The 144,179-nt window shown below is 33.1% G+C and overlaps 5 protein-coding genes across 5 annotated transcripts; all 5 read left to right on the top strand.

Moving 5' to 3' along the window:
* Positions 1-21,301: 21,301 nt before the first annotated feature.
* On the top strand, positions 21,302-35,181 carry LOC144854571 (uncharacterized). Its single transcript, XM_078712513.1, has 19 exons — positions 21,302-21,367; positions 23,208-23,324; positions 23,641-23,739; positions 25,660-25,762; positions 26,705-26,870; positions 27,215-27,318; positions 27,831-27,958; positions 28,046-28,091; positions 28,217-28,455; positions 28,631-28,753; positions 28,983-29,174; positions 29,574-29,810; positions 30,191-30,391; positions 30,708-30,878; positions 31,100-31,429; positions 32,195-32,284; positions 32,452-32,641; positions 32,754-32,804; positions 32,911-35,181. The coding sequence occupies exons 1-19, from the start codon at positions 21,302-21,304 to the stop codon at positions 33,483-33,485; spliced, it is 3,228 nt and encodes a 1,075-aa protein (XP_078568639.1). The 3' UTR covers positions 33,486-35,181.
* A 3,751-nt stretch (positions 35,182-38,932) lies between these two features.
* On the top strand, positions 38,933-54,179 carry LOC144854570 (uncharacterized). Its single transcript, XM_078712512.1, has 19 exons — positions 38,933-38,955; positions 41,513-41,609; positions 43,570-43,689; positions 46,076-46,178; positions 47,210-47,375; positions 48,208-48,311; positions 48,788-48,924; positions 49,028-49,070; positions 49,185-49,432; positions 49,608-49,730; positions 49,931-50,119; positions 50,518-50,754; positions 51,039-51,239; positions 51,529-51,699; positions 51,943-52,278; positions 52,915-53,004; positions 53,179-53,368; positions 53,481-53,531; positions 53,638-54,179. The coding sequence occupies exons 1-19, from the start codon at positions 38,933-38,935 to the stop codon at positions 54,177-54,179; spliced, it is 3,171 nt and encodes a 1,056-aa protein (XP_078568638.1).
* Positions 54,180-88,191: 34,012 nt separating this feature from the next.
* Positions 88,192-104,569, top strand: LOC144854569 (uncharacterized). Its single transcript, XM_078712511.1, has 19 exons — positions 88,192-88,224; positions 93,784-93,900; positions 94,212-94,313; positions 96,810-96,912; positions 97,875-98,040; positions 98,873-98,976; positions 99,458-99,594; positions 99,686-99,731; positions 99,883-100,124; positions 100,296-100,418; positions 100,649-100,837; positions 101,245-101,481; positions 101,802-102,002; positions 102,291-102,461; positions 102,704-103,039; positions 103,374-103,463; positions 103,574-103,763; positions 103,871-103,921; positions 104,028-104,569. Exons 1-19 carry the CDS (start codon positions 88,192-88,194, stop codon positions 104,567-104,569), a joined length of 3,180 nt encoding a protein of 1,059 aa, XP_078568637.1.
* A 1,344-nt stretch (positions 104,570-105,913) lies between these two features.
* Positions 105,914-123,582, top strand: LOC144854567 (uncharacterized). The gene is made up of 19 exons (XM_078712510.1): positions 105,914-105,955; positions 113,385-113,498; positions 113,815-113,916; positions 115,898-116,000; positions 116,597-116,762; positions 117,603-117,706; positions 118,184-118,320; positions 118,410-118,452; positions 118,567-118,814; positions 118,990-119,112; positions 119,313-119,501; positions 119,900-120,136; positions 120,421-120,621; positions 120,911-120,973; positions 121,325-121,660; positions 122,341-122,430; positions 122,582-122,771; positions 122,884-122,934; positions 123,041-123,582. Exons 1-19 carry the CDS (start codon positions 105,914-105,916, stop codon positions 123,580-123,582), a joined length of 3,081 nt encoding a protein of 1,026 aa, XP_078568636.1.
* A 370-nt stretch (positions 123,583-123,952) lies between these two features.
* On the top strand, positions 123,953-143,969 carry LOC144854566 (uncharacterized). The gene is made up of 17 exons (XM_078712509.1): positions 123,953-124,062; positions 129,521-129,620; positions 132,013-132,132; positions 136,267-136,369; positions 136,966-137,131; positions 137,972-138,075; positions 138,543-138,679; positions 139,348-139,470; positions 139,675-139,863; positions 140,262-140,498; positions 140,816-141,016; positions 141,333-141,494; positions 141,686-142,021; positions 142,711-142,800; positions 142,969-143,158; positions 143,271-143,321; positions 143,428-143,969. Exons 1-17 carry the CDS (start codon positions 123,953-123,955, stop codon positions 143,967-143,969), a joined length of 2,961 nt encoding a protein of 986 aa, XP_078568635.1.
* Positions 143,970-144,179: the final 210 nt, after the last annotated feature.

Raw genomic sequence — 144,179 nt, 5'->3', positions numbered from 1 at the left:
ATCAGATTAATCTCTGCCCGTACGTACAATAGAGAACTAGTGCCGAAAATATTAAAATTATAGGGCTATGTTTTCTTGTGAATAGTAATAGAACACGTTATTGACATTGATTAACTTACTATTTTGCTATTTAATTACAGATTACACCATTGCATAGATGTCTCGAATCACAGGCTTTTACTTACAAGCAACATCATGATACTGCCATCTGCCTGATGACGTATGGAGCATCGTGTTCAATTAGAACACCCTATGTAATCATCAATATTATATAATTATAATAAATTAATGATTTTTTATTTATTTAATGATTACAGTAGATTGCATAATTTAAATGTTGTATTTAAATGTTGTGATAAAACAGTAGCTAGACTTCAATTTGAGTACAGAAGCTACAGTATGATGAGGATGAAAGTCATTAACATGAGAGTCACAGATAGAAAGATTTAAAATAAAATTACACAGTGATTGAATATAACCTGTTTCTCCGTTAGCATTAACATCCGATTATTAAAAATAATGGTTTCAGTCAAACTTTATTCGAACACTACGTTTTTGGATCAGAGGCATACGCTTATGCAACGGTGCGTTCTAACATTAACAATGCAGTTACAAAAATAAATTACAATAACAATTAAAAAATTAATAGAAACGATCAGTAGGTAAATTTAAATAAATAAATTTAGTATTGCAGCCACAAAATACTTAAATCAATGTAGATAATTTTTCAAAACTATCAAATATTGAAACTATTAGAAAAAGTATATATTAATAATGTAGATAAAATAAATAAATAATACTTAAAGTTATTAATTTACGTGATGGGCGGTCACTCTTAGTATAGTATTTCTATACCTCTATGCAGTAGTTAAGTATTGTTTACAAGGAAATAATATAAAAAGGTCATCAAGTAGTACATAATGTTGGTTTTCAATATTACCATTAGAAAAAATGTCCAAAAATGATCATACCCAAAATATACAAGATCATATACGTGAATTAAAATGTAAGTCTGTCATAGTAGCACGTTTTGCACATTAATATAAAAAGTGGTCTGTATTTTCTACTTTATGATTGTTAGGCTTACATAATTTGCAGAAACCAAACTGTGTATTCCTCGACCATGTATTCATTAAATTGAATAGGTCTTATATTTATAAGTATTACTGTATGCTATTAATTAACACTATTTGGTGTTTTAACTATTATAAGTAGGCTAGCCCTATAACGAATAATTTATTTTACTTGATTGATTACTTTAATTGATTACGAAATAGTTTTGTAAACATGTTTGCATTTATTATTTGTTTAGGGTAACAAAACAGCGATTGATCTGTATAATGAAAATGAGTGTTCAAAGTATGATAAAAAAACTAAAAAGGAAAAAAAACGAGAGCTCATACAACTGATAGAAGGCAAGTAGATTTTTCACACCTGACATTGTTATGTATTGTTAATTTATTGTTGGAAAATATAAATTAGGTGTGTGAATAAATGAGATTCAATGAAACGTAACAATCGTAACTGTCCATGATAGGTTTGTTATTATCTATTAAACCGATGGTAATAATTCAAATCCTGTTGATGGATAAAAATAAACAGAAATTCAATTAAGCTTCTGAACAGACAAAAGTGGAACTTATTAATGACCATATGACTATAAAGGTTCACTGAATCAGGAAACACGTAAAGATAAGCTGGTTTATCAATGTAGTATTGTGACATTTTGCTGGAAACAGTTTACTAAACTAATATGAATAGTATAACGACGTGCTTGAATGTGGCATTTATTTATTAGTGATTACTATTTTTCTGTTTAGCTTTAACATGATTAAAAAACGCATCCTAATAAATTGAAAATTTACTATAAAATTGCGTCTTACATGGTAATCATACCACTGGTCCAAATACTTACAATCTGAACAATTCATTTAATATAACAGTTTGTTATTTCACTTTGATAATATAAATGCATGGCACCAACAATTTATTATCCATATTTGTGTCTTAGAGTTTTCAATTCCAGCTGAAATAATAGCAAGAGGTAAGGAAGCAACTGCAGTTTTCAAAGAGGCTCTAGAAAATGGTACAGTTACAATAGTCAATACAAGAAGTATGTTCCTTGGGAAAGAAGGAGCTGGCAAAACAAGTTGCGTGAAAGCTATTCTTGGAAAAAGGTATGTTTGTTTATGATATGTATAGATTATTCTACTGAATAGGTAAAATATGTTAATAATTCAGAATTTATTGCGTATAGAATCGTTCTTTCAATCGTTAATAGTACAGATTTTATAGCGAATTTTAATCCAAGATCTAACATAAGAACAAGTTAGTAATTTTAGTGAATTAAGTGTAAGACAATTGAAAGCCTATACTTGAGTTTCAAGGAGTTCATGTTTCATAGTATAGACATGTACCAAAAATGTCTCTAAACTGTTTAACAGGATTCTACTTTGTCAAGATCACTCGCGGTAATTTTGGATTCTGGCCAATCAACGACATGATTGATGTGACGTCATCTATCAATAACTTTTTTGTGTTAGTCCGTCGAGTCCAAGAAGACAATAAATAGGCTACCAGTGCCGTAGCAGGCTTAGCCTAGTATTGGAGCTTCTTATTATTCATACAAACAAATACGACGTGAATGATTGTTTGCATAAAAATAAGACATTAGGCCTATTAGGCAACGAGTCCATCTAAAATATAGGTCTGTGTGTGGTAGGCTACTGCTCTAGGCATACTGAGTCATATTAGTCTAGTCCGGGCCGTGTTAGCAACATGCAGTAGCCTCAAGGCCTACAAGTACAAGCACCTACTTTCCACCACACCGCTCACGAATTCCGCGCGCTGTGTAAATGGGACAACCTACGCGGTTCCACTTACCGTTTACCTCTCGTCTGTGTAAATTGGCCTTGCCATAGTAAAGCACACAGTCAACATGCTTGACACAGTTAATTTCAATAATAATTACGTAAACATTATATTATGACTGTTTAGTAATGTTTATTATCGTTTAGATTCGATCCCAAGGAACAGTCTACCGACGGAATAGTTGTCGCAAACACACTGGTTGAAGCGTCAGGAGACGATTACCAAAAGTGGCAGGAACACAATATTGACGGTATTGAAAAAGTATAGTGTTATTGTAAAACAAAAGCTTCTTGGTTGATTATTTTCAAAATTAGTTCTTTATTGCGAACTAGAACTAATGAAACAGATTTGTCCAAAATTATTCATTACTACTATATAGCATGACATTGCATCGATGGAAGACCATTATCAGAATGTATTGGTAGCTTTAACATATACTGTATACATACAAAACACATACATATTTCGGTAGTCATATCTCCTTCAGTGTGAGGAATTAATGGTACACAAACAAATATATACCGATTACCACCTGGAATAATGTAATGATAATGGTAAAATACCATCTAAAATGTACCAAGCTTGAATAAACATCAATGAAGTGGAAAAGTTTGAGTAAAACAAGGGATTTAATTGGCTAACCGTAGATTGGTATTATAAACTTGATTGTTGAAAGAAGGTTCCTCCTTGATATTACGTTGTTGTAATGTAACGTTATTATGTCTTTTATAGTAATTCAATTATCGAATAAGATACAAGAAGAAGCAGTGACAGACTATGTGGCAAAGCAATTACTACAGAGACAAACTAGCACACCTTCGACATCAACCAGCGAAATTGATCAGATAGAGAAACCGACTGAAGTTATGGTACTTTTTTTCTTCTACTACAAATTATTAGAGTATTATTTGTGGAAGAATTACACGAAATTTTAACTTATCTTTTTTTGATTATTCGTAGGATGTTTTAAAAGAAGATACAAAGGAATTGAATCTAGATGAAAATGGTATAATTATTATTGTCAGTTTTATCTTTTTATTACGATCAGAATTATCATGTATTGTTGAACAATTTGTTAGCTGTACTAGTATTATTATTATCATTTGTATTTTTAATGATCAAATAGAAATAAACAAATAATGTTGTATTTGCCTTAGATGACAGAGGAAATACACTGGAAAAGAAGTTACCTGAACAATTTCACAAATTACTTGTTAATAAAATCAGTGATGAACTTGACACTACGGCAAACACCGGTCGGATAGTTGGTGTGCTTGGTAAATTAAAATTTTGGGCATCCGGAGACAAGCAGCAGACATCAAGCCGAACTACTAACCCTCAGAATATTAGTAGCATTTGGGATTATGCAGGGCAGCTTACATATTATATAACACACCGAGTGAGTAGCATACAATACATGGTCAAAGTTAAATAAATATTTAGTCTTTTATATGACTTATCTTTTAGGCATATTATAGATAGCAAGTTTAGGTAAAAGCGGGAGGTATCAGTGTTGTTTGTGTGGTTTTCCGTTTAAGTACTTTATTACAGTACACTTTATTCCGTTTAGTTGTTCCTGACAGGAGGCGTTACCTACATTGTAGTGTTCAGTGCAGTAGATGGACTCCATGAGATGGTAAAAATAAGGGATGTAAATCAAAGTACCAACAAGAAGAAAGCTCCAAAAGATTGTGTAAATTTATATATTACGATTTGTTTTCTTTTTGAATTATAAAAGAAAGTTGTTACTCCCAGCCATTGTGCCCCAGTTAGTCGGTTGACATTAGCTTATCAAGCCGAAGTTTCCTCTTCTTACCGTTTGAAAAGTAATTATAAATTAATTTGCGGTAATATATGACTAGCTGTTTAGAATGTCTTGTGCCTGTAGATTATAGTTATTGTACAGTTATTTATTGTTTTCAGGGATTTTGGGGAATGACGAATTTGGGAATGACTGTTTTCTGGATAAGGTCCATTTATGAATACGCCGTGGTGCGGTATAGGCCTAGCATAGAGAGAAGCTTAAACGGTGTAGTTTTACCGCCCATTATACTAGTCGCTACTCACAAAGACAAAGTTAAAGGAAGAAACGAAGCTGAGAAAATTGCCAAGGTAAGTGACGTATAAGCTTGATAACATTTATTTTAAAGGTAAGTTATGTATATTTAGATTTGAGAGGATTAGCTTTTTTACCTTCACTTTCTCTACCCTAAAAGAGAGATGAATGAAAATAATAAGAATACTATTAAAAGATCACCAAAAGATAATGCTGTTTGAAATACATTTTACACCAATAGATGCAACATATTTTTAGAATCAACGCTGTAATGAATTTTAATTCACAACATAGTATTTCTATCAGTAATACATTTAATAATGGTGCCATCAATATGAAGAAACTGCATTCTCTCATCGACCATATTGGACTTATAGTATAATTTATATATACAGTATATTGTACTGGTTATGTGAATACATGTTTAATTATGTTTGATATTACAGATTGAGGCTATGGGTCAAGAAATACTTGAAGCTATCAAAGACACACCATACGAAAAACACGTAGATCCTGAGATATACATGGTAGATAGCAAATCTCGTAGAGGAATTGAGAAACTCAAAAAAAGAATTGGAGTTTTCATGAATGAGATGAAAAGAAAGATTCCAATCAAATGGGTTGATTTCCAGACCAAGATTCAAGAACTTGGTAAAACAAAGCTGTTGTTGTCCTTAAATGAGGTAAATTGTAATTTAAAGTTAAATAATCGTCGCAATGTTTTTCTTTCAATCAAGTTATGTTTTTAAAATTTTAGTAATTTAATATCTGGAAAGAGATTTAAATTGTTTGTATTTATGACCCGGAAGTGTGACAGATTGTCTCCTTCACTTCTAAAATGCGAATGCAATTTATATGCTTTTTGCTTGTTGCTCATTCCTGTGTTCCAGTGTTGAACGCGCAACACGAGACGTATAGGATGTTTAGTTCGAAAATCAATATGTAGTTTATTTATCAAAAATCATTTATTGAAAGTGTTCTATTACCACCTTCTTCTAGATAACCAAAATCGCAAATGAATGTGAAATTGCTGATACAGAACTAACTATGGTTCTGGACTACCTGAATGACACAGGTAATATCCTGTACTCTAAGAATGAAGAGAAATTAAAGCATGTAGTGCTAATAAATTTACAAACGATGGTTGAAATGGTGACAGAAATCTTCACTGACAAAATACCAGACAGCATCGGCGGAAAGGTAAGTTGCCATCTTGTCAACCTTGTTTAGAATGAGATGTGAAAAAAAAATGGAATTATCATAACGTTAAAAAGCCATTTATTGTGGTGACGTCTCTGTTACTGCATGCCTTTATTAAGACTGTCTAAGCATAAACATGAATCCAAAAAATAGTATATTTTGATCAAAATACAATGAACTAATGCTAGTACTGTATGCATTGTATGTATATAATATTGTAATTTATACATGGGTTTTATGATTTATATTAATTATCTATTAATTTTTGTAGTATGTTATTTTTTATAGTGGTCAAGATTAAATCAATTATGGGAAAGGTTTAGTGTTCAGGGAATTCTGGAAGAGGAATTAGTACGTCATTTATGGCGGAAATTGATTGAATTAGATGAAAGTTACTTGGATATCTTCTTAGATATATTGAAGATGTTTCAACTTGTATTCGAAACGCAAACTGTGACGGTGAGCTTTTGTTGCTTCTTAACCATTTATGAATTTACACTGGGAGTTATAAATAAAATATGAACAAAGTGAATAGCCAGTTTGCTGCTTTCAATATGGATACTTCTAATTCTTACTGACATTCTGCAATTTCTACAACATTTTAGTCACATAAATTATCTTACAATAGGCCTCAATGGCGGAAGCAACGGGAGACAATTTTTTTATTCAATAATAAGTAGTGAACAAAATCTCTTTTATAGGAAGAGGAACGAGAAAATGACAGCGACCGAGTGTTCCTGGTTCCTTCTCGGATACAAATTAATGACGATGCTTTGGAAGTAAAGGAAGATTCGAGTAACATGGTGTCGATCTATTTGACTACCCCCAAACCTATGGACTTTCTTCCTGACGCCGTCTACCACATGTTGATTGTTGAGTTCTTACACCTCTCGAAGATTCAAGGGAGGAGAAGTGATGATTTTCAATTATACCAAAATCGTAGTGATTTTGGATTTGATAATCACGTTGTCAGTTTTGGTGCCGTTGAACATAAAGATGATAACGAGCAAAGAAAACGACAAGTTAACGCATTGAAGGTGCGTATTTATTTTTGGCCATCATCACCACACCAAAGTTCTAAGTCAAAATCTGAGCACATACGTACAAAGAATGTTTCTAACACACACTAAACAGCAATCATTTGCAAATTACATGATGATTAGCCTCAATTAAGATATAATTTTACTCATCCTGTAATTGGCAAGATGTGCATAATATTAACACAAATGATGGTAAATACACACATACAAACTAAATTGTGTAAGATGTTACAATTGCTCAGGCTTAGCAGTCCCATTTGATCATATTGGCAGCCAGGCATATTATTAGCAATCATTAGCAAAGCGACAGTGACAGTGTTAACACTATACCTCGTTATTTGCACTCCTCGAATGTGCCGCAGTTTAACATATTGCCTCGTTGGTTACAAAAGTAAACCTACCTATGAGAGTAATGGAGTCCAATATTATTTATCTCTTCTGACCATTTGTTTCTGTTAGTAAATCACATTTATAATATAGAAAATTCCATAATTTATTCATTTAAAACAAACTATTTATGTATAATTTCTTTCGCCTATTTTAGGAACTTTCTAATTTATAAATATAGCAAATTTTAAACGTTAATAATAACCACAATAATTCCTGATGATTGACTATTGTATTTTTCAACAGTTTCAAATAACACGCAGAGATGAAATGAGCAAAGATGAGAGAGGTATTACCAGGCTGATAGATAGACCACAGCCAGCTTTTTGCAAAGAGGTAAGGCAAGCCAAACCTACATCGTTCAATGTATGATTGATGTACATGATGTTGACCTGAATTGACTTAAGAGTGAAATTAAAATAATTTGTCATATTTCGAACTATGAGAAATAGAATTTATAAAATGATACACAACATCGGTAACAAAAAACCCATTCATATTATCACGTAGGTTTTAGACTTTCTACAGAAGCATTTGGCATCCAAGTGTACAGTCGGCTACAAACTGTCCGTACTCTGCATAGCGTGTGAATCTTCCAAGCTACATTTCCATGATCTACAACGATGCTTAGACAACCCGACTGTTCCATGTGGAAAAATCGCAATGGTTACTGAAGGCTTCAGAAAACTGTTTTTAACAGGTGATTATCAAAAAAAATGTACTATTATTTGGCTTTTTATGTAACGAATTTTACTGTACGTCTACCTTATGTAATATTAATGCTTATATTGAATGGAACAATATTTTTTTAGGTACAGAACGGCCCGACGCAGAACCATTTACACAGTCGAGTCAAAACCCAGGTAATTTACAATGACTTTTTTAATAATAAAAATTAGCCATCGTCAATATCAAAAGTGAATTCGGCCTATAAACAACTTAATAAATATATGTGTTTATATAATACAGGATCATTCGAAACAGAATTTCAGCAAATGTTGGTAAAAACGTCACGCTGTTATGATGAATACGGTTCACTTGACCAGCTGAAGATGTTGTGCAAAGACCTGATAAGACCTTTCAACGATCTACAGAATGCTGAAAGCACAATGGAGGTGTTTGAGTTAATGGAACGCGCCGGTTATCTTACTGCTACCAACTTTGACGTTCTCATCGACGTAGTCAATGTGACTGATATCAAGGTTGTTCTTGATGTTAACAAACTGCTAAAGGATAGACACGATCAAGCCGACCATCAGGTAAAATCGTTCTCACCGTATCGACAAAAACTGATTAACTTCGGTAACGCACTATCAAAAGAAAATTTAACAACACTGGTCCACCTAGAGAGGGTTTCTAAGAAACAATGCAGCAATCAGTGGACTGTGATATTGGATCTTGAACAAAGGGGTATCCTAAATAAACACAAATTGGAACCATTTATCGAAAAGTTGAAGAAGAATGAGTTAACATTAGCCGCTGAAGAATTAGAAGATAGTGACAAGTGTTGAGTGAATGCAACATGGTTTACCGGTAGGCCTACTTAAAAATAGGAAAGAGAAGAGTCGGTCTTACATGATATGTTAGTACCAGGCTAGTTAAGGAATAATGTGTAGAATATACATCTAGCCTTATGACTTGGTTGCTGAATTACTAGCTTTACGCTGAGTAGTCTTCTGACTGCTCCGCTGGGCTGCTCCGCTGGGCTGCTTTGTTTCATGATGTAGAAGTCAAAATGATACGATTCCTACTCAGTATACTGGTCTAAATCCAATAATCAAAGGTTCAACAGTAAATTTCACAAGGAATATTGGTACACCCCAGAGAGACAGCTTAAGTCCATTGCTATTTGTCACCGACCTCGAACATGCCAACACCTATCAACTCAGTATATCCTGATGACATTGATTTCATCTCTCGACATCAACTACCGCAGCATCTATGACATAGAACGGCTTTTCGCTAAATTCAATCTTGTTGTCAACAACCAAATTCACCTGTATCAGGAAACAGACAGCAGAGTCCGAACGAGAATGACGGTAGGTAAAGAAAGTTGGCTCATTGATTGGGAACAAAGAGGATAAGAAGCTTTTTTCAGCGGCCTTCAAAAAACTAAACAAAATATGGACAAGTAATAAAAAGGTTAAGGAAAAAAAGTCTGAATATCTACAGCTTTCTCGTGAAACCGATCTTACTCTATAACTGGGAAGTGGGGTGCAACTAAGATTGATGTAACAACACTTTTCACAGTAAATTTATTCTATAATTTAATCATTTTCATTTTGCATAAATAGGCCTATACTGTACGATTCATTGATATTAGTAGTAACTTTGATTAAGAAATGTATTACAATGTAAATTACTATGGTTTGATACAACATTTTAGTGGTGAGTATTTAAGGTTTGTCGTTAAAGGTAATACGGTGTTATGTTTATATATTTATTTTTTTATTTCAATTAATTAATTTACAATGTTCCCTTTGCGTAAATATTATAATTACGATACATTGATATTACGTTAGTTTTATTTAGAAATGTATGACAACGTAATTACCTGGCTTGCTCAGCATGTTGGTAATTGGTCATTTAAAATGTGTTGTTAAAGGTAGTGCAATACTATGTGTAGTATAGGCCTATTAGCTTATTTTCTTGACTATACGTTTTATTTTTATTAGTTATTTTCCCATGTTCATTTTGCATAAATATATAATATTCAGTAATATTAGTAGTAAATTAGATGTAATTTGATGTAAAATGTAATTACTATGGTTTGGTGATGGATAATTTAAGGTTTATCGTTAAAGGTAATGCTTTGGTATATTGGTTTTTTACTATATTTTTCATTTCAATTAGTTATTTTACCATGTTTCTTTCATATTCATTGAAATTATATGTTGCTTTGATTTAGAAATGTAAGACAATGTCTTAGGCTTTGTTTGATTCAGGATGTCGATGTTGGGCCATTTAAGGTAAAGTGTACTATATATTTGGTGAATTGGTTAACTTTTTTTGACTATATTTTTCATTTTAATTAGTTATTTTACCATGTCCATTTTCATAAATTGTCATTATGTTAGTTTGATTTAGAAATTAGCTGTGATTTATTTAGTGATTGATCAGCTTTGTGATTAAGGTAACGTGTAAGCTACGGATTATTAGCGCCACTGTGTACATTAGCACCAATTAAAAAATGTCTGGTTTATTTGAAAATAATAAAAAAATAGTATTGTAGATTAATTGAAATGCACCAAATGTACACTCTAAATTCGGTTTGGGTCAAATATGTAACTAAACATTTGGGTCAAACATTTGTTTTTTTACCTAGATCTGGTTCACGAGAATCATGTTCTTGGTCAATTTTAAACAAAACATGGGTTGCCGAAACGGATAAGCATTTGGGTTAATTCGACTGAGCAGTTTAGGTGTTTCCGTTCTTATTGGATGATGTAGATCACCTGACCCTTCTCGCCTGTTTTTCCTCTATGAACAAATTGTCTCCATAACGGTCTATTAGTGGCCGTTCTGTAAGTTTCTGGAACAGTAAAGATTTGATGACGAGGCTTTCCTTCTTTATTCTCTCCACCAATGTTCACCATCAAGCTCTCTTCCCATTCTGACAATATACATACTACTGTATGTTAATCTTGTTATAATAAACTATTGATTGTCTTTTGTTTGATATATAGGCCACATTTAACTGTCGTACGACCATAATCATGTACCATCATATAATATTTCACCGGCATTTGACCTTGTTTAGCATACTTTTTTATTTTGATCGATTGATCGATTTACCAATTGATCGATATTAGTGTTCTCTATCTATAATTTCAGTTATTAGCTGTAGTAGTAGCAGCAGGTTTCATATTGAGTGTTTCCTTCATTACTTATATTATATGCCTTCAATTCAGAATAAAGAAATAAAATTGGCTAACTTCACAGACAATACATAATAGTAGTACTGTAATACGAGATAGCAGAGGAAGTACGGCCTTCCTGTACAGTTTCCTATTGGGTGTCATTACCTGTATATTATATGCCTTCAGTTTAGAATAAACAAATAGAAATGGCTAACTTCACAGACAATACATAATACAGGTATGTTGTTCTTTGTAAAATAGTTAATCGTTCAATCACATTGTTGTATTACATTATTTAACATTATTATATTAATTACTTGAGAGTTTGGCGCATCTTTTGATTACTATATAGTACATACTATGCGTGTGAGCTGCACTGACTAAGATCTTTGTTTCAGATATCACACCTCTCTTCATTATCAATTCGATATCCTTTTTTACTGTGCCTGAACACTCTTAATATATATATGTATGTAGTTAATTCAATATAGTATTTTAAATCGCTTTCCAATCTTTGTCAACCTGATGATAACCTCAAATGTTGTAAATTGGGTATAGAATTGTATGCAATAGATTTATTTTACCAAAATGTTTACTCTTCATTGATGAACTAAACTCTCCACAAAATAATGTTTATTTGTTATCATGAAACACTACCGGTGGTCCAGGCTTAGATAAGTGTGACCGTCACAAACAAGTTGTATATATCCCAGCTTAGGAAGAGTCTAAATCTCGTCGTCAGAGGACACCTATTTAGGTTGCACATGCGCACTTAATTTATGAGATAGATGGACCGTATTTTACCATTTGCACAATTCGTCCATACAGTATGTAGTGTAATTTGCAACACGATGGTGAAGCTGAGTTGTTGTCGTTTTATCTGTCATTTTCATGCAATTCCACTACAAAACCATGAATCATATGACTTTTATCTTACGCAAAATGTTAATTTTTTAATAATAATAATTTGGTTATCTTTAGTAATTTTATTGCGTCACGGGCACGGCACCTAGTTAACACTTAGTTAGCATACGTCGTTGTTATCTTATACCTCACGGTTATAAATAATTCACTATGAAGTTGGGAGTGCCCTGACGGATGATAATTATTAAGTGTCATCCGTCAGAGCACCTATAGTTAACATATTATTGTTAATTCACTGTGAATCTGGTAATGGCCCCTGACGGATGATATTTAATGTATCATCCGTCAGGGCACATAGTTAAAAAACGTTGTTAATTCACTATGAATCTGGTAGTGCCCTGACGGATGAATGTATCATCCGTCAGTTCACCTTAAGTTAACATTATTATACAGATATTGACTGCTTACAGCTTAGTTTAGAGGTTAAATATAAGATTTGACATCCCAGAGGGAATGATATTAGGCCTATGTTCTCGAGAAATATATTTCTCGAGAGCATAATATAATTCCCAAGGGGTTGTAAAATCTTATATTTTACCGCTATAAAAGGCGATATTGTTATATATTACATAGCCAACAACAAGTTGAATATCTACTGCTGGGTCGGGTGTAGCTATCTAGGCCTCCTTTCTAATAGGCCTGCCTAGTTAGGCGTTACATTCACCTTACCTTGCGAAGAATAATATACATATGATTACTAATTAATGATTCCTTGGCAATAATGTATTCACTTAGGCTTAGGTCGTTTAAATTAACTGAAGAATTTCCATCCATAAGCCTACATTAATACTACTAATAATAATATTATCAGGTAGGCCGAATAAATAATAATTCGTCTTCTTCGAGGTGCCGAATCACCGGATATTCAGCCCGCCGCGCGTACCAGGTTACTACCGTGAGTATTAACCAATCACAACCGGTCTTTCAATTTGCTTTTAGGTTTTGTTATTATTTGATAAATTTAGTTAACGAGTATAATCCTCATTTTAAAATAACTAAAGCACTGTTCAAACTTCTCAATACTATCCTATGAATAATTCGTTCTAAGAATTAAAATATTCGTTCAAATTGTTGATGTCGTAACGTACGAAATAGATATATTAGGCCTATAGTGTTTATTATCTTCGCTAACAAAAAATTTCGAATTAGCCGTAAAAGATAATAAGTGGCTACAGTACAACGTCAAGTAGGAGGTGGCAAATATCATATCCGTTTTACTTGATATGCTGAAGACGCTATACAAAGACAAATGCGATGGTCATCTTAAGGCTGCAGCTGACTAAAGTGGTTTTATTCCTTTCCTTCTTGTCAATAATGTGGCCCGATTTTAAGGGGTGGAAATAATATGTAGATGTTTTAACCATAGCAGAAGTTACAAATTCAAAGAGTATATGTTTACAATATTTCAAACTATTTCTTACAGATTTATTGCCATTGTAGTGGATAGGCTATCTCCATGTAGCTTTTGTAACCGGTAATAAGGTAGCATGGATATAGTTACTTACTACAATTTTGATAATGAATAGCCAAAAGCCAGAAATTCCAATCACATGAGAAAAATTAAATTTAATTTAATCTAAAATAAACGATAACTTATACTTGGTTTGATTCAGCATTTTTGGTGATCGGGCATCATTAAAATGACTTTTATACACCTCAATTAAAATTCTTTGTTACAAATGGCATATAATATTATTTAAGATAAGATAAGATAAATCTTTATTGTCATGAACACAACAAGGCGAACATGAAATTGGTTTTCTTTGATGCTTAAAAACACATACAATATATAAAACATTAAAAATATCAATACAATACATTAAAACTATATACAGCAGTAAACAAGTAAACAAACTATCTTTGGAATGTTGTGTTGGAAACATGAATAGAGTTGTGGACAAATGATTTCCTACATCGAGTGGTATTGCACATTAAAGGACGAATTCTACCTGATTTATTAACAACATATTTATCATTCAATGGGTGTGAGTTATCTTCCATTATTTTCTTAACTTGGCTAATAACATCGCGCCTGTAAACTGCGTCGATAACATTGACATTCTTTCCTATTATTTTACTAGCAGTTTTCATAGTACGGTCAAGTTTCTTTTTATCATTAGCACTCAGACTATTGTACCAAACAACACAGTTGAAAGTTACAACACTAAGAATAACACTCTGGTGAAACATAAAAAGTACATCATTATTGACTCTGAAAGAGTTCAGCTTTCTGAAGGTACAGCCGTTGATTAGATTTTTTAACAATATTTACAGTATTTGCATTCCAATTTAATTCACAATCTACCATTGTTCATAAATATTTATGTTCTTTTACAGTTTCTATCTTTTGGTCGTTTAATACAATATTACCAATAACACTTTTCTTCTTTCTGAAATCAAAAATTAATTCTTTGGTCTTATCCGCGTTTAATATAAGAAAAATTTTCTTACACCACGACTCAAACAACTTAAGTGTATTTCTATACTCATCTTCACAGTTATGCTGAATTATACCCGTAACAACAGAATCATCTGCATACTTAACTATACTAACATTATTACTTTCAATTTTGAAGTCATTTGTGTAAAGAGAGAAAAGAACAGGAGAAAGAACACATCCCTGAGGGACACCAGTGTTAGTGAAAAGAGTACTAGAAGAATGTCCACCTATCCTAACCACCTGTGGTCTGTTTGATAGAAAATCACCAATCCACAAGATTATGTGTGAATTAATATTCATATCACGGAGTTTATTTAATCATTTTCTTGACTACTTTTAGTTTTATTTAGTTATTTTACCATGTTCATTTTATAAACGTTGTAATAATATAGGCCTACAATCTTTTGAAGATATCTCATTTAAAAAACACTCTTATAATGCAATACTATTGGCTATTTTTTCAACCACATCTATATACTTTTTGGAAAAGAATGATAATCGACTTAAACATAATGTAGAGTATATACAATAATAACAATCGTTACAATTAAGGTATAACAGAGATTATTTTGATTTAAATTCTATTTTCTATAAGGTAATAACTCCTTCATTCTTTCTTAATTCTCGGATAGTGATTATTTTTATTACATAGAAATTAAAGTTTATTGTTTTTGAATGATAATAATATAATATGTAAATATGGGTAAATATAATAAGTAATTAAAAGTGAAAAACAAAACACTTTAGCCAGTTTTGATCTCTGTTTCAGTTGCGTACATTCTAAAACTTATGCTTTTCAACTAAAGTGGTATATAATAATAGGGAGGCTATATTATCAAGTAGCAGCCACTTTTGGTCACTTTCTTCAATGCTTTATTTGTTGAACACTTTACAATACTAAAAAAAGGGGGTGGGGTGGGATAGAGAATTGGGTTGCGAATTAATTGGGAGTGTGTCCAGGAGTTTTTTCCCTAGCAAACACAAGATGTGATTTCATTTTGTTTTGTTCTACCACATGCATGAAGGTGAGGACCAAGTGAGTGGGCTGGGTATAATCCACCATGATTGATTTTGAAAACAAAAAATCAGATGACATAAAGAAACGATAGTTGCTGAATTGTAAAGAAAATCAAGAAATATAGCTAATTTTAGGAAGCTTGTTTGCCATCGTCGCTCGATGGACGAGGTTTTACAGAAACTTCTGTAACATTTAAAATAGTTGGCATGGATGATGACATTTTACAAAACTTTCAATGAAATTGTTAATTATCTTTACAATTTTTGTTTTGGATCTCAAGATTGCCTTGACATAATATTTATGTCAAGTTCTTCAGGTATAAACATATTATTCGTCCACCTTCATCGTGTGTTTCGTATTACCAATGATTCACTTATAATTTCACTCTTCCCTGGTTGCATCATAAACGTTTCCAAATGACTTGGGTGTTACTTTTTTTTGTTAGAGGCCCCCACTAGAACCTTTATAACAAATAAGAACACTTGTCATTTTTTGTTAAACCTTTCCTCGTCGGTAATTCCAACGGATTGGTATCACGGATGACTTCATGAACTTCATACAAAGTTTATTTTGTTATGAATGAACTTTTTAGAAGGCCCCCAACATACACAGTATAGGTCTATAGAACCTTTGTAACCAAAAAACAAGAACACTTCTTGTCATTGTTGTTAAACCTTTCCTCGTTGGTGCTTTCAACGGATGGGCATCACGGAAGGCTTCTCAACTTCACAAACAATTTATTTAATTCTGAATGTTTTTTATTATCAATAATAAGTCGTGTTATTTATACATATTTTTATGGTTAATTTCAGAGTTCTCTTTAAAACATAATACTGAATGAAGTCATCATTTTGATTAGGGTTGGCTGTTGTATATTAATATTTACCTTGAATTTACCTTAAACTGTACGACTGTGAGAACTACTAAGTGTTTCCCTGCTACCAGTTAACCTAGGTAAAATCTGTTTGAAGAGCGTATTAAAAATGCCTATGTATACAAGTAGGCCTACAGTAATAATTTTATCCAGCAATTCAATCTGAATCAAGGTGCGTGTTGGAATGTGTCACGGTTCACTGGTCTTTTTGTATGCAGTTGACAAATACCACTAACTTATTATACTGTATTTATAGTATTAACATTATTTTGTCATATATATTCTCAGTTAACTATTTATTTTATAAATTCTATTTATTCTTGTTTGATAAATTAAAGATTGTTTGGAATATCACAGGGAAATTCTATAATACTATACAATTTAAAGACAAAATACCAATGAATTTTTAGACCTAGGCCCATTGTTGACAAATGAGAAATATACTAAATAAAAGTTAAACCTACTGTATTAACCATAACCATGCATTTACTATCATAATATCAATACAGTATTCAATAACATACCAAACAAGAAATACAAAATGCTTGGCAGGGGCAGCTTAAGCAAAATGCATGGCTGTAATTCAAATAAGCCAGCTATTCATAACATTGTATGATGTTCTGTTCAAACAAACATGGCACTTTCATTCTTTACTCAACAACTACAAGTAAACTGAGTGCTTACGTTATTGTATATTGTTATTATAATAACTCACTCCCTATACAGAATGTACCTAAGATTAGATCTGAAAAGAATAACAAGTTTTGATTAGTTATGTACCACTCATTTTTAGAGTCACAGTTGTGTAGCATTCCGTCGTGCTCATTTGTTCGTTAAATAATTTACCAGAATAGAATCTGAATGTCGATTTTCCATGGACCTTACCAACAACGCTAACGATGGAGTGGGTTCTTTATAAGCACATTAAATTAAAATAATGCAGATTTGTTGACACATTTTATGAAACCAACAACAAAAATGGACAGTATTCCTGCTAGTGAGTAAGTACACGATTCGTTGTTCATAATCTTTCATTTTGATCATCATTCATTATAATCACTTTTCATTATGATCACCTTTCATTATGATCTCCTTTCACTATGGCCACCTTTCATTATGATCACCTTTCATTATGACCACCTTTCATTATGATCACCTTTCATTATGACCACTTTCATCATAATCACAGTTCATTATGGTTACCTTTCTTTATGATCACCAGCTTTCACTATAGCCACCTTTCATTATGATCACCTTTCATTTTGATCACCTTTCATTATGGCCACCTTTCATTATGATCACCTTTCATTATGATCACTTTTAATTATGAACACCTTTTCATTATGAACACCTTTCATTATGAACACCTTTCATTATGATCACCTTTCATTATGATCACCTTTCATTATGATCACCTTTCATTATGATCACCTTTCATTATGATCACCTTTCATTATGATCACCTTTCATATAATTATGTATGATCTTTATTTATTTATTCTTTATATTGAGTTGCCTCTTCAGTCTAAGACTGTTGCCTCCTCTGCCTTCAGTTCACATTTATCATGCAGTACACACCAATCGTCATGCAGTACACACCAATCGCCATGCAGTACACACCAATGGTCATGCAGTACACACCAATGGTCATGCAGTACACACCAATGGTCATGCAGTACACACCAATGGTCATGCAGTACACACCAAACATCATGCAGTACACACCAATCGTCATGCAGTTTACACCAAACATCATGCAGTACACACCAATCGTCATGCAGTACACACCAATCATCATGCAGTACACACCAATGGTCATGCAGTACACACCAATGGTCATGCAATACACACCAATCGCCATGCAGTACACACCAATGGTCATGCAGTACACACCAATGGTCATGCAGTACACACCAATGGTCATGCAGTACACACCAATCATCATGCAGTACACACCAATGGTCATGCAGTACACACCAATCGTCATGCAGTACACACCAATCTTCATGCAGTCAAATATTGCGTAAATTATACCGTCACCTATCGACAAAATCGAATATCACGTGACGTTTATTAGACGGCTGTAAAACTAAGACTATTTAACCTTCTTTTATGGAATTCAATAATTGCAATGGCCTCCTAGTCGCGCCTATGTCTCGCATAATAAATTATTGTATATATAAATAACAGAGCATTCACAGAGATGTGTAGCGGTTAAAATAAGTACAGTATGTCAAGCATAAAAGAAATCTTAGAGTCGATGGCCTTAGTTTTACAGCCGTCTAATAAACGTCACGTGATATTCGAATTTGTCGATAGGTGGCGGTATAAATTACGCAGTATTTGACTGCATGACGATTGGTGTGTACTGCATGACGATTGGTGTGTACTGCATGACGATTGGTGTGTACTGCATGACGATTGGTGTGTACTGCATGACGATTGGTGTGTACTGCATGACGATTGGTGTGTACTGCATGACCATTGGTGTGTACTGCATGACCATTGGTGTGTACTGCATGACGATTGGTGTGTACTGCATGATGATTGGTGTGTACTGAATGATGTTTGGTGTGTACTGAATGATGTTTGGTGTGTACTGCATGACGATTGGTGTGTACTGCATGACGATTGGTGTGTACTGCATGACGATTGGTGTGTACTGCATGATAAATGTGAACTGAAGGCAGAGGAGGCGTTCCATATACTGAATGATGTTTGGTGTGTACCGGACGATTGGTGTGTACTGCATGACGATTGGTGTGTACTGCGTGACGATTGGTGTGTACTGCATGACGATTGGTGTGTACTGCATGATAAATGTGAACTGAAGGCAGAGGAGGCGTTCCATACTCCAAGAGGGCCCAGTGTATTTTATGATGAGTGACGTGGCTGTGTGTGAACTAGTACACCGGGGTAACCCCATACTCGTTTCGAAAGATGTACTAGGTTATTTAAGTGCACATGAGCTAGATGTGTACATTGGACATATAGTTTAATAGTCCTTATCCGAGAAGACTTGTTCTACCACCAAAACCCTGGAGCGAGTGAGCCTCGAACCCTTGCCGATGTTATGGCTACGTATTACGGTCCCACTGTCTTAATAACCGCTCGGTCACTCACTCGCTCGAGCTATGTCATTTTCATTGATAATAACTATAATAATACAACAAACAGGTGCTTAATGATCACCTTTATATTCATCCTTTTCTGACAAGCTTTATGTTTTGTTTACACTTTATTTAACAGCAACAAATTGTGGCAAGCTATTGTTTCAAAGAAATGGCCAGAAGTTGAACGACTGTGTGCATCCAAACCACACCTTGTAAATACTATGTCAGACTGGGTAGGTTGTTTTATATCAAATGATTAGCCTAAAAAATGTTTTGATTTATACAAATGAAAAAATGTACGTTATTAGGAACAAGGCAATCAAGATTGCCTTGTTTGGATTCAACTCATTCACGAATGTTTTGTATTATAACTCTTATGGCAGGCCTGTCTCTGCTGACCGTACATATAGAACGTTAAATAATGACAAATTGTGAAATGAATTCCGTGAATTAAAATTAAACTCTAATGAAATTTGATTTATATTGATGTATCAGTACAGCTAAAAATTACTGCAACGTAACCCACGCTCCAGCTTCGTGGCCACGCGTGGCTACGAGGTATAATTGTTTTTGATCACGATCCTACGAACTGCATTGTTTTTTGATCGCGATCCTACGAGAGGCATTGTTTTGCCACGCGTCTATTGTTATGTGTTGTTACAATGATTGAAAATACAGCAGTTACGCCCGATATTTTTTTATTTAGCTTAGCTAGCTAGGCCCAGAGTCTAGCGATTAATGTTTAAAAAAATCAACGAAGTACGACACATCCTATACGCTATTAAATTCGTACAGAGTACCAATCTAGCATGCCTAAAGCGTGGTTCCCACTAGCGACGCAACGCAAGGACGTAACGCAACGCAAGTGAATTGACCAATCACAAGCGATGGCTTATTCGCTTGTGATTGCTAACTGTCTATAACTTCGCTTGTCATTGGTTAAAACGCTTGCGTTGCGTTTACGTCCTTGCGTTACGTTCTAGTGGGAACCAAGCTTAATTACCTGTAGGCCTACCGTAAATGAAACCTATGAAATACGTCAGAATGTTGCCTTAGGTCTAAATGCAATAAAAATATTATACGGCCAAACTGTGACTTAATAGAATTAAACATCGTATCGCTATGTTTTAAATTCGACGACATATTATAATTAACAAGGACTAGTGCTGTTCCGCGTACCACGCCGAGAATGTTAAAGAGTCGTTATCCAATCGAGTTCGAACAATACCATGAAAGCCCCAGTGGTCTAATGGTTAGGACATCTGCATATCAAGCAGGCGGTCCGAGTTCGAGTCTCGGTTGGGGGGACTTTTTCTCATTCTCGCAGATTTCCTCATCTTTATTGTTTCAAATTTATTAATTAAATTTCAGTATATCACCGGGCGGTTTAGAATTAATGTTCATTGCCTGATGAGTTTATAATTAACAAAATAGAAATGTTCTCACTACTAGGCCTAACTAACGTGCGGTGAACAAATGATTAGCCTTAAAAAATGTTTTAATTTATGCAAATGAAACATGTACGTTATTTGGAACAAAGCTATCAAGATTGCCTTGTTTGGATTCAACCTTCACGAATGTTTTGTATATAAATAGTATGGCAGGCCTCTCTGCTGACCGTACATGTAGAACGTTAAATAATGACACTTTTTGTCTAAATTCCGTGAATTAAAATTAAACTCTAATGAAATTTGATTTATATTGATGTATCAGTACAGCTAAAAATTACTGCAACGTAACCCACGTTCCAGCTTCGTGCCTCTTCGTGTTGTTTTTAATCGCGATCCTACGAACTGCATTGTTTTTTGATGCGATCCTACGAGAGGCATTGTTTTGCCACGCGTCTATTGTTATGTGTTGTTACAAAGTAAACAACATTGTTTATCAATGAATCAAAAGGGCAACAGTGATTGAAAATACAGCAGTTACGCCCGATATTTGTATTGCTAGCTAGGCCCAGAGTCTAGAGATTAATGTTTTAAAAAACGAAGTTAGTACCACACACCCTATGCTATTGAGTTCGTACAGAGTACCAATCTAGCATGCCATGCAGTATTATAGTACTAGGCCTATATTAGGCCTACCGTAAATGAAACCTATAAAATACGTCAGAATGTTGCCTTAAATGCAATAAAAATATAGTATACGACGGCCACATTGTGAATTAATCAAATTAAACATCGTATCGCTATGTTTTAAATTCGACGACATATTATTATTAACAAAATAGAAATTTTCCCACTACTAGGCCTAACGGCACTCATGCGGCCGGTGAACCTCAGTGAAGTGGGCCACGGCCAACTTTGTTTCAACATGTTTGATTTGCGTTGTTTTTATCACATGTGATAATGAAATTCGCTCGACCACCGATGTTTCGCGTGTTTTTTTTCGCTCCCAGTCCGTGCACTCTTTAATGTGGGTCATAGGTTATTTGATTTTATTCAAAGAATATAATTATTATTTTAGCGGTGTTGGCTGATTCGTTCGTATAGGATAACATAATTACTTTTTACGCAATCGTAGTATTATTTTGTGATAATTTAACATGGAATATATTGATTTAAATCAATTTTTCTAGAGAAACTCTCGTACAACGAAATTTTTATCAATATTTAATATCAACAATCGCTAGGCTCTGGGCCTAGTCAACAAGGCCTGCCTGTCTCTGTAGCTAGGCAGGCCTACTCGGGCCTTGCTGTAAGGGGTAAAATTCGTCGATCCAAGGTGGGTTATTATATTGGCATTGCTCTCTTTTGATAGCTGGTAACAATGGTGTATATTCAAGACCTTCCATCGTAGGCATAGCAAAACAAAGCCGCTCGTATTATCGCGATCCAAAAACAATACCTTCCCGTCGTATCGCATGGGAACGCGTAGGAACGCGTGGCAACGCGATAAAAAAAAATACTTCGTGGAAGCGCGTGGGATCGCGATCAAAAGACAATACTTCGTGGGTTTGGCGATCATAAAACAATGCCCCACGCGTAGGCTAGGTTACGCGTGGGAACGAAGCAGTAATTAATAGCTGTACTGAAATAGTAATACATACTATAATCCTCAGTTGAGATATAATTAACTGTTATTTTCCATACAATAATAATGATTTACACAATAGATAGGTAGGCATATGTATTATCAACATGGAATTTTAAAAGTAAATTATGCATACAATATCATATTCAAATATAAAACAATTTTTATTCACAACAGTACACTTTTTTCTTAATAAAATATTTAAGAATAAGGAAAAAGAAAATTATAATTCAAAGGATATTCATAATTCAATAATGATGATTATGGTATATATTTTATGCATAATTATTTATTTTTAATGTCTCTCTTCAAAACAAATTAAAACCTGTACATAATCCATATACGCAATGAGTCACTTTAATGTAGTACTATGTATGTTTTTTCTTGTTAGGGTTATGAAACGTTATTAATGAGGAGTGTGTGGTGGTATGATATTCCAGAAAACTTAGTAATTCAGCTGATTGCTCAAGCATCAGATGTTTGCCTGGAATACACCAACTCGTCAACTGTAAGGACAATCATATAGAAAAGTACACAACTATTGCGTATACATTGATTTACCTTGATCTTGGACATCCTCCTTAATCTTGCAAATCATATATGTTTAGTTCCCTTCGTTGTTGGGTCTTTTATTAATGGAAAAGAAGTAACATACTCTTTCCCAGTGTAGGTTGAACTTCAGAAACAGTAAAAATTCTGTCCTTCCTATCTACAGTGCACAGACCTGAAGACAGTTAATTAAAACAAATATGTTGAGTATCGTTATACGTTATGTTATTTTATATGTGACGATTGTTTTATGTAATTTTGTTGTTTGTTCACAGTCTCCTACTATCGTTCATTGCTTATCACAAAGTGGGTACTCGATCGCATTGAAACATGTTTTAGAACGAAACAGACAACACGTGAATACAGTAGGACGGGTGAGTAGAGTACACATTAATAAAACAACTTGCTTTAAAATACATTTAAAAGGTAGACGATCCACGTTAAATGCTATATGTTTATATAAGATAAGAGAATGTGTTAATGTCATGGTCACAAACATATGTTCTATGTAAATGCACTTCTCTAACCAAACTAACATAATAATGTAAATCAGATTGCCTATTATTGTATGTAGTTTAAAGACTGCTTACACACTAGGACGATAACGATCGACAATATAAGAAAAATATAGCCCTTTTTTACATAAAAAAATTAAATAAAAAAAAGAGCCTTCTAGAACTATAAAATAACCATTTATTATTGATCAAATGACGTCTTGATCAATAAGAACAATAACATCGTTGTATCGGTACGATATTATCGCTCTTACTAATTGTGACGTCATTTGATTGGACATGAGAAATATTTTTGTCATCAAAGACAGCATAAATGGTTATTTTATATACAGAATAAAAAAATCTTCTAATTTCTTTTGTTTTATGTTTATCTTTTATCATCGATTTTTATCGTCCTAGTGTAAATGGACATTTAAGCGATTAAAAATAAATGCAATCGTTTTTATTTAGGTCTTCCTCTCTTCCATCTACTCTCAACTGTTATAAAAGAGTGCTATTGATACTGTTCCTCAATCCACTGTACAATACCGATGTATCAGATTAATCTCTGCCCGTTCGTACAATAGAGAACTAGTGCCGAAAATATTAAAATTATAGGGCTATGTTTTCTTGTGAATAGTTATAGAACACGTTACTGACATTGATTAACTTACTATTTTGCTATTTTATTACAGTGGAGTAGCCGAACACCACTGCATCGTTGTCTCGTTTCACCGGCTTTAACTTACAAGCAACATCATGATACTGCCATCTGCCTGATGACGTATGGAGCATCGTGTTCAACAAAAAATTCTGTAATCATGAAATCTAATTATATTATTAAATTAAGGATTAGATTTACTCAAATTAAAATCAGATTTTTAATAAATTAATGTTTTTACGAGTAAACACTTTTTGACGCAATAAGCAGTAGACATTTAATGATTAGATTGCACAATTTAAATGTTGTTATAAATCAGTAGTTAGACCTCAATTTGGGTACAGAAGGTACAGTATGGTGAGCGTGTGAGTCATTAACGTGAGATTTACAGATAGAAACATTTCAAATAAAATCACACAGTGATGTAATATAGCCTGTTTCTCCGTAAGCATTAACATCCGATTATTAAAAATTAATGGGTTCAGTCAAATTCAAACTTTATTCGAACAACGTTTTTGGATCAGAGGCACACACTTATAAAACGGTGCGTTCTAACATTAACAATGCAGTTACAAACATAAATTACATAACAATTAAAACATTAATAAAAACGATCAGTAGGTAAATTTAAATAAATAAATTTAGATTGCAGCCACAAAATACTTAAATCAATGTAGATAATTTTTCAAAACTATCAAATATTGAAACTATTAGAAAAAGTATTTATTAATAATGTAGATAAAATAAATAAATAATACTTAAAGTTATTAATTTACGTGATGGGCGGTCACTCTTAGTATAGTATTTCTATACCTCTATGCAGTAGTTAAGTATTGTTTACAAGGAAATAATATAAAAAGGTCATCAGGTAGTACATAATGTTGCTTTTCAATATTACCATTAGAAAAAAATTCCCAAAAAGTATCATACCCAAAATATACAAGATCATTTACGTGAATTAAAATGTAAGTCTGTTATAATTATAAGTATTACTGTATGCTATTAATTAACACTATTTGGTGTTTTAACTATTATCAGTAGGCTAGCCCTATAATGAATAATTCATTTCATATGATTGATTACTTTTAATTGATTACGAAATGGTTTTGTAAACATGTTTGCATTTATTATTTGTTTAGGATAACAAAACACCGATTGATCTGTATAATGAAAATGAGTGTTCAGAGTATGATAAAGAAACTAAAAAGGAAAAGAAAGGAGAGCTCATACAATTTATGGAAGGCAAGTAGATTTTTTACACCTGACATTGTTATGTATTGTTAATTTACGGTATTGTTGGAAAATATAAAGTAGGTGTGTGAATACATCAGGTTCAATGAAACGTAACAAACAAAGCATAATCTTATAATGCAATCCATTTTATCATTATTTTACCGAATCTCAATTTTTAATATTGATTATCAATGTTTATATCGTTTTAGCTCTGTAATATAAATTTTCTCTGTATACTTATTTGTTTTATCATATTTAGATTTCAACAAAATATCAAAATATTTTCTATTATCTTTTAACCTCAGACTGTGTAATATCACTTAAATATTCATTGATAGATAGATAGATAGATAGATTGTTTATCATTGCAATAAAAGTGGGCTGCTCCCACAAAAGAGAAAAACAAGCGTAACTGTCCATGATAGGTTTGTTATTACCTATTAAACCGATGGTAATTCAAATCCTGTTGAAACGTTTACTGAATCATGAAAACTTCAAGATAAGCTGGTTTATCAATGTGGTATTGTGCCATTTTGCTGGAAAAAATAAGAATTAAAACGTTTTTAAACTTGAAAAGTTTTATACAATTAAAAAAGTATTGGATCCAAAAAGGACACTAAATAACTACAGTCATTGAATCATAGCAAACAACAAGATAAGTTGTTAGTGATGATATGGATAGTATAACGACGTGCTTGAGGCATTTATTTATTACTGATTATTCTATGTTTGATTCTAAGCTTTAACATGATTTAAAGACGCATCCTAATAAATTAAACATTTGATATACAATTGCTTCTTACATAGTAATCATACCACTGGTCCAAATGCTTACAGTCTGAACAATTAATTTAATATAACAGTTTGTTATTTTCGGAAAAAATGATCTTTTTCTTTGATAATATAAATACATGGCACCATTAATTTATTATCCAAATATTTGTGTCTTAGAGTTTTCAATTCCAGCTGAAGTAATTGCTAGAGGTAAGGAAGCAACTGCAGTTTTCAAAGAGGCTCTACAAAATGGTACAGTTACAATAGTCAATTCAAGAAGTATGTTCCTTGGGAAAGAAGGAGCTGGCAAAACAAGTTGCGTGAAAGCTATTCTTGGAAAAAGGTATGTTTGTTTATGATAATATGTAGATTATTCTACTGAATTATTCTATTGCGTATAGAACTGTCGGCGAATTTTAATCCAAGATCTAACAGAAGATTAACACAATATTCCCAATGTTGTATTATTATAATGTACACATTGTTGGTGGTCGTCAATTTTAGTGAAGACAACTTGAGGAATCCTATACTTAAAGTTCATGTTTCATAGTGTAGAAATGTCCAAAAACGTCTCAAAACAGCAGTTTGATGAAGCTTTGCCTAGTAAAGCACACGGACAACATGCTTCGACACAGTTAATTTCAATAATAATTACGTAAACATTATATTATGTTTATTATTGTTTAGATTCGATCCCAAGGAACAGTCTACCGACGGAATAGTTGTCGCAAACACACTGGTTGAAGCATCAGGAGACGATTACCAAAAGTGGCAGGAACACAATATTGACGGTATTGAAAAAGTATAGTGTTATTGTAAAACAAAAGCTTCTTGGTTGGTTTTTTTTTCTTCAAAATTAGTTCTTTATTGGGAACTAGAACTAATGAGACAGATTTGTCCAAAAATATTTCTCATTACTACTATAGCATGACCTATTGCATCGATGGAAGATCGCAACAATGTTTATGTTGACCATTATCAGAATGTATTGGTAGCTTTAACATATACTGTATACATACAAAACACATACATATTTCGGTAGTCACATCTCCTTCAGTGTGAGGAATTGATTGAACAAAAACAAATATATACCGATTACCACCTGGAAGAATGTAATGATGATGGTAAAATACCATATATAAAATACCAATATATACCAAGCTTGAATAAACATCAATGAAGTGGAAAAGTTCGAGTAAAACAAGGGATTTAATTGGCTAACCGGCCGTAGATTGGTATTATAAACCTGTTTGTTTCCTTGATATTACGTTGTTGTAATGTAACGTTATTATGTATTTTATAGTAATTCAATTATCGAATGAGATACGAGAAGAAGCAGTGACAGAATATGTGGCAAAACAATTACTACAGAGACAAACTAACACATCATCCATTGAATCTGATCAGATAGAGAAACCGGCTGAAGTTATGGTACTTTTTTCTTCTACTACAAATTAGTAGAGTATTATTTGTTGAAGAATTTGACGAAATTTTAACTTATTTTTTTATTATTTGTAGGATGTTTTAAAAGAAGATACAAAGGAATTGAATCTAGATGAAAAGGGTATAATTATTATTGTCTGTTTTGTATTTTTATTATGATTAGAATTATCATGTATTGGAACAACTATTTGTTTGTATTTTGAATTATAAAATAGAAATAAACAAATAATAATGTATTTGCTTTAGATGACAGAGGAAATACACTGGCAAAACAATCTGAAAAATTTCACAAATTACTTGTTAAAAAAATCAGTGACAAACGTGACACTACGGCAAACACTAGTGGGACAGTTGGTGTGCTTGGTAAATTAAAATTTTGGGCATCCGGAGACAAGCAGCAGACATCAAGCCAAACTACTAAACCTCAGAATATTAGTAGCATTTGGGATTATGCAGGGCAGATGACATATTATATAACACACCGAGTGAGTAGCATACAATACATGGTCAAAGTTTTAACAATATTTAATCTTTTGTATGATTTATCTTTTAGGCATATAGATAACAAGTTTAGGTCGAAGGTAGAAGCAGGAGGTATCAGTGTTATTTGTGTGGTTTTCCGTTCAATTACTTTATTACAGTACACTTTATTCCGTTTAGTTGTTCCTGACAAGAGGCGTTACGTACATTGTAGTGTTCAGTGCAGTAGATGGACTCCATGAGATGGTAAAAATAAGGGATGTAAATCAAAGTACAAACAAGAAGAAAGCTCTAACAGATTGTGTAAATTTATATATTATGATTTGTTTTCTTTTGAATTATAAGGGAAAGTTGTTACTCCAAGCCATTGTGCCCCAGTTAGTCGGTTGACATTAGCTTAACAAGCCGAAGTTTCCTCTTCTTACCGTTTGAAAAGTAATTATAAATTAATTTGCGGTAATATATGACTGGCTGTTTAGAATGTCTTGTGCCTGTAAATTATAGCTATTGTACAGTTATTTATTGTTTTCAGGGATTTTTGGGAATGACGAATTTGGGAATGACTGTTTTCTGGATAAGGTCCATTTATGAATACGCCGTGGTGCGATATGGTACGCCTAGCATAGAGAGAAGCTTAAACGGTGTAGTTTTACCGCCCATTATACTAGTCGCTACTCACAAAGACAAAGTTAAAGGAAGAAACAAAGCTGCGAAAATTGCCAAGGTAAGTGACGTAAGCTTGATAACATTTATTTAAAAGATAAGTTATGTATATTTAGATTTGATAGGATTAGCTTTTTTACCTTCACTTTCTCTACCCTAAAAGAGAGATGAATGAAAATAATAAGAATACGAGAATACTATTAAAAGATCGCCAAAATATAATGCCGGTTTGAAATACATTTTAAGATTAGAAATACATTTTACACCAATAGATGCAACATATTTTTAGAATCAACGCTGTAATGAATTTTAATTCACAACATAATATTTCTATCAGTAATACATTTAATAATGGTGCCATCAATAGGAAGAAACTGTATTCTCTCATCGACTATATTATAGTATAATATATATTGTACTGTCTATGTTAATACATGTTTAATTATGTTTGATATTACAGATTGAGGCTATGGGTCAAGAAATACTTGAAGCTATCAAAGACACACCATACGAAAAACACGTAGATCCTGAGATATACATGGTAGATAGCAAATCTCGTAGAGGAATTGAGAAACTCAAAAAAAGAATTGGAGTTTTCATGAATGAGATGAAAAGAAAGATTCCAATCAAATGGGTTGATTTCCAGACCAAGATTCAAGAACTTGGTAAAACAAAGCTGTTGTTGTCCTTAAATGAGGTAATTTAAAGTCAAATAATTGCAATGTTTTTCTTTCAATCAAAGATTTTAGTAATTTAATATCGGGAAAAATGTAGGCGTAATTACTGCTGATAAAAATAACCACTTTGAAGGAAAATATTATTGTGAAACTGAAAAAAGATTCAAATTGTTTATATTTATGACCCGGAAGTGTGACAAATTGTCTCCTTCACTTCTAAAAAAATGCGAATACAATTTAGGCCTATATATGCCGTTCATTCCTGTTACACAGTGGTCAACGCGCAACACGAGACGTATAGGCTGTTTAGTTGACTACGCGTTCGAAAATCAATATTTACGCCCTAGTTTATGTATCAAAAATAATTTATTGAAAGTGTTCCATTACCTCCTTCTTCTAGATAACCAAAATCGCAAATGAATGTGAAATTGGTGATTCAGAACTGACTATGGTTCTGGACTACCTGAATGACACAGGGAATATTCTGTACTCTAAGAATGAAGAGAAATTAAAGCATGTAGTGCTAATAAATTTACAAACGATGGTTGAAATGGTGACAGAAATCTTCACTGACAAAATACCAGACAGCATCGGCGGAAAGGTAAGTTGACATCTTGCCCAGCTTGTTTAGAATGAGATGTGAAAGATAAACTAATGAAATTATCATAATTCGAACATTAAAAAGCATTTTATTGTTTTGACATCTCTGTTACTGCCTAACTTCTGTTTCTGAAAAAGTTTGTTATAAATAAAGTGATTGTTTGGCATAAATACGAATCCAAAAAATAATAGCTGTGATAAAAATAAAATAAATTAATGCTAGTATGTACTGTATGTCTATTACAGGCAATTGATACATGTGTTTTTATGATTCATAGTTATCTATTAATTTTTGTAGTGTATGTTGTTTTTTATAGTGGTCTAGATTAAATCAATTATGGGAAAGATTTAATGTCGAGGGAATTCTGGAAGAGGAATTAGTACGTCATTTATGGCGGAAACTGATTGAATTAGATGAAAGCTATTTGGATATCTTCTTAGATGTATTGAAGATGTTTCAACTTGTATTCGAAACGCAAACTGTGACGGTGAGCTTTTGTTGTTTCTTAACCATTTATGAATTTACACTGGGTAAAAAGCCATTTAAAAATGGTTTCAATATGGACACTTCTAATTCTTACTGTCATTTTACAATTTCTACAACATTTCTTAACATAAATTATCTTACAATTGACCTCGAAGATGGCGGGAAACAATGGGAGACATATTTTAATTTAATAAAAAGTAGTGAACAAAATCTCTTTTATAGGATGAGGAAAATGACAGTGACCGAGTGTTCCTGGTTCCTTCTCGGATACAAATTAGAGACGATGCATTGGAAGTAAAGGAAGATTCGAGTAACATGGTGTCGATCTATTTGACTACCCCCAAACCTATGGACTTTCTTCCTGACGCCGTCTACCACATGTTGATTGTTGAGTTCCTACACCTCTCGAAGATTAAAGGACGGAGAAGTGATGATTTTCAATTATACCAAGATCGTAGTGATTTTGGATTTGATAATCACGTTGTCAGTTTTGGTGCCGTTGAACATAAAGAGGATAACAAGCAAAGAAGACGACAAGTTAACGCATTGAAGGTGCGTATTTATTTTTGGCTACCATCACCACACCAAAGTTCTAAGTCAAAATCTGAGCACATCGTTCACATTAGTCCTACGAACAGAGAATTTTTCTATTTGTTAACACCCACTAAACAGCAATCATTTGCAAATTACACGATGAAGGTTTGTGGAGCCTCAGCTGGTGGTTAACGTGCTTTCGTTTTTAGTTTCTGCCTCAACCTAATAGGAAAAAAATAATGCTCCCTCCATAAGCCTCAATTAAGCCCGATATAATTCTACTCATCCTGTAATTAGCAAGATGTGCATAATATTAACACAAATGATGGCAAATACACACATACAAACTACTGTAAATTATGTACGATGTTACAATTGCTCAGGCTTAGCAGTCTCATTTGATCATTGGCAGCCAGGCATATTAGCAATCATTAGCAAAGTGTCAGTGTCAATTGTTAACACTATACCTCGTTCTTTTGCACTCCGCGAATGCGCCGCAGTTTAACATATTGCCTTGTTACTGTTACAAAAGTAAGCCTACCTATGAAAGTTATAGAGTCCAATATTATTTATCTCTTCTGACCATTTGTTTCTATCAGTAAATCACATTTATAATATCGAAATTTCCATAATTTATTCATTTAAAACAAACTATTTATGTATAATTTCTTTCGTCTAACTACGAACATTTTATGAACTTTCTAATTTATAAATATAGCAAATTTTAAACGTGAATAATAACAACAATAATTCATGATGATTGACTATTGTGTTTTTCAACAGTTTCAAATAACACGCAGAGATGAAATTAGCAAAGATGAGAGAGGTACTACCAGGCTGATAGATAGACCACAACCAGCTTTTTGCAAAGAGGTAAGGCAAGCCAAACCTACATCGTTCTATGTATGATGATGTACATGATGTTGACCTAATTAAGATTGAAATTGAAATAATTTGTCATATTTCGCACTATGAGAAATAGAAATTCTAAATGATATACAACATCGGTAATACAAATAAACATTTATATTATCACGTAGGTTTTAGACTTTCTACAGAAGCATTTGGAATCCAAGTGTACAGTCGGCTACAAACTGTCCGTGCTCTGCATAGCGTGTGAATCTTCCAAGCTACATTTCCATGATCTACAACGATGTTTAGACAACCCGACTGTTCCATGTGGAAAAATCGCAATGGTTACTGAAGGCTTCAGAAAACTGTTTTTAACAGGTGATTATCAAAAAAAATGTACTATTATTTTGCTTTTTATGTAACGAATTTTACTGTACGTCTACCTTATGTAATATTAATGCTTATATTGAATGGAACAATATTTTTTTAGGTACAGAACGGCCCGACGCAGAACCATTTACACAGTCGCGTCAAAACCCAGGTAATTTACAATGACTTTTTTAATAATAAAAATTAGCCATCGTCAATATCAAAAGTGAATTCGGCCTATAAACAACTTAATAAATATATGTGTTTATATAATACAGGATCATTCGAAACAGAATTTCAGCAAATGCTGGTAAATACGTCAGACTGGTATGATGAATACGGTTCACTTGACCAGCTGAAGATGTTGTGCAAAGACCTGATACGACCTTTCAACGATCTACAGAAGGCTAAAAGCACAATGGAGGTGTTTAAGTTAATGCAATCCGCCGGTTATCTTACTGCTACTAACTTTGAAGTTGTCATCGACGTAATCAATGTCACTGGTAAACAGGGTGTTCTGGAGGAAAACAAACTGCTGAAGGACACTTACGAAAAAGCCGACCATCAGGTAAAATCGTTCACACCGTATCGACAAAAACTGATTAACTTCGGTAACAAACTTTCAGAAGGCAATGTAACAACACTGGTTAACCTAGAGAAGGTTTCCAAGAAATACAAAGGCAATCAGTGGACTGTGATATTGGATCTTGAACAAAGGGGTATCCTAAATAAACACAAATTGGAACCATTTATCGAAAAGTTGAAGAAGAATGAGTTAACATTAGCCGCTGAAGAATTAGAAGATAGTGACGAGCCTTATGACTTGGTTGCTGACTTACTGGCTTTGCGCTGAGTAGTCTTCTGACTGCGCCACTGGGCTGCTTTGTTTCATGATGTAGAAGTCTCAATCCAATAATCAAAGGCAGATTTCACAAGGAATATTGGTACACCTCAGAGAGACAGGTTAAGCCCATTATTATTTGTCACCTACCTACTATTAACTCAGTGTAATATCTTGATGACATTGATTTCACCTCTCGACATCAACTAGCGCAGCATCGATGACATCGAACGGCTTCTCGCTAAATTCAATTTTGTTGTCAACAAAGATAAAAACCAAATTCACCTGTATCAGGAGACAGACAGCAGAGTCCGAACGAGAATGGCGGCAGGTAAAGCAAGTTGGCTTTTTTTATTGGGAAGAAAGATGATAAGAAGCTGTCAGCAGAACCCTTCAGAAAACTAAACTAAACTAATTAAAATGTTAAGGGAAAAAATATCTGAATCTCTACAACTCACTCGTGAAACCGATCTTACTCTATAAAATATCTGAATCTCTACAACTCACTCGTGAAACCGATCTTACTCTATAAAATATCTGAATCTCTACAACTCACTCGTGAAACCGATCTTACTCTATAAAATATCTGAATCTCTACAACTCACTCGTGAAACCGATCTTACTCTATAAAATATCTGAATCTCTACAACTCACTCGTGAAACCGATCTTACTCTATAAAATATCTGAATCTCTACAACTCACTCGTGAAACCGATCTTACTCTATAACTGGGAAGTTTGGTCCAACTAAGATTGACGTAACAAAGCACACCTTTCAGTTTGCATAAACACACTGTATAATTGTCATTAATATTAGTAGTAAATTTGATGGATGGCAATGGATGGCAATGTAATTATGGTTTGATATACAACATTTTAGTGGTGGATAATTTAAGGTGTGTCGTTAAAGGTAATGTTAATGGTAATTAGTTTTTGACTATATTTTTTTTTAAATTTTTTGCATAAATAGTATAATCATCGATACATTGGCATTATGTTTTATTTAGAAATGTATGACAAGTAATTACTTTGATTCAGCATGTTGGGGATTGGTCATTTAAAGTTTGTTTTTATAGGTAATGCGATACTATGTGTAGTATATTAGCTTATTTTCTTGACTATACATTTTATTTGATTAGTTATTTTTCCATGTTCATTTTACATAACTATATAATATTCATTAATATTATTAGTAAGTTTGATTAAAAAATGTATGAAAATTTTATTACTATGCTTTGAAACAAAATGTTGGTGATGGATAATATAATGTTTGTCGTTAAAGGTAATTCGGTGGTATATTCGTTTTTTATTATATTTTTCATTTGAATTAGTTATTTTACCATGTTTCTTTGCATATATTCATTGAAATTATATGTTGGTTTGATTTAAAAATGTATGACAATGTCATTGCTTTGTTTCAGTCAGCATGTCGATGTTGGGCCATTTAAGGGGTAAAGTGTACTATATATTTGGTGAATTGGTTTATTTTTTTGACTATATTTTTCATTTTAATTAGTTATTTTACCATGTCCATTTGCATAAATTGTCATTATGTTAGTTTGATTTAGAAATTGGTTGTGATTTATTTAGTGATTGATCAGCTTTGTGTTTAAGGTAACGTATGTAGACCTCCGTAATTGTATATATTGTCTTTATTATACTTGTTATTATAACATATTCATTTTGAATAAAATATATATTGGAATGTATACACACTTGTTATCCATATTTTTGTTTCTTTTTAAAAAACTATTATAATGTATTAACATTACAGTTTGCATACTTTTAGAAAAGTGTGTATGTATTCCCTGTTACAATTAAGGTACAATAATATTGATTACCTTACAGTACTTAATATAACAATGAATAAACTAGTATTTTGTGTTTCTCTGTCTACAGCAAATCATCTGCTATTCTTTCTTAACCCATATAACGGAATTTATAAGTAAAAATGGTTCTATGCAATGATCGTTAAATTCAGCACTATTTACCGAAATACTAAAACATGAAAAGCATACGTTTTAAACAGAGCAGGTTAATCTTCTGTTAAGGTAAAAAGCAACAGTCCTATAGTTGAATAATAAAATTAATTGGATATAGTATACATTTGCGTGAAGCTATTATGCTAAACTAAGTAATATAATACAAAACGTATAATTCATTACAATGGATACATAATAATAAAAAATGATATAAACATACTATATTTCGAATACTTCAGACAGCTGAGGCTTGCTACATATTTCCTACGTTTGTTGATTTATTATTGCTAAAGCTTATCATTGTGTATTATAACTTTATAAATCAGCTATCTACAGTTTTACACTTCCCAAGTAAATATAATCAAATAATGTATGTTTTATCTATGTTCCTGATTCGTACATTCGAGAACTTCTGAACTTATCTACGGTTTTACACTTCCCAAGTAAATATAATCAAATAATGTATGTTTTATCTATGTTCCTGATTCGTACATTCGAGAACTTCTGAACTTATCTACGATTTTACACTTCCCAAGTAAATATAATCAAATAATGTATGTTTTATCTATGTTCCTGATTCGTACATTCGAGAACTTCTGAACTTATCTACGGTTTTACACTTCCCAAGTAAATATAATCAAATAATGTATGTTTTATCTATGTTCCTGATTCGTACATTCGAGAACTTCTGAACTTATCTACGGTTTTACACTTCCCAAGTAAATATAATCAAATAATGTATGTTTTATCTCTGTTCCTGATTCGTACATTCGAGAACTTCTGAACTTATCTACGGTTTTACACTTCCCAAGTAAATATAATCAAATAATGTCTGTTTTATCTATGTTCCTGATTCGTACATTCGAGAACTTCTGAACTTATCTACGGTTTTACACTTCCCAAGTAAATATAATCAAATAATGTATGTTTTATCTCTGTTCCTGATTCGTACATTCGAGAACTTCTGAACTTATCTACGGTTTTACACTTCCCAAGTAAATATAATCAAATAATGTATGTTTTATCTCTGTTCCTGATTCGTACATTCGAGACTTATGATGCTGTTACATCGTACAGCATTCAGGGTTAAGATAATTCACGATAAAGTGATCTCTGCAGTGAATATTCTATTGGTGGGTCAACTCAATTTAAGGTAGTCGTCTCGGTCACAATGTTTTATTGTTCTTTTTGTTGTGTAGTTTCTTTGTAAACGGTAAAACAAACCAAAACCCCTTTTAAAACCGACTAAATGATGTGATATATAATGCGAGGGTAAGAGTCTACATAACCAAAATGTAGATTTGTGTTATTCTTGTTTCTATTATATGAATTAAGGTGGTAGAGTCAAGTAAGAAAGGGAATTGGCTGGACTTTTTTACTTCTGTGAGTGAGCATAAGGAGGATTGTGCTCAAATACTCGTTAAATAGAAATCAGTTGAAGTGAAAGTGAAAAACATGTTTATACCAAATAAATATAATTTTAGGTTTTGTTTTATTTGATAAATTTAGTCAACGAGTATATTTTATTTTAAACAATACACTTCTGCCAAGTTTGATCCCTGTTTCGGTTGCGTACATTCGAGAACTAATGCTTCTCAACTAACGTGGTATATATAATAATCGGGAGGCTACTCTTAGTAGTAGCCACTCTTGGTCACTTTCGTCAATGCTTTATCTTGCTGGTTTGTTGTAAAGCATTTCTTTGTGTAAATGCCTTTGCATTATAAAAAGAAAATGTGGAAATAGAATTGGGTTGCAAAGTGGTTGGGAGTGTGTCCAGGAAGGTGAAGGTCGAACGATCGTAATAATTTATGGCGCACCGCCAATGAAATATTAATAATTATTTTTTAATACAACACTAAATTACAAATACAATTGGAACATATTTATGTACATTTTAAATACCTTATATTAAACTGAACATCGTACATACTATACTATACTATGGTTCAGTCCGTTAAAAAAAATGTAATAAATAGAAATAAGCCATATGTACTGTATTTTATTATACTGATTACTTGTTTTATTTTTATTCTTGTATATTGATCGTTTTATTTAAGGACTGTGTTTATTGAAAGTATTTAATCATTTTTATCGTATTAAAGTTTTAATTATTGTAATTTTAAGATTTATCCTTTTCGGCTCTCTGTTTTTTTTTTATTATCATTCATCTAATATAAATCTCATTCCACATAGGAGTTAAATTGCAAATCCATTATTATTTAACAATACAGTAGATGGCTATTGAAGATCCAACACCTATGCTACGTGTGCGTTTGTTCTTTTGTGGCAATGGCGGGCCGGTTACATAATAATGTCGCTTCCTTTATGTATAGCGCGAAGCGCATCATGAATGGCGGCTTCTTTCATGAATTTCCCCCCTAAATCTAAGCGGTGGAAATCGCGCTTATTTGGGAGTGGTGACTACAAACTAGTTTATAAGGGGTAACACAGATTGTTTTCTCTAACACTTACCATTTGGTTAAGATATACTGTACTTGATATTACATTGCTGACAAACTTAATTCGTATTTTATAATGGATGGACCAACTGTTGTTAAGAAGGGTAGAGGCGTTAATTTAATATACCGAGGGTTTCAACATTCCAAAGATAAGACGGCAAGAGACGGAAAACAGTATTGGAAATGTATAAAAAGGACATGTTCTGGAAGAGTCCACACCATGGGTGAAAGGGACGCACTTTTTGTTAGTATGGCTACTCCACATAGCCATGAAGTGGACGAAGAGTCTGTTAGCAGAGACGTAGTAAAGGCTGGATTATGTCAACGTGCTGCCGACAACCCAACACAACCACTCCGTCAATTTAACTTATTTTCAAAATGTTCTTAGCCTAATTAGTTAGCGTATTTAATTTAATCTATGTTCATACAATGTTCTTAGCCCAATTAGTTAGCATATTTAATTTAATCTATGTTCATACAATGTTCTTAACCCAACTCAATTAGCGTATTTAATTTAATCTATGTTCATACAATGTTCTTAGCCCAATTAGTTAGCATATTTAATTTAATCTATGTTCATACAATGTTCTTAGCCCAATTAATTAGCGTAAGCAAAATACATCGCTGTAACTCAAATAACCCAGCTAATCCATAACATTGTATGATATTCTGTTCTTAATCAAACAAACATGGCAGTTTCGTTCTTTACTCAACAACTACTTCAACCTGAGTTCTTATCAGTAATATTGTACTATTGGACTCACTCCCTGTAATACAGAATGCACATGGGATCTGAAAAGAATAATACTTTGATTATATGCGCCACTCATTGTTAGGGTCACAAGCTACTTTGTTTATTGAATAATGTATCAGATAATAGAATCTGAATGTCAATTTTCCATGGACTTTACCCCCAACAACACTAACGATGGAGCGGGTTCTCTATAACAACATTACATTGAAATAATGTAGATTAATATCCTATTTTATTGACTTATTTTACGAATCCAATAATAATGGAGAGTATTCCTGCTAGGAAGTAAGTACACGATTCGTTGTTCATGTTCATCTTTCATTATGATCACCTTTCATTATGATCACCTTTAATTATGTTCACCTTTCATTATGATTACATTTCATTATGTTCACTTTTCATTATGATCACCTTTCATTATGATCCTCTTTCATTATGATCACCTTTCATTATGTTCACCTTTCATTATGTTCACCTTTCATTATGTTCACCTTTCATTATGATTACATTTTATTATGACCACCTTCATTACGATGACCTTTCATTATGATTACCTTTCATTATGATCACCATTCATTATGATTACATTTTATTATGACCACCTTCATTATGATGACCTTTCACTATGATTACCTTTCATTATGATCACCATTCATTATGACCACCTTTCATTGATCACCTTTCATTTTGATCACCTTTCATTATGATTACCTTTCATTATGACCACCTTTCATTATGATCACCTTTCATTATGATCACCATTCATTATGACCACCTTTCATTGATCACCTTTCATTTTGATCACCTTTCATTATGATCACCATTCATTATGACCACCTTTCACTGATCACCTTTCATTTTGATCACCTTTCATTATGGTCACCATTCATTATGATTACATTTTATTATGACCACCTTCATTACGATGACCTTTCATTATGATTACCTTTCATTATGATCACCATTCATTATGATTACATTTTATTATGACCACCTTCATTATGATGACCTTTCACTATGATTACCTTTCATTATGATCACCATTCATTATGACCACCTTTCATTGACCACCTTTCATTTTGATCACCTTTCATTATGATCACCTTTCATTATGACCACCTTTCATTATGATCACCTTTCATTATGATCACCATTCATTATGACCACCTTTCATTATGATTACATTTCATTATGTTCACTTTTCATTATGATCACCTTTCATTATGATCCTCTTTCATTATGATCACCTTTCATTATGTTCACCTTTCATTATGTTCACCTTTCATTATGTTCACCTTTCATTATGATTACATTTTATTATGACCACCTTCCTTACGATGACCTTTCATTATGATTACCTTTCATTATGATCACCATTCATTATGATTACATTTTATTATGACCACCTTCATTATGATGACCTTTCACTATGATTACCTTTCATTATGATCACCATTCATTATGACCACCTTTCATTTTGATCACCTTTCATTATGATCACCTTTCATTATGACCACCTTTCATTATGATCACCTTTCATTATGATCACCATTCATTATGACCACCTTTCATTGATCACCTTTCATTTTGATCACCTTTCATTATGATCACCATTCATTATGACCACCTTTCATTGATCACCTTTCATTTTGATCACCTTTCATTATGATCACCATTCATTATGATTACATTTTATTATGACCACCTTCATTACGATGACCTTTCATTATGATTACCTTTCATTATGATCACCATTCATTATGATTACATTTTATTATGACCACCTTCATTATGATGACCTTTCACTATGATTACCTTTCATTATGATCACCATTCATTATGACCACCTTTCATTGACCACCTTTCATTTTGATCACCTTTCATTATGATCACCTTTCATTATGACCACCTTTCATTATGATCACCTTTCATTATGATCACCATTCATTATGACCACCTTTCATTGATCACCTTTCATTTTGATCACCTTTCATTATGATCACCATTCATTATGACCACCTTTCATTATGATCACCTTTTATTGTGTTCAACTTGCACTATGACCACATTTCATTGTCCATCTTTTATTATGTTCTATATGTTCACCTTTCGTTGTTCACATCACAAGCTTCATGTTTGCCTTCCATTATTATCATCTATATGTATGATCTTTATTTATTTATTTATTCTTTATACTGGGTTGCCTCTTCAGTCTAAGACTGTTCTCCAAGAGGGCCCAGTGTATTATGATGAGTTTGTGACAGTGGCTGTGTGTGAACTAGTACACCGAGGAAACCCCCACTCGTCTCGAAAGATGTACTAGGTTCATTAAGTGCACATGAGCCAGATGTGTACACTGGACCTACGTTATAGTCCTTATCCGAGATGACTTTTTCTACCACCAGAACCATGGAGCGAGTGAGACTCGAAACCTTGCCGATGTTATGGACGTACGTACGTGTTACGGTTCCACTGTCTTAACCGCTCGGCCACTCACTCGCTCGAGCTATGTTATCCTTTCATTGATAATAACAATAACAACTAGAATTTAATTCGTCACTTTGACGAATTATAGGTGATCATTTTTATAATTTTATTGATCTTCAATTTAAAAAAAAACATGCACATACGTTAAATATGACCGCAAAATATTGATATATGCAATCCTATTACCTGATGCATACAGTATATGCTATTAATGGTGCTGATTGGTGCCATAGAATATATACTCTATACGATAATAACAATAATAATAAAACCAACAAGTGCTCAATGATCACCTCACCTTCATATTCATTCTTTTCTGACAAGCTTTATGTTTTTTTTACACGTTATTTAACAGGAACAAATTGTGGCAAGCTATTGTTTCACAGGAATGGCCAGAAGTTGAACGACTGTGTGCATCCGAACCACACCTTGTAAATACTATGTCAGACATGGTAGGTTGTTGTTTTATATCAAATGATTAGCCTTAAAAAATGTTTTAATTTATACAAATGAAACATGTATGTTATTTGGAACAAAGCTATCAAGATTGCCTTGTTTGGATTCAACCTTAATGTTTTGTATATAAATCGTATGGCAGGCCTGTCTCTGCTGACCATACATGTAGAACGTTAAATAATGACACTTTTTGTCTAAATTACGTGAATTAAAATTAAACTCTAATGAAATTTGATTTATATTGATGTATCAGTACAGCTAAAAATTACTGCAACGTAACCCACGTTCCAGCTTCGTGCCTACTTCGTGGTCACGATTTATAATTGTTTTTAATCGCGATCCTACGAACTGCATTGTTTTTTGATGCGATCGTACGAGAGGCATTGTTTTGCCACGCGTCTATTGTTATGTGTTGTTACAAAGTAAACAACATTGTTATCAATGAATCAAAAGGGCAACAGTGATTGAAAATACAGCAGTTACGCCCGATATTTGTATTGCTAGCTAGGCCCAGAGTCTAGAGATTAATGTTTTAAAAAACAAGTTAGTACCACACACCCTATGCTATTGAGTTCGTACAGAGTACCAATCTAGCATGCCATGCAGTATAACTACTAGTACTAGGTCTATATTAGGCCTACCGTAAATGAAACCTATAAAATACGTCAGAATGTTGCCTTAAATGCAATAAAAATATAGTATACGGCCACATTGTGAATTAATCAAATTAAACATCGTATCGCTATGTTTTAAATTCGACGACATTATTTTTTTAACAAAATACTAATGTTCCCACTACTACTAGGCCTAACGACACTCATGCGGCCGGTGAACCTCAGTGAAGTGGGCCACGGCCAACTTTGTTTCAACATGTTTGATTTGCGTTGTTTTTATCACATCTGATAATGAAATTCGCTCGACCACCGATGTTTCGCGTGTTTTTTTTTTCGCTACCAGTTGGTGCACTCTTTAATGTGGGTCATAGGTTATTAGATTTTATTCAAAGAATATATTATTATTTTAGCGGTGTTGGCTGATTCCTTCGTATAGGGTCATATTTATAATTACTTTTTACGCAATCGTAGTATTATTTTGGGATATATTGTTTTAAATCAATTTTTCTAGACAAACTCTCGTACGACGAAATGAAACGAAGCATTTTTATCAATATTTAAATATCAACAATCGCTAGGCTCTGGGCCTAGCCAACAAGGCCTGTAGTAGCTAGGGAAGGCAGGCCTACTCGGGCGTAGCTGTAGGGGTAGAATTCGTCGATCCAAGGTGGGTTATTATATTGGCATTGTTCTCTTTTGATAGCTGGTAACAATGGTGTATATTCAAGACCTTCCATCGTAGGCATAGCAAAACAAAGCCGCTCGTATTATCGCGATCCAAAAACAATACCTTCCCGTCGTATCGCATGGAAACGCGTAGGAACGCGATAAAAAAATAATACCTTTCGTGGAAGCGCGTGGGATCGCGATCAAAAGACAATACTTCGTGGGTTTGCGATCATAAAACAATGCCCCATGCGTAGGCTAGGTTACGCGTGAGAACGAAGCAGTAATTAATAGCTGTACTGAAATAGTAATACATACTATAATCCTCAGTTGAGATATAATTAACTGTTATTTTCCATACAATAATAATGATTTACACAATAGATAGGTAGGCATATGTATTATCAACATCAACATACAATATCATAATATCAAATATAAAACAATTTTTATTCACAACAGTACGCTTTTTTCTGACTGAAATTTTTAAGAATAAGGAAAAAGAAAATTATAATTCAAAGGATATTCATAATTCAATAATGATGATGATAGTATATATTTTATGCATAATTATTTATTTTTAATGTCTCTCTTCAAAACAAATTAAAACCTGTACATAATCCATATACGCAATGAGTCACTTTAATGTAATACTATGTATGTTTTTTCTTGTTAGGATGATCACACGTTATTAATGACTGGTGTGTGGTGGTATGATATTCCAGAAAACGTAGTAATTCAGCTGATTGCTCAAGCATCAGATGTTTGCCTGGAATACACCAACTCGTCAATTTCTGTAAGGACAATCATATAGAAAAGTACACAACTATTGCGTATACATTGATTTACCTTGATCTTGGACATCCTACCTTGATCTTGCAAATCATTCATGTTTAGTTCCCTTCGTTGTTGGGTCTTTTATTAATGGAAAAGAAGTAACATACTCTTTCCCAGTGTAGGTTGAACTTCAGAAACAGTAAAAATTCTGTCCTTCCTATCTACAGTGCACAGACCTGAAGACAGTTAATTAAAACAAATATGTTGAGTATCGTTATACGTTATGTTATTTTATATGTGACGATTGTTTTATGTAATTTTGTGTTCACAGTTTTTTTCTACGTTTTCTACTATTGTTCATAGCTTATCATACAGAGGGTACTCGATCGCATTGAAACTTGTCTTAGAACGAAACAGACAACACGTGAATACAGTAGACACGGTGAGTAGAGTACACATTAATAAAACAATTTGCTTTAAAATAGATTTAAAAGGTAGACGATCGACGTTAAATGCTATATGGTTATATAAGATAAGATAATGTGTTAATGTCATGGTCACAAACATATGTTCTATGTAAATGCACTTCTATAAGCAAACTAACATAATAATGTAAATCAGATTTCCTATTATTGTATGTAGTTTAAAGACTGCTTACACACTAGGACGATAACAATCGACGATAAAAAATGAACATAACCCTTTCCTTACATAAAACAAAGGAAACTAAGTTTTCATTCTAGAACTATAAAATAACCATTTATGATTGATCAAATGACGTCATGATCAATAAGAACAATAACATCGTTGTATCGGTACGATATTATTGCTTTTACTAATTAAGACGTCATTTGATTGGACAGCATAAATGGTTATTTTATATACAGAATGAAAAATCTTCTAATTTCTTTTGTTTTATGTTTATCTTTTTATCGTCGATCGTTATCGTTCTAGTGTAAATTGACCTTTAGGCAATTAGGATTAAATAAAAATGCAATCGTTTTCATGTACGCCTTCCTCTCTTCCATCTACTCTCAACCCTTATAAGAGTGTTATTGATCCCTAACTGTTCCACAATCCACTGTACAACACTAATTTATCAGATTAATCTCTGCCCGTACGTACAATAGAGAACTAGTGCCGAAAATATTAAAATTATAGGGGTATGTTTTCTTGTAAATAGTTATAGAACACGTTATTGACATTGATTTACTTACTATTTTGCTATTTAATTACAGCTATTTAGCGATACACCATTGCATGTTTGTCTCGATTCATCGCATTTAACTTACAAGCAACATCATGATACTGCCATCTGCCTGATGACGTATGGAGCATCGTGTTCAATAACAAATCATGTAATCATCAATATTATATAATTATAATAAATTAATGATTATTTTTATTTTATTTAATGATTACAGTAGATTGCACAATTTAAATGTTGTGATAAAACATTAGCTATACTTCAATTTGGGTACAGAAGGTACAGTATGGTGAGGGTGAACGTCATTAACGTGATATTTACATTTCAAATAAAATCACACAGTGATGTATTATAGCCTGTTTCTCCGTAAGCATTAACATCCGATTATTAAAAATTAATGGTTTCAGTCAAACTCAAACTTTATTCGAACAACGCTTTTGGATCAGAGGCACACGCTTATGAAACGGTGCGTTCTAACATTAACAATGCAGTTACAAAAATAAATTACATAACAATTAAAAATTAATAAAAACGATCAGTAGGTAAATTTAAATAAATACAATTAGTATTGCAGCCAAAAAATACTTAAATCAAAGTGGAGAATTTTAAAAGACTATCAAATATTGAAAGTATTAGAAAAAGTATTTATTATAATGTAGATAAAATAAATAAATAATATTTAAAGTTATTAATTTACGTGATGGGCGGTCACTCTTAGTATAATAGTTAAGTATTGTTTACAAGGAAATAATGTAAAAGGTCATCAAGTAGTACATGAACGTTGCTTTTCAATATTACCATTGGAAAAAATGTCCCAAAAAGTATCATACCCAAAATATACAAGATCATCATAAGTGGGACTTGAACCAGCGATCTCAACTGTGAGAGGCTGGATACATAACCATTACACCACACTATCATCCACAACTTTGTAGTGTGCAGTTAACATATTTAGACTTAGAACTAATAAAAAAAAATGTAAAAAAAAAATATTCAGGGGGAATTTTATGTAGGGGAATTTTACAGTAGGCGGAGGTTTGTACTCTCGGAGTACCCTCTAGTTATAAGTATTACTGTATGCTATTAATTAACACTATTTGGTGTTTTAACTGTTATCAGTAGGCTAGCCCTATAATGAATAATTATAATTGATTACGAAATGGTTTTGTAAACATGTTTGCATTTATTATTTGTTTAGGATAACAAAACACCGATTGATGTGTATAATGAAAATGAGTGTTCAGAGTATGATAAAGAAACTAAAAAGGAAAAGAAAGGAGAGCTCATACAATTTATGGAAGGCAAGTAGATTTTTTACACCTGACATTGTTCTGTATTGTTAATTTACGGTATTGTTGGAAAATATAAAGTAGGTGTGTGAATACATGAGGTTCAATGAAACGTAACAAACAAAGCACAATCTTATAACGCAATCCATTTTATCATTATTTTACCGAATCTCAATTTTTAATACTGAATATCAATGTTTATATCGTTTTAGCTCTGTAATATAAATTCTCTCTGTATACTTATTTGTTTTATCATATTTAGATTTCAACAAAATATCAAAATATTTTCTATTATCTTTTAACCTCAGACTGTGTAATATCACTTAAATATTCATTGATAGATAGATAGATAGATAGATAGATAGACAGACAGATATAACCTTTATCGTATTGTTTATCATTGCAATAAAAGTGGGCTGCTCCCACAAAAAAGAAAAACAAGCGTAACTGTCCATGATAGGTTTGTTATTACCTATTAAACCGATGGTAATTCAAAACCTGTTGATGGATAAAAATAAACAGAAATTTGTTTAAGCTTCTAAAAGACAAAAGGACAACTTATTGATCAATAAAATTGTGACTATAAACGTTTAAGATAAGCTGGTTTATCAATGTGGTATTGTGCCATTTTGCTGGAAAAAATAAGAATTAAAACGTTTTTAAACTTGAAAAGTTCTATACAATTAAAAAATCTGGATCCAAAAACGACACTAAATAACTACAGTCATTGAATCATAGCAAACAACAAGATAAGTTGTTAGTGATGATATGGATAGTATAACGACGTGCTTGAGGCATTTATTTATTACTGATTATTCTATGTTTGATTCTAAGCTTTAACATGATTTAAAGACTCATTCTAATAAATTAAACATTTGATATACAATTGCTAATTCTTACATAGTAATCATACCACTGGTCCAAATGCTTACAGTCTGAACAATTAATTTAATATAACAGTTTGTTATTTCCGGAAAAATGATCTTTTACTTTTATAATATAAATGCATCACCAATAATTTATTATCAATATTTGTGTCTTAGAGAGTCCAGTTCCAGCTGAAATAATAGCAAGAGGTAAGGAAGCAACTGCAGTTTTCAAAGAGGCTCTAGAAAATGGTACAGTTACAATAGTCAATTCAAGAAGTATGTTCCTTGGGAAAGAAGGAGCTGGCAAAACAAGTTGCGTGAAAGCTATTCTTGGAAAAAGGTATGTTTGTTTATGATATGTATAGATTATTCTACTGAATAGGTAAAATATGTTAATAATTCAGAATTTATTGCGTATAGAATCATTCTTTCAATCGTTAATAGTACAGATTTTATAGCGAATTTTAATCCAAGATCTAACATAAGAACAAGTTAGTAATTTTAGTGAATTATGTGTAAGACAATTGAAAGCCTATACTTGAGTTTCATAGTATAGACATGTACCAAAAATGTCTCTAAACTGTTTAACAGGATTCTACTTTGTCAAGATCACTCGCGGTAATTTTGGATTCTGGCCAATCAACGACATGATTGATGTGACGTCATCTATCAATAACTTTTTTGTGTTAGTCCGTCGAGTCCAAGAAGACAATAAATAGGCTACCAGTGCCGTAGCAGGCTTAGCCTAGTATTGGAGCTTCTTATTATTCATACAAACAAATACGACGTGAATGATTGTTTGCATAAAAATAAGACATTAGGCCTATTAGGCAACACCTCCCTCTAAAATATAGGTCTGTGTGTGGTAGGCTACTGCTCTAGGCATACTGAGTCATATTAGTCTAGTCCGGGCCGTGTTAGCAACATGCAGTAGCCTCGAGGCCTACAAGCACCTACTTTCCCCCACACCGCTCACGAATTCCGCGCGCTGTGTAAATGGGACAACCTACGCGGTTTTCCGCTTACCATACCACTTACCGTTTACCTCTCGTCTGTGTAAATTGGCCTTGCCATTGTAAAGCACACAGTCAACATGCTTGACACAGTTAATTTCAATAATAATTACGTAAACATTATATTATGACTGTTTAGTAATGTTTATTATCGTTTAGATTCGATCCCAAGGAAAAGTCTACCGACGGAATAGTTGTCGCAAACACACTGGTTGAAGCGTCAGGGGACGATTACCAAAAGTGGCAGGAACACAATATTGACGGTATTGAAAAAGTATAGTGTTATTGTAAAACAAAAGCTTCTTGGTTGGTTATTTTCAAAATTAGTTCTTTATTGCGAATAGAACTAATGAAACAGATTTGTCCAAAATTATTCATTACTACTATATAGCATGACATTGCATCGATGGAAGACCATTATCAGAATGTATTGGTAGCTTTAACATATACTGTATACATACAAAACACATACATATTTCGGTAGTCATATCTCCTTCAGTGTGAGGAATTAATGGTACACAAACAAATATATACCGATTACCACCTGGAATAATGTAATGATAATGGTAAAATACCATCTAAAATGTACCAAGCTTGAATAAACATCAATGAAGCGGAAAAGTTTGAGTAAAACAAGGGATTTAATTGGCTAACCGTAGATTGGTATTATAAACCTGATTGTTGAAAGAAGGTTACTCCTTGATATTACGTTAATGTAACGTTATTATGTCTTTTATAGTAATTCAATTATCAAATAAGATACGAGAAGAAGCAGTGACAGACTATGTGGCAAAGCAATTACTACAGAGACAAACTAGCACACCTTCGACATCAACCAGTGTAATTGATCAGATAGAGAAACCGGTTGAAGTTATGGTACTTTTTTTCTTCTACTTTTTTTCTTCTACTACAAATTATTAGAGTATTATTTGTTAAAAAATTACACGAAATTTTAACTTATCTTTCTGATTATTCGTAGGATGTTTTAAAAGAAGAGGAGGAATTGAATCTAGAGGAAAAGGGTATAACTATTATTGTCCGTTTTGTATTTTTATTACGATCAGAATTATCATCAGTATCGTTTGTATTTTTAATGATGAAATAGAAATAAACAAATAATGTTGTATTTGCCTTAGATGACAGAGGAAATACACTGGCAAAGAAGTTTCCTGAACCAATTCACAAATTACTTGTTACTAAAATCAGCGATAAACTTGACACTACGGCACATACCGGTAGAACACAGAATGTTGGTGTGCTGGATAAATTTAAATTTTGGGCATCAGGAGACAAGCAGCAGACATCGAGCCGAACTACTAAACCTCAGAATATTAGCAGCATTTGGGATTATGCAGGGCAGATGACATATTATATAACACACCGAGTGAGTAGCATACAATACATGGTCAAAGTTTTAAAAATATTTAATCTTTTGCATGACTTATCTTTTAGGCATATAGATAACAAGTTTAGGTCGAAGGTAGAAGCGGGAGGTATCAGTGTTATTTGTGTGGTTTGCCGTTCAATTACTTGATTAAAGTACACTTTATTCCGTTTAGTTGTTCCTGACAGGAGGCGTTACGTACATTGTAGTGTTCAGTGCAGTAGATGGACTCCATGAGATGGTAAAAATAAGGGATGTAAATCAAAGTACCAACAAGAAGAAAGCTCCAAAAGATTGTGTAAATTTATATATTATGATTTGTCTTCTTTTGAATTATAAGGGAAAGTTGTTACTCCAAGCCATTGTGCCCCAGCAGTCAAGCCGAAGTTTCCTCTTCTTACCGTTTCAAAAGTAATTTAATTTGCGGTAATGACTGGCTGTTTAGAATGTATTGTGCCTGTAAATTATAGTTATTGTACAGTTATTTATTGTTTTCAGGGATTTTTGGGAATGACGAATTTGGGAATGACTGTTTTCTGGATAAGGTCCATTTATGAATACGCCGTGGTGCGGTATTGGCCTAGCATAGAGAGAAGCTTAAACGGTGTAGTTTTACCGCCCATTATACTAGTCGCTACTCACAAAGACAAAGTTAAAGGAAGAAACGAAGCTGAGAAAATTGCCAAGGTAAGCTTGATTACATTTATTTTAAAGATAAGTTATGTATATTTAGATTTGAGAGGATTGGCTTTTTTACCTTCACTTTCTCTACCCTAAAAGAGAAATGAATGAAAATAATAAGAATACTATTAAAAGATCACCAAAAGATAATGCTGTTTGAAATACATTTTAAGATTAGAAATACATTTTACACCAATAGATGCAACATATTTTTAGAATCAACGCTGTAATGAATTTTAATTCACAACATAATATTTCTATCAGTAATACATTTAATAATGGTGCCATCAATAAGAAGAAACTGTATTCTCTCATCGACTATATTGGACTTATAGTATAATTTATATATACAGTATATTGTACTGGTTATGTGAATACATGTTTAATTATGTTTGATATTACAGATTGAGGCTATGGGTCAAGAAATACTTGAAGCTATCAAAGACACACCATACGAAAAACACGTAGATCCTGAGATATACATGGTAGATAGCAAATCTCGTAGAGGAATTGAGAAACTCAAAAAAAGAATTGGAGTTTTCATGAATGAGATGAAAAGAAAGATTCCAATCAAATGGGTTGATTTCCAGACCAAGATTCAAGAACTTGGTAAAATAAAGCTGTTGTTGTCCTTAAATGAGGTAAATTGTAACTAAAAGTTAAATCGTCGCAATGTTTTTCTTTCAATCAAGTTATGTTTTTAAAATTTTAGTAATTTAATATCTGAAAAGAGATTTAAATTGTTTGTATTTATGACCCGGAAGTGTGATAGATTGTCTCCTTCACTTCTAAAATGCGAATGCAGTGTTGAACGCGCAACAAGAGAGGTATAGGATGTTTAGTTGATTGCGCGTTCGAAAATCAATATGTAGTTTATTTATCAAATATCATTTATTGAAAGTGTTCTATTACCACCTTCTTCTAGATAACCAAAATCGCAAATGAATGTGAAATTGCTGATACAGAACTAACTCTGGTTCTGGACTACCTGAATGACACAGGTAATATCCTGTACTCTAAGAATGAAGAGAAATTAAAGCATGTAGTGCTAATAAATTTACAAACGATGGTTGAAATGGTGACAGAAATCTTCACTGACAAAATACCAGACGGCATCGGCGTAAAGGTAAGTTACCATCTTGTCAACTTTGTTTAGAATGAGATGTGAAAAAAAAAATGGAATTATCATAACGTTAAAAAGCCATTTATTGTGTTGACGTCTCTGTTACTGCATGCCTTTATTAAGACTGTCTAAGCATAAACATGAATCCAAAAAATAGTATATTTTGATCAAAATACAATGAACTAATGCTAGTACTGTATGTACTGTATGTATATAATATTGTAATTTATACATGGGTTTTATGATTTATATTAATTATCTATTAATTTTTGTAGTATGTTATTTTTTATAGTGGTCAAGATTAAATCAATTATGGGAAAGGTTTAGTGTTCAGGGAATTCTGGAAGAGGAATTAGTACGTCATTTATGGAGGAAATTGATTGAATTAGATGAAAGTTACTTGAATATCTTCTTAGATATATTGAAAATGTTTCAACTTGTATTCGAAACGCAAACTGTGACGGTGAGCTTTTGTTGCTTCTTAACCATTTATGAATTTACACTGGGGGTTATAAATAAAACATGAACAAATTGAATAGCCAGTTTAAATTGCTTTCAATATGGATACTTCTAATTCTTAATGACATTCTGCAATTTCTACAACATTTTAGTCACATAAATTATCTTACAACAGGCCTCAATGGCGGAAGCATCGGGAGACATTTTTTTATTCAATAATAAGTAGTGAACAAAATCTCTTTTATAGGAAGAGGAACGAGAAAATGACAGCGACCGAGTGTTCCTGGTTCCTTCTCGGATACAAATTAATGACGATGCTTTGGAAGTAAAGGAAGATTCGAGTAACATGGTGTCGATCTATTTGACTACCCCCAAACCTATGGACTTTCTTCCTGACGCCGTCTACCACATGTTGATTGTTGAGTTCTTACACCTCTCGAAGATTCAAGGGAGGAGAAGTGATGATTTTCAATTATACCAAAATCGTAGTGATTTTGGATTTGATAATCACGTTGTCAGTTTTGGTGCCGTTGAACATAAAGAGGATAGCAAGCAAAGAAGACGACAAGTTAATGCATTGAAGGTGCGTATTTATTTTTGGCCATCATCACCACACCAAAGTTCTAAGTCAAAATCTGAGCACATACGTACAAAGAATGTTTCTAACACACACTAAACAGCAATCATTTGCAAATTACATGATGATTAGCCTCAATTAAGATATAATTTTACTCATCCTGTAATTGGCAAGATGTGCATAATATTAACACAAATGATGGTAAATACACACATACAAACTAAATTGTGTAAGATGTTACAATTGCTCAGGCTTAGCAGTCCCATTTGATCATATTGGCAGCCAGGCATATTATTAGCAATCATTAGCAAAGCGACAGTGACAGTGTTAACACTATACCTCGTTATTTGCACTCCTCGAATGTGCCGCAGTTTAACATATTGCCTCGTTGGTTACAAAAGTAAACCTACCTATGAGAGTAATGGAGTCCAATATTATTTATCTCTTCTGACCATTTGTTTCTGTTAGTAAATCACATTTATAATATAGAAAATTCCATAATTTATTCATTTAAAACAAACTATTTATGTATAATTTCTTTCGCCTATTTTAGGAACTTTCTAATTTATAAATATAGCAAATTTTAAACGTTAATAATAACCACAATAATTCCTGATGATTGACTATTGTATTTTTCAACAGTTTCAAATAACACGCAGAGATGAAATGAGCAAAGATGAGAGAGGTATTACCAGGCTGATAGATAGACCACAGCCAGCTTTTTGCAAAGAGGTAAGGCAAGCCAAACCTACACCGTTCAATGTATGATTGATGTACATGATGTTGACCTGAATTGACTTAAGAGTGAAATTAAAATAATTTGTCATATTTCGAACTATGAGAAATAGAATTTATAAAATGATACACAACATCGGTAACAAAAAACCCATTCATATTATCACGTAGGTTTTAGACTTTCTACAGAAGCATTTGGAATCCAAGTGTACAGTCGGCTACAAACTGTCCGTACTCTGCATAGCGTGTGAATCTTCCAAGCTACATTTCCATGATCTACAACGATGCTTAGACAACCCGACTGTTCCATGTGGAAAAATCGCAATGGTTACTGAAGGCTTCAGAAAACTGTTTTTAACAGGTGATTATCAACAAAAATGTAAAATTATTCGGCTTTTTATGTAACGAATTTTACTGTACGTCTACCTTATGTAATATTAATGCTTATTTTGAATGGAACAATATTTTTTTAGGTACAGAACGGCCCGACGCAGAACCATTTACACAGTCGAGTCAAAACCCAGGTAATTTACAATGACTTTTTTAATAATAAAAATTAGCCATCGTCAATATCAAAAGTGAATTCGGCCTATAAACAACTTAATAAATATATGTGTTTATATAATACAGGATCATTCGAAACAGAATTTCAGCAAATGTTGGTAAAAACGTCACGCTGGTATGATGAATACGGTTCACTTGACCAGCTGAAGATGTTGTGCAAAGACCTGATAAGACCTTTCAATGATCTACAGAAGGCTGAAAGCACAATGGATGTGTTTGAGTTAATGGAATCCGCCGGTAAACTTTCTGCTACCAACTTTGAAGTTCTCTTCGACGTAGTCGATGTCACTGGTAAACAGGGTGTTCTTGAGGTTAACAAACTGCTGAAGGACACTTACGAAAAAGCCGACCATCAGGTAAAATCGTTCTTATCGTATCGACAAAAACTGATTAAATTCGGTAACGCACTTTCAGAAGACAATGTAACAACGCTGATCCACCTAGAGAGGGTTTCTAAGAAACAATGCAGCAATCAGTGGACTGTGATATTGGATCTTGAACAAAGGGGTATCCTAAATAAACACAAATTGGAACCATTTATCGAAAAGTTGAAGAAGAATGAGTTAACATTAGCCGCTGAAGAATTAGAAGATAGTGACGAGTGTTGAGTAAATACAACATGGTTTACCGGTACCTAAAAATAGGAAAGAGGAGAGTCGGTATTACCAGATATGTTAGTATCAGGCTAGTTAAAGAATAATGTGTAGAATATACATCGAGCCTTATGACTTGGTTGCTGACTTACTGGCTTTACGCTCAGTAGTCTTCTGACTGCTCAGCTGGTCTGCTTTGTTTCATGATGTAGAAGTCTCAATCCAATAATCAAAGGCAGATTTCACAAGGAATATTGGTACACCCCCGAGAGACAGCTTAAGCCCATTGTTATTTGTCACCTACCTCGAACATGCCAACAACTATCAACTCAGTATATCCTGATGACATTGATTTCATCTCTCGGCATCAACTAGCGCAGCATCGATTACATCGAACGGCTTCTCGCTAAATGCAATCTTGTTGTCAACAAAGATAAAACCGACTTCACCTGTATCAGGAGACAGACAGCAGAGTCCGAACGAGAATGACGGCAGGTAAAGACAGTTGGCTCATTGATTGGGAACAAAGAGGATAAACAGCCTTCTGCAGCAGCCTTCAGAAAACTAAACAAAATATGGACAAGTAATAAAAAGGTTAAGAAAAAAATTAACTGAATCTCTACAACTTACTCGTGAAACCGATCTTACTCTATAACTGTGTGGTCCATCTAAGATTGATGTAGCAAAGCAACCCTTTCAGTTTGCATAAACACACTGTATAATTGTCATTAATATTAGTAGTTAGTTTGATTATCAAATGGATGGCAATGTAATTATGGTTTGATAGAACCTAAACGAACATTAGTTGCAACCATTTATCGATAATTTAAAAGATAATGAATTAACATCAGCGGCTAAAATATTAGAAGAAGCTACTCAGTGTTGACAAAATATGTGCTTTGGATGTTGTTTGGACAGACAAAATCGCCTAAATACATTGCATAATCAACACGTAGACTATTGTAAACTACGGATTATTTCGCGCCACTGTGTACATTAGCATCAATTCAAAAATCTGGTTTATTTGAAAATAATAAAAGTATTGTAGATTAAATTGAAATGCACCAAATGTACTTTATACACTTTATATACATTTATGTATTTATCAAATTTCCTCTATGAACAAATTGTCTCCATAACGGTCTGCCAGTGGCCGTTCAATAAGTTTCTGGAAAAGTAAAAATTGGAAGACGAGGCTTTCCTTCTTTATTCTCTCCACCAATTTTCAAAACCAAGCTCTCTTCCCATTCTGACAATATACTACTGTATGTTAATCTTGTTATAATAAACTATTGATTGTCTTTTGTTTGATATAGGGGCCACATTTAACTGTCGTACGATCATAATCATGTACCATCATATATGTCACCGGCATTTGACCTTGTTTAGCATACTTTTTTATTTTGATCGATTGATCGATTTACCAATTGATCGATATTAGTGTTCTCTATCTATAGTTTCAGTTATTAGTAAGTAGCAGCAGCTGACTAATCAGATTATTAATACCAACATTGATAAATGTGGTTTTATTCCTTTCCTTCTTGTCAATAATGTTGCCTGATTTTAAGTGGTGGAAATATGTATATGACTTAACCATAGCAGAAGTTACAAATTCAAAGAGTATACGTTTACAATATTTCAAACTATTTCTTATAGATTTATTGCCATTGTAGTGGATAGGCTATCTTCATGTAGGTTTTGTAAACGGTAATAAGGTAGCATGGATGTATTTACTTACTTCAATTTTAATAATGAATAGCTTAAAGCCAGAAATGCCAATCACATGAGAAAAATATCAATTTAATCTAAACTAAACGATAACGTATATTGGTTTGATTCAGCATTATTTGTGATGGGGCATCTAAGTTTTATCGTTAAAGTGACTGTTATACACCTTGACTACTTTTAGTTTTATTTAGTTATTTTACCATGTTCATTTATAAAAATTGTACTAATTATAGGCCTACAATTTGACGATATTTCATTTAAAAACGCTCTCATAATGCGATACTATATCACATCTATATACTTTTGGAAAATAATGATAGTCGACTTAAACCTAATCTAGAGTATATACAATAATAACAACAAACGTTACAATTAAGGTATAACAATGATTGTTTTGATTTAAATACTATTTTCTATAAGGTAATTCCTCCATTCTTTTTTAATTATCGGATACTGATTATATTTATTACATAGAAATTAAAGTTTATTGTTTTTGAATGATATAATAATATGTAAATATGGGTAAATATAAGTAATTAAAAGTGAAAAACTAAACATTTCAGCCAGTTTTGATCTCTGTTTCAGTTGCGTACATCCTAAAACGTTTCAACTAAAGTGGTATATAGAGGAGGCTACATTATCAAGTAGAAGCCACTCTTGGTCACTTTCTTCAATGCTTTATTTGTTGTAAAACATTTCTTATAAAAAAAAGTGGGGGGGGGGGGGGGGGATAGAGAATTGGGTTGCGAAGTAAATTGGGAGTGTGTCCATAGAGATTTTTTCCCTAGTAAACACAAGATGTGATATTTTTTGTTTTGTGAGTGGGCTGGGTATAATCCACCATGATTGATTTTGAAAACAAAAAAATTCAGATGAAATAAAAAAAACGATAGTTGCTGAATTGGAAAGAAAATCAAGAAATATAGCTAATGTTATGAAGCATATTGTTTGCCATCGTCGCTCGATGGACAAGGTTTTACAGAAACTTCTGTAACATTAAAATTGTTGGCATGAAAGACATTTTACAAAACTTTCAGTGAAATTGTTAATTATCTTTACAATTTTTGTTTTGGATCTCAAGATTGCCGTGAAGACATAATATTTATGTCAAGTTCTTCAGATATAAACATATTCTTCCACCTTCATCGTGTGTTTCGTGTATTACCAATGATTCACTTATAATTTCACTCTTCCCTGGTTGCATCATAAACGTTTCCAAATGACTTGGGTGTTACTTTTGTTTGTTAGAGGCCCCCACTAGTACGGGGCGCCGTTTGGGACATTGCTAATTTTGTCGAAATATTACAATTTTGTCTACACATAATTAATTTTGTCAATACAAAATTCATTTTGTCAACACAAAATTCATTTTGTATTGACAAAATTCATTTTGTGTTGACAAAATTTATTCTGTGTGGACAAAATTCATTTTGTCTCGACAAAATTAATTCTGTGTAAACAAAATTCATTCTGTGTAGACAAAATTAATTCTGTGTTGACAAAATTAATTCTGTGTAGACAAAATTCATTCTGTAACGAAAAAATTCATTTTGTGGCGACAAAATTCATTCTGTAACGACAAAATTCATTTTGTGTAGACAAAATTAATTCTGTGTGGACAAAATTAATTCTGTGTAGACAAAATTCATTCTGTAACGACAAAATTCATTTTGTGGCGACAAAATTTATTCTGTGTAGACAAAATTTATTCTGTGTAGACAAAATTCATTCTGTGTAGACAAAATTCATTCTGTGTAGACAAAATTCATTTTGTCGCGACAAAATTCATTTTGTTAGCCTAGCCTACTCAAGCGTGGGACAAAACGTTTTTTAAAACATTTTGTCCCACGCTTGAGTAGGCTCGGTTTTAGCATTTAAATTAGAAGGTGAAAAGGGCAAGACAGGGTGAAGCTATAAATGATGACAGCGCGCGAATCTTTGACATTTGTTATTGGTTCAGTTATTATGGCTGAGCATGCCTCCGTCTCTATTGCTCAATGCTATCATATTAATCTATTTTATATTATCAGGGACCCCTGAAAATATCAGATATGATCAGTAATAATTATTATTATTATAATGTATTCTATATTAAAAAATCGGAAAATGGTTTTCATTAGAGCCCTGCTTATTACTTAAGTAAAATGGTAGTAATGGGGCTATTTAATATTTTGTCGTTTAAAATATTATTTATTAATCTTATAAAATGTATATACTTTATTTTAAAATTAAAGATGTATTGTCTCCCAAAATCATGAAAAATAAAGATTTTTCAAATCGGACTTTGAATAGGCCATTATGCAGTTTTAATGAAGTTGTTCACTTCCATAAGAAAAAAGAACGGGGAAAAAAAATTATTTCACCTATAAAAAGACAAAATAAACAGTTAAATTACCCAAAAACTCATTGGCTTTCAGACAATTTGACCATTTTTTGCTTTAAATTACAGTTTTTTCAGGTAAATAATTTTTTTCCAGACCCAATTTTTTGTGAAAGTGAATAACTATTATGTGACATTAAAATAACATATTCAACAAAAAGATTTAAAAAAACATTTTTTCAGGGGACAATATATCTTTAAGATAATAATAATCATTGCAGAAATAATGATGCTGAAAGCTGTCCGTTATTTGAAGAAAAAAAAACATTTAAAGAACTGACTACAAAAGATTGCTCACGTTAGTTTTATTATAACAATCATCCACCCTGCGAAACCTAATAACCTCTAACCTACAGTAGTAAGTAGGCCAGGTAGCCTACGTTGGCTAGGTTCAGGACTGATTGCCCATAAAACATTCGATGTATAAATATCAACACCCCAGACAGTGTAATAATGACCTTTCCAGACCGAAAACCATTCTGCCCGAAATTACGATACTCTCTCGATACAATTCCATATTTTATTAGTGGAAAATGCATTTTTATTTAACATCAATCTTATTAAGCCAGCCAAAGACTGAATACGTACATCAAAAGTACAAAGAACAATGTAAACCTATAAACAATTATTTGCAATTAGCAATGTATAATAAATAAAATCAACCATGAAGTTGTAAAATAAGCATAGAAACATAACATTTATATCTAGCATTTTTAACATTATTATATTCAAACAACAGCATCGGACTCTGTTTTCAATTTAAATCGTTTGATTCGTGAGTCGAGGTAAAGAAAGTGCTTTACCATTTTTCTTTCAAAAGCATATAGCAAACAAGGCCAACAGCCACTGTAAGTCGCGTGCAGTTCAAAGAGTACAGAAAACGCGATAAAACGCAAAGTGATACCGGACCGACCGACCGACATAGTGAACTATAGAGTCGCTTTCACGCGACTAAAAACAAAAGTAAATATAAAACCTAACTAGATAGAAAAACTAAAAACAGTTAATTTAAATATAGAATCATAATTATAAACATATACAGAAACAAAATTTACATATTTGTAACAAAACATATTTTAAATTTAATACAGACCACATAAATAAATCGAGATAGAATTTGTAGAAGGTAAGTTTGCGTTTGCTGGTTTTTACAAAATAATGCTAATACACGCGTCCACACAAATGGTGCACCTATTAACAATTTGTTGGCACCGGTGTAGAGGAGGTCGTAAAACGATATTCGCGCGCTGTTTGATCGTACGCCTATAACTGTCAATCTTCGAGTTTCCAATAACAACCCCGCCTTCTAATTTAAATGTTAAAACGTTTTGTCCCACGCTTGAGTAGGCTCGGCTAACAAAATTAATTTTGTCGCGACAAAATGAATTTTGTTGCAACAAAATGAATTTTGTCTACACAGAATGAATTTTGTCTACACAGAATGAATTTTGTCTACACAGAATGAATTTTGTCTACACAGAATAAATTTTGTCTACACAGAATACATTTTGTCGCCACAAAATGAATTTTGTCGTTACAGAATAAATTTTGTCTACACAGAATTAATTTTGTCTACACAGAATTAATTTTGTCCACACAGAATTAATTTTGTCTACACAAAATGAATTTTGTCGTTACAGAATGAATTTTGTCGCCACAAAATGAATTTTGTCGTTACAGAATTAATTTTGTCAACACAGAATTAATTTTGTCTACACAGAATGAATTTTGTTTACACAGAATTAAATTTGTCGAGACAAAATGAATTTTGTCAAGACAAAATTAATTTTGTCCACACAGAATAAATTTTGTCAACACAAAATGAATTTTGTCAATACAAAATGAATTTTGTGTTGACAAAATGAATTTTGTATTGACAAAATTAATTATGTGTAGACAAAATTGTAATATTTCGACAAAATTAGCAATGTTCCATACGGCGCCCCGTACACTAGAACCTTTATAACAAATAAGAACACTTGTCATTGTTAAACCTTTCTTCGTTGGTAATTCCAACGAATTGGTATCACGGATGACTTCATGAACTTCATACAAAGTTTATTTTGTTATGAATGAACTTTTTAGAAGGCCCCCAACATACACAGTATAGGTCTATAGAACCTATATAACTAAACAAGAACTTCACATTGTTGTTAAACCTTTCCTTGTTGGTGCTTTCAACGGATGAGCATCACGGAAGGCTTCTCAACTTCACAAACAATTTATTTAATTCTGAATGTTTTTTATTATCAATAATAAGTCGTGTTATTTATAAATATTTTTATGGTTAATTTCAGAGTTCTCTTTAAAACATAATACTGAATGAAGTCATCATTTTGATTAGGGTTGGCTGTTGTATATTAATATTTACCTTGAATTTACCTTAAACTGTACGACTGTGAGAACTACTAAGTGTTTCCCTGCTACCAGTTAACCTAGGTAAAATCTGTTTGAAGAGCGTATTAAAAATGCCTATGTATACAAGTAAGCCTACAGTAATAATTTTATCCAGAAATTCAATCTGAATCAAGGTGCGTGTTGGAATGTGTCACGGTTCACTGGTCTTTTTGTACGCAGTTGACAAATACCACTAACTTATTATACTGTATTTATAGTATTAACATTATTTTGTCATATATATTCTCAGTTAACTATTTATTTTATAAATTCTATTTATTCTTGTTTGATAAATTAAAGATTGAGAAAAGAAGAAAATACAAAATGCTTGGCAGGGGCAGCTTAAGCAAAATGCACTGTAACTCAAATAAGCCAGCTATTCATAACATTGTATGATGTTCTGTTCAAACAAACATGGCACTTTCATTCTTTACTCAACAACTACAAGTAAACTGTAAGTTATTGTATATTGTTATTATAATAACTCACTCCCTATACAGGAAGCACCTGAGATTATATTTGAAAAGAATAAAAAGTTGATTAGTTATGCACCACTCATTTTTAGGGTAACAATTGTGTTGCATTCCGTCGAGCTCATTTGTTCGTTAAATAATTTACCAGAATAGAATCTGAATGTCGATTTTCCATGGACCTTACCAACAACGCTAACGATGGAGCGGGTTCTTTATAAGCACATTAAATTAAAATAATGCAGATTTGTTGACACATTTTATGAAACCAACAACAAAAATAATGGAGAGTATTCCTGCTAGTGAGTAAGTACACGATTCGTTGTTCATAATCTTTCATTTTGATCATCATTCATTATGATCACTTTTCATTATGATCACCTTTCATTATGATCTCCTTTCACTATGGCCACCTTTCATTATGATCACCTTTCATTATGACCACCTTTCATTATGATCACCTTTCAGTATGACCACTTTCATCATAATCACAGTTCATTATGGTTACCTTTCTTTATGATCACCTTTCACTATAGCCACCTTTCATTATGATCACCTTTCATTTTGATCACCTTTCATTATGGCCACCTTTCATTATGACCACCTTTCATTATGATCACTTTTAATTATGAACACCTTTTCATTATGAACACCTTTCATTATGAACACCTTTCATTATGATCACCTTTCATTATGATCACCTTTCATTATGATCACCTTTCATTATGATCACCTTTCATTATAATCACCTTTCATTATAATCACCTTTCATTATGATCACCTTTCATTATGATCACCTTTCATTATGATCACCTTTCATATAATTATGTATGATCTTTATTTATTTATTCTTTATATTGAGTTGCCTCTTCAGTCTAAGACTGTTCTCCCCTCCCAGAGGGCCCAGTGTATTTTATGATGAGTGATGAGTGACAGTGGCTGTGTGTGAACTAGTACACCGGGGTAACCCCATACTCGTCTCGAAAGATGTACTAGGTTATTTAAGTGCACATGAGCTAGATGTGTACATTGGACATATAGTTTAATAGTCCTTATCCGAGAAGACTTGTTCTACCACCAAAACCCTGGAGCGAGTGAGCCTCGAACCCTTGCCATGTTATGGCTACGTATTACGGTCCCACTGTCTTAATAACCGCTCGGTCACTCACTCGCTCGAGCTGTCATCCTTTCATTGATAATAACTATAATAATACAACCAACACGTGCTTAATGATCACCTTTATATTCATCCTTTTCTGACAAGCTTTATGTTTTGTTTACACTTTATTTACCAGCAACAAATTGTGGCAAGCTATTGTTTCAGAGAAATGGCCAGAAGTTGAACGACTGTGTGCATCCGAACCACACCTTGTAAATACTATGTCAGACGATGTAGGTTGTTATTTTATATCAAATGATTAGCCTAAAAAATGTTTTGATTTATACAAATGAAAAAATGTACGTTATTAGGAATTGGATTCAACTTTCACGAATGTTTTGTATTATAACTCTTATGGCAGGCCTGTCTCTGCTGACCGTACATATAGAACGTTAAATAATGACAATTTGTGTTATAAATTCCGTGAATTAAAATTAAACTCTAATGAAATTTGATAGTATATTGATGTATCAGTACAGCTAAAAATTACTGCAACGTAACCCACGCTCCAGCTTCGTGGCCACGCGTGGCTACGAGGTATAATTGTTTTTGATCACGATCCTACGAACTGCATTGTTTTTTGATCGCGATCCTACGAGAGGCATTGTTTTGCCACGCGTCTATTGTTATGTGTTGTTACAATGATTGAAAATACAGCAGTTACGCCCGATATTTTTTTATTTAGCTTAGCTAGCTATAGGCCCAGAAAAAAAAAAATCAACGAAGTACCACACATCCGCTATACGCTATTAAATTCGTACAGAGTACCAATCTAGCATGCCATGCAGTATAACTACTTGGCCTATATTACCTGTAAACGGCCCCTTTTTTTTTGATTTGATTATTTGGGTTAACGATGACCACTCCACTGAGCAAACCTTACCCGCCGCTGAAAAAGAGGCCGTTTTGACCTGGTTTGCCATGTTTATGATATTTCGTGTGCTAATCGAGTCGAATGCAGTTTTAATGATGCACTCTTGGCGTTCCATATCTGTTCGTTTGTTCGTGTCGACACATTCAGTATCAAATGGCGATATTTCTGTATTTTTTCAATCAATTGCTTGCTTGCGAGTATTATATAAGGTATGGTTTAAAGATATTTGGCTATGTTCGGCTTCGGGATGTTATACCACACTTAGGCTAGGCTAGGCTGTAGGGATCGTCGGTTTCGTGTTATGGGTCGTCCAATTCTAGGTCGTCCAATTCGAGGTCGCCCAGGTCGTTGGGGTCGTCCAATTCGAGGTCGTCGCTTTCTACACACCCCGTCACAGCACGCGGAGACCTGTGTAGGGGAAGGTAACGGGACGATTCGGCCCTGAGACGATTCGGCCCGGGACGATTCGGCCCTGGGACGATTCGGCCCTGGGACGATTCGGCCCTGGGACTATTCGGCCCGGGACGATTCGGCCCTGAGACAATTCTGCACACTTACATTTATCGGCTTTGATATGCATTTTATAAGCATAAAATAAGCTTTTTCCCCAAACTTTATTTTCAGAGAGACTATGGGGTAATACTACTAGTGTAACACTCTGACCATCAGGTCAATAACCCTTTTTCACTATTTGTCCCTACTCCAGCTATTAACATTCCTAGTGGTTTCTTCCTATCCCTAGTAGTCCGGTGGCAGGAGGGGGGAATCACCACCCGAAAGGGGACAAATTGCCATCCAACTTTTCTAGACCAGAATTTTCCGTAGATTACGAATATGGAAGGTAATCGATCAGGATAGGAAGCGTTTTCGAGATATAAGGGGTCAAAGTTCAAAATTGACCAATTACAACAATGTATTATGTATATGTATTATAACAAATTTATTGAAGCACAATTTGGTCTTTTATTACATTTTTATGATTATAAGTGTCTATTCAATCACCTTGTGAAAAAAAATCCTTTGTAATTAAGGGTCAAATGTCAATATTGACCAATCATAGAACGTACCTATAAAACCAAATAAAAACTTATATTTAATAAAAATTGGATGTTTTCTTATCCTGTTAATCAATCATACGCAATGTAAAAGAGCGAATACATCATTTCATCAGTTGACATAAGGTCAATTTCATCAGTTGACATAAGGTCAAAAGTCAACATTTTAATACACGTATTAGTTAACAAATAAATGCAAAGTTGTCCAAACTATGATATTGATGGTTTTTATGTTTTATCATTCTGTTAAGACATCTATCAATCATACACAATCAAAAGAGCACATTTATCATTACACAAGTTGACATAGGTCAAAGGTCAACATTTGAACAAGTGATATACTAAATAATGCAAAGTTATTCAAACTATGAGATCGATGTTCATAAATGTAATCACGTTATTTGATCAGTGAAGTTATGGTATTTTTATATTTTTTCTAGTGCGCATTATTTTAAATGTATTAAAATAATACTGTAAAATAAATAATAAAATTATTAATATTATTAATATTATGACGGTTAAAATGTTATGATGTTAAAATGTTACGCTGACCTTCAATGATTTGCCACTATACAGTTGCATTTATTAGAGCTACAATATTCGTTTTTGGAAAATAAACTACTATTCATCAGAACCAGAGAATACCAATATGTCCACAGGATAGGACATAGGCAGATCCAGGTGGCCAAACTCAATCCACAACAACAATTTTTATATAGCCACAGATAGTTTGGCCCATACAGGAAAGAGTTTCCGGTACACAAAAGATTCTAAAATAACCCATATGGATTTGCCCGAATGAACCCTCTAAGGACCCTTTTGGGATCTATATGTGGTGTGCTACACAAGGCCCTGTATTAGAAATTAATATGGGGTAAATAGTTCATAGATGAACTATGAAATAAAACTAAAATGTTCACCCTCAATCTTGAAATAACATTTATGGATTTGCCCAAATGAACCCAAGGGCCGATCCTTCATGGACCTTTCCGGGTTCTCTATGTGGGTCTACAAGAGACCCTATATTGGAAATAATGTATGTGTGGTGAAAATGTGGGTTCATAGAGATATAATAAATATCCCTGTGCACCCTCGATCATCCATAAGGAACATTTTATGGATTTGCCCAAATTAACCCAAGGGCCGGTCGTCCTCCATGGATGGACATTAAGCCCCATAATGGAAATATAAGGGGTGACACTGTGATTTCATATAGACAGGCGCGGCCCATGGAATAAAGCTGCCTGTGCACTCTCGATCCTTAAGGAACACTTATGGATTTGCCCAAATTAACCCAAGGGCCGGTCCTCCATGGATGGACATTAAGTCCCATAATGGAAATATAATGGGTGACACTGTGGGTTCATATAGACAGGCGGGGCCCATGGAATAAAGCTGCCTGTGCACTCTCGATCCTTAAGGAACACTTATGGATTTGCCAAAATTAACCCCTCAAAAGCCGGTCCTCCATGGATGGACATTAAGCCCCATAATGGAAATATAAGGGGTGACAATGTGGGTTTATATAGACAGGCACATGGAATAAAGCTGCCTGTGCACTCTCGATCCTTAAGGAACCGATTTGGATTTTGCCTAAAATGAAACAACAGCAGGTCATCTATTTAGACCCTTCTGTGTTTCTCTACTGTATGTTCAGTTCTACATTTGGCCCCTGTATCGGATCAATGCATTTGGCTACATAAGTTACTGTGTAAGAAATATATCAGGTAACTAAAACTGTAGGTTCCAATATTAAGCCATGGGAAAAGCCTGTCTGTGCACCCTCAATCCTTTTAAAAGGAACCCATATGGATTTGCCAAAATGAACCAAGGGTAACTTCTGAATTCTCTATGAACCGTACATTCCGTTTATTGGAGATACATGGATACCTGATTGAAATTGCTCAAATGTTTCTGAAAGACATTGTACTGTATAGTAGTAGTATTCCCCGATAGGCTCTTATGTACAGGATTTCAAAGCAATAATAACACTTGTATTTTTCAAGCAGTATAATCTATTAGATTGAATAAAAATATCTATTATAAACAATTTGCCGTTAGAAATCTCTATGCCATGTCGTTATTTAGATGAGAAAAACAGGTCAAAGGTTAAAATTACAGAAAAATAGTGTTTCAGTCACATTTTGAAAAAAATGTTGCATTATGGCAAGTATAAACATATATATTGTGAACAATTTGATACCAAAATTGGCTCCTTACGACAAATATTTATTAATTTATGTTTTTATAACCTTATTCAATTATGTCAAAGGTTAATAACCACACTTCCGGTCATTTTTCAAGCAATATCATCTGTTACACTGAATATAAATGTATATCTTGGGAACAATTTGCTCCTATTTTTAATTCTCTCCGACCTGCCGTTACTTAGATATAGCAAAAAGAGGTCAAAGGTCAAAATTGCTAAAAATGGGGTTTCCGGTCAATTTTACAAAGAAAGTTCTGTTAGAGCTAATATATACATATACATTGTGAACAATTTGACACCAAAATTATCTCACTAGGTCCAGAATTTCCAGAGATATAGCATGTTTTTATATTGGTCAATTTTGAACTTTGACCCCTTATATCTCAAAAACGCTTCCTATCCTGATCGATTACCTTCCATATTCGTAATCTACGGAAAATTCTGGTCTAGAAAAGTTGGATGGCAATTTGTCCCCTTTCGGGTGGTGATATCCCCCCTCCTGCCACCGGACTATAGGTACTCTTTGTTCAATATCCTATAACCCACATCCTTAATCAATTACTGTTTCCTCATCATCATGGAATGTTCCCTTTACTAAATAGTCCCCTCCCAGTACATGCATATTAATTAGGACCGTTCCTTAAAATATGGATGTACTGGTAAGAGGAGAGAAGAGAAGGAAAAGAGCTTGGTAGAATAAAACATAGAATAGAGAGAAGAAAACGTATGTAATATAGCCAGAACAGACTGTATTACATTGCATATTTAAATAAAACTGTATCTGACCATAAACCATATTTGCTGTTGGTACATTTTGTGACTGTGTGAAATCCTGCCGCTGAGACTATATGACATAGTAACGGATACAGTAAAATACCACCGTTACAACTGGTTCCCACACCAATTTGGACCCACAGAAGCCAATAAAACAAACAGAAAAAAGAAGAAAAAAAAAAAGAAGATAAAACATGGATCAGATTTGGAGTTAATTTGCAGAGTTTGTGAAGCAGCAGATGCTGATGGATGAATGAACACAGACAAAGAAGAGCAAAAGAAGAAGAAAAGAAGATTATTGGATGCCAACAATATTGCCGGACCAACCCCAGAAATAGAAAACGGAAGACAGAAGAGAAAACACCGAGGCCAAGAGACGAAGAAAGAAGACCGAAAAGAAGATGGATTTTTATTTTTGATCATTAACTGTTTTTGCGACCTTTTGTTTAACTTTCTTTTGACATTTTTTATTTTGAACGCTTTATACGAACTTTGATACGTATAAAATTTGTTTAATACTTTTGAGTCGCAGATGGAACTTTTTATAAACATTTTGTTTGTGGATGGCTTGGCTGATTTATTTTTGAACATTATTTTGGACGTTAGCCCATAGTATATTCAACTTGATTTCCACAATATTAACGAAGTGGTAAGTGATCCATCATTTCTAGTTCTTTTCTATGACCTCCTCTTTCTTCGGGTGATATATTATAGATATAGATATAATAATATTGTAACATGTTTTTACGTTTGGGAAATACGGCTGTTAATACTCCAATTTCAACACACAGTCTTATACCTGGTAAAGATACCAGCCCGATTACCCCATCACCCACCTCAATAACACAACTGGATTTAGCCCTTTTGTTCTAGTTCATAGACGAAATGTCCGCTTACACTAAAATATCCCCTTAGATGGTGAAACCCCTATAGCTCATCACTCGCAGTTTATGTTGACGATCTCGCTAAGCGAATACAAGATGCACACCAAATGGCCCTAGACAATACTTTACGACAAAAGGAAAGGCAGAAATTTACATATGATTTAGCCGCACGTTTTACCCCTTACAATGTTGGCGACAAAGTTTGGCTAGATGACCCAGCAAATTCTAGAAAGAAGTTAACACCGAATTGGATTGGACCCTACCTCATAACTAAAGTAGATGAGGGAGGCAGAACGTATCTACTTCAAAATTCCAACACCCTTAAACCCCTATCCCGACGCATACATCACGACCGACTGAAACCCTTTGTCGAACAATCCGTCAGAACAAGGTATGGCCGAAAAATTAATCCTCCTGCTAGATATGACAATTAATTCAATGTGATCGATTTGTCATTCCGTTGTTTTTAAAGTTTTTACTTTAATTTGCATTTTCCTTAATAGGCTTAGAATTTAACTTTGTGAAGAAGTTTGTTTTCAAATATTTTTTTTGGTTAAATTGATTTTTATTTAAATCTCATTGTAAATATCATAATATAGTACATTTAGTTTTTTAGATTGTATAACCTTGTTTACCAGATTTACTCACTGCCGAGAACAGAGTAAATGTGAGAGGTTTACTTGTTCAATGCCGATCATTAATTCTATTCTTTTTTTTATTTACTCCGACTACGGTATGTGTTAAGCAATCACTTTTTCTTGAGTTTAATATTATTTTGTCTTTTACTTTGTGATTTATGTTATGGTGTCTTGATTAGATTATACACTTCATTGTGTTCTGATCATCATGCCGACTATTGGCACTCGATTAAGTTCCATTTAGTGTCGTTCCTGAACATGATATATATTTATCTAGGGATTAAATGACCTGCGACCAGGCAAATTCGAATAGCCACATCGATAGTCAAAATTTGTCATTGTTCTTGTGACGTTAGATTTATTATCCATAGAACTGTTTATTCCGACATTAGATCGTACCTGATCTTAACTTTCGCGTTTATGGGTTTTAAACAATCGGCGACGAATGGAAATAAACCTTTTGGATTTTATTAATTACATGTATGTTTTGTTCTATATTTGGTAATTTTTTCCTCTTGTTAAAATTTGTTTGCTTAATTATTACCTTGTGTACTAACTCCGCCGTACTTGCCGACAACGTTATACAAATATTTGAAAACATGTTACGATGTATACTATATCACCATTCTTTTTACTCTCCTTCACTTGTGTTTTTCAATCTATACTTTCTATTTCTCAATGATGGTTCACTTTTGCATAAACTTATTTTAATTAATTGCATGTTTTAAAACTTATAATATTTTATATTTTGTTATATATGTGATGACGAATTTTCATTACTTGTTTATTTTTAATTACTAGTAGAAGTAGTAATGTATTATATCATTATATTTTGATTTTGGAATGATAGTTCATTCCCTTTACTTGATATTACTTGATTTTGTTTTTAAATTTATTAAGCTTACAGTTTTAATAATTTTCACATTTACTTAATTACTTAATTTCTTTTATATTACAATTGTTTTATTTTAAATATACGAAGTGGGACACTTCTTTGGTAGAGAGGGAATAATGTAACACTCTGACCATCAGGTCAACAACCCTTTTTCACTATTTCTCCCTACTCCAGCTATTAACATTCCTAGTGGTTTCTTCCTATCCCTAGGTACTCTTTGTTCAATATCCTATAACCCACATCCTTAATCAATTACTGTTTCCTCATCATCATGGAATGTTCCCTTTACTAAATAGTCCCCTCCCAGTACATGCATATTAATTAGGACCGTTCCTTAAAATATGGATGTACTGGTAAGAGGAGAGAAGAGAAGGAAAAGAGCTTGGTAGAATAAAACATAGAATAGAGAGAAGAAAACGTATGTAATATAGCCAGAACAGACTGTATTACATTGCATATTTAAATAAAACTGTATCTGACCATAAACCATATTTGCTGTTGGTACATTTTGTGACTGTGTGAAATCCTGCCGCTGAGACTATATGACATAGTAACGGATACAGTAAAATACCACCGTTACACTAGGGATAAAGATGCAATAAAGCAAACATTTTGAAAACATTTTTAGTCACGCTAACGATGTTGGCCGCTTGGTGAATGCACGAAATAATCAAGGTTTTCGAAGTAATAAATTGAATATAAAATTAGGTTTTTTTAGTAATTTATTATATATATTATATCAACATTGTCAATATCAATAAAATGCGGATTGTTAAACACCTTTAAAAACTTGATAAATACCCAAAACAATGAATATGAATTTGGTCTAAAGTGAGACGTTTCGGCCCACAAAGTGGGATGTTTCGGCCCAAAAGTGGGCCGAATCGTCCCACCAAAAGCGGGCCGAATAGGGGGGAGGGGGGGGGAGTCGTACGATCCCCCGATCCCCCCCCCCCCTGGTTACGGGCCTGCTTAACGGCACTCGTGCGGCCGGTGAACCTTAGTGAAGTGGGCCACGGCCAACTTTTTGTATCAACATGTTTGATTTGCGTTGTTTTTATCACATGTGATAATGAAATTCGCTCGACCACCGATGTTTCGCGTGTTGTTTTTTTTCGCTACCAGTTGGTGCACTCTTTAATGTGGGTCATAGGTTATTTGATTTTATTCAAAGAATATATTTATATTATTATTTTAGCGGTGTTGGTTGATTCCTTCGTATAGGGTCATATTTATAATTACTTTTTACGCAATCGTAGTATTATTTTGGGAGATATTGTTTTAAATCAATTTTTCTAGACAAACTCTCGTACGACGAAATGAAACGAAGCATTTTTATCAATATTTTAAATATCAACAATCGCTATAGGCTCTGGGCCTAGCCAACAAGGCCTGTAGTAGCTAGGGAAGGCAGGCCTACTCGGGCTTAGCTGTAGGTGTAAAATTCGTCGATCCAAGGTGGGTTATTATATTGGCATTATTCTCTTTTGATAGCTGGTAATAATGGTGTATATTCAAGACCTTCCATCGTAGGCATAGCAAAACAAAGCCGATCGTATTATCGCGATCCAAATGAATACCTTCCCGTCGTATCGCATGGGAACGCGTAGGAACGCGTGGCAACGCGATAAAACAAAAATACTTCGTGGAAGCGCGTGGGATCGCGATCAAAAGACAATACTTCGTGGGTTTGGCGATCATAAAACAATGCCCCACGCGTAGGCTAGGTTACGCGTGGGAACGAAGCAGTAATTAATAGCTGTACTGAAATAGTATATAATAATAATAGTATACACATACTATAATCCTCAGTTGAGATATAATTAACTGTTATTTTCCATACAATAATAATGATTTACACAATAGATAGGTAGGCATATGTATTATCAACATCAACATACAATATCATAATATCAAATATAAAACAATTTTTATTCACAACAGTACGCTTTTTTCTGAATGAAATATTTAAGAATAAGGAAAAAGAAAATTATAATTCAAAGGATATTCATAATTCAATAATGATGATTATGGTATATATTTTATGCATAATTATTTTTTGTAATGTCTCTCTTCAAAACAAATTAAAACCTGTACATAATCCATATACGCATTGAGTCACTTTAATGTAATACTATGTATGTTTTTTCTTGTTAGGATAATGAAACGTTATTAATGAGGGGTGTGTGGTGTCCAGAAAACTTAGTAATTCAGCTGATTGCTCAAGCATCAGATGTTTGCCTAGATTTCTACGCACCACGTGTAAGGACAATCAGATAGAAAACACAACTATTGCGTATACCTTGATTTACCTTGATCTTGGACATCCTACCTTAATCTTGCAAATCATATTTATGTTTAGTTCCCTTCGTTGTTGGGTCTTTTTTTAATGGAAAAGAAGTAACATACTCTTTCCCAGTGTAGGTTGAACTTCAGAAACAGTAGGAATTCCCTCCTTCCTATCTACAGTGCACAGACATGAAGGCAGTTAATTAAAACAAATATGTTGAGTATCGTTATACGTTATGTTATTTTATATGTGACGATTGTTTTATGTAATTTTGTTGTTTGTTCACAGTTTTTTCCTACTATCGTTCATTGCTTATCACACAGAGGGTACTCGATCGCATTGAAACATGTTTTAGAACGAAACAGAAAACACGTGAATACAGGAGGGGTGAGTAGAGTACACATTAATAAAACAACTTGCTTTAAAATACATTTAAAAGGTAGACGATCGACGTTCAATGCTATATGGTTATATAAGATAAGATAATGTGTTAATGTCATGGTCACAAACATATGTTCTATGTAAATGCATTTCTATAAGCAAACCAACGTAATAATGTAAATCAGATTTCCTATTATTGTATGTAGTTTAAAGACTGCTTACACACTAGGACGATAACAATCGACGATAAAAAATGAACATAACCCTTTCCTTACATAAAACAAAGGAAACTAAGTTTTCATTCTAGAACTATAAAATAACCATTTATGATTGATCAAATGACGTCATGATCAATAAGAACAATAACATCGTTGTATCGGTACGATATTATTGCTCTTACTAATTAAGACGTCATTTGATTGGACATGATAAATATCATTTTCATCAAAGACAGCATAAATGGTTATTTTATATACAGAACGAAAAATCTTCTAATTTCTTTTGTTTTATGTTTATCTTTTTATCGTCGATCGTTATCGTCCTAGTGTAAATGGACATTTAAGCGATTAAAACTGGATTAATTAAAAATGCAATCGTTTTCATGTACGCCTTCCACTCTTCCATCTACTCTCAACCGTTATAAGAGTTTTAAGAGTTCCACAATCGACTGTACAACACCGATGTATCTGATTAATCTCTGCCCGTACCTACAATAGAGACTTTGTACCGAAAAGATTAAAATTATAGGGGTATGTTTTCTTGCGAATAGTTATAGAACACGTTATTGACATTGATTTACTTACTATTTTGCTATTTAATTACAGATATTAAGGTATACACCATTGCATGTTTGTCTCGATTCATCGCATTTAACTTACAAGCAACATCATGATACTGCCATCTGCCTGATGACGTATGGAGCATCGTGTTCAGCAAGACGTTATGTAATCATCATATATAATAATATAATTAAATTAATGATTAATTTTTACTCAAATTAAAATCAGATTTTTAATAAAATAATATTTTTACGAGTAAACACTTTTTGACACAATAAGCAGTAGACTTAATGATTAGATTGCACAATTTAAATGTTGTGATAAAACAGTAGCTATACTTCAATTTGGGTACAGAAGGTACAGTATGCATGTTGAGCGTGTCATTAACGAGATATTTACAGATAGAAACATTTCAAATAAAATCACACAGTGATGTAATATTAGTCCAGTAAAAATATGGTTGAACCTAGAACAAATTGCAACAGAATTTTGTTTTGTTTTATATGGTTTATATGGTGAACATAAACATCATATCCAAAGTTTACCAAAATCGGACATCGGGAAGTGGGTTAATTAGCGAAAATTCAAAATGGCTGCCATTTGCTATTTGAAAGCCCCATATCTCCTTAACGGTTGGATTTAGACCACCTAAGTGCATTACGAGTGGATATAAATGTGATATTAAACATTCTAATTAGCATATTTAAATTCCCATATTACGTACCTATGACGTCATATGGTAGTTGTGACGTCATATATTATGTTATAAATGCTTAAATGACATTATACTATGCGAACAATTTAGAAACTGCAGAAAAACAAGTTTCTTAACATTCTCCTTGTTGAAATGAACATAATTTCCAAAGTTTACCAAAATCGGACGTCAGGAAGTGTGTTAATTAGCATAAATTCAAAATGGCCGCTATTTACTATATCATTTTGAAGCACCATTAATGGTGCATTGCGAGTAGATATAAATGTGACATTAAACTTCCCAATTAGCACATTTAAATTACCATATGACGTAAATATGACGTCATAAGTTAGTTGTGACGTCATATATTATGTTATAACTGCTTAAATTACATTATCCTATGCTAAAAAATGTAGAAACTGCAGGAAAACAATTTTCTAACAATTTCCTGTTGAAATGAACATGATATCCAAAGTTTACCAAAATCAGACTTCAAGAAGGGGGTCAATTAGCATAAATTCGAAATGGCTGCTATTTACTATACCATTTTGAAACCCTGTATCTCCTTAACGGTTGGGTTTAGACAGCCTATGTGCATTATGAGTAGATATATATGTAAAAACCGTTGACATTTATCATTAAAATTCCATTTACAAACTCTTATGAAACGGATTTGTACTCACGCGCACATCTTGTTTTATGTTTCCTAAAACTACATCTTTTAGAACTTCATCTCTTTAAATTGGTATTTAATTTGGTAAACTTTGGAAATAATGTTTATTTCAACAAGGAGAATGTTAAAAAAACATGTTTTCTTGCAGTTCCTAAATTGTTCGCATAGTATAATGTCATTTAAACTACCATATGACGTCATAGGTACGTCATATGGGAATATATGCTAATTAGAATGTTTATTATCACATTTATATCTACTCGTAATGCACTTAGGTGGTCTAAATCCAACCGTTAAGGAGATATGGGGCTTTCAAATAGCAAATGGCGGCCATTTTGAATTTATGCTAATTAACCCACTTCCCGATGTCCGATTTTGGTAAACTTTGGATATGATATTCATTTCAACCATATTTACCAGAAAAAACAAAAAAAAATTCTGTTGCAATTTGTTCTAGGTTCACCCTATTTTTGACTTATCTTTACTGGACTATATAGCCTGTTTCTCCGTAAGCATTAACATCCGATTATTAAAAATTAATGGGTTCAGTCAAATTCAAACTTTATTCGAACAACGCTTTTGGATCAGAGGCACACGCTTATAAAACGGTGCGTTCTAACATTAACAATGCAGTTACAAAAATAAATTACATAACAATTAAAACATTAATAAAAACGATCAGTAGGTAAATTTAAATAAATAAATTTAGTATTGCAGCCACAAAATACTTAAATCAATGTAGATAATTTTTCAAGACTATCAAATATTGAAACTATTAGAAAAAGTATTTATTAATAATGTAGATAAAATAAATACACTAATTTTAAAGTTATTAATTTACGTGATGGGCGGTCACTCTTAGTATAGTCTTTCTATACCTCTATGCAGTAGTTAAGTATTGTTTACAAGGAAATAATATAAAAAGGTCATCAAGTAGTACATAATGTTGCTTTTCAATATTACCATTAGAAAAAATGTCCAAAAATGATCATACCCAAAATATACAAGATCATATACATGAATTAAAATGTAAGTCTGTCATAGTAGCACGTTTTGCACATTAATATAAAAAGTGGTCTGTATTTTCTACTTTATGATTGTTAGGCTTACATAATTTGCAGAAACCAAACTGTGTATTCCTCGACCAGACCATGTGTTCATTAAATTGAATCGGTCTTATATTTATAAGTATTACTGTATGCTATTAATTAACACTATTTGGTGTTTTAACTATTATAAGTAGGCTAGCCCTATAACGAATAATTTATTTTACTTGATTGATTACTTTAATTGATTACGAAATAGTTTTGTAAACATGTTTGCATTTATTATTTGTTTAGGATAACAAAACACCGATTGATATGTATAATGAAAATGAGTTTTCAAAGTATGATAAAAAAACTAAAAAGGAAAAAAAACGAGAGCTCATACAACTGATAGAAGGCAAGTAGATTTTTCACACCTGACATTGTTATGTATTGTTAATTTATTGTTGGAAAATATAAATTAGGTGTGTGAATAAATGAGATTCAATGAAACGTAACAATCGTCCATGACTGTCCATGATAGGTTTGTTATTATCTATCAAATCATGGAGATTATTCCATGATCAAATCCTGTTGATGGATAAAAATAAACAGAAATTCGTTTAAGCTTCTGAACAGACAAAAGGGAAAGTTATTATTGGCCATGTGACTATAAAGGTTCACTGAATCATGAAAAACCTAAAGATAAGCTGGTTTATCAATGTAGTATTGCGGCATTTTGCTGGAAACAGTTTACTAAACTGATATGAATAGTATAACGACATGCTTGAGGCATTTACGTATTAGTGATTATTCTTTCTGTTTTAGCTTTAGCATGATTAAAAAACGCATCTTAATAAATTAAAAATTTACTATAAAATTGCGTCTTACATAGTAATCATACCACTGGTCCAGATACTTGCAGTCTGAACAATTCATTTATTTTAACAGTTTGTTTTTCCAGAAAAAAAAGATCTTTCACTTTGATAATATAAATGCATGGTACCAATAATTTATTATCCATATTTGTGTCTTAGAGTTTTCAGTTCCAGCTGAAATAATAGCTAGAGGTAAGGAAGCAACTGCAGTTTTCAAAGAGGCTCTACAAAATGGTACAGTTACAATAGTCAATTCAAGAAGTATGTTCCTTGGGAAAGAAGGAGCTGGCAAAACAAGTTGCGTGAAAGCTATTCTTGGAAAAAGGTATGTTTGTTTATGATAATATGTAGATTATTCTACTGAATTATTCTATTGCGTATAGAATTGTCGGCGAATTTTAATCCAAGACCTAACAGAAGATTAACACAATATTCCGAATGTTGTATTATTATAATTTAAACATTATTGGTGGTCGTCAATTTTAGTGAAGACAACTTGAGGAATCCTATACTTAAAGTTCATGTTTCATAGTGTAGAGATGTCCAAAAACGTCTCAAAACAGCAGTTTGATGAAGCTTTGCCTAGGTAAAGCACAAAGTCAACATGCTTCAAAACAGTTAATTTCAATAATAATTATGTAAACATTATATTATGACTGTTTAGTAATGTATATTATCGTTTAGATTCGATCCCAAGGAACAGTCTACCGACGGAATAGTTGTCGCAAACACACTGGTTGAAGCGTCAGGAGACGGTTACCAAAAGTGGCAGGAACACAATATTGACGGTATTGAAAAAGTATAGTGTTAAAGGTTCTTGGTTGGTGATTTTCAAAATTAGTTATTTATTGGGAACTAGATCTAATGAAACAGATTTTTTCCAATTATTCATTTCTAATATAGCATGATCTATTGCATCGATGAAAGATCGCAATAATGTTTAAATGCCGACCATTATAAGATTGTTGGTATCTTTAACATACTATATACAGAAAAAAACACATACATTCAGTGTGAGGAATTAATGGTACAAAAACAATTAATATTTACTGAATTAGCACCTGAAAGAATGTAATGATGGTGGTAAATACCTTCTAAAATTTACTAAGCCTGAATAAACATCAGTTCGAGTAAAACAAGGAATTTAATTGTTTAATTAAGGGTAAATTGGTATTATAAACCTGTTTGTTGGAAGAAGGTTTATCCCACATAATCTATAATGCCTCCTTGATATTACGTAGTTGTAATATAACGTTATTATGTATTTTATAGTAATTCAATTATCGAATGAGATTCGAGAAGAAGCAGTGACAGAATATGTGGCAAAACAATTACTACAAAGAAAATCTAGCACGACTTCGACATCATCCATCGAATCTGATCAGAAAGAGAAACCGGCTGAAGTTATGGTACTTTTTTCTCTTCTACTACAAATTATTAGAGTATTATTTGTTGAAGAATTAGACGAAATTTTAACTTATCTTTCTGATTATTCGTAGGATGTTTTAAAAGAAGAGGAGGAATTGAATCTAGAGGAAAAGGGTATAATTATTATTGTCCGTTTTGTATTTTTATTACGATCAGAATTATCATCAGTATCGTTTGTATTTTTAATGATGAAATAGAAATAAACAAATAATGTTATATTTGCCTTAGATGACAGAGGAAATACACTGGCAAAGAAGTTTCCTGAACCAATTCACAAATTACTTGTTACTAAAATCAGCGATAAACTTGACACTACAGCACATACCGGTAGAACACAGAAAGTTGGTGTGCTGGATAAATTTAAATTTTGGGCATCAGGAGACAAGCAGCAGACATCGAGCCGAACTACTAAACCTCAGAATATTAGCAGCATTTGGGATTATGCAGGGCAGCTGACATATTATATAACACACCGAGTGAGTAGCATACAATACATGGTCAAAGTTTTAACAATATTTAATCTTTTGCATGACTTATCTTTTAGGCATATAGATAACAAGTTTAGGTCGAAGGTAGAAGCGGGATGTATCAGTGTTATTTGTGTGGTTTGCCGTTCAATTACTTTATTAAAGTACACTTTATTCCGTTTAGTTGTTCCTGACAGGAGGCGTTACGTACATTGTAGTGTTCAGTGCAGTAGATGGACTCCATGAGATGGTAAAAATAAGGGATGTAAATCAAAGTACCAGCAAGAAGAAAGCTCCAAAAGATTGTGTAAATTTATATATTATGATTTGTCTTCTTTTGAATTATAAGGGAAAGTTGTTACTCCAAGCCATTGTGCCCCAGCAGTCAAGCCGAAGTTTCCTCTTCTTACCGTTTCAAAAGTAATTTAATTTGCGGTAATATATGACTGGCTGTTTAGAATGTCTTGTGCCTGTAAATTATAGTTATTGTACAGTTATTTATTGTTTTCAGGGATTTTTGGGAATGACGAATTTGGGAATGACTGTTTTCTGGATAAGGTCTATTTATGAATACGCCGTGGTGCGATATGGTACGCCTAGCATAGAGAGAAGCTTAAACGGTGTAGTTTTACCGCCTATTATACTAGTCGCCACTCACAAAGACAAAGTTAAAGGAAGAAACGAAGCTGAGAAAATTGCCAAGGTAAGTGACGTAAGCTTGATTTAAAAGATAAGTTATATATATATATATTTAGATTTGATAGGATTAGCTTTTTTACCTTCACTTTCTCTACACTAAAAGAGAGATGAATGAAAATAATAAGAATACTATTAAAAGATCACCAAAACATAATGCTGTTTGAAATACATTTTAAGATTAGAAATACATTTTACACCAATAGATGCAATACATTTTTAGAATCAACGCTGTAATGAATTTTAATTCACAACATAATATTTCTATCAATAACACATTTAATAATGGTGCCATCAATATGAAGAAACTGTATTCTCTTATCGATTATATTGGACTTATAGTGTAATATATATTGTACTGTCTATGTGAATACATGTTTAATTATGTTTGATATTACAGATTAAGGCTATGGGGCAAGAAATACTTGAAGCTATCAAAGACACACCGTACGAAAAACACGTAGATCCTGAGATATACATGGTAGATAGCAAATCTGGTAGAGGAATTGAGAAACTCAAAAAAAGAATTGGAATTTTCATGAATGAAATGAAACGAAAGATTCCAATCAAATGGGTTGATTTCCAGACAAAGATACAAGAACTTGGTAAAACAAAGCTGTTGTTGTCCTTAAATGAGGTAAATTGTAACTTAAAGTTAAATAATCGTCGCAATGTTTTTCTTTCAATCAAGTTATGTTTTTAAAATTTTAGTAATTTAATATCTGGAAAGAGATTTAAATTGTTTGTATTTATGACCCGGAAGTGTGACAGATTGTCTCCTTCACTTCTAAAATGCGAATGCAAATTATATTATATGTGGTTCATTCCTGTGTTCCAGTGTTGAACGCGCAAAACGAGACTAGACGTATAGGCTGTTTAGTTGACTGCGCGTTCGAAAATCAATATGTACGCCCTAGTTTATGTATCAAAAATCATTTATTGAAAGTGTTCTATTACCTCCTTCTTCTAGATAACCAAAATCGCAAATAAATGTGAAATTGCTGATGCAGAACTGACTATGGTTTTGGACTACCTGAATGACACAGGGAATATTCTGTACTCTAAGAATGACGAAAAATTAAAGCATGTAGTGGTAATCAATTTACAAAAGATGGTTGAAATGGTGACAGAAATCTTCACTGACAAAATACCAGATAGTATCGAAAAGGTAAGTTGCCATCTTGCCCACCTTGATTAGAATGAGATGTGATACATACAATAATGGAATTATCATAATTCGAACAATAAAAAGCATTTATTGTTTTGACATCTCTGTTACTGCCTAACTTCTGCTTCTGAAAAAGTGTGTTATAAATAAATTGATTGTTGGGCATAAACATGAATCCAAAAAATAGTAGCTGTGATCAAAATAAAATGAACTAATGCTAGTATGTACTGTATGTCTATTACAGGCAATTGATACATGTGTTTTTATGATTCATAGTTATCTATTAATTTTTGAAATATGTTGTTTTCTATAGTGGTCTAGGTTAAATCAATTATGGAAAAGATTTAGTGTCGAGGGAATACTGGAAGAGAAATTAGTACGTCATTTATGGCGGAAACTGATTAAATTAGATGAAAGCTACTTGGATATCTTCTTAGATGTATTGAAGATGTTTCAACTTGTATTCGAAACGCAAAATGTGACGGTGAGTTGTATTGCTTTTTAAACATTTTATGAATTTACATTGCGGGAGTATAAATAAAACAGGAAAGCAACGAGAGACGTATTTTTAATTCAATTATAAGTAGTGAACAAATCTGTTTTATAGGAAGAGGAACGAGAAAATGACAGTGACCGAGTGTTCCTGGTTCCTTCTCGGATACAAATTAAAGACGATCCATTGGAAGTAAAGGAAGATTCGAGTAACATGGTGTCGATCTATTTGACTACCCCAAAACCTATGGACTTTCTTCCTGACGCCGTCTACCACATGCTGATTGTTGAGTTCTTACACCTCTCGAAGATTAAAGGGAGGAGAAGTGATGATTTTCAATTATACCAAAATCGTAGTGATTTTGGATTTGATAATCACGTTGTCAGTTTTGGTGCCGTTGAACATGATGAGGATGACAAGCAAAGAAAACGACAAGTTAACGCATTGAAGGTACGTATTTATTTTTGGCTACCATCACCACACCAAAGTTCTAAGTCCAAATCTGAGCACATCATTCACATTAGTCCTACGTACATAGAATGTTTCTATTTGTTAACACACACTAAACAGAAATCATTTGCAAATTGCATGATGTAGGTTAGTGCAGCTTCAGCTGGTGGTTAACGTGCTTTCTTTTTAAGTTTCTGCCTCCACCTAATAGAAAAAAAATAATGCTCCCGCGATAAGCCTCAATTAAGCCCGATATATTTTTACTCATCCTGTAATTGGCAAGATGGGCATAATATTAACACAAATGATGGCAAAGACACACATACAAACTACTGTAAATTGTGTAAGATGTTACAATTGCTCAGGCTTAGCAGTCCCATTTGATCATTGGCAGCCAGGCATATTAGCAATCATTAGCAAAGTGTCAGTGTCAATTGTTAACACTATACCTCGTTCTTTTGCACTCCGCGAATGCGCCGCAGTTTAACATATTGCCTTGTTACTGTTACAAAAGTAAGCCTACCTATGAACGTAATAGAGTCCAGTATTATTTATCTCTTCTGACCATTTGTTTCTATCAGTAAATCACATTTATAATATCGAAAATTCCATAATTTATTCATTTAAAACAAACTATTTATGTAAAATTTCTTTCGTCTAACTACGAACATTTTATGAACTTTCTAATTTATAAATATAGCAAATTTTAAACGTGAATAATAACAACAATAATTCATGATGATTGACTATTGTGTTTTTCAACAGTTTCAAATAACACACAGAGATGAAATTAGCAAAGATGAGAGAGGTACTACCAGGCTGATAGATAGACCACAACCAGCTTTTTGCAAAGAGGTAAGGCAAGCCAAACCTACATCGTTCAATGTATGATTGATGTACATGATGTTGACCTAATTAAGATTGAAATTGAAATAATTTGTCATATTTCGCACTATGAGAAATAGAAATTCTAAATGATATACAACATCGGTAACACAAATAAACATTCATATTATCACGTAGGTTTTAGACTTTCTACAGAAGCATTTGGAATCCAAGTGTACAGTCGGCTACAAACTGTCCGTACTCTGCATAGCGTGTGAATCTTCCAAGCTACATTTTCATGATCTACAACGATGCTTAGACAACCCGACTGTTCCATGTGGACAAATCGCAATGGTTACTGAAGGCTTCAGAAAACTGTTTTTAACAGGTGAATAAAAAAAAATGTACAATTATTTGGCTTTTTATGTAACGAGTTTTACTGTACGTCTACCTTATGTAATATTAATGCCTATATTGAATGGAACATTACTTTTTAGGTACAGAACGGCCCGACGCAGAACCAATTAAACAATCGAGTCAAAGCCCAGGTAACTTACAATGACTTTTTTAATAATAAAAATTAGCCATCGTCAATATCAAAAATGAATTCGGCTTATAAACAACTTAATAAATGTATGTATTTATACAATACAGGATCATTCGAAACAGAATTTCAGCAAATGTTGGTAAATACGTCAGACTGGTATGATGAATACGGTTCATGTGGAAAAAACGCAATGGTTACACAAGGCTTCAGAAAACTGTTTTTAACAGGTGATTATCAAAAAAAATGTACAATTATTTGGCTTTTTATGTAACGAATTGTCTAGATCATCTGTAACACATATTGAAGCCAGATAGGATAATCCAGGTGTGTGGGTGTGTGTATATGTTATCAATGGTAATTGAATGGATTCTATATACAGAACGGCCATTAAAAGGGTTATCCACAAATGTTCGAAGCCAGGTAACAAACGAATGATTTTATAATAATATTTTTAATTAACTCTTCTCAATATTACTTTACCAATTGACATAAAACATCAGAAAATATCAATATCTTTTAAAACGTCTAAAGACTCACTTGTACCCTGAAGCATTTCCTGTTCAAGCGGCTCTGAACATTATATGAATAACGGCGCCAAGTTCGATTGATTGATTGATTGATTGATTGATTGAAAGATAATACTGACACTGGCGATTTACTGTACGTCTACCTTATGTAATATTAATACTTATATTTAATGGAACAATATTTTTTTAGGTACAGAACGGCCCGACGCAGAACCATTAATTAAACAATCGAGTCAAAGCCCAGGTAACTTACAATGACTTTTTTAATAATAAAAATTAGCCATCGTCAATATCAAAAGTGAATTCAGCTTATAAACAACTTAAATATATGTATTTATATAATATAGGATCATTCGAAACAGAATTTCAGCAAATGTTGGTAAAAACGTCACGCTGTTATGATGAATACGGTTCACTTGACCAGCTGAAGATGTTGTGCAAAGACCTGATAAGACCTTTCAACGATCTACAGAAGGCTGAAAGCACAATGGAGGTGTTTAAGTTAATGCAATCCACCGGTTATCTTACTGCTACTAACTTTGAAGTTATCATCGACGTAGTCAATGTGACTGGTAAAAAAGGTGTTCTGGAGGAAAACAAACTGCTGAAGGACACTTACGAAAAAGCCGACCATCAGGTAAAATCGTTCTCACCGTATCGACAAAAACTGATTAAATTCGGTAATGCACTTTCAGAAGAAAATGTAACAACGCTGGTCCACCTAGAGAGGGTTTCTAAGAAACAATGCAGCAATCAGTGGACTGTGATATTGGATCTTGAACAAAGGGGTATCCTAAATAAACACAAATTGGAACCATTTATCGAAAAGTTGAAGAAGAATGAGTTAATGTTAGCAGCTGAAGAATTAGAAGATAGTGACGAGTGTTGCGGGAATACAACATGGTTTACCGGTACCTAAATATAGGAAAGAGAAGAGTCGGTCTTACCAGATATGTTAGTACCAGGCTAGTTAAAGAATAAAGTGTAGAATATACATCTAGCCTTGTGGCTTGGTTGCTGACTTACTGGCTTTACGCTGAGCAGTCTTCTGAATGCTCCACTGTGCTGCTTTGTTTTATAATGTAGAAGTCTCAATCCAATAATCAAAGGCAGATTTCACAAGGAATATTGGTACACCCCAGAGAGACAGCTTAAGCCCATTGTTATTTGCCACTTACCTCGAACATGCCAAAACCTATCAACTCAGTATATCCTGATGACATTGATTTCATCTCTCGACATCAACTACTGCAGCATCTATGACATAGAACGGCTTTTCGCTAAATTCAATATTGTTGTCAACAACCAAATTCACCTGTATCAGGAAACAGACAGCAGAGTCCGAACGAGAATGACGGTAGGTAAAGAAAGTTGGCTCATTGATTGGGAACAAAGAGGATAAGAAGCTTTCTTCAGCGGCCTTCAAAAAACTAAACAAAATATGGACAAGTAATAAAAAGGTTAAGGAAAAAAAGTCTGAATATCTACAGCTTTCTCGTGAAACCGATCTTACTCTATAACTGGTAAGTGGGGTGCAACTAAGATTGATGTAACAACACTTTTCACAGTAAATTTATTCTATAATTTAACCATTTTCATTTTGCATAAATATACTGTACGATTCATTGATATTAGTAGTAACTTTGATTAAGAAATGTATTACAATGTAAATTACTATGGTTTGATACAACATTTTAGTGGTGAGTATTTAAGGTTTGTTGTTAAAGGTAATACGGTGTTATGTTTATATATTTATTTTTTTATTTCAATTAATTAATTTACAATGTTCCCTTTGCGTAAATATTATAATTACGATACATTGATATTACGTTAGTTTTATTTAGAAATGTATGACAACGTAATTACCTGGCTTGCTCAGCATGTTGGTAATTGGTCATTTAAAATGTGTTGTTAAAGGTAGTGCAATACTATGTGTAGTATAGGCCTATTAGCTTATTTTCTTGACTATACTTTTTATTTTTATTAGTTATTTTCCCATGTTCATTTTGCATAAATATATAATATTCATTAATATTAGTAGTAAATTAGATGTAATTTGATGTAAAATGTAATTACTATGGTTTGATACAAAGTGGATAATTTAAGGTAATGCTTTGGTATATTGGTTTTTTACTATATTTTTCATTTCAATTAGTTATTTTACCATGTTTCTTTGCATAGGCTGCGCCTATATTCATTGAAATTATATGTTGCTTTGATTTAGAAATGTAAGACAATGTCTTTGTTTGATTCAGGATGTCGATGTTGGGCCATTTAAGGTAAAGTGTACTATATATTTGGTGAATTGGTTAACTTTTTTTGACTATATTTTTCATTTTAATTAGTTATTTTACCATGTCCATTTGCATAAATTGTCATTATGTTAGTTTGATTTAGAAATTAGCTGTGATTTATTTAGTGATTGATCAGCTTTGTGATTAAGGTAACGTGTAAGCTACGGATTATTTAGCGCCACTGTGTACATTAGCACCAATTAAAAAATGTCTGGTTTATTTGAAAATAATAAAAAAATAGTATTGTAGATTAATTGAAATGCACCAAATGTACACTCTAAATTCGGTTTGGGTCAAATATGTAACTAAACATTTGGGTCAAACATTTGTTTTTTTACCTAGATCTGGTTCACGAGAATCATGTTCTTGGTCAATTTTAAACAAAACATGGGTTGCCGAAACGGATAAACATTTGGGTTAATTCGACTGAGCAGTTTAGGTGTTTCCGTTCTTATTTGATGATGTAGATCACCTGACCCTTCTCGCCTGTTTTTCCTCTATGAACAAATTGTCTCCATAACGGTCTATTAGTGGCCGTTCTGTAAGTTTCTGGAACAGTAAAGATTTGATGACGAGGCTTTCCTTCTTTATTCTCTCCACCAATGTTCACCATCAAGCTCTCTTCCCATTCTGACAATATACTACTGTGTGTTAATCTTGTTATAATAAACTATTGATTGTCTTTTATTTGATATATAGGCCACATTTAACTGTCGTACGACCTTAATCATGTACCATCATATAATATTTCACCGGCATTTGATCTTGTTTAGCATACCTTTTTATTTTGATCGATTGATCGATTTACCAAATGATCAATATTAGTGTTCTCTATCTATAGTTTCAGTTATTAGTAAGTAGCAGCAGCTGACTAATCAGATTATTAATACCAACATTGATAAATGTGGTTGTATTCCTTTTCCTTTTTGTTAATAATGTGGCCTGATTTTAAGTGGTGGAAATATGTAGATGACTTAACCATAGCAGAAGTTACAAATTCAAAGAGTATACGTTTACAATATTTCAAACTATTTCTTATAGATTTATTGCCATTGTAGTGGATAGGCTATCTTCATGTAGCTTTTGTAAACGGTAATAAGGTAGCATGGATGTATTTACTTACTTCAATTTTAATAATGAATAGCTTAAAGCCAGAAATGCCAATCACATGAGAAAAATATCAATTCAATCTAAACTACACGATAACGTATATTGGTTTGATTCAGCATTATTTGTGATGGGGCATCTAAGTTTTATCGTTAAAGTGACTGTTATACACCTTGACTACTTTTAGTTTTATTTAGTTATTTTACCATGTTCATTTATAAAAATTGTACTAATTATAGGCCTACAATTTGACGATATTTCATTTAAAAACGCTCTCATAATGCGATACTATATCACATCTATATACTTTTGGAAAATAATGATAGTCGACTTAAACCTAATCTAGAGTATATACAATAATAACAACAACCGTTACAATTAAGGTATAACAATGATTGTTTTGATTTAAATACTATTTTCTATAAGGTAATAATTCCTCCATTCTTTTTTAATTATCGGATACTGATTATATTTATTACATTGAAATTAAAGTTTATTGTTTTTGAATGATACAATAATATGTAAATATGGGTAAATATAAGTAATTAAAAGTGAAAAACAAAACAATTCAGCCAGTTTTGATCTCTGTTTCAGTTGCGTACATCCTAAAACATTTCAACTAAAGTGGTATATAGGGGAGGCTACATTATCAAGTAGAAGCCACTCTTGGTCACTTTCTTCAATGCTTTATTTGTTGTAAAACATTTCTTATTAAAAAAAAGTGGGGTGGGGGGGGGGGGGGGGGTGGGGGAATAGAGAATTGGGTTGTGAAGTAATTGGGAGTGTGTCCATAGAGATTTTTTCCCTAGTAAACACAAGATGTGATATTTTTTGTTTTGTGAGTGGGCTGGGTATAATCCACCATGATTGATTTTGAAAACAAAAAAATTCAGATGAAATAAAAAAAACGATAGTTGCTGAATTGTAAAGAAAATCAAGAAATATAGCTAATTTTATGAAGCCTAATTTTAGTTTGCCATCGTCGCTCGATGGACAAGGTTTTACAGAAACTTCTGTAACATTAAAATAGTTGGCATGGATGATGACATTCTACAAAACATTTAATGAAATTGTTAATTATCTTTACAATTTTTGTTTTGGATCTCAAGATTGCCTTGACATAATATTTATGTCAAGTTCTTCAGGTATAAACATATTATTTGTCCACCTTCATCCAGTGTTTCGTATTACCAATGATTCACTTATAATTTCGCTCTTCCCTGGTTGCATCATTAACGTTTCCAGATGACTTGGGTGTTACTAGGAAATACAACAAACTCAACAAAACCTTTTTTTAGAAGGCCCCAACATACAACATAGTAGGTCTAGAACCTTTATAACAAACAAGAACACTTGTCATTGTTAAACCTTTCCTCGTTGGTGCTTTCAACGGATAGGTATCACGGATGGCTTCATCAACTTCATACAAAATGTATTTTGTTATGAATACATTTTTTAGAATGCCCCCAACATACAGAGTATAGGTCTATAGAACCTTTATAAAGAACACTTGTCATTGTTAAACCTTTCCTCGTTGGTGCTTATAACTTGTTTGATAAATTAAAGATTGTTTGGAATATCACAGGGAAATACTAACAAAATACCAATGAATTTTTAGACGTAGGCCCATTGTTGACAAATGAGAAATATACTAAATAAAAGTTAAACCTACTGTATTAACCATAACCATGCATTTACTATCATAATATCAATACAGTATTCAATAACATACCAAACAAGAAATACAAAATGCTTAGCAGGGGCAGCTTAAGCAAAATGCATGGCTGTAATTCAAATAAGCCAGCTATTCATAACATTGTATGATGTTCTGTTCAAACAAACATGGCACTTTCATTCTTTACTCAACAACTACAAGTAAACTGAGTGCTTACGTTATTGTATATTGTTATTATAATAACTAACTCCCTATACAGAATGTACCTAAGATTAGATCTGAAAAGAATAACAAGTTTTGATTAGTTATGCACCACTCATTTTTAGAGTCACAATTGTGTTGCATTCCGTCGTGCTCATTTGTTCGTTAAATAATTTACCAGAATAGAATCTGAATGTCGATTTTCCATGGACCTTACCAACAACGCTAACGACGGAGCGGGTTCTTTATAAGCACATTGAATTAAAATAATGTAGATTTGTCGAAACCAACAATAATAATGGAGAGTATTCCGGCTAGTGAGTAAGTTCACGATTCGTTGTTCATGTTAATCTTTCATTTTGATCACCTTTAATTTTGATCACCAGTTTTCATTATGATCACCTTTCATTTTGATCACCTTTCATATAATTATGTATGATCTTTATTTATTTATTTATTCTTTATACTGGGTAGCCTCTTCAGTCTAAGACTGTTCTCCCAGAGGGCCCAGTGTATTATATGATGAGTTTGTGACAGTGACTGTGTGTGAACTAGTACACCGGGGTAACCCCCTACTCGTCTCGAAAGATGTACTAGGTTCTTTAAGTGCACATGAGCCAGATGTGTACGCTGGACCTACGTTATAGTCCTTATCCGAGATGACTTTTTCTACCACCAGAACCATGGAGCGAGTGAGACTCGAAACCTTGCCGATGTTATGGACGTACGTGTTACGGTTCCACTGTCTTAACCGCTCGGCCACTCACTCGCTCGAGCTATGTTATCCTTTCATTGATAATAACAATAATAACTAGAATTTAATTCGTCACTTTGACGAATTATAGGTGATCATTTTTATAATTTTATTGATATTCAATTTTAAAAAAAACATGCACATACGTTAAATATGACCGCAAAATATTGATATATGCAATCCTATCACCTGATGCATACAGTATATGCTAATGGTGCTGATTGGTGCCATAGAATATATACTCTATACGATAATAACAATAATAATAAAACCAACAAGTGCTCAATGATCACCTTTATATTCATTCTTTTCTGACAAGCTTTATGTTTTGTTTACACGTTATTTAACAGGAACAAATTGTGGAAAGCTATTGTTTTAAAGAAATGGCCAGAAGTTGAACGACTGTGTGCATCCGAACCACACCTTGTAAATACTATGTCAGACGATGTAGGTTGTTGTTTTATATCAAATGATTAGCCTTAAAAAATGTTTTAATTTATACAAATGAAACATGTATGTTATTTGGAACAAAGCTATCAAGATTGCCTTGTTTGGATTCAACCTTAATGTTTTGTATATAAATCATATGGCAGGCCTGTCTCTGCTGACCATACATGTAGAACGTTAAATAATGACACTTTTTGTCTAAATTCCGTGAATTAAAATTAAACTCTAATGAAATTTGATTTATATTGATGTATCAGTACAGCTAAAAATTACTGCAACGTAACCCACGCCCCAGCTTCGTGGCCACGCGTGGCTACGAGGTATAATTGTTTTTGATCACGATCCTACGAACTGCATTGTTTTTTGATCGCGATCCTACGAGAGGCATTGTTTTGCCACGCGTCTATTGTTATGTGTTGTTACAATGATTGAAAATACAGCAGTTACGCCCGATATTTTTTTATTTAGCTTAGCTAGCTATAGGCCCAGAAAAAAAAAAAAATCAACGAAGTACCACACATCCGCTATACGCTATTAAATTCGTACAGAGTACCAATCTAGCATGCCATGCAGTATAATTACTTGGCCTATATTACCTGTAAACGGCCCCTTTTTCAGCGGCGGGTAAGGTGATTTGATTTGATTTGATTATTTGGGTTAACGATGACATGACCACTCCACTGAGCAAACCTTACCCGCCCCTGAAAAAGGGGCCGTTTTGACCTGGTTTGCCATGTTTATGATATTTCGTGTGCTAATCGAGTCGAATGCAGTTTTAATGATGCACTCTTGGCGTTCCATATCTGTTCGTTTGTTCGTGTCGACACATTCAGTATCAAATGGCGATATTTCTGTATTTTTTCAATCAATTGCTTGCTTGCGAGTATTATATAAGGTATGGTTTAAAGATATTTGGCTATGTTCGGCTTCGGGATGTTATACCACACTTAGGCCTAGGCTAGGCTAGGCTGTAGGGGTCGTCGGTTTCGTGTTATCGGTCGTCCAATTCTAGGTCGTACGATCCCCGAACCCCCCCCCCCCACCCCTGGTTGGATGCTAGTCAAGTCGCCCCATCGCAAAGTCGCCCCATCGCAAAGTCGCCCCATACAAAGTCGCCCCTTACACAGTCGCCCCATCGCAAAGTCGCCCCAAAACAAAGTCGCCCCGACACAGTCGCCCCATCGCAAAGTCGCCCCAACGCAAAGTCGCCCCAACGCAAAGTCGCCCCATCGCAAAGTCGCCCCATCACAAAGTCGCCCTATCGCAAAGTCGCCCCAAAACGTTAAAAAATAGTTTACAAGTGCGTAAAATGTCGCAATGATACACAAAATAACACGGAACGTGTATGCATAAAAGGGGAAGTCCCGCCATGTAGTCTCAGGTTACACGATCGTCACGCACCCCGATCATCAGAGAGGAAACCCCGACTAATCACTCCGCGGTCGCACTAACGTGCTAGCTTACCAGAGGGAAACCCCCGTAATTACTCCGCCGTTGTCGCACTACAACGCATCATCTGAAGATGGGGAAACCCCGCCGGAGTTTTACGATGATATCAGTCGCGTTCGAAATCGGTCGCGTTTAATTTTGGTCGCGATAAAATGATGTTATACTATCTAGATTATTTTTACTTTGGTCGATGAATATTTATTATTATTAGGCCTATATTAATAATTGATTTTTGTTTTTATTTTACAGGTCAGTATGATGAGAAAGATGTGTGCCTTAAAAAATGACAATTTGTAAACATAGTTTAAGATTATAGTATTATCCAGCATAATGTAATGTCATTTAACAGTACATAATTATTTAAATGTGAAATATTTTATAGGAAACGTAGGCTGCGTCTGTGTCTTTTATTTTATATGCAACAAATTACGTAAAACAATTTATTTATAAACATTCAGTTTACTATTATATACATAGTATTACAATGAACATTGATTGTAAGCCTTGAAAGGCAATCCCATCATTATATCCATTATAAAATTGCATCATATCACCACTATATGTCGTAAATGATGACGTGCGTGTGTGTATTCGTCGTACGTCCGTGTACGTATTACTCCGTGTCTCTGTCTTGTTTAAATTAAAATTAAATAAACACCCGATATGAGGATATTTATTAGGCATGATAATTAGAATGTTCTATAACCAAAAGGGTTGAAAAGAATTTCTTCAGTAAAATGATCATTGTGCTGTTGAATAAAAGGCGACTCGCCATCTGAAACTCTGAAACCAATCGGAGCTGCGCCTTCTGGTATCTGTTTCCTCACAGCTGCTACGTCTTTCTGCTGACCGTCGGGGATTCCCCTTTTTAAAAAACACGCACACGATACTGTACGATGGTTTTTCCATGGTCAATATGTAGCGTTTTAAATTTTACTAAAATACCTGCATGTAAAACAATCATATCGGCGATGAAATTTTTTTTTTTTCTTCATTTTGAAAAGTCATAAAATTAAGACACATAACTTGTCAATAAATGCAAAATGATCAAGTAGCCTATAACACTCATTGTCTTACAACACTGTTATTGTTTTAACTACTGTAAATCTATACGAAGGCCTACTACACATTTATACATTTATTATATTATCCTAAAAATTGAGCTGGTATCCACGCGTAGGTTGAAGAAAGATTCGTAATTGTGGCTCTGGTAACTAATTTTAAAATCATATTAAATTAACATTTTCGAAACTATAAATCAGGGATAATCTTTTTAGAACTTTCAAACAAGGGAGTATTTTTTTAATGATTTTTAAAAAGCACATCACTCCATTAAAACCTGTAAAATAAAAATTAAAACACAAATTATGTATATAATAGGATAAACATTATAATGTATGCGACATTTAGCGCGACCAAAGTAACAACGCAATCGATATCAAACGCAACCGATATGATTAAAACAGCGTACTACTAGCGGCGGCGCTTCATAATCATACAGAAATAAAACCGTGGGCGACTTTGCGATGGGGCGACTTTGCGATGGGGCGACTTTGCGATGGGGCGACTTTGCGTTGGGGCGACTTTGTAATGGGGCGACTTTGCGATGGGGCGACTGTGCCGGGGCGACTTTGTTTTGGGGCGACTTTGCGATGGGGCGACTTTGTATTGGGCGACTTTGTATGAGGCGACTTTGCGATGGGGCGACTTGACTGGATCCCCCCTGGTTACGGGCCTGCCTAACGGCACTCGTGCGGCCGGTGAACCTCAGTGAAGTGGGCCACGGCCAACTTTTTGTATTAACATGTTTGATTTGCGTTGTTTTTATCACATGTGATAATGAAATTCGCTCGACCACCGATGTTTCGCGTGTTTGTTTTTTTCGCTACCAGTTGGTGCACTCTTTAATGTGGGTCATAGGTTATTTGATTTTATTCAAAGAATATTATTATATTATTATTTTAGCGGTGTTGGCTGATTCCTTCGTATAGGGTCATATTTATAATTACTTTTTACGCAATCGTAGTATTATTTTGGGAGATATTGTTTTAAATCAATTTTTCTAGACAAACTCTCGTACGACGAAATGAAACGAAGCATTTTTATCAATATTTAAATATTAACAATCGCTATAGGCTCTGGGCCTAGCCAACAAGGCCTGTAGTAGCTAGGGAAGGCAGGCCTACTCGGGCTTAGCTGTAGGTGTAAAATTCGTCGATCCAAGGTGGGTTATTATATTGGCATTATTCTCTTTTGATAGCTGGTAATAATGGTGTATATTCAAGACCTTCCATCGTAGGCATAGCAAAACAAAGCCGATCGTATTATCGCGATCCAAAAACAATACCTTCCCGTCGTATCGCATGGGAACGCGTAGGAACGCGTGGCAACGCGATAAAAAAAAAATGCTTCGTGGAAGCGCGTGGGATCGCGATCAAAAGACAATACTTCGTGGGTTTGGCGATCATAAAACAATGCCCCATGCGTAGGCTAGGTTACGCGTGAGAACGAAGCAGTAATTAATAGCTGTACTGAAATAGTAATACATACTATAATCCTCAGTTGAGATATAATTAACTGTTATATTCCATACAATAATAATGATTTACACAATAGATAGGTAGGTATATGTATTATCAACATCAACATACAATATCATAATATCAAATATAAAACAATTTTTATTCACAACAGTACGCTTTTTTCTTAATAAAATATTTAAGAATAAGGAAAAAGAAAATTATAATTCAAAGGATATTCATAATTCAATAATGATGATGATAGTATATATTTTATGCATAATTATTTATTTTTAATGTCTCTCTTCAAAACAAATTAAAACCTGTACATAATCCATATACGCAATGAGTCACTTTAATGTAATACTATGTATGTTTTTTCTTGTTAGTATAATCAAACGTTATTAATGAGGAGTGTGTGGTGGTATTATATTCCAGAAAACTTAGTAATTCAGCTGATTGCTCAAGCATCAGATGTTTGCCTGGAATACACCAACTCGTCAACTGTAAGGACAATCATATAGAAAAGTACACAACTATTGCGTATACATTGATTTACCTTGATCTTGGACATCCTCCTTAATCTTGCAAATCATATATGTTTAGTTCCCTTCGTTGTTGGGTCTTTTATTAATGGAAAAGAAGTACATACTCTTTCCCAGTGTAGGTTGAACTTCAGAAACAGTAAAAATTCTGTCCTTCCTATCTACAGTGCACAGACCTGAAGACAGTTAATTAAAACAAATATGTTGAGTATCGTTATACGTTATGTTATTTTATATGTGACGATTGTTTTATGTAATCTTGTTGTTCACAGTGGTTATCTACTATTGTTCATTGCTTATCAGACAGAGGGTACTCGATCGCATTGAAACTTGTCTTAGAACGAAACAGAAAACACGTGAATACAGTAGGAACGGTGAGTAGAGTACACATTAATAAAACAACTTGCTTTGAAATACATTTAAAAGGTAGACGATCGACGTTCAATGCTATATGGTTATATAAGATAAGATAATGTGTTAATGTCATGGTCACAAACATATGTTCTATGTAAATGCATTTCTATAAGCAAACCAACGTAATAATGTAAATCAGATTTCCTATTATTGTATGTAGTTTAAAGACTGCTTACACACTAGGACGATAACAATCGACGATAAAAAATGAACATAACCCTTTCCTTACATAAAACAAAGGAAACTAAGTTTTCATTCTAGAACTATAAAATAACCATTTATGATTGATCAAATGACGTCATGATCAATAAGAACAATAACATCGTTGTATCGGTACGATATTATTGCTCTTACTAATTAAGACGTCATTTGATTGGACATGATAAATATCATTTTCATCAAAGACAGCATAAATGGTTATTTTATATACAGAATGAAAAATCTTCTAATTTCTTTTGTTTTATGTTTATCTTTTTATCGTCGATCGTTATCGTCCTAGTGTAAATGGACATTTAAGCGATTAAAACTGGATTAATTAAAAATGCAATCATTTTCATGTACGCCTTCCACTCTTCCATCTACTCTCAACCGTTATAAGAGTTTTAAGAGTTCCACAATCGACTGTACAACACCGATGTATCTGATTAAACTCTGCCCGTACCTACAATAGAGACTTTGTACCGAAAAGATTAAAATTATAGGGGTATGTTTTCTTGCGAATAGTTATAGAACACGTTATTGACATTGATTTACTTACTATTTTGCTATTTAATTACAGATATTTAGCGATACACCATTGCATGTTTGACTCTATTCATCGTATTTAACGTACAAGTACGTTGTATCGGTACGATATTATTGCTCTTACTAATCATGACGTCATTTGATTGGACATGAGCAATATTATTTTCGTCAAAGACAGCATAAATGGTTATTTTATATACAGAATGAAAAATCTTCTAATTTCTTTTGTTTATGTTTATCTTTTTATCGTCGATCGTCATCGTTCTAGTGTAAATTGACCTTTAGGCAATTAGGATTAAATAACAATGCAATCGTTTTCATGTACGCCTTCCTCTCTTCCATCTACTCTCAACCCTTATAAGAGTGTTATTGATCCCTAACTGTTCCACAATCCACTGTACAACACTAATTTATCAGATTAATCTCTGCCCGTACGTACAATAGAGAACTAGTGCCGAAAATATTAAAATTATAGGGGTATGTTTTCTTGTGAATAGTTATAGAACACGTTATTGACATTGATTAACTTACTATTTTGCTATTTAATTACAGACTAGCTACACACCATTGCATGTTTGTCTCGAATCATGGGCTTTAACTTACAAGCAACATCATGATACTGCCATCTGCCTGATGACGTATGGAGCATCGTGTTCAATTGGAACACACTATGTAATCATCAATATTATAGAATTATAATAAATTAATGATTTTTTATTTTATTTAATGATTACAGTAGATTGCATAATTTAAATGTTGTATTTAAATGTTGTGTAGCTAGCTAGACTTCAATTTGAGTACAGAAGCTACAGTATGATGAGGATGAAAGTCATTAACGTGAGATTCACAGATAGAAAGATTTAAAATAAAATTACACGGTGATTGAATATAACCTGTTTCTCCGTTAGCATTAACATCCGATTATTAAAAATAATGGTTTCAGTCAAACTTTATTCGAACACTACGTTTTTGGATCAGAGGCATACGCTTATGCAACGGTGCGTTCTAACATTAACAATGCAGTTACAAAAATAAATTACATAACAATTAAAAAATTAATAAAAACGATCAGTAGGTAAATTTAAATAAATAAATTTAGTATTGCAGCCACAAAATACTTAAATCAATGTAGATAATTTTTCAAGACTATCAAATATTGAAACTATTAGAAAAAGTATTTATTAATAATGTAGATAAAATAAATAAATAGTACTTAAAGTTATTAATTTACGTGATGGGCGGTCACTCTTAGTATAGTATTTCTATACCTCTATGCAGTAGTTAAGTATTGTTTACAAGGAAATAATATTAAAAGGTCATCAAGTAGTACATAATGTTGCTTTTCAATAGTACCATTAGAAAAAATGTCCAAAAATGATCATACCCAAAATATACAAGACCATATACGTGAATTAAAATGTAAGTCTGTCATAGTAGCACGTTTTGCACATTAATATAAAAAGTGGTCTGTATTTTCTACTTTATGATTGTTAGGCTTACATAATTTGCAGAAACCAAACTGTGTATTCCTATTAAATTGAATCGGTCTTATATTTATAAGTATTACTGTATGCTATTAATTAACACTATTTGGTGTTTTAACTATTATAAGTAGGCTAGCCCTATAACGAATAATTTATTTTACTTGATTGATTACTTTAATTGATTACGAAATAGTTTTGTAAACATGTTTGCATTTATTATTTGTTTAGGGTAACAAAACACCGATTGATCTGTATAATGAAAATAAGTGTTCAAAGTATGATGAAAAAACTAAAAATGAAAAGAAAGGAGAGCTCATACAACTTATGGAAGGCAAGTAGATTTTTTACACCTGACATTGTTATGTATTGTTAATTTACGGTATTGTTGGAAAATATAAAGTAGGTGTGTGAATACATGAGGTTCAATGAAACGTAACAAACAAAGCATAATCTTATAATGCAATCCATTTTATCATTATTTTACCGAATCTCAATTTTTAATATTGAATATCAATGTTTATATCGTTTTAGCTCTGTAATATAAATTTTCTCTGTATACTTATTTGTTTTATCATATTTAGATTTCAACAAAATATCAAAATATTTTCTATTATCTTTTAACCTCAGACTGTGTAATATCACTTAAATATTCATTGATAGATAGATAGATAGATAGATAGACAGATATAACCTTTATCGTATTGTTTATCATTGCAATAAAAGTGGGCTGCTCCCACAAAAGAGAAAAACAAGCGTAACTGTCCATGATAGGTTTGTTATTACCTATTAAACCGATGGTAATTCAAATCCTGTTGAAACGTTTACTGAATCATGAAAACTTCAAGATAAGCTGGTTTATCAATGTGGTATTGTGCCATTTTGCTGGAAAAAATAAGAATTAAAACGTTTTTAAACTTGAAAAGTTCTATACAATTAAAAAATCTGGATCCAAAAACGACACTAAATAACTACAGTCATTGAATCATAGCAAACAACAAGATAAGTTGTTAGTGATGATATGGATAGTATAATGACGTGCTTGAGGCATTTATTTATTACTGATTATTCTATGTTTGATTCTAAGCTTTAACATGATTTAAAGACGCATCCTAATAAATTAAACATTTGATATACAATTGCTAATTCTTACATAGTAATCATACCACTGGTCCAAATGCTTACAGTCTGAACAATTAATTTAATATAACAGTTTGTTATTTCCGGAAAAATGATCTTTTACTTTTATAATATAAATGCATCACCAATAATTTATTATCAATATTTGTGTCTTAGAGAGTCCAGTTCCAGCTGAAATAATAGCAAGAGGTAAGGAAGCAACTGCAGTTTTCAAAGAGGCTCTACAAAATGGTACAGTTACAATAGTCAATTCAAGAAGTATGTTCCTTGGGAAAGAAGGAGCTGGCAAAACAAGTTGCGTGAAAGCTATTCTTGGAAAAAGGTATGTTTGTTTATGATATGTATAGATTATTCTACTGAATAGGTAAAATATGTTAATAATTCAGAATTTATTGCGTATAGAATCATTCTTTCAATCGTTAATAGTACAGATTTTATAGCGAATTTTAATCCAAGATCTAACATAAGAACAAGTTAGTAATTTTAGTGAATTATGTGTAAGACAATTGAAAGCCTATACTTGAGTTTCATAGTATAGACATGTACCAAAAATGTCTCTAAACTGTTTAACAGGATTCTACTTTGTCAAGATCACTCGCGGTAATTTTGGATTCTGGCCAATCAACGACATGATTGATGTGACGTCATCTATCAATAACTTTTTTGTGTTAGTCCGTCGAGTCCAAGAAGACAATAAATAGGCTACCAGTGCCGTAGCAGGCTTAGCCTAGTATTGGAGCTTCTTATTATTCATACAAACAAATACGACGTGAATGATTGTTTGCATAAAAATAAGACATTAGGCCTATTAGGCAACACGTCCCTCTAAAATATAGGTCTGTGTGTGGTAGGCTACTGCTCTAGGCATACTGAGTCATATTATTCTAGTCCGGGCCGTGTTAGCAACATGCAGTAGCCTCGAGGCCTACAAGCACCTACTTTCCCCCACACCGCTCACGAATTCCGCGCGCTGTGTAAATGGGACAACCTACGCGGTTTTCCGCTTACCATACCACTTACCGTTTACCTCTCGTCTGTGTAAATTGGCCTTGCCATTGTAAAGCACACAGTCAACATGCTTGACACAGTTAATTTCAATAATAATTACGTAAACATTATATTATGACTGTTTAGTAATGTTTATTATCGTTTAGATTCGATCCCAAGGAAAAGTCTACCGACGGAATAGTTGTCGCAAACACACTGGTTGAAGCGTCAGGGGACGATTACCAAAAGTGGCAGGAACACAATATTGACGGTATTGAAAAAGTATATTGTTATTGTAAAACAACAGCTTCTTGGTTGGTTATTTTCAAAATTAGTTCTTTATTGCGAACTAGAACTAATGAAACAGATTTGTCCAAAATTATTCATTACTACTATATAGCATGACATTGCATCGATGGAAGACCATTATCAGAATGTATTGGTGGCTTTAACATATACTGTATACATACAAAACACATACATATTTCGGTAGTCATATCTCCTTCAGTGTGAGGAATTAATGGTACACAAACAAAATATACCGATTACCACCTGGAATAATATAATGATAATGGTAAAATACCATCTAAAATGTACCAAGCTTGAATAAACATCAATGAAGTGGAAAAGTTTGAGTAAAACAAGGGATTTAATTGACTAACCGTAGATTGGTATTATAAACCTGATTGTTGAAAGAAGGTTCCTCCTTGATATTACGTTGTTGTAATGTAACGTTATTATGTCTTTTATAGTAATTCAATTATCGAATAAGATACGAGAAGAAGCAGTGACAGACTATGTGGCAAAGCAATTACTACAGAGACAAACTAGCACACCTTCGACATCAACCAGCGAAATTGATCAGATAGAGAAACCGACTGAAGTTATGGTACTTTTTTTCTTCTACTACAAATTATTAGAGTATTATTTGTGGAAGAATTACACGAAATTTTAACTTATCTTTTTTTGATTATTCGTAGGATGTTTTAAAAGAAGATACAAAGGAATTGAATCTAGATGAAAATGGTATAATTATTATTGTCAGTTTTATCTTTTTATTACGATCAGAATTATCATGTATTGTTGAACAATTTGTTAGCTGTACTAGTATTATTATTATCATTTGTATTTTTAATGATCAAATAGAAATAAACAAATAATGTTGTATTTGCCTTAGATGACAGAGGAAATACACTGGAAAAGAAGTTACCTGAACAATTTCACAAATTACTTGTTAATAAAATCAGTGATGAACTTGACACTAAGGCAAACACCGGTGAGACAGTTGGTGTGCTTGGTAAATTCATTCATTGGGCATTCGGAGACAAGCAGCAGACATCAAGCCGAACTACTAACCCTCAGAATATTAGTAGCATTTGGGATTATGCAGGGCAGCTTACATATTATATAACACACCGAGTGAGTAGCATACAATACATGGTCAAAGTTAAATAAATATTTAGTCTTTTATATGACTTATCTTTTAGGCATATTATAGATAACAAGTTTAGGTAAAAGCGGGAGGTATCAGTGTTGTTTGTGTGGTTTTCCGTTTAAGTACTTTATTACAGTACACTTTATTCCGTTTAGTTGTTCCTGACAGGAGGCGTTACCTACATTGTAGTGTTCAGTGCAGTAGATGGACTCCATGAGATGGTAAAAATAAGGGATGTAAATCAAAGTACCAACAAGAAGAAAGCTCCAAAAGATTGTGTAAATTTTTATATTACGATTTGTTTTCTTTTTGAATTATAAAAGAAAGTTGTTACTCCCAGCCATTGTGCCCCAGTTAGTCGGTTGACATTAGCTTATCAAGCCGAAGTTTCCTCTTCTTACCGTTTGAAAAGTAATTATAAATTAATTTGTGGTAATATATGACTAGCTGTTTAGAATGTCTTGTGCCTGTAGATTATAGTTATTGTACAGTTATTTATTGTTTTCAGGGATTTTGGGGAATGACGAATTTGGGAATGACTGTTTTCTGGATAAGGTCCATTTATGAATACGCCGTGGTGCGGTATAGGCCTAGCATAGAGAGAAGCTTAAACGGTGTAGTTTTACCGCCCATTATACTAGTCGCTACTCACAAAGACGAAGTTAAAGGAAGAAACGAAGCTGAGAAAATTGACAAGGTAAGTGACGTAGGCTTGATAACATTTATTTTAAAGGTAAGTTATGTATATTTAGATTTGAGAGGATTAGCTTTTTTACCTTCACTTTCTCTACCCTAAAAGAGAGATGAATGAAAATAATAAGAATACTATTAAAAGATCACCAAAAGATAATGCTGTTTGAAATACATTTTAAGATTAGAAATACATTTTACACCAATAGATGCAACATATTTTTAGAATCAACGCTGTAATGAATTTTAATTCAAAACATAGTATTTCTATCAGTAATACATTTAATAATGGTGCCATCAATATGAAGAAACTGCATTCTCTCATCGACCATATTGGACTTATAGTATAATTTATATATACAGTATATTGTACTGGTTATGTGAATACATGTTTAATTATGTTTGATATTACAGATTGAGGCTATGGGTCAAGAAATACTTGAAGCTATCAAAGACACACCATACGAAAAACACGTAGATCCTGAGATATACATGGTAGATAGCAAATCTCGTAGAGGAATTGAGAAACTCAAAAAAAGAATTGGAGTTTTCATGAATGAGATGAAAAGAAAGATTCCAATCAAATGGGTTGATTTCCAGACCAAGATTCAAGAACTTGGTAAAACAAAGCTGTTTTTGTCCTTAAATGAGGTAAATTGTAATTTAAAGTTAAATAATCGTCGCAATGTTTTTCTTTCAATCAAGTTATGTTTTTAAAATTTTAGTAATTTAATATCTGGAAAGAGATTTAAATTGTTTGTATTTATGACCCGGAAGTGTGACAGATTGTCTCCTTCACTTCTAAAATGCGAATGCAATTTATATATGTGGTTGTTCATTCCTGTGTCCAGTGTTGAACGCGCAACACGAGACGTATAGGATGTTTAGTTGATTGCGCGTTCGAAAATCAATATGTAGTTTATTTATCAAAAATCATTTATTGAAAGTGTTCTATTACCACCTTCTTCTAGATAACCAAAATCGCAAATGAATGTGAAATTGCTGATACAGAACTAACTATGGTTCTGGACTACCTGAATGACACAGGTAATATCCTGTACTCTAAGAATGAAGAGAAATTAAAGCATGTAGTGCTAATAAATTTACAAACGATGGTTGAAATGGTGACAGAAATCTTCACTGACAAAATACCAGACAGCATCGGCGGAAAGGTAAGTTGCCATCTTGTCAACCTTGTTTAGAATGAGATGTGAAAAAAAAATGGAATTATCATAACGTTAAAAAGCCATTTATTGTGTTGACGTCTCTGTTACTGCATGCCTTTATTAAGACTGTCTAAGCATAAACATGAATCCAAAAAATAGTATATTTTGATCAAAATACAATGAACTAATGCTAGTACTGTATGCATTGTATGTATATAATATTGTAATTTATACATGGGTTTTATGATTTATATTAATTATCTATTAATTTTTGTAGTATGTTATTTTTTATAGTGGTCAAGATTAAATCAATTATGGGAAAGGTTTAGTGTTCAGGGAATTCTGGAAGAGGAATTAGTACGTCATTTATGGCGGAAATTGATTGAATTAGATGAAAGTTACTTGGATATCTTCTTAGATATATTGAAGATGTTTCAACTTGTATTCGAAACGCAAACTGTGACGGTGAGCTTTTGTTGCTTCTTAACCATTTATGAATTTACACTGGGAGTTATAAATAAAATATGAACAAAGTGAATAGCCAGTTTGCTGCTTTCAATATGGATACTTCTAATTCTTACTGACATTCTGCAATTTCTACAACATTTTAGTCACATAAATTATCTTACAATAGGCCTCAATGGCGGAAGCAACGGGAGACAATTTTTTTATTCAATAATAAGTAGTGAACAAAATCTCTTTTATAGGAAGAGGAACGAGAAAATGACAGCGACCGAGTGTTCCTGGTTCCTTCTCGGATACAAATTAATGACGATGCTTTGGAAGTAAAGGAAGATTCGAGTAACATGGTGTCGATCTATTTGACTACTCCAAAACCTATGGACTTTCTTCCTGACGCCGTCTACCACATGTTGATTGTTGAGTTCTTACACCTCTCGAAGATTCAAGGGAGGAGAAGTGATGATTTTCAATTATACCAAAATCGTAGTGATTTTGGATTTGATAATCACGTTGTCAGTTTTGGTGCCGTTGAACATAAAGAGGATAGCAAGCAAAGAAGACGACAAGTTAATGCATTGAAGGTGCCTATTTATTTTTGGCTATCATCACCACACCAAAGTTCTAAGTCAAAATCTGAGCACATACGTACAAAGAATGTTTCTAACACACACTAAACAGCAATCATTTGCCAATTACATGATGATAAACCTCAATTAAGATATAATTTTACTCATCCTGTAATTGGCAAGATGTGCATAATATTAACACAAATGATGGTAAATACACACATACAAACTAAATTGTGTAAGATGTTATAATTGCTCAGGCTTAACATACTTTTCTAATTTACAAATATAGCAAATTTGATATAATTATTAATAATTCATGATGATTGACTATTGTGTTTTTCAATAGTTTCAAATAACACGCAGAGTTGAAATTAGCAAAGATGAGAGAGGTACTACCAGGCTGATAGATAGCCCGCAACCAAATTTTTGCAAAGAGGTAAGGCAATCGTTCAATGGATTGATGTTAATGCTGTTGACCTAATTAAGATTAAAATGATACACAACATCGGTAACACAAATTAAAAAAACATTCATATTATCACGTAGGTTTTAGACTTTCTACAGAAGCATTTGGAATCCAAGTGTACAGTCGGCTACAAACTGTCCGTGCTCTGCATAGCGTGTGAATCTTCCAAGCTACATTTCCATGATCTACAACGATGTTTAGACAACCCGACTGTTCCATGTGGAAAAAACGCAATGGTTACACAAGGCTTCAGAAAACTGTTTTTAACAGGTGATTATCAAAAAAAATGTACAATTATTCGGCTTTTTATGTAACGAATTTTACGTCCACCTTATGTAATATTAATGCTTATTTTGAATGGAACAATATTTTTTTAGGTACAGAACGGCCCGACGCAGAACCATTTACACAGTCGAGTCAAAACCCAGGTAATTTACAATGACTTTTTTAATAATAAAAATTAGCCATCGTCAATATCAAAAGTGAATTCGGCCTATAAACAACTTAATAAATATATGTGTTTATATAATACAGGATCATTCGAAACAGAATTTCAGCAAATGCTGGTAAATACGTCAGACTGGTATGATGAATACGGTTCACTTGACCAGCTGAAGATGTTGTGCAAAGACCTGATACGACCTTTCAACGATCTACAGAAGGCTAAAAGCACAATGGAGGTGTTTAAGTTAATGCAATCCGCCGGTTATCTTACTGCTACTAACTTTGAAGTTGTCATCGACGTAATCAATGTCACTGGTAAACAGGGTGTTCTGGAGGAAAACAAACTGCTGAAGGACACTTACGAAAAAGCCGACGATCAGGTAAAATCGTTCACACCGTATCGACAAAAACTGATTAACTTCGGTAACAAACTTTCAGAAGGCAATGTAACAACACTGGTTAACCTAGAGAAGGTTTCCAAGAAATACAACGGCAATCAGTGGACTGTGATATTGGATCTTGAACAAAGGGGTATCCTAAATAAACACAAATTGGAACCATTTATCGAAAAGTTGAAGAAGAATGAGTTAACATTAGCCGCTGAAGAATTAGAAGATAGTGACGAGTGTTAATTGTGTGAATACAAAATGGTTTACCGGTACCTAAATATAGGAAAGTCTTAAGATATGTTAGTACATAGACTGTACCATGTGGTTTCTGTTCTGATTTAAGTAGCAAGGTTTTAGACAAAATTATTTAAATTTAATTTAGAAATATATGATAGTTGCTCGCTTGATACAGGCTAGGTAAAGAATAATGTGTAGAATATACATCTAGCCTTGTGGCTTGGTTGCTGACTTACTGGCTTTACGATGAGTAGTCTTCTGACTGCTCCACTGGGCTGCTTTGTTTCATGATGTAGAAGTCTCAATCCAATAATCAAAGGCAGATTTCACAAGGAATATTGGTACACCTCAGAGAGACAGGTTAAGCCCATTATTATTTGTCACCTACCTACTATTAACTCAGTGTAATATCTTGATGACATTGATTTCACCTCTCGACATCAACTAGCGCAGCATCGATGACATCGAACGGCTTCTCGCTAAATTCAATTTTGTTGTCAACAAAGATAAAAACCAAATTCACCTGTATCAGGAGACAGACAGCAGAGTCCGAACGAGAATGGCGGCAGGTAAAGCAAGTTGGCTTTTTTTATTGGGAAGAAAGAGGATAAGAAGCTGTCAGCAGAACCCTTCAGAAAACTAAACTAAACTAATTAAAATGTTAAGGGAAAAAATATGAAACCGATCTTACTCTATAACTGGGAAGTTTGGTCCAACTAAGATTGACGTAACAAAGCACACCTTTCAGTTTGCATAAACACACTGTATAATTGTCATTAATATTAGTAGTAAATTTGATGGATGGCAATGGATGGCAATGTAATTATGGTTTGATATACAACATTTTAGTGGTGGATAATTTAAGGTGTGTCGTTAAAGGTAATGCGGTGGTATATTAGTTTTTTACCATATTTTCATTCTAATTTTTCATAAACAGTATAATCATCGATACATTGGTATTATGTTTTATATAGAAATATATGACAAGTAATTACTTTGATTCAGCATGTTGGGGATTGGTCATTTAAAGTTTGTTTTTAAAGGTAATGCGATACTATGTGTAGTATCTTAGCTTATTTTCTTGAATATACTTTATATTTTGATTAGTTATTTTTTCATGTTCATTTTACATAACTATATAATATTCATTAATATTAGTAGTAAGTTTGATTAAAAAATGTATGAAAATTTCATTACTATGCTTTGAAACAAAATGTTGGTGATGGATAATATAATGCGGTGGTATATTCGTTTTTTATTATATTTTTCATTTGAATTAGTTATTTTACCATGTTTCTTTGCATATATTCATTGAAATTATATGTTTCTTTGATTTAGAAATGTAGGACAATGTCTTTGTTTGATTCAGCATTTGGTGTTGGGCCATTTAAGGTAAAGCGTACTACATTATATTTGGTGAATTAGTGTATTTTTTTGACTATATTTTTCAGTTTAGTTTGTTATTTTGCCATGTTCCTTTGCATATGTAGTATAATCATTGACATTATATATGTTAGTTAGGTGATCATTTAGAATAAAATGATCACCTATTGTTATTGTACAAAATCTTTATTATTATTGTTATTATTATTATTATTCTTCTTCTTTCTGTACACTTTTGTTTAACAATTATCTCAAAAAGTTGAATAACAATGATCACAAAAATTTCACAATGTCTTTCAAATACTTTAACTTAGCCATAATAAGCTTTTCAGCGTGATCACTCAACCGTGACGTCATTAATACGCGATTTTGTGAAATCACACTATCAATCATATCTCCATAACTCTTTATCACATATCAATAAAATTCACTATACGTAAACTTCAGGTGAAGGATAAAAATATTAACAAATAAAAACTTACATTTTTCAAGGTCATGCACGTGAAATTGCGCGTTAAAAATTTAAAAAGCTCCAAATTAAGTTTTGATCAATTTAGAGCATGAGTTAGGCCATTTGCGTGTTTCAAAAAATTACTGCGCAAAAATGCGTTTTTGCGTGCGCAATTCTTAAAATGCGTAAAAAATATGAATTTTGTTTACAAATCGTATTCTACTCACCATCCTTAGTACATTCACCAAATTTGAGTCTGTTCCGACCTAAAATAACGCTATACGAGCAGGTTAAAAATGACAAAATGCGCACATTAATTGTACAAAAGTGCTAAAAATAGTAAAAAATAAGGCCTTTTTAAAATTAATATAACTCTTCAGAATGCACGATGACCCCCAATTTTTTTAACTTATTCTGGAAGCCAATGAGTTGTAGATATAAATGTATATACACATTAGACGTACAAAATGATATGACGTCATCATTTGGCCACATGCATTTTTAAAATAGGGTTTTTTCCCCTTTTGTAATGGACCACCATATTCAACAGAGCGCAACTCGCTTATCTGTGATCGATTTTCTTTAAATTTTTAATATATTCTACCTCAACCAATTATGTTACTTATGAGTTGCCAATATTTTCATTTGGATGATGTCATCACGTCTTAAAATTTAAATAACGGTGGTTACGTAATTTCACCTACAAGGTATACTTGAATACCTTACAGCTCTTCTGAATTAAAGTTGACCTTGATGTTTATAACTTATTATGAGAGCTGGTGAAATGTAGATATGAATTATTATAAAAATTAAGCCTATCGGATGTTGTGACGTTATCATATGGCCAGTTGAAGTTAAAAAGTAGTTTTTTCATCTCTTTCGTCAAAGTTATACAATTTTTAAAGAGCGTGCACCGCCCTTCTACGTGCCAAATTTTCTTCCAATTGTTATATTTTATTGCTCAATTCATTATCTTTCGATATTGTTATCCACAAGTTTATTTTGATAATGTCATCAGTGCCGAAAAATTAGAACATGATGTGTGTCCGTAATGTCACCAATGCTACACTGTATATAGATATACAGTATATACTGTACATAATGTATATGGCATATAATAGGCACAGCACTATAGTATAACCGTATAATAGGATGGCATACATCAACATTTTCTGATTGTATTTTAACATACGTGCATGTTTAAAAAATATTAATGTCAATAAAATGATAAAAATGATCACCTATAATTCGTCAAAGTGACGAATTAAATTCTAGTTTGATTTAGAAATTAGTTGTGATTTAGTGATTGATCAGCTTTGTGTTTAAGGTAACGTATGTAGACCTCCATAATTGTATATATTGTCTTTATTATACTTGTTCTATTAACATATTCATTTTGAATAAAATATATATTAGAATGTATACACACTTGTTATACATATTTTTGTTTCTTTTTAAAAAAACTATTATAATGTATTAACATTACAGTTTGCATACTTTTAGAAAAGTGTGTATGTATTCCCTGTTACAATTAAGGTACAATAATATTGATTACCTTACAGTACTTAATATAACAATGAATAAACTAGTATTTTGTGTTTCTCTGTCTACAGCAAATCATCTGCTATTCTTTCTTAACCCATATAACGGAATTTATAAGTAAAAATGGTTCTATGCAATGATCGTTAAATTCAGCACTATTTACCGAAATACTAAAACATGAAAAGCATACGTTTTAAACAGAGCAGGTTAATCTTCTGTTAAGGTAAATAGCAACAGTCCTACATTTGAATAATAAAACTAACCGGATATAGTATACATTTGCGTGAAGCTATTATGCTAAAACCAAGTAATATAATACAAAACGTATAATTCATTACAATGGATACATAATAATAAAAAATGATATAATGATACTATATTTCGAATACTTCAGACAGCTGAGGCTTGCTATATATTTTCTATGTTTGTTGATTTATTATTGCTTAAGCTTATCATTGTGTATTATAACTTTATAAATCAGCTATCTACAGTTTTACACTTCCCAAGTAAATAAAATAAAATAATGTATGTTTTATCTCTGTTCCTGATTCGTACATTCGAGAACTTCTGAACTTATCTACGGTTTTACACTTCCCAAGTAAATATAATCAAATAATGTATGTTTTATCTATGTTCCTGATTCGTACATTCGAGAACTTCTGAACTTATCTACGGTTTTACACTTCCCAAGTAAATATAATCAAATAATGTATGTTTTATCTATGGTCCTGATTCGTACATTCGAGAACTTCTGAACTTATCTACGGTTTTACACTTCCCAAGTAAATAAAATAAAATAATGTATGTTTTATCTCTGTTCCTGATTCGTACATTCGAGAACTTCTGAACTTATCTACGGTTTTACACTTCCCAAGTAAATATAATCAAATAATGTATGTTTTATCTATGTTCCTGATTCGTACATTCGAGAACTTCTGAACTTATCTACGGTTTTACACTTCCCAAGTAAATATAATCAAATAATGTATGTTTTATCTTTGTTCCTGATTCGTACATTCGAGACTCGTGATGCTGTCACATCGTACAACGTTCAGGGTTAAGATAATTCACGATAAAGTGATCTCTACAGTGAATATTCTATTGGTGGGTCAACTCAATTTAAGGTAGTCGTCTCGGTCACAATATGTTTTATTGTTCTTTTTGCTGTCTAGTTTCTTTGTAAACGGTAAAACAAACCAAAACCCCTTTTAAAACCGACTAAATGATGTGATATATAATGCGAGGGTAAGAGTCTACATAACCAAAATGTAGATTTGTGTTATTCTTGTTTCTATTATATGAATTAAGGTGGTAGAGTCAAGTAAGACAGGGAATTGGCTGGACTTTTTTACTTCTGTGAGTGAGCATAAGGAGGATTGTGTTCAAATACTCGTTAAATAGAAATCAGTTGAAGTGAAAGTGAAAAACATGTTTATACCAAATAAATATAATTTTAGGTTTTGTTTTATTTGATAAATTTAGTCAACGAGTAAATTTTATTTTAAACAATACACTTCTGTCAAGTTTGATCTCTGTTTCGGTTGCGTACATTCGAGAACTAATGCTTCTCAACTAACGTGGTATATATAATAATCAGGAGGCTACTACAAGTAGTAGCCACTCTTGGTAGTAGCCACTCTTGGTCACTTTCGTCAATGCTTTATTTTGCTGGTTTGTTGTAAAGCATTTCTTTGTGTAAATGCCTTTGCATTATAAAAAGAAAATGTGGAAATAGAATTGGGTTGCAAAGTGGTTGGGAGTGTGTCCAGGAGATTTTTAATCTAGTAAACACAATTATTATGCTATTTCATTTTGTTTTGTTCTACTACATCCATGAAGGTGACGTCCAAGTGAGTTGGCTGGGTATTCCGCCATGATGTTGATTTTGAAAAAAAAATCAGATGACATAAAGAAACGATAAACTAGTTGCTGAAATGTAAAGAAAGTCAGGAAGGCATGCTAGGCTTATCTATGTAAATTGAATCGCATCGGTATTCATTAAATCAATTCAATGACCTGTGAAGAAAATGTAAACATAATAAAACATAATTTTGTTAATCATATTTTTATAAAAAATATTAAATAAATATTATATTGAAGCCTATTTGGTTTACATCGAGTCTGAAATGCTAACTATCATGAAGTATTTGTTTATTTATTTTACCATCATAATATCAATACAGTATTCATCCTACAAAACAAGACATTAAAAATGCTTGGCAGAGCAGATTAAGCAAAATGCATCGCTGTAACTCAAATAAGCCAGCTATCCATAACATTGTATAATGTTCTGTTCTTAATCAAACAAACATGGCAGTTTCGTTCTTTACTCAACAACTACTTCAACCTGAGTGCTTATCAGCTATTGTACTATTGGACTCACTCCCTGTAATACAGAATGCACCTGAGATCTGAAAAGAATAACTATTTGAAAATTATATGCACCACTCATTGTTAGGGTCATTGTTAGGTCTAATTTGTTTGTTGAATAATGTATCAGATAATAGAATCTGAATGTCAATTTGCCATGGACTTTACCCCCAACAACACTAACGATGGAGCGGGTTCTCTATAAGAACATTACATTGAAATAATGTAGATTAATATCCTATTTTATTGACTTATTTTACGAAACCAATAATAATGGAGAGTATTCCTTATTGGAAGTAAGTACACGATTCGTTGCTCATGGTAATCTTTCATTATGATCACCTTTCATTATGATCACCTTTCATTATGATCACCTTTCATTATGTTCAAATTATATTATGACCAAATTTCATTATCCATCTTTTATTACGGTTGAACTTTCTATATGTTCACCTTTCATTGTTCACATATTATCATAAGCTTCATTTTTGCCTTTCATTATGATCATCTTTCTATATGTATGATCTTTATTTATTTATTCTTTATACTGGGTTGCCTCTTCAGTCTAAGACTGTTCTCCCAGAGGGCCCAGTGTATTATGATGAGTTTGTGACAGTGGCTGTGTGTGAACTATTACACCGAGGAAACCCCCACTCGTCTCGAAAGATGTACTAGGTTCATTAAGTGCACATGAGCCAGATGTGTACACTGGACCTACGTTATAGTCCTTATTATCCGAGATAACTTTTTCTACCACCAGAACCATGGAGCGAGTGAGACTCGAAACCTTGCCGATGTTATGGCTACGTGTTACGGCTCCACTGTCTTAACCGCTCGGCCAATCACTCGCTCGAGCTATGTTATCCTTTCATTGATAATAACAATAATAACTAGAATTTAATTCGTCACTTTGACGAATTATAGGTGATCATTTTTATAATTTTATTGATATTCAATTTTAAAAAAAACATGCACATACGTTAAATATGACCGCAAAATATTGATATATGCAATCCTATTACCTGATGCATACAGTGTATGCTAATGGTGCTGATTGGTGCCATAGAATATATACTCTATACGATAATAACAATAATAATAAAACCAACAAGTGCTCAATGATCACCTTTATATTCATTCTTTTCTGACAAGCTTTATGTTTTGTTACACGTTATTTAACAGGAACAAATTGTGGAAAGCTATTGTTTTAAAGAAATGGCCAGAAGTTGAACGACTGTGTGCATCCGAACCACACCTTGTAAATACTATGTCAGAGAGGGTAGGTTGTTTTATATCAAATGTTTAGCCTTAAAAAATGTTTTAATTTATACAAATGAAACATGTACGTTATTTGGAACAAAGCTATCAATATTGCCTTGTTTGGATTCAACCTTCACGAATGTTTTGTATATAAATCGTATGGCAGGCCTGTCTCTGCTGACCATACATGTAGAACGTTAAATAATGACACTTTTTGTCTAAATTCCGTGAATTAAAATTAAACTCTAATGAAATTTGATTTATATTGATGTATCAGTACAGCTAAAAATTACTGCAACGTAACCCACGTTCCAGCTTCGTGCCTACTTCGTGGCCACGATTTATAATTGTTTTTAATCGCGATCCTACGAACTGCATTGTTTTTTATGCGATCCTACGAGACGAGAGGCATTGTTTTGCCAGGCGTCTATTGTTATGTGTTGTTACAAAGTAAACAACATTGTTATCAATAAATCAAAAGGGCAACATAACAGTGATTGAAAATACAGCAGTTACGCCCGTTATTTGTATTGCTAGCTAGGCCCAGAGTCTAGAGATTAATGTTTTAAAAAACAAGTTAGTACCACACACCCTATGCTATTGAGTTCGTACAGAGTACCAATCTAGCATGCCATGCAGTATAACTACTAGTACTAGGCCTATATTAGGCCTACCGTAAATGAAACCTATAAAATACGTCAGAATGTTGCCTTAAATGCAATAAAAATATAGTATACGACGGCCACATTGTGAATTAATCAAATTAAACATCGTATCGCTATGTTTTAAATTCGACGACATATTATTATTAACAAAATAGAAATTTTCCCACTACTAGGCCTAACGGCACTCATGCGGCCGGTGAACCTCAGTGAAGTGGGCCACGGCCAACTTTGTTTCAACATGTTTGATTTGCGTTGTTTTTATCACATGTGATAATGAAATTCGCTCGACCACCGATGTTTCGCGTGTTTTTTTTCGCTCCCAGTCCGTGCACTCTTTAATGTGGGTCATAGGTTATTTGATTTTATTCAAAGAATTATTATTTTAGCGGTGTTGGCTGATTCGTTCGTATAGGATAACATAATTACTTTTTACGCAATCGTAGTATTATTTTGTGATAATTTAACATGGAATATATTGATTTAAATCAATTTTTCTAGAGAAACTCTCGTACGACGAAATGAAACGAAGCATTTTTATTAATATTTAATATCAACAATCGCTAGGCTCTGGGCCTAGCCAACAAGGCCTGCCTGTCTCTGTAGCTAGGCAGGCCTACTCGGGCCTTGCTGTAAGGGGTAGAATTCGTCGATACAAGGTGGGTTATTATATTGGCATTGTTCTCTTTTGATAGCTGGTAATAATGGTGTATATTCAACCCTTCCATCGAAAGCATAGCAAAACAAAGCCTCTTGTAATATCGCGATCCAAAAACAATACCTTCCCGTCGTATCACATGGGAACGCGTGGTAACGCGATGAAAAAACAATAACCTTTCGTGGAAGCGCGTGGGATCGCGATCAAAAGACAATACAACATCAACATAGGCCTACAATATCATAATATCAAATATAAAACAATTTTTATTCACAACAGTACGATTTTTTCTGAATAAAATATTTAAGAATAAGGAAAAAGAAAATTATAATTCAAAGGATATTCATAATTCAATAATGATGCTTATGATGGTATATAATTTATGCATAATTATTTTTTTTAATATCTCTCTTGAAAACAAATTAAAACCTGTACATAATCCATATACGCATTGAGTCACTTTAATGTAATACTATGTATGTTTTTTCTTGTTAGGATGGTGAAACGTTATTAATGAGTGGTGTGTTGTGGTATGGTATTCCAGAAAACGTAGTAATTCAGCTGATTGCTCAAGCATCAGATGTTTGCCTTGAATACAGCTCGTCATTTGTAAGGACAATCAGATAGAAATCACAACTATTGCGTATACCTTGATTTACATTGATCTTGGACATCCTACCTTGATCTTGCAAATCATATTTATGTTTAGTTCCCTTCGTTGTTGGGTCTTTTATTAATGGAAAAGAAGTAACACACTCTTTCCCAGTGTAGGTTGAACTTCAGAAACAGTAAAAATTCTGTCCTTCCTATCTACAGTGCACAGACATGAAGACAGTTAATTAAAACAAATATGTTGAGTATCGTTATACGTTATGTTATTTTATATGTGACGATTGTTTTATGTAATTTTGTTGTTTGTTCACAGTGGTTATCTACTATTGTTCATTGCTTATCACACAAAGGGTACTCGATCGCATTGAAACATGTTTTAGAACGAAACAGAAAACACGTGAATACAGTAGATCGGGTGAGTAGAGTACACATTAATAAAACAATTTGCTTTAAAATACATTTAAAAGGTAGACGATCGACGTTCAATGCTATATGGTTATATAAGATAAGATAATGTGTTAATGTCATGGTCACAAACATATATTCTATGTAAATGCATTTCTATAAGCAAACCAACGTAATAATGTAAATCAGATTTCCTATTATTGTATGTAGTTTAAAGACTGCTTACACACTAGGACGATAACAATCGACGATAAAAAATGAACATAACCCTTTCCTTACATAAAACAAAGGAAACTAAGTTTTCATTCTAGAACTATAAAATAACCATTTATGATTGATCAAATGACGTCATGATCAATAAGAACAATAACATCGTTGTATCGGTACGATATTATTGCTTTTACTAATTAAGACGTCATTTGATTGGACATGATAAATATCATTTTCATCAAAGACAGCATAAATGGTTATTTTATATACAGAATGAAAAATCTTCTAATTTCTTTTGTTTTATGTTTATCTTTTTATCGACGATCGTCATCGTTCTAGTGTAAATGGACCTTTACGCGATTAAAACTGGATTAAATAAAAATGCAATCATTTTCATGTACGCCTTCCTCTCTTCCATCTATTCTCAACAGTTATAAGAGTGTTATTGATCCCTAACTGTTCCACAATCCACTGTACAACATCAATGTATCAGATTAATCTCTGCCCGTACGTACAATAGAGAACTAGTGCCGAAAATATTAAAATTATAGGGCTATGTTTTCTTTTGAATAGTTATAGAACACGTATTGACATTGATTAACTTAATATTTTGCTATTTAATTACAGTATTCCGGTACACCATTGCATCGTTGTCTCAAATCATCGTTTTTAACTTACAAGCAACATCATGATACTGCCATCTGCCTGATGACGTATGGAGCATCGTGTTCAAATAATTATGTAATCATCAATATTATATTTATAATAAATTAATGATTATTTTTATTTTATTTAATGATTTTAGTAGATTGCCCAATTTAAATGTTGTGATAAAACAGTAGCTATACTTCAATTTGGGTACAGAAGGTACAGTATGGTGAGGGTCAACGTCATTAACGTGATATTTACATTTCAAATAAAATCACACAGTGATGTAATATAACCTGTTTCTCCATAAGCATTAACATCCGATTAGTAAAAATTATTTCAGTCAAACTCAAACTTTATTCGAACAACGCTTTTGGATCAGAGGCATACGCTTATGCAACGGTGCGTTCTAACATTAACAATGCAGTTACAAAAATAAATTACATAACAATTAAACAATTAATAAAAAACGATCAGTAGGTAAATTTAAATAAATAAATTTAGTATTGCAGCCACAAAATACTTAAATCAATGTAGGCCTAGATAATTTTTCAAGACTATCAAATATTGAAACTATTAGAAAAAGTATTTATTATAATGTAGATAAAATAAATAAATAATACTTAAAGTTATTAATTTACGTGATGGGCGGTAAATCATAGTATAGTCTTCTATACCTCTATGCAGTAGTTAAGTATTGTTTACAAGGAAATAATATAAAAAGGTCATCAAGTAGTACATAATGTTGCTTTTCAATATTACCATTAGAAAAAATGTCCAAAAATGATCATACCCAAAATATACAAGATCATATACGTGAATTAAAATGTAAGTCTGTCATAGTAGCACGTTTTGCACATTAATATAAAAAGTGGTCTGTATTTTCTACGTTATGATTGTTAGGCTTACATAATTTGCAGAAACCAAACTGTGTATTCTTCGACCATGTATTCATTAAATTGAATCGGTCTTATATTTATAAGTATTACTGTATGCTATTAATTAACACTATTTGGTGTTTTAACTATTATAAGTAGGCTAGCCCTATAACGAATAATTTATTTTACTTGATTGATTACTTTAATTGATTACGAAATAGTTTTGTAAAATGTTTGCATTTATTATTTGTTTAGGATAGCAAAACACCGATTGATCTGTATAATGAAAATGAGTGTTCAAAGTATGATAAAAAAACTAAAAAGGAAAAAAAACGAGAGCTCATACAACTGATAGAAGGCAAGTAGATTTTTCACACCTGACATTGTTATGTATTGTTAATTTATTGTTGGAAAATATAAATTAGGTGTGTGAATAAATGAGATTCAATGAAACGTAACAATCGTAACTGTCCATGATAGGTTTGTTATTATCTATTAAACCGATGGTAATAATTCAAATCCTGTTGATGGATAAAAATAAACAGAAATTCGATTAAGCTTCTGAACAGACAAAAGTGGAACTTATTAATGACCATGTGACTATAAAGGTTCACTGAATCAGGAAACACGTAAAGATAAGCTGGTTTATCAATGTAGTATTGTGACATTTTGCTGGAAACAGTTTACTAAACTAATATGAATAGTATAACGACGTGCTTGAATGTGGCATTTATTTATTAGTGATTACTATTTTTCTGTTTAGCTTTAACATGATTAAAAAACGCATCCTAATAAATTGAAAATTTACTATAAAATTGCGTCTTACATGGTAATCATACCACTGGTCCAAATACTTACAATCTGAACAATTCATTTAATATAACAGTTTGTTATTTCACTTTGATAATATAAATGCATGGCACCAACAATTTATTATCCATATTTGTGTCTTAGAGTTTTCAATTCCAGCTGAAATAATAGCAAGAGGTAAGGAAGCAACTGCAGTTTTCAAAGAGGCTCTAGAAAATGGTACAGTTACAATAGTCAATACAAGAAGTATGTTCCTTGGGAAAGAAGGAGCTGGCAAAACAAGTTGCGTGAAAGCTATTCTTGGAAAAAGGTATGTTTGTTTATGATATGTATAGATTATTCTACTGAATAGGTAAAATATGTTAATAATTCAGAATTTATTGCGTATAGAATCGTTCTTTCAATCGTTAATAGTACAGATTTTATAGCGAATTTTAATCCAAGATCTAACATAAGAACAAGTTAGTAATTTTAGTGAATTAAGTGTAAGACAATTGAAAGCCTATACTTGAGTTTCAAGGAGTTCATGTTTCATAGTATAGACATGTACCAAAAATGTCTCTAAACTGTTTAACAGGATTCTACTTTGTCAAGATCACTCGCGGTAATTTTGGATTCTGGCCAATCAACGACATGATTGATGTGACGTCATCTATCAATAACTTTTTTGTGTTAGTCCGTCGAGTCCAAGAAGACAATAAATAGGCTACCAGTGCCGTAGCAGGCTTAGCCTAGTATTGGAGCTTCTTATTATTCATACAAACAAATACGACGTGAATGATTGTTTGCATAAAAATAAGACATTAGGCCTATTAGGCAACGAGTCCATCTAAAATATAGGTCTGTGTGTGGTAGGCTACTGCTCTAGGCATACTGAGTCATATTAGTCTAGTCCGGGCCGTGTTAGCAACATGCAGTAGCCTCGAGGCCTACAAGTACAAGCACCTACTTTCCACCACACCACTCACGAATTCCGCGCGCTGTGTAAATGGGACAACCTACGCGGTTCCACTTACCGTTTACCTCTCGTCTGTGTAAATTGGCCTTGCCATAGTAAAGCACACAGTCAACATGCTTGACACAGTTAATTTCAATAATAATTACGTAAACATTATATTATGACTGTTTAGTAATGTTTATTATCGTTTAGATTCGATCCCAAGGAACAGTCTACCGACGGAATAGTTGTCGCAAACACACTGGTTGAAGCGTCAGGAGACGATTACCAAAAGTGGCAGGAACACAATATTGACGGTATTGAAAAAGTATAGTGTTATTGTAAAACAAAAGCTTCTTGGTTGATTATTTTCAAAATTAGTTCTTTATTGCGAACTAGAACTAATGAAACAGATTTGTCCAAAATTATTCATTACTACTATATAGCATGACATTGCATCGATGGAAGACCATTATCAGAATGTATTGGTAGCTTTAACATATACTGTATACATACAAAACACATACATATTTCGGTAGTCATATCTCCTTCAGTGTGAGGAATTAATGGTACACAAACAAATATATACCGATTACCACCTGGAATAATGTAATGATAATGGTAAAATACCATCTAAAATGTACCAAGCTTGAATAAACATCAATGAAGCGGAAAAGTTTGAGTAAAACAAGGGATTTAATTGGCTAACCGTAGATTGGTATTATAACCCTGATTGTTGAAAGAAGGTTACTCCTTGATATTACGTTAATGTAACGTTATTATGTCTTTTATAGTAATTCAATTATCAAATAAGATACGAGAAGAAGCAGTGACAGACTATGTGGCAAAGCAATTACTACAGAGACAAACTAGCACACCTTCGACATCAACCAGTGTAATTGATCAGATAGAGAAACCGGTTGAAGTTATGGTACTTTTTTTCTTCTACTACAAATTATTAGAGTATTATTTGTTAAAAAATTACACGAAATTTTAACTTATCTTTCTGTTTATTCGTAGGATGTTTTAAAAGAAGAGGAGGAATTGAATCTAGAGGAAAAGGGTATAACTATTATTGTCCGTTTTGTATTTTTATTACGATCAGAATTATCATCAGTATCGTTTGTATTTTTAATGATGAAATAGAAATAAACAAATAATGTTGTATTTGCCTTAGATGACAGAGGAAATACACTGGCAAAGAAGTTTCCTGAACCAATTCACAAATTACTTGTTACTAAAATCAGCGATAAACTTGACACTACGGCACATACCGGTAGAACACAGAATGTTGGTGTGCTGGATAAATTTAAATTTTGGGCATCAGGAGACAAGCAGCAGACATCGAGCCGAACTACTAAACCTCAGAATATTAGCAGCATTTGGGATTATGCAGGGCAGATGACATATTATATAACACACCGAGTGAGTAGCATACAATACATGGTCAAAGTTTTAACAATATTTAATCTTTTGCATGACTTATCTTTTAGGCATATAGATAACAAGTTTAGGTCGAAGGTAGAAGCGGGAGGTATCAGTGTTATTTGTGTGGTTTGCCGTTCAATTACTTGATTAAAGTACACTTTATTCCGTTTAGTTGTTCCTGACAGGAGGCGTTACGTACATTGTAGTGTTCAGTGCAGTAGATGGACTCCATGAGATGGTAAAAATAAGGGATGTAAATCAAAGTACCAACAAGAAGAAAGCTCCAAAAGATTGTGTAAATTTATATATTATGATTTGTCTTCTTTTGAATTATAAGGGAAAGTTGTTACTCCAAGCCATTGTGCCCCAGCAGTCAAGCCGAAGTTTCCTCTTCTTACCGTTTCAAAAGTAATTTAATTTGCGGTAATGACTGGCTGTTTAGAATGTATTGTGCCTGTAAATTATAGTTATTGTACAGTTATTTATTGTTTTCAGGGATTTTTGGGAATGACGAATTTGGGAATGACTGTTTTCTGGATAAGGTCCATTTATGAATACGCCGTGGTGCGGTATTGGCCTAGCATAGAGAGAAGCTTAAACGGTGTAGTTTTACCGCCCATTATACTAGTCGCTACTCACAAAGACAAAGTTAAAGGAAGAAACGAAGCTGAGAAAATTGCCAAGGTAAGCTTGATAACATTTATTTTAAAGATAAGTTATGTATATTTAGATTTGAGAGGATTAGCTTTTTTACCTTCACTTTCTCTACCCTAAAAGAGAAATGAATGAAAATAATAAGAATACTATTAAAAGATCACCAAAAGATAATGCTGTTTGAAATACATTTTAAGATTAGAAATACATTTTACACCAATAGATGCAACATATTTTTAGAATCAACGCTGTAATGAATTTTAATTCACAACATAATATTTCTATCAGTAATACATTTAATAATGGTGCCATCAATAAGAAGAAACTGTATTCTCTCATCGACTATATTGGACTTATAGTATAATTTATATATACAGTATATTGTACTGGTTATGTGAATACATGTTTAATTATGTTTGATATTACAGATTGAGGCTATGGGTCAAGAAATACTTGAAGCTATCAAAGACACACCATACGAAAAACACGTAGATCCTGAGATATACATGGTAGATAGCAAATCTCGTAGAGGAATTGAGAAACTCAAAAAAAGAATTGGAGTTTTCATGAATGAGATGAAAAGAAAGATTCCAATCAAATGGGTTGATTTCCAGACCAAGATTCAAGAACTTGGTAAAATAAAGCTGTTGTTGTCCTTAAATGAGGTAAATTGTAACTAAAAGTTAAATCGTCGCAATGTTTTTCTTTCAATCAAGTTATGTTTTTAAAATTTTAGTAATTTAATATCTGAAAAGAGATTTAAATTGTTTGTATTTATGACCCGGAAGTGTGATAGATTGTCTCCTTCACTTCTAAAATGCGAATGCAGTGTTGAACGCGCAACAAGAGAGGTATAGGATGTTTAGTTGATTGCGCGTTCGAAAATCAATATGTAGTTTATTTATCAAATATCATTTATTGAAAGTGTTCTATTACCACCTTCTTCTAGATAACCAAAATCGCAAATGAATGTGAAATTGCTGATACAGAACTAACTCTGGTTCTGGACTACCTGAATGACACAGGTAATATCCTGTACTCTAAGAATGAAGAGAAATTAAAGCATGTAGTGCTAATAAATTTACAAACGATGGTTGAAATGGTGACAGAAATCTTCACTGACAAAATACCAGACGGCATCGGCGTAAAGGTAAGTTACCATCTTGTCAACTTTGTTTAGAATGAGATGTGAAAAAAAAAATGGAATTATCATAACGTTAAAAAGCCATTTATTGTGTTGACGTCTCTGTTACTGCATGCCTTTATTAAGACTGTCTAAGCATAAACATGAATCCAAAAAATAGTATATTTTGATCAAAATACAATGAACTAATGCTAGTACTGTATGTACTGTATGTATATAATATTGTAATTTATACATGGGTTTTATGATTTATATTAATTATCTATTAATTTTTGTAGTATGTTATTTTTTATAGTGGTCAAGATTAAATGAATTATGGGAAAGGTTTAGTGTTCAGGGAATTCTGGAAGAGGAATTAGTACGTCATTTATGGAGGAAATTGATTGAATTAGATGAAAGTTACTTGAATATCTTCTTAGATATATTGAAAATGTTTCAACTTGTATTCGAAACGCAAACTGTGACGGTGAGCTTTTGTTGCTTCTTAACCATTTATGAATTTACACTGGGGGTTATAAATAAAACATGAACAAATTGAATAGCCAGTTTAAATTGCTTTCAATATGGATACTTCTAATTCTTAATGACATTCTGCAATTTCTACAACATTTTAGTCACATAAATTATCTTACAACAGGCCTCAATGGCGGAAGCATCGGGAGACATTTTTTTATTCAATAATAAGTAGTGAACAAAATCTCTTTTATAGGAAGAGGAACGAGAAAATGACAGCGACCGAGTGTTCCTGGTTCCTTCTCGGATACAAATTAATGACGATGCTTTGGAAGTAAAGGAAGATTCGAGTAACATGGTGTCGATCTATTTGACTACCCCCAAACCTATGGACTTTCTTCCTGACGCCGTCTACCACATGTTGATTGTTGAGTTCTTACACCTCTCGAAGATTCAAGGGAGGAGAAGTGATGATTTTCAATTATACCAAAATCGTAGTGATTTTGGATTTGATAACCACGTTGTCAGTTTTGGTGCCGTTGAACATAAAGAGGATAACGAGCAAAGAAAACGACAAGTTAACGCATTGAAGGTGCGTATTTAATTTTAGTATAATAATTTTTATATTATATGGAAATAGTGAGTAGTAATGTCAGACTTCCTGGTATAGCCTGTCTTAATAATGGATTTAATCACTAGTTTTTAAGATATTACAATCAATCTTGAATTGGCAAAATGTGCATAATAATTAGTTACACAAATGATGGCAAATACAAACACGCAAACTACTGTAAATCGTGTAAGATGTTACAATTGCTCAGGTTTAGCAGTCAGAATTTGAAGCTATTTGATCCTATTGACAAGCATGTTAGCAATCAAGTGACAGCGTCAATTGTTAACAACAATATACACAGTTTTTTGTAATCCTCGAATGTGCCGCAGTTTAACATATTGCCTTGTTACTGTTACAAATAGTAGGCCTACATACGACAGTACTGGAGTCCAGTATTATTTATCTCTTCTGACCATTTGTTTCTGTTAGTAAATCACATTTATAATATAGAAATTGTCATAATGTATTTATTCAAAACAAACCATTTATGTATAATTTTTTTCTACGAACATACTTTTCCAATTTTTAAATAAAGCAAATTGTAATGTGTGACGAAGTGTCAATAAGTAACAACAATAATTGATGAGAAAACATAAACTGTAATCTAATAGCAATGAATGACTTCTCAATTCTCAATTGACTATTGTGTTTTTCAATAGTTTCAAATAACACGCAGAGTTGATATTAGCAAAGATGAGAGAGGTACTACCAGACTGAAAGATAGCCCGCAACCAGCTTTTTGCAAAGAGGTAAGGCAAGCCAAACCTACATCGTTCAATGTATGATTGATGTACATGATGTTGACCTAATTAAGATTGAAATTTAAATAATTTGAGAAATAGAAATTCTAAATGATATACAACATCGGTAATACAAATAAACATTTATATTATCACGTAGGTTTTAGACTTTCTACAGAAGCATTTGGAATCCAAGTGTACAGTCGGCTACAAACTGTCCGTGCTCTGCATAGCGTGTGAATCTTCCAAGCTACATTTCCATGATCTACAACGATGTTTAGACAACCCGACTGTTCCATGTGGGAAAAACGCAATGGTTACACAAGGCTTCAGAAAACTGTTTTTAACAGGTGATTATCAACAAAAATGTACAATTATTCGGCTTTTTATGTAACGAATTTTACTGTACGTCTACCTTATGTAATATTAATGCTTATTTTGAATGGAACAATATTTTTTTAGGTACAGAACGGCCCGACGCAGAACCATTTACACAGTCGAGTCAAAACCCAGGTAATTTACAATGACTTTTTTAATAATAAAAATTAGCCATCGTCAATATCAAAAGTGAATTCGGCCTATAAACAACTTAATAAATATATGTGTTTATATAATACAGGATCATTCGAAACAGAATTTCAGCAAATGTTGGTAAAAACGTCACGCTGGTATGATGAATACGGTTCACTTGACCAGCTGAAGATGTTGTGCAAAGACCTGATAAGACCTTTCAATGATCTACAGAAGGCTGAAAGCACAATGGAGGTGTTTGAGTTAATGGAATCCGCCGGTAAACTTTCTGCTACCAACTTTGAAGTTCTCTTCGACGTAGTCGATGTCACTGGTAAACAGGGTGTTCTTGAGGTTAACAAACTGCTGAAGGACACTTACGAAAAAGCCGACCATCAGGTAAAATCGTTCTTATCGTATCGACAAAAACTGATTAAATTCGGTAACGCACTTTCAGAAGACAATGTAACAACGCTGATCCACCTAGAGAGGGTTTCTAAGAAACAATGCAGCAATCAGTGGACTGTGATATTGGATCTTGAACAAAGGGGTATCCTAAATAAACACAAATTGGAACCATTTATCGAAAAGTTGAAGAAGAATGAGTTAACATTAGCCGCTGAAGAATTAGAAGATAGTGACGAGTGTTGAGTGAATACAACATGGTTTACCGGTACCTAAAAATAGGAAAGAGGAGAGTCGGTATTACCAGATATGTTAGTATCAGGCTAGTTAAAGAATAATGTGTAGAATATACATCGAGCCTTATGACTTGGTTGCTGACTTACTGGCTTTACGCTGAGTAGTCTTCTGACTGCTCCACTGGGCTGCTTTGTTTCATGATGTAGAAGTCTCAATCCAATAATCAAAGGCAGATTTCACAAGGAATATTGGTACACCCCCGAGAGACAGCTTAAGCCCATTGTTATTTGTCACCTACCTCGAACATGCCAGCAACTATCAACTCAGTATATCCTGATGACATTGATTTCATCTCTCGACATCAACTAGCGCAGCATCGATGACATCGAACGGCTTCTCGCTAAATGCAATCTTGTTGTCAACAAAGATAAAACCGACTTCACCTGTATCAGGAGACAGACAGCAGAGTCCGAACGAGAATGACGGCAGGTAAAGACAGTTGGCTCATTGATTGGGAACAAAGAGGATAAACAGCTTTCTGCAGCAGCCTTCAGAAAACTAAACAAAATATGGACAAGTAATAAAAAGGTTAAGAAAGAGAACTGTTCTACGGTCTATCAGTGGCCGTTCAGCGGCTAAAATATTAGAAGAAGCTACTCAGTGTTGACAAAATATGTGCTTTGGATGTTGTTTGGACAGACAAAATCGCCTAAATACATTGCATAATCAACACGTAGACTATTGTAAACTACGGATTATTTCGCGCCACTGTGTACATTAGCATCAATTCAAAAATCTGGTTTATTTGAAAATAATAAAAGTATTGTAGATTAAATTGAAATGCACCAAATGTACTTTATACACTTTATATACATTTATGTATTTATCAAATTTCCTCTATGAACAAATTGTCTCCATAACGGTCTATCAGTGGCCGTTCTGTAAGTTTCTGGAAAAGTAAAGATTTGAAGACGAGGCTTCTTTATTCTCTCCACCAAAAGCTCTCTTCCCATTCTGACAATATACATACTACTGTATGTTAATCTTGTTATAATAAACTATTGATTGTCTTTTATTTGATATAGAGGCCACATTTAACTGTCGTACGACCATAATCATGTACCATCATATATGTCACCGACATTTGACCTTGTTTAGCATACTTTTTTATTTTGATCGATTGATCGATTTACCAATTGATCGATATTAGTGTTCTCTATCTATAGTTTCAGTTATTAGTAAGTAGCAGAAGCTGACTAATCAGATTATTAATACCAACATTGATAAATGTGGTTGTATTCCTTTTCCTTTTTGTTAATAATGTGGCCTGATTTTAAGTGGTGGAAATATGTAGATGACTTAACCATAACAGAAGTTACAAATTCAAAGAGTATACGTTTAGAATATTTCAAACTATTAGTACTTATAGATTTATTGCCATTGTAGTGGATAGGCTATCTTCATGTAGCTTTTGTAAACGGTAATAAGGTAGCATGGATGTATTTACTTACTTCAATTTTAATAATGAATAGCTTAAAGGCAGATATGCCAATCACATGAGAAAAATATCAATTTAATCTATTCCTAAACGATATTCGTAAATTGGTTTGATTCAGCATTATTTGTGATGGGGCATCTAAGTTTTATCGTTAAAGTGACTGTTATACACCTTGACTACTTTTAGTTTTATTTAGTTATTTTACCATGTTCATTTATAACAATTGTACTAATTATAGGCCTACAATTTGACGATATTTCATTTAAAAACGCTCTCATAATGCGATACTATATCACATCTATATACTTTTGGAAAATAATGATAGCCGACTTAAACCTAATCTAGAGTATATACAATAATAACAACAACCGTTACAATTAAGGTATAACAATGATTGTTTTGATTTAAATGCTATTTTCTATAAGGTAATTCCTCCATTCTTTTTTAATTATCAGATACTGATTATATTTATTACATTGAAATTAAAGTTTATTGTTTTTGAATGATACAATAATATGTAAATATGGGTAAATATAAATAATTAAAAGTGAAAAACAAAACACTTCAGCCAGTTTTGATCTCTGTTTCAGTTGCGTACATCCTAAAACGTTTCAACTAAAGTGGTATATAGGGGAGGCTACATTATCAAGTAGAAGCCACTCCAAAGAATTGGGTTGCGAAGTAATTGGGAATGTGTCCATAGAGATTTTTTCCCTAGTAAACACAAGATGTGATATTTTATTTTGTTTTGTGAGTGGGCTGGGTATAATCCACCATGATTGATTTTGAAAACAAAAAAATTCAGATGAAATAAAAAAACGATAGTTGCTGAATTGTAAAGAAAATCAAGAAATATAGCTAATTTTATGAAGCTTACTGTTTGCCATCATCGCTCCATGGACAATGTTTTACAGAAACTTCTGTAACATTAAAATAGTTGGCATGGATGATGACATTCTACAAAACTTTCAATGAAATTGTTAATTATCTTTACAATTTTTGTTTTGGATCTCAAGGTTGCCGTGAAGACATAATATTATAATAATAATAATAATATAATAATATAAGTTCTTCAGGTATAAACATAATTCTTCCACCTTCATCCAGTGTTTCGTATTATCAATGATTCACTTATAATTTCACTCTTCCCTGGTTGCATTATAAACGTTTCCAGATGACTTGGGTGTTACTTTTTTTTGTTAGAGGCCCCCAACATACATAGTAGGTCTAGAACCTTTAAAACAAACAAGAACACTTGTCATTGTTTGTTAAACCTTTCCTCGTCGGTAATTCCTACGGATAGGTATCACGGATGACTTCATGAACTTCATACAAAATTTATTTTGTTATGAATGAACTTTTTAGAAGGCCCCCAACATTCTCAACTTCACAAACAATTTATTTAATTCTGAATGTTTTTTATTATCAATAATAAGTCGTGTTATTTATACATATTTTTATGGTTAATTTCAGAGTTCTCTTTAAAACATAATACTGAATGAAGTCATCATTTTGATTAGGGTTGGCTGTTGTATATTAATATTTACCTTGAATTTACCTTAAACTGTAGGCCTATGACTGTGAGAACTACTAAGTGTTTCCCTGCTACCAGTTAACCTAGGTAAAATCGGTTTGAAGAGCGTATTAAAAATGCCTATGTATACAAGTAGGCCTACAGTAATAATTTTATCCAGCAATTCAATCTGAATCAAGGTGCGTGTTGGAATGTGTCACGGTTCACTGGTCTTTTTGTACGCAGTTGACAAATACCACTAACTTATTATACTGTATTTATAGTATTAACATTATTTTGTCATATATATTCTCAGTTAACTATTTATTTTATAAATTCTATTTATTCTTGTTTGATAAATTAAAGATTGTTTGGAATATCACAGGGAAATTCTATAATACTATACAATTTAAAGACAAAATACCAATGAATTTTTAGACCTAGGCCCATTGTTGACAAATGAGAAATATACTAAATAAAAGTTAAACCTACTGTATTAACCATAACCATGCATTTACTAGCATAATATCAATACACTACAGTATTCAATAACATACCAAACAAGAAATACAAAATGCTTGGTAGGGGCAGCTTAAGCAAAATGCATGGCTGTAATTCAAATAAGCCAGCTATTCATAACATTGTATGATGTTCTGTTCAAACAAACATGGCACTTTCATTCTTTACTCAACAACTACAAGTAAACTGAGTGTTAAGTTATTGTATATTGTTATTATAATAACTAACTCCCTATACAGGAAGCACCTGAGATTATATCTGAAAAGAATAACAAGTTGATTAGTTATGCACCACTCATTTTTAGGGTAACAATTGTGTTGCATTCCGTCGTGCTCATTTGTTCGTTGAATAGTTTACCAGAATAGAATCTGAATGTCGATTTTCCATGGACCTTACCAACAACGCTAACGATGGAGTGGGTTCTTTATAAGCACATTAAATTAAAATAATGCAGATTTGTTGACACATTTTATGAAACCAACAACAAAAATGGAGAGTATTCTTGCTAGTGAGTAAGTACACGATTCGTTGTTCATAATCTTTCATTTTGATCATCATTCATTATAATCACTTTTCATTATGATCACCTTTCATTATGATCTCCTTTCACTATGGCCACCTTTCATTATGATCACCTTTCATTATGACCACCTTTCATTATGATCACCTTTCATTATGACCACTTTCATCATAATCACAGTTCATTATGGTTACCTTTCTTTATGATCACCTTTCACTATAGCCACCTTTCATGATCACCTTTCATTTTGATCACCTTTCATTATGGCCACCTTTCATTATGATCACCTTTCATTATGATCACTTTTAATTATGAACACCTTTTCATTATGAACACCTTTCATTATGAACACCTTTCATTATGATCACCTTTCATTATGATCACCTTTCATTATGATCACCTTTCATATAATTATGTATGATCTTTATTTATTTATTCTTTATATTGAGTTGCCTCTTCAGTCTAAGACTGTTCTCCCATATGGAACGCCTCCTCTGCCTTCAGTTCACATTTATCATGCAGTACACACCAATCGTCATGCAGTACACACCAATCGCCATGCAGTACACACCAATGGTCATGCAGTACACACCAATGGTCATGCAGTACACACCAATGGTCATGCAGTACACACCAATAGTCATGCAGTACACACCAAACATCATGCAGTACACACCAATCGTCATGCAGTACACACCAAACATCATGCAGTACACACCAATCGTCATGCAGTACACACCAATCATCATGCAGTACACACCAATGGTCATGCAGTACACACCAATGGTCATTCAGTACATACCAATCGTCATGCAGTACACACCAATCTTCATGCAGTCAAATATTGCGTAAATTATACCGTCACCTATCGACAAAATCGAATATCACGTGACGTTTATTAGGCTGTAAAACTAAGACTATTTAACCTTCTTTTATGGAATTCAATAATTGCAATGGCCTCCTAGTCGCGCCTATGTCTCGCATAATAAATTATTGTATATATAAATAACAGAGCATTCACAGAGATGTGTAGCGGTTAAAATAAGTACAGACGTATGTCAAGCATAAAAGAAATCTTAGAGTCGATGGCCTTAGTTTTACAGCCGTCTAATAAACGTCACGTGATATTCGAATTTGTCGATAGGTGGCGGTATAAATTACGCAGTATTTGACTGCATGACGATTGGTGTGTACTGCATGACGATTGGTGTGTACTGCATGACCATTGGTGTGTACTGCATGACCATTGGTGTGTACTGCATGACCATTGGTGTGTACTGCATGACGATTGGTGTGTACTGCATGACGATTGGTGTGTACTGAATGATGTTTGGTGTGTAGTGAATGATGTTTGGTGTGTACTGCATGACGATTGGTGTGTACTGCATGACGATTGGTGTGTACTGCATGACGATTGGTGTGTACTGCATGACGATTGGTGTGTACTGCATGATAAATGTGAACTGAAGGCAGAGGAGGCATTCCATACTCCCAGAGGGCCCAGTGTATTTTATGATGAGTGATGAGTGACAGTGGCTGTGTGTGAACTAGTACACCGGGGTAACCCCATACTCGTCTCGAAAGATGTACTAGGTTATTTAAGTGCACATGAGCTAGATGTGTACATTGGACATATAGTTGAATAGTCCTTATCCGAGAAGACTTGTTCTACCACCCAAACCCTGGAGCGAGTGAGCCTCGAACCCTTGCCGATGTTATGGCTACGTATTACGGTCCCACTGTCTTAATAACCGCTCGGTCACTCACTCGCTCGAGCTATGTCATCCTTTCATTGATAATAACTATAATAATACAACCAACAGGTGCTTAATGATCACCTTTATATATTCATCCTTTTCTGACAAGCTTTATGTTTTGTTTACACTTTATTTAACAGCAACAAATTGTGGCAAGCTATAATTGATTCACAGAAATGGCCAGAAGTTGAACGACTGTGTGCATCCGAACCACAACTTGTAAATACTATGTCAGACGAGGTAGGTTGTTATTTTATATCAAATGATTAGCCTAAAAATGTTTTGATTTATACAAATTAAAACATGTACGTTATTTGGAACAAGGCAATCAAGATTGCCTTGTTTGGATTTAACCTTCACGAATGTTTTGTATATAAATCGTATGGTAGGCTTGTCTCATGATGCTGACTGTACATGTAGATCGTTAAATAATGACACTTTTTGTCTAAATTACGTGAATTAAAATTAAACTCTAAATTTAATTTATATTGATGTATCAGTACAGCTAAAAATTACTGCAACGTAACCCAAGTACGTTCCAGCTTCGTGCCTACTTCGTGGCCACGATTTATAATTGTTTTTAATCGCGATCCTACGAGAGGCATTGTTTTGCCCCACGCGTCTATTGTTATGTGTTGTTACAAAGTAAACAACATTGTTATCAATGAATCAAAAGGGCAACAGTGATTGAAAATACAGCAGTTACGCCCGATATTTGTATTGCTAGCTAGGCCCAGAGTCTAGAGATTATAGTTTTAAAAAACGAAGTTAGTACCACACACCCTATGCTATTGAGTTCGTACAGAGTACCAATCTAGCATGCCATGCAGTATAACTACTAGTACTAGGCCTATTATATTAGGCCTACCGTAAATGAAACCTATAAAATACGTCAGAATGTTGCCTTAAATGCAATAAAAATATAGTATACGGCCACATTGTGAATTAATCAAATTAAACATCGTATCGCTATGTTTTAAATTCGACGACATTATTATTAACAAAATAGGAATGTTCCCACTACTAGGCCTAACGGCACTCATGCGGCCGGTGAACCTCAGTGAAGTGGGCCACGGCCAACTTTGTTTCAACATGTTTGATTTGCGTATCCGGATATTCACCCCCTGGACATTTACCCCCCGGAAAACTACCCCCCGGACAACCACCACCTGGACAACTACCCCCTTAGGACAACTACCCCTTTAGGACAACTACCCCCCGGACAAATACCCCCCCGGACAACAACCCCCTTAGGACAACTACCCCCTGGACAACTACCCCCCGGACAATTACCCCCGGACAATAACCCCCTAGGAACAACCTGACTCTGCAACAGTGTATAATAGGTTGTTGACCGGGGGGTAGTTATCCTAAGGGGGTAGTTGTCCTAAGGGGGTAGTTGTCCGGGGGGTAGTTGTCCGGGGGGTTGTTATCCTAAGGGGGTAGTTGTCCTAAGGGGGTAGTTGTCCGGGGAGTAGTTGTCCGGGGGGTAGTTGTCCTAAGGGGGTAGTTGTCCGGGTGGTAAACATCCGGGGGGTAACTGTCTAGGGGGGTAGGTGTCCTAGAACCGTTTGATTTGCGTTGTTCGCTCGACCACCGATGTTTCGCGTGTTTTTTTTTTCGCTACCAGTTGGTGCACTCTTTAATTAGATTTTATTCAAAGAATATATTATTATTATTTTAGCGGTGTTGACTGATTCCTTCGTATAGGGTCATATTTATAATTACTTTTTACGCAATCGTAGTATTATTTTGGGATATATTGTTTTAAATCAATTTTTCTAGACAAACTCTCGTACGACGAAATGAAACGAAGCATTTTTATCAATATTTAAATATCAACAATCGCTAGGCTCTGGGCCTAGCCAACAAGGCCTGTAGTAGCTAGGGAAGGCAGGCCTACTCGGGCGTAGCTGTAGGGGTAGAATTCGTCGATCCAAGGTGGGTTATTATATTGGCATTGTTCTCTTTTGATAGCTGGTAACAATGGTGTATATTCAAGACCTTCCATCGTAGGCATAGCAAAACAAAGCCGATCGTATTATCGCGATCCAAAAACAATACCTTCCCGTCGTATCGCATGGGAACGCGTAGGAACGCGTGGCAACGCGATAAAAAAAAAAATACTTCGTGGAAGCGCGTGGGATCGCGATCAAAAGACAATACTTCGTGGGTTTGGCGATCATAAAACAATGCCCCACGCGTAGGCTAGGTTACGCGTGGGAACGAAGCAGTAATTAATAGCTGTACTGAAATAGTAATACATACTATAATCCTCAGTTGAGATATAATTAACTGTTATTTTCCATACAATAATAATGATTTACACAATAGATAGGTAGGCATATGTATTATCAACATCAACATAGGCTTACAATATCATAATATTAAATATAAAACAATTTTTATTCACAACAGTACGCTTTTTTCTGAATAAAATATTTAAGAATAAGGAAAAAGAAAATTATAATTCAAAGGATATTCATAATTCAATAATGATGATGATAGTATATATTTTATGCATAATTATTTATTTTTAATGTCTCTCTTCAAAACAAATTAAAACCTGTACATAATCCATATACGCATTGAGTCACTTTAATGTAATACTATGTATGTTTTTTCTTGTTAGTATGGTCAAACGTTATTAACGAAAGGTGTGTGGCGGTATGATATTCCAGAAAACGTAGTAATTCAGCTGATTGCTCAAGCATCAGATGTTTGCCTGGAATACACCAACTCGTCAACTTATGTAAGGACAATCATATAGAAAAGTACACAACTATTGCGTATACATTGATTTACCTTGATCTTGGACATCCTCCTTAATCTTGCAAATCATATATGTTTAGTTCCCACGGTTGTTGGGTCTTTTATTAATGGAAAAGAAGTAACATACTCTTTCCCAGTGTAGGTTGAACTTCAGAAACAGTAAGAATTCTGTCCTTCCTATCTACAGTGCACAGACCTGAAGACAGTTAATTAAAACAAATATGTTGAGTATCGTTATACGTTATGTTATTTTATATGTGACGATTGTTTTATGTAATTTTGTGTTCACAGTTTTTTTCTACGTTTCCTACTATTGTTCATAGCTTATCATACAGAGGGTACTCGATCGCATTGAAACTTGTCTTCGAACGAAACAGACAACACGTGAATACAGTAGACACGGTGAGTAGAGTACACATTAATAAAACAATTTGCTTTAAAATAGATTTAAAAGGTAGACGATCGACGTTAAATGCTATATGGTTATATAAGATAAGATAATGTGTTAATGTCATGGTCACAAACATATGTTCTATGTAAATGCACTTCTATAAGCAAACTAACATAATAATGTAAATCAGATTTCCTATTATTGTATGTAGTTTAAAGACTGCTTACACACTAGGACGATAACAATCGACGATAAAAAATGAACATAACCCTTTCCTTACATAAAACAAAGGAAACTAAGTTTTCATTCTAGAACTATAAAATAACCATTTATGATTGATCAAATGACGTCATGATCAATAAGAACAATAACATCGTTGTATCGGTACGATATTATTGCTTTTACTAATTAAGACGTCATTTGATTGGACATGATAAATATCATTTTCATCAAAGACAGCATAAATGGTTATTTTATATACAGAATGAAAAATCTAATTTCTTTTGTTTTATGTTTATCTTTTTATCGTCGATCGTTATCGTCCTAGTGTAAATGGACATTTAAGCGATTAAAACTGGATTAATTAAAAATTCAATCGTTTTCATGTACGCCTTCCACTCTTCCATCTACTCTCAACCGTTATAAGAGTTTTAAGAGTTCCACAATCGACTGTACAACACCGATGTATCTGATTAATCTCTGCCCGTACCTACTATAGAGACTTTGTACCGAAAAGATTAAAATTATAGGGGTATGTTTTCTTGCGAATAGTTATAGAACACGTTATTGACATTGATTTACTTACTATTTTGCTATTTTATTACAGATATTCAAGTATACACCATTGCATGATTGTCTCAATTCATCGCAGTTAACTTACAAGCAACATCATGATACTGCCATCTGCCTGATGACGTATGGAGCATCGTGTTCAACAAAAAATAATGTAATAATCAAATATAATTATATTATTAAATTAAGGATTAGTTTTTACTCAAATTAAAATCAAGTTTTTTAGTAAATTAATGTTTTTACGAGTAAACACTTTTTGACACAATAAACAGTAGACTTAATGATTAGATTGCACAATTTATATATATGGATTCTTAAGGATCGAGAGTGCACAGGCAGCTTTATTCCATGAACCCACATTGTCATCCATTATATTTCCAATATGGGGCTTTATGTAGCCCCAGCCACATAGTGAACCCAGAAGGTATCCATGAAGGACCTGCCCTTGGGTTAATTTGGGTAAATCCATAAATGTTCCTTTAAGTATCAAGGGTGCACAGGCAGATTTATTCCATGGACATATCTATATGAAACCACATTTTCATCCCACATACAGTATTTCCAATATAGGGCCTCTTGTAGCCCAACATAGAGAATCCAGAAGGGTCCATGGAAGATCGGCCCTTGGGTTTATTTGGGCAAATCCATAATCAAGATCAAGGGTGCATATTTAGTTTTATTATATATGGTCCAATCTATGAACTATTTACCCTATATTAATTACTAATAATACAAGGCCTTATGTAGCGCACCACATAGAGATCCCAAAAGGGTCCTTAGAGGGTTCATTCGGGCAAATCCATATGGGGTAGGTTTTTTTTTTTTAGTTTATCCTGTTATGAGACAGACTATATGGGAAATGTTTGACCCATGTCCATTACAGAGCCGGTATGGCCCATGAATATAGCATGTGAGATTAGGAGGAGACAAAATTAACTTTTGGGATAAGGGTACTTTATTATAAAATAACAAAATATGTGAGGTCAGAAGACATAATTAACTTTTTCGGATAGGGATACGTTATGGGTGTGTGTTTGTTTTGTGTGTGTAATCGCGTTTTGTTTCGAACCTTAGTTAATATATGGCTCCTCCCACTCAGACTTGCCTTTTGGACTTTGCCACCTTCTTTTAATTTCTATTATTTATTACACAGAATTGAAATTTTGACATTCTTTTATTGATTCTCTGATGAAAGTTATGATTTGTATGTTACATTTTATTTTTTTAAACCTTATTATTACGTTTCATTGTTGTTCTTTATTATGTTTCTATTCTGCAATTGAAGGAAATAAATGTTTATTTTGAATTTGAATTTATTATGATAGGAGAATTCAAATATGTAATCTGGCTAAATGTTTTTCAGCATTAAATAAAGCTTTTTTTGAGGAAAATACCATAATAAACAATTTTTGGTAGAATAGGCCTACTTTATTAATATATATGAATATGCCCATAAGAAACATTAAGTCTCTACGACCAATGGTCTTCAGAATACAGCTTCATGACCATCTAAGGTCATGATTTTCCACCATTTCTAATTCATTTTTTATAAAATACTTTATTACAAGTAATATAAATATGCATATAAGAAACATTTTGATGCCAAAAGTAAGTCTCTAGGACCAAGGATCGCCGAGATACATGTGTTATATGCCTTAAAAGGTCAAAGGTTATTTTCCACCATTTCTAATGAATTTTTGAAAAAATACTTCATTATAGTAAATATAAATATGTATATAAGGAACATTTTGGTGCAAAAACTAAATCTCTCGGACCAATGGTTACCGAGATACAGTGTCATATGCCTTGTAAGGTCAAAGGTCAAATTTAACCACTTTCCCCATCCCCTGATGTCTGGAGGAATTTTTTGGTGTATATTGGTATGTGATAGAGTATGAATCTGCAAAAAAACCTTTGTTAATAATTTTTTCACAGAAAAATCAAGATATTCCCTAACTATTAAATGTTGTGATAAAACAGTAGTTAGACCGCAATTTGGGTACAGAAGGTACAGTATGGTGAGCGTGTGAGTCATTACCGTGATAATTACAGATAGAAACATTTCAAATAAAATCACACAGTGATGTAATATAGCCTGTTTCTCCGTAAGCATTAACATCCGATTATTAAAAATTAATGGGTTCAGTCAAACTCAAACTTTATTCGAACAACGCTTTTGGATCAGAGGCACACGCTTATGAAACGGTGCGTTCTAACATTAACAATGCAGTTACAAAAATAAATTACATAACAATTAAACAATTAATAAAAACGATCAGTAGGTAAATTTAAATAAATAAAAATAGTATTGCAGCCAAAAAATACTTAAATCAATGTAGATAATTTTTCAAAACTATCAAATATTGAAACTATTAGAAAAAGTATTTATTAATAATGTAGATAAAATAAATAAATAATACTTAAAGTTATTAATTTACGTGATGGGCGGTCACTCTTAGTATAGTATTTCTATACCTCTATGCAGTAGTTAAGTATTGTTTACAAGGAAATAATATAAAAAGGTCATCAAGTAGTACATAATGTTGCTTTTCAATATTACCATTAGAAAAAATGTCCAAAAATGATCATACCCAAAATATACAAGATCATATACGTGAATTAAAATGTAAGTCTGTCATAGTAGCACGTTTTGCACATTAATATAAAAAGTGGTCTGTATTTTCTACGTTATGATTGTTAGGCTTACATAATTTGCAGAAACCAAACTGTGTATTCTTCGACCATGTATTCATTAAATTGAATCGGTCTTATATTTATAAGTATTACTGTATGCTATTAATTAACACTATTTGGTGTTTTAACTATTATAAGTAGGCTAGCCCTATAACGAATAATTTATTTTACTTGATTGATTACTTTAATTGATTACGAAATAGTTTTGTAAAATGTTTGCATTTATTATTTGTTTAGGATAGCAAAACACCGATTGATCTGTATAATGAAAATGAGTGTTCAAAGTATGATAAAAAAACTAAAAAGGAAAAAAAACGAGAGCTCATACAACTGATAGAAGGCAAGTAGATTTTTCACACCTGACATTGTTATGTATTGTTAATTTATTGTTGGAAAATATAAATTAGGTGTGTGAATAAATGAGATTCAATGAAACGTAACAATCGTAACTGTCCATGATAGGTTTGTTATTATCTATGAAACCGATGGTAATAATTCAAATCCTGTTGATGGATAAAAATAAACAGAAATTCGATTAAGCTTCTGAACAGACAAAAGTGGAACTTATTAATGACCATGTGACTATAAAGGTTCACTGAATCAGGAAACACGTAAAGATAAGCTGGTTTATCAATGTAGTATTGTGACATTTTGCTGGAAACAGTTTACTAAACTAATATGAATAGTATAACGACGTGCTTGAATGTGGCATTTATTTATTAGTGATTACTATTTTTCTGTTTAGCTTTAACATGATTAAAAAACGCATCCTAATAAATTGAAAATTTACTATAAAATTGCGTCTTACATGGTAATCATACCACTGGTCCAAATACTTACAATCTGAACAATTCATTTAATATAACAGTTTGTTATTTCACTTTGATAATATAAATGCATGGCACCAACAATTTATTATCCATATTTGTGTCTTAGAGTTTTCAATTCCAGCTGAAATAATAGCAAGAGGTAAGGAAGCAACTGCAGTTTTCAAAGAGGCTCTAGAAAATGGTACAGTTACAATAGTCAATACAAGAAGTATGTTCCTTGGGAAAGAAGGAGCTGGCAAAACAAGTTGCGTGAAAGCTATTCTTGGAAAAAGGTATGTTTGTTTATGATATGTATAGATTATTCTACTGAATAGGTAAAATATGTTAATAATTCAGAATTTATTGCGTATAGAATCGTTCTTTCAATCGTTAATAGTACAGATTTTATAGCGAATTTTAATCCAAGATCTAACATAAGAACAAGTTAGTAATTTTAGTGAATTAAGTGTAAGACAATTGAAAGCCTATACTTGAGTTTCAAGGAGTTCATGTTTCATAGTATAGACATGTACCAAAAATGTCTCTAAACTGTTTAACAGGATTCTACTTTGTCAAGATCACTCGCGGTAATTTTGGATTCTGGCCAATCAACGACATGATTGATGTGACGTCATCTATCAATAACTTTTTTGTGTTAGTCCGTCGAGTCCAAGAAGACAATAAATAGGCTACCAGTGCCGTAGCAGGCTTAGCCTAGTATTGGAGCTTCTTATTATTCATACAAACAAATACGACGTGAATGATTGTTTGCATAAAAATAAGACATTAGGCCTATTAGGCAACGAGTCCATCTAAAATATAGGTCTGTGTGTGGTAGGCTACTGCTCTAGGCATACTGAGTCATATTAGTCTAGTCCGGGCCGTGTTAGCAACATGCAGTAGCCTCGAGGCCTACAAGTACAAGCACCTACTTTCCACCACACCACTCACGAATTCCGCGCGCTGTGTAAATGGGACAACCTACGCGGTTCCACTTACCGTTTACCTCTCGTCTGTGTAAATTGGCCTTGCCATAGTAAAGCACACAGTCAACATGCTTGACACAGTTAATTTCAATAATAATTACGTAAACATTATATTATGACTGTTTAGTAATGTTTATTATCGTTTAGATTCGATCCCAAGGAACAGTCTACCGACGGAATAGTTGTCGCAAACACACTGGTTGAAGCGTCAGGAGACGATTACCAAAAGTGGCAGGAACACAATATTGACGGTATTGAAAAAGTATAGTGTTATTGTAAAACAAAAGCTTCTTGGTTGATTATTTTCAAAATTAGTTCTTTATTGCGAACTAGAACTAATGAAACAGATTTGTCCAAAATTATTCATTACTACTATATAGCATGACATTGCATCGATGGAAGACCATTATCAGAATGTATTGGTAGCTTTAACATATACTGTATACATACAAAACACATACATATTTCGGTAGTCATATCTCCTTCAGTGTGAGGAATTAATGGTACACAAACAAATATATACCGATTACCACCTGGAATAATGTAATGATAATGGTAAAATACCATCTAAAATGTACCAAACATCAATGAAGCGGAAAAGTTTGAGTAAAACAAGGGATTTAATTGGCTAACCGTAGATTGGTATTATAAACCTGATTGTTGAAAGAAGGTTACTCCTTGATATTACGTTAATGTAACGTTATTATGTCTTTTATAGTAATTCAATTATCAAATAAGATACGAGAAGAAGCAGTGACAGACTATGTGGCAAAGCAATTACTACAGAGACAAACTAGCACACCTTCGACATCAACCAGTGTAATTGATCAGATAGAGAAACCGGTTGAAGTTATGGTACTTTTTTTCTTCTATTACAAATTATTAGAGTATTATTTGTTAAAGAATTACACGAAATTTTAACTTATCTTTCTGATTATTCGTAGGATGTTTTAAAAGAAGAGGAGGAATTAATCTAGAGGAAAAGGGTATAACTATTATTGTCCGTTTTGTATTTTTATTACGATCAGAATTATCATCAGTATCGTTTGTATTTTTAATGATGAAATAGAAATAAACAAATAATGTTGTATTTGCCTTAGATGACAGAGGAAATACACTGGCAAAGAAGTTTCCTGAACCAATTCACAAATTACTTGTTACTAAAATCAGCGATAAACTTGACACTACGGCACATACCGGTAGAACACAGAATGTTGGTGTGCTGGATAAATTTAAATTTTGGGCATCAGGAGACAAGCAGCAGACATCGAGCCGAACTACTAAACCTCAGAATATTAGCAGCATTTGGGATTATGCAGGGCAGATGACATATTATATAACACACCGAGTGAGTAGCATACAATACATGGTCAAAGTTTTAACAATATTTAATCTTTTGCATGACTTATCTTTTAGGCATATAGATAACAAGTTTAGGTCGAAGGTAGAAGCGGGAGGTATCAGTGTTATTTGTGTGGTTTGCCGTTCAATTACTTTATTAAAGTACACTTTATTCCGTTTAGTTGTTCCTGACAGGAGGCGTTACGTACATTGTAGTGTTCAGTGCAGTAGATGGACTCCATGAGATGGTAAAAATAAGGGATGTAAATCAAAGTACCAACAAGAAGAAAGCTCCAAAAGATTGTGTAAATTTATATATTATGATTTGTCTTCTTTTGAATTATAAGGGAAAGTTGTTACTCCAAGCCATTGTGCCCCAGCAGTCAATCCGAAGTTTCCTCTTCTTACCGTTTCAAAGGTAATTTAATTTGCGGTAATATATGACTGGCTGTTTAGAATGTATTGTGCCTGTAAATTATAGTTATTGTACAGTTATTTATTGTTTTCAGGGATTTTGGGGAATGACGAATTTGGGAATGACTGTTTTCTGGATAAGGTCCATTTATGAATACGCCGTGGTGCGGTATAGGCCTAGCATAGAGAGAAGCTTAAACGGTGTAGTTTTACCGCCCATTATACTAGTCGCTACTCACAAAGACAAAGTTAAAGGAAGAAACGAAGCTGAGAAAATTGCCAAGGTAAGCTTGATAACATTTATTTTAAAGATAAGTTATGTATATTTAGATTTGAGAGGATTAGCTTTTTTACCTTCACTTTCTCTACCCTAAAAGAGAGATGAATGAAAATAATAAGAATACTATTAAAAGATCACCAAAAGATAATGCTGTTTGAAATACATTTTAAGATTAGAAATACATTTTACACCAATAGATGCAACATATTGTTAGAATCAACGCTGTAATGAATTTTAATTCACAACATAATATTTCTATCAGTAATACATTTAATAATGGTGCCATCAATATGAAGAAACTGTATTCTCTCATCGACTATATTAGACTTATAGTATAATTTATATATACAGTATATTGTACTGGTTATGTGAATACATGTTTAATTATGTTTGATATTACAGATTGAGGCTATGGGTCAAGAAATACTTGAAGCTATCAAAGACACACCATACAAAAAACACGTAGATCCTGAGATATACATGGTAGATAGCAAATCTCGTAGAGGAATTGAGAAACTCAAAAAAAGAATTGGAGTTTTCATGAATGAGATGAAAAGAAAGATTCCAATCAAATGGGTTGATTTCCAGACCAAGATTCAAGAACTTGGTAAAACAAAGCTGTTGTTGTCCTTAAATGAGGTAAATTGTAACTTAAAGTTAAATAATCGTCGCAATGTTTTCTTTCAATCAAGTTATGTTTTTAAAATTTTAGTAATTTAATATCTGGAAAGAGATTTAAATTGTTTGTATTTATGACCCGGAAGTGTGACAGATTGTCTCCTTCACTTCTAAAATGCGAATGCAATTTTTATATGTGGTTCATTCCTGTGTTCCAGTGTTGAACGCGCAACACGAGACGTATAGGATGTTAAGTTGATTGCGCGTTCGAAAATCAATATGTAGTTTATTTATCAAAACTCATTTATTGAAAGTGTTCTATTACAACCTTCTTCTAGATAACCAAAATCGCAAATGAATGTGAAATTGCTGATACAGAACTAACTATGGTTCTGGACTACCTGAATGACACAGGTAATATCCTGTACTCTAAGAATGAAGAGAAATTAAAGCATGTAGTGCTAATAAATTTACAAACGATGGTTGAAATGGTGACAGAAATCTTCACTGACAAAATACCAAACAGCATCGACGGAAAGGTAAGTTGCTATCTTGCCCAGCTTGATTAGAATGAGATGTGATACATAAAATAATGGAATTATCACAATTCGAACATTAAAAAGCATTTTATTGTTTTAACATCTCTGTTACTGCCTAAGTACTGCTTCTGAAAAAGTGTGTTATAAATAAAGTGATTGTTTGGCATAAACACGAATCCAAAAAATAGTAGCTGTGATCAAAATAAAATGAACTAATGCTAGTATGTACTGTATGTCTATTACAGGCAATTGATACATGTGTTTTTATGATTCATAGTTATCTATTAATTTTTGTAGTATGTTGTTTTTTTTATAGTTGTCTAGGTTATGGAAAAGATTTAGTGTCGAGGGAATTCTGGAAGAGGAATTAGTACGTCATTTATGGTGGAAACTGATTAAATTAGATGAAAGCTACTTGGATATCTTCTTAGATATATTGAAGATGTTTCAACTTGTATTCGAAACGCAAACTGTGACGGTGAGCTTTTGTTGCTTCTTAACTATTTTATGAATTTACACTGAGGGTTATAAATAAATTGCTTTCAATATGGGCGCTTCTAATTCTTACTGACATTTTACAATTTCTACAACATTTAGTCACATGAATTATATTACAATTGACCTCGACGATGATTCAATAATAAGTAGAGAACAAAATCTCTTTTATAGGATGAGGAACGAGAAAATGACAGTGACCGAGTGTTCCTGGTTCCTTCTCGGATACAAATTAGAGACGATGCATTGGAAGTAAGGGAAGATTCCAGTAACACGGTGTCGATCTATTTGACTACCCCCAAACCTATGGACTTTCTTCCTGACGCCGTCTACCACATGTTGATTGTTGAGTTCTTACACCTCTCGAAGATTAAAGGGAGGAGAAGTGATGATTTTCAATTATACCAAAATCGTAGTGATTTTGGATTTGATAATCACGTTGTCAGTTTTGGTGCCGTTGAACATAAAGAGGATAGCAAGCAAAGAAAACGACAAGTTAACGCATTGAAGGTGCGTATTTAATTTTAGTATAATCATTTTTATATTATATGGAAATAGTGAGTAGTAATGTCAGACTTCCCTGGTATCATATATCCTGATATTCCTCGTTTTAATAATGGATTTAATCACTAGTTTTTAAGATGTTACAATCAATCTTGAATTGGCAAAATGTGCATAATAATTATTTCCACAAATGATGGCAAATACAAACATGCATGTAAATCGTGTAAGATGTTACAATTGCGCAGGTTTAGCAGTCAGAATTTGAACCTATTTGATCCTATTGGCAAACATGTTAGCAATCAAGTGACAGTGTCAATTGTTAACAACAATATACACAGTTTTTTGTAATCCTCAAATGTGCCGCAGTTTAACATATTGCCTTGTTACTGTTACAATAGTAGGCCTACATACGACAATACTGGAGTCCAGTATTATTTATCTATTCCGACCATTTGTTTCTGTTAGTAAATCACATTTATAATATAGAAATTGTCATAATTTATTTATTTAAAACAAACCATTTATGTTTAATTTTTTTCTACGAACATACCTTTCCAATTTTTAAATAAAGCAAATTGTAATGTGTGACGAAGTGTCAATAAGTAACAACAATAATTGATGAGAAAACATCAACTGTAAGCTAATAGCAATGAATGACTTCTCAATTCTCAATTGACTATTGTGTTTTTCAATAGTTTCAAATAACACGCAGAGTTGAAATTAGCAAAGATGAGAGAGGTACTACCAGACTGATAGATAGCCCGCAACCATCTTTTTGCAAAGAGGTAAGGCAGGCCAAACCTACATCGTTCAATGTATGATTGATGTACATGATGTTGACCTAATTAAGATTGAAATTGAAATAATTTGTCATATTTCGCACTATGAGAAATAGAAATTCTAAATGATATACAACATCGGTAATACAAATAAACATTTATATTATCACGTAGGTTTTAGACTTTCTACAGAAGCATTTGGAATCCAAGTGTACAGTCGGCTACAAACTGTCCGTGCTCTGCATAGCGTGTGAATCTTCCAAGCTACATTTCCATGATCTACAACGATGTTTAGACAACCCGACTGTTCCATGTGGAAAAAACGCAATGGTTACACAAGGCTTCAGAAAACTGTTTTTAACAGGTGATTATCAACAAAAATGTACAATTATTCGGCTTTTTATGTAACGAATTTTACTGTACGTCTACCTTATGTAATATTAATGCTTATTTTGAATGGAACAATATTTTTTTAGGTACAGAACGGCCCGACGCAGAACCATTTACACAGTCGAGTCAAAACCCAGGTAATTTACAATGACTTTTTTAATAATAAAAATTAGCCATCGTCAATATCAAAAGTGAATTCGGCCTATAAACAACTTAATAAATATATGTGTTTATATAATACAGGATCATTCGAAACAGAATTTCAGCAAATGTTGGTAAAAACGTCACGCTGGTATGATGAATACGGTTCACTTGATAAGCTGAAGATGTTGTGCAAAGACCTGATAAGACCTTTCAATGATCTACAGAAGGCTAAAAGCACAATGGAAGTGTTTGAGTTAATGGAATCCGCCGGTTATCTTACTGCTACCAACTTTGACGTTCTCATCGACGTAATCAATGTCACTGGTAAACAGGGTGTTCTTGAGGTTAACAAACTGCTGAAGGACACTTACGAAAAAGCCGACCATCAGGTAAAATCGTTCTCATCGTATCGACAAAAACTGATTAAATTCGGTAACGCACTTTCAGAAGACAATGTAACAACGCTGATCCACCTAGAGAGGGTTTCTAAGAAACAATGCAGCAATCAGTGGACTGTGATATTGGATCTTGAACAAAGGGGTATCCTAAATAAACACAAATTGGAACCATTTATCGAAAATTTGAAGAAGAATGAGTTAACATTAGCCGCTGAAGAATTAGAAGATAGTGACAAGTGTTGAGTGAATGCAACATGGTTTACCGGTACCTAAAAATAGGAAAGAGGAGAGTCGGTCTTACATGATATGTTAGTATCAGGCTAGTTAAAGAATAATGTGTAGAATATACATCTAGCCTTATGACTTGGTTGCTAAATTACTAGCTTTACGCTGAGTAGTCTTCTGACTGCTCAGCTGGTCTGCTTTGTTTCATGATGTAGAAGTCTCAATCCA

Source organism: Antedon bifida, chromosome 10, assembly GCF_963402885.1.
Source record: "Antedon bifida chromosome 10, ecAntBifi1.1, whole genome shotgun sequence".
Classification (NCBI taxonomy): Eukaryota; Metazoa; Echinodermata; class Crinoidea; order Comatulida; family Antedonidae; genus Antedon; species Antedon bifida.
This window is presented reverse-complemented; position numbering and strand designations above follow the sequence as displayed.

Excerpts from the sequence above, each read along its gene's own strand:
- LOC144854571 (XM_078712513.1), top strand. The coding sequence starts at position 21,302 with ATGTACGTTATTTGGAACAAAGCTATCAAGATTGCCTTGTTTGGATTC. Across the intron at positions 29,811-30,190 it reads TGTTGTTGTCCTTAAATGAG|ATAACCAAAATCGCAAATGA; the intron begins GTAATTTAAAGT and ends TCCTTCTTCTAG. Across the intron at positions 32,642-32,753 it reads CAGAAAACTGTTTTTAACAG|GTACAGAACGGCCCGACGCA; the intron begins GTGATTATCAAA and ends ATATTTTTTTAG.
- LOC144854570 (XM_078712512.1), top strand. The coding sequence starts at position 38,933 with ATGGAGAGTATTCCTGCTAGGAA. Across the intron at positions 41,610-43,569 it reads TAAATACTATGTCAGACATG|GATGATCACACGTTATTAAT; the intron begins GTAGGTTGTTGT and ends TTTTCTTGTTAG. Across the intron at positions 50,755-51,038 it reads TGTTGTTGTCCTTAAATGAG|ATAACCAAAATCGCAAATGA; the intron begins GTAAATTGTAAC and ends ACCTTCTTCTAG.
- LOC144854569 (XM_078712511.1), top strand. The coding sequence starts at position 88,192 with ATGGCACTTTCATTCTTTACTCAACAACTACAA. Across the intron at positions 88,225-93,783 it reads TCTTTACTCAACAACTACAA|TATAATCAAACGTTATTAAT; the intron begins GTAAACTGAGTG and ends TTTTCTTGTTAG. Across the intron at positions 99,732-99,882 it reads ATTGAATCTAGATGAAAATG|ATGACAGAGGAAATACACTG; the intron begins GTATAATTATTA and ends TATTTGCCTTAG.
- LOC144854567 (XM_078712510.1), top strand. The coding sequence starts at position 105,914 with ATGTCTTTGTTTGATTCAGCATTTGGTGTTGGGCCATTTAAG. Across the intron at positions 117,707-118,183 it reads GCAGGAACACAATATTGACG|TAATTCAATTATCAAATAAG; the intron begins GTATTGAAAAAG and ends TGTCTTTTATAG. Across the intron at positions 118,815-118,989 it reads CATATTATATAACACACCGA|TTGTTCCTGACAGGAGGCGT; the intron begins GTGAGTAGCATA and ends TATTCCGTTTAG.
- LOC144854566 (XM_078712509.1), top strand. The coding sequence starts at position 123,953 with ATGACATCGAACGGCTTCTCGCTAAATGCAATCTTGTTGTCAACAAAG. Across the intron at positions 132,133-136,266 it reads ACACCAACTCGTCAACTTAT|GATAGCAAAACACCGATTGA; the intron begins GTAAGGACAATC and ends TTATTTGTTTAG. Across the intron at positions 142,022-142,710 it reads GACAAGTTAACGCATTGAAG|TTTCAAATAACACGCAGAGT; the intron begins GTGCGTATTTAA and ends GTTTTTCAATAG.